The sequence below is a fragment of the Folsomia candida genome, unplaced genomic scaffold (genome assembly GCF_002217175.1).
Source record: "Folsomia candida strain VU population unplaced genomic scaffold, ASM221717v1 Fcan01_Sc011, whole genome shotgun sequence".
Classification (NCBI taxonomy): Eukaryota; Metazoa; Arthropoda; class Collembola; order Entomobryomorpha; family Isotomidae; genus Folsomia; species Folsomia candida.
Genome location: NW_019091203.1, coordinates 3,551,702 through 3,690,971, shown reverse-complemented (window position 1 = coordinate 3,690,971; position 139,270 = coordinate 3,551,702). Strand labels below are relative to the sequence as shown.

Sequence of the window (139,270 nt, the reverse complement as noted above, 5' to 3'; positions counted from 1 at the left end):
GCGGTATTTTCAATCTGGTCCCAACATAATTTGATGACGACTGATTCCTTATCATATTTAGCCTCTTTTTATGCACCAATTTACATAATAGCACTGAAACTTAGGGGTGATGTGATTACGGTTTATACTGGTTTTCTACATCCCACGGAAGTCATTAGGTTGACAGAATGGGGAATAATTCTGCGAAAAGGGGAGGTTCGACGCGCTCCACTGTTTCCGTCGATGGACGCCTTAACCAAAGAGAGGTGGAAATCGGACCATAACCAAAATTTGTATAAACTGTCTATACTTCAATCTTGGGTGCATTCCTTACTTCATTACGATTGTGAAGATCATCGTTATTTCGTATCCACGGGGATCAAATGTTTTGTCGTGCATGGACCACTTCAAGTCCTCCGGGGGAAGTTAAACTTTACCTTTGCGCCACTTGGGTATACATCAGTTTGTTTTAAATTAATTCTATTTATGTGTTGCAACTAATTTTTGAAATAACTGTTTCCTAGGATTAGAGATTGGTACACTAAAGGATTTTTGGAATTGTGGATGGGCTACCAACGCGAAAACTTAAGGTTTAAAGGAATACAAGTTGTTTATGTAAAATGCATGTGGTACTAAATATTTACTTCGTTGACTAATCAAAATGCTGCACCAGTACTCGTACAATATGTATTAATTACAATTTTTGATCTGGTGGTAAGATTAATTTCGGCGAAGTCCGATTTTTGTATCCTTCAGTGTCTAACTTGAGAACTTACCGTACCAAGTTTGACTTTCATCAAAACCATTGTCATGTCCCATTTAGTTCTAAATTATAAAGAACGACCCGTTTTGTTCAGGTCAAGATTTAGTCTGCAAAACTTCTTAACTTAAATCAAATGATAGTCATTTAACAAATAGGTTGGACATCGGGGCTAAACATCACATCGAGAAAACGTTGGACTACTTCATGCTATATTGTCAGAAAAATCCGCCCCTCTTGACCTTAAAAATTTCACTATTTTTCACCATAATTGACGCTTTGATTTGGGTGGGATCTATACTGCTCTCCATATTTCTCGGGATTACAAAGTTAGGGGGATATTCCGATATTGCGGCGGCATTTGTGAGGGTGTCAGTACTTGACGGGTAGTAATCAATAAATAGCTTATCATCAAGTTATGTAGATTAATTGCCTAACGTCTTCCAGGAAAAGACTCACATGGTTTGGGCTCCTCTGCATTGTCGTAATGATTGCGGTCAGCTCGTCTTACGATGCTATAATTACCACCGATATAACGACACCACTGGAAAAATATATTGTTCAAAATATTCGCGAACTATTGACAGAATTTGGTTTCAAATTGTACATATCGCCAACCAGAAGAAACACAACCACGTGGCACTTATCAGCACGAAAATTGGACGATTTCGTATGGAAAAAAGGTACGAAATTCGAAAATTTGAAAGTTTCACAAGTATACCTGTGAAACCGACTTGTCTGATATGAGATTATTGACGAAAATTATTAAGTTTATCCGTTTGATTTGTGGGGTTCTTGTCACAGTGGTGGAGGCGCATATGACTTTCGAAAATCGATTTTGGTTTAAATATGTAGATACGTCAATCAGATACTAAATGTCCCCAATATTTTTTAGAAATATTGCCGAGCCACGCAATTTACAACAAATTTTCTGGAGCTGCCGTGTTTGCCGATTCTATCGCTTTCGACCCAACGTCCGACGACGTACAACATGTTTTGTATCATCTGAAAAGCCAATATACCAACGTGACGTGCAATATTGTGAAGGAAATGTTTTACCAGCGGAATATTATCTGGGAGTTTAAATACTATGGAGCAGAAGCATTATACAGAAATTTGCAGTCGTTAAGTTCTAACGGATTTTTCAAGCTGTATGGGACACTTTGGAAATTTGTGACTGAGGCGAACATCCGAAAACACCCGGCCTCGGAGCAGGAGAGTATTGGAGCATTGGAAAACCTTTTTGTGGCCTTTCAGCTCTACTTGGTGTTCATTCCTTTCACAATTTTGAGCTTTTTGGGCGAACTTGCATTTTGCAAGTTTTATTTGAAGATTCTCGGAATTTTGCAGCGGTGTAAGCAGAAACTTCCAATGCCTTGGACTTGCATCATGTCAAATTTAGAAAACGGTTGAAAACATCAAATTCGCCAGATGGAAGACAACAATGAAGATGCGTATTAAATTTAAAACTATTACACAATATATGGGCTTGACAACCTAAAAAATTTATACACAATTTCATGCAGTTCCTCGGCTTACCTTTGTATGTTGTATGACATTTCATCTGTATCTGCGTCTGTAAAATGCATGCATTAAAATACGCATGTGATTTAATTAATAAAATGTATTTTAGCATGCTCTAAAAACTAAAATGTTCGCTATTCATTCAAATTGGGACTATCAAATGTAGAATTCAATGCATTGGTATAGGTATTCAGTTTAATGAATTCCAGCAGATTTTATTTTTAATAAACTCTGCCACATTAATAATAACTACATATTCATGACATATACATACAGAGATACTTCCATATTTCCATACATACCTACATAACGAATTCAGAACGAAACTATTTACATGGAAATAGTGACGTTTCTCGAGCTGTGAGATGAAGTTGATATTAAATCCGCACTCGAATTTTGATAAGAACAATTATAAATATTTGAGATAATAATCTAGCCAAATTTAGACATACATACAGATACAGTTAAAATTACTTTATAAAATCTACAACGTAAACACGACAAAACAAGTATTTACTCAAACTATGTATATAGCTAAATGCATAAATAGTGACTGTGAATCACTAAGCTTTATCAGCAATTAGCAGATTTTAGAAAACTCCCTTATAGACTTATAACCTCTACAAATTTTTAATTTTATCAACGCTACCAAGTGACATGCGATTCTTCCACTAAATCTTAGGCCGAAATATATCTCAAATTCATACTTGATCAACTCCCTAATGAATGCAACTATTACTACACCTAAAACACTTGCACACAACCAAAATATACCCTGTACTGCAAAGAGTGAGACTGATTTTGCCTCATCAAACATAATTTCTTCATTTACCTTGAAAAATCGCTTAACAACTAATTTTCGACATAACTCCTTAGACGCCGTACCTTTTTCGATCCTTGCAACAAGATTGGCTATATCGTTTAATTCCCGCCAAAATTTGTTCAACCCTGACTGAGCTAACTGACCAAAACTTTGGGATATGACTGAAGTCGTATAGCCACGGGTAACGATGACTGGCATATGTATGAAGAATATTGGAGACTCGGTATGTCTGACAATGTATGCGTCTCTCTCCACCACCATCCCCACTAATATTTCCTTTAACTCTTCGATTTCATTTATAACTGCAAATGTATCTTTAAGTCGCTGAAATCCGTTAAGGTCAATTCGAACATCCAAGCCTTTTGAAATATTGAGACCAATGGCGAAGTGAGATATGTTATACATGTAACTGGTCTATGCTTTAAGGTAGGTCAAAGTGCTAAATAGCTTTGGAAAATCAACAGACGTGTTAATTACGTGGTCAAGCATATCATACTTTAGAAAAGAGACTGGTTCCCCTGGCCCAATATAAATCATGCTGGTCGTAATAATTGGAATTTTTGAGTAAACAACATATTCCATAGTTACCGGTAGGCTTGGTGGGATACGAGCGACAAGTGAGGAGAATAATGACCCTTGATAAAACACAGTTCCCAGAATAAAGAAGGAAAATACGCAAATGACAACAAATGCTGGGAAATTTGATACGAGGGGAAGGATGGCACTAGCCCCGTGGTACTGCCCAGAAAGGGAGGATAGAATCCACTGCCAGGATTGTATGAAGTATTCAATTCCTTTCAGTATCTTCTCGCTTCCGCTTTTTAGCGCATTTTGTGTCAGAAGGATGGCTATGAGTGTGAAAGACAGTCCTGACGCCGCCCACGTGTATCGGTCAAGTGGCAAGAAGAGAGCTTGCAAGCCGTCGAGAGTCGGTTTTTTAAAAGACACTGTTGCCATTTTAAATTGATGTCTGTATCCACCATGCGGCAACCAGGAGCGTTCAGCAGACGCAGGATACAGAATCCTCTTCTCAATTGTTAACTTTTCGAGAGGATCTGAGTAGTAAATTATGAAGGTATAATCGTACGGAGTATGAGAAAACCTATCTCGGATACCTCCTGTTACCAGGATGTCGCTAAAGTTAAGTTTGCCTCCTAGTGATAGCCGGACACATGTCTCATACATCGCAAATTTGTAGTCACCTCGTCGAAAGGCGCTGCATGTTTGTTTGCCCGGATCAAACTTTCTACCCCCGCCTGAACCTATTCGCATTCCCTGAAAGTTATTATTGTACTGTTTCCACCAGGATTCAAGGGGAGTTGAGGGTTCCCTTACTGCTGGTTTAAGTTCAAACAAAAACGGCGATATGGTGCACGGAAGGCAGGCGACAAAAATTTTGAGAGATTCCACACCAGCCGAGCTACTATGGATTACAAATAATTTAGACGTTGATGGTACATATGGATGAATTGGCAACGTCTTATGGTTTATCAGGCTTAAAATAAGAAACAAATAGGTTGGATTTTCTCCACAATAATTTAATCTACTCCGGGTTCGGATGAAATTATTCATCTCAGATCTTGTCTCCAACTTGTGCAGAAAAATAAATGAAATCTGACTAACCGAGTGGCCAAAATATTTGGAAAAAATGTACTCATTTTTTTTTCGCAAGATTTATAATATTTGTTGCCCTTGATGCTATGCTTTGTTTCAAGGTGGCGCAATATTTTGGGAAAGTTTTGGTTTTGCACGAGAAATTTGAGTACTTTGGATTCCCAAGAGTTTGTATATTCCTTTCTGAAGTCGCCTAATACTTGATAGATCGACCTTGAAGGGGCTAAACTGTCAATGTGCTGCAAATTGGAGATAGAGGCCACAAATATGACGCAAATTATCAGAAGAAATGTGCAGCTATGAAAGTGGGATGTCATATTCTGGAAATAGCAGTTTAGGACAGTTATGGATTAATTTTGTTCGTCTCCTGCCATTTTGGCTTGTTGACAAATTTGTTGCAACTTTTCAATACTTGTACCCTGCGATACGCTAACGAATATATAAATAACGACTAATCTTGAAACTCGGCTGAATGTAGGCCCTTGAGCTATGATAAGTCGCCAAAGTATTAAGACAGCTTAAGATGGTATGGAAGGTATAAACGTTTTTCAATATACTTTACAATTCGCTCTTGTTGATTTGGTGATCGCTGAGGGATTAAGTTTTTATAAATTGTTTGCGGAATAATTATCTTGAATTTTATCCGGTAAGCATGCCTTAGCGTTTTATGAATCCAACTTTTCCACGTGCACATAACCACACACGCCATATTAAGTAAATATTTTTCATAACCATTGAATTATATTGGAATATACATAGGCAGCTGATATTGTATGTAAAATCGACAACGTAGATATGAAAGACCATACTGAAAGACCAGCTTGTAAATATGTTTATACAAAGTATATGAAGGACCGTCCATAAATTACGTAACGCAAGAGGTATGGGGCGGGTGGGTCCCATGATATCGTGCCTACGTTACGCAGGTTAAAGGGAAGGAGGGGGTCCTAGAAAATCGTGATTTTTGCGTTACGTAATTTATGGACGGCCCCTAAGTTAAATATTCATATTGCTTTGGTGATCGCCAATGGACAAAATCTATATAAATTATTTATGCAATACCTCTGGCTTTATTCAATCTAACACGCAACGATGTTACCTTAAGAATCCAACCATTAAATAAAATTGTAATGTAGGCAACATATGTCAGTAATTAACTAATTGCGATTGGAAGGCTTTGTGCAAGATGTACGAAATCGATGTCCTTAGGTATTTATCGTATAAAGACCAGTATGTAAATATTTTGCACAGGCCGAATAAAAAAGGACCCGATCAGCAAGCAATATCAAAATGTAAAATTTTACATCATAATTCAAAAATTAGGCTTTGTATATTTTTAAATATTTAGAAATTGCGTGACAACCTCAAATTTTAATAGTTGGCGTAAATAATTTTGAAAATTTCATTAACGTAATTCAGAGTAAAAAAAATTACATTCCATTTTTGAAGCCGGTCAAAATTCTAAAAGCGGCAGGATTTTAAAAAATCCAGATTTAAATAAGATTTGTTTTTGGTTATTTTTATGGGTAACACATTTTTTGAAATGTTATCATCAAACTAAGATAACTTTGCATGGAAATCCACTGCTTTGTGATGTCCCTCAACTCCTTTTATTTATCGTAAAGGTTATTACACTATTTTATGCGAAGATAAATGAGCAGAAATAAATAATTTTCATATTACTTAAATGGAACAGCGACCCTGTTAAAAAGCACATAATGTGACATGTGACTCACATTTATACTCTGTACAGGTCTGGATTTAGTAATGCCTTGTTACCCTGTCGATAGTAGTATGGTTCGGAGTGGTATGTTTTTCATTACCACAACATTACTTCCTGCAATTACCTCGTCGGTGGCATAATACATAAATACACAAATGTAGATACTTCGGACAGCAATACTTAATACCAGTTTTATAAGAGTGAACGAATAACAATGTAAAGAAATATATTTCACATGCATTACATTATTCATGAAATTCACGTAACATGTATTTTAAGTCAGTGACCCTCCTCCACTAAAGAAATTCTTGATTGTCATCATGACAGATAAACTTCTAGCTAACTACATTATAAAGTCGCACATCCTGCTTAATTCATGCGAACTTATTTCATGCATATGTATTTAAAGATATTGTACACATTTGTGTTTCCTGTCCTCTCCAAAACACGATATCAAACTCAAAAATTTATAAAAACCAAGAACATTAAGGCTGCTATGTACATATGTAATATTTACTTTAAATAAATAGATTCTGGCCTACTCAATAAGTAACTACATATCAGCTTTTGCAAAGTTACTGAATCCGAATTATTTAAATGTTTCAACTCCGAGAAATCCGTAACATGACTTTGGTCCTATTTTTCCTTTTTCATCTCGCAATCTCCTCATCTGATATTGAATCATCAAATAATCCTCAGCAAGAAGTAGAGGAAGGAATCAACTCGATAAAATTTCGCTCGTCAAAATTTCTGCAAGCGGAGAAAATTAAGATATCCAATGACACCTCACGCCTTCTTCACTTGATTGAGCAACTCGATCGATCAACTCGTCGATCAGTATAAACACGTAGCAAACACAACGTTTATTCGAGGTATTTGAAATATTTGAGTAAGAAGGATGTTTTTAATCAATCTAGATTTTTTTATAATATCCAGGTTCTGAATTCACCTCAATTACCAACCTGTCAACATCCCTCATCCCAACATCCGGTTTCATAGATTCCGTCTTTCTCGCCTACATTAAACACCACAACCTGGTCATTCGTCCCGACGATATTTGGACTGCAATCCTAATCCAATATTCTTACTATGTAAACGCCCACGCGGAAGAGCTAAGATCTAAATTTGTCACGTTTAAAGGGACAAAGGCTCTAAACGTGTCATACCACCGTTCCGTTGACACCATCCCGATTGACGATTTTATTTCCAAAATCGTAACCAAAATTAGGAATCATACCCACCCCAACGTCACAAACTGGCTTTTTCCTAACTTCTCAACGACCACCCCACAAGATTCTGCCGTCGCTGGAGCAGCCATCATGGCAACAATGAAATCTTACTTTAAATACAATATGTTCGCCATTGCTTGCGGCATACCCGCCATCACGGTTAAAGGGAGTGGTAAAGATTGGCGCCAAATAAGGGACAAAATTTCTCTACTTCCCGCCTTCAGTCGGGAGAATGACACCCATATCGGGGCATGGTCGCACGATCTGGTCAAAGTTATTGATCAATTTATTACCGTAACGGAAACAAAAATTGTGGATTCTCCGTTCTGGGAGGGAATTGTGAAACATGGAAGTCGGCCTGAATGTGGTGGGACAACTTATATCAACGGATGGATTACGCTATTCAGCGTTTTTGATAGCGACGGTAGATGGCAGGTAGAGTCTTGGCGCGCCGAAAACTTCCAAAATAGTCGTGATTCTTGTCTTGCTAACGACACGCTAAAAAATAATTATGCAAACCTTTGGCCAACTTTGGAACTGTCTCAGTTAACCCCTGGAGTTGTGCGGGTGCCCATTGAGGTCCATGATGAATACGGTGGTGATGTCAAGAAGTATAACGCCGCCCTATTTGCGGGACATGTTGGGCATGCCGTGGCAAGCGATGGAGTCACATTGCAGCCGTTGGTAGGCTGGGGATTCGAGGTGGTTGGACGGGTGCCAAAATATTTGAAAGAATTCAGTGGAGCAGAGCGGATTCGGAAGGGATATTTGGAGGTTCATGTGGAACAAGATGCAATAGCTGATGAAGCATTTAACAAAGGGAGAAAGTATCTGGAATACAAATCTAGTAACGCTGCAGGAATGTCGGATCATATATTAACTCTTCTTTTATCAACTTCAATTTACTTTTCACGTTACTTGATTGAAATTGGTCAGTAAAATATGCATGGAATTAAAACTGTGGATTACTTTTATACCGAAAAAATTAGTTCGTATTAGTTAAGCTGGATAATGTCCTAATTTGAAAACCAAATTATTTGGATGATATCATTGTGTAATTCAATAATGCAAACTTTTTAATGTCTGAGTTAATAAAGTTATTGCTAATTGTAGAAAACCGCTGTATTTGCTTTAGAGGATTTGTTTAAGGCTAGCAATATCCGTCAAGAATGGCAATATTGCTCTCATTATGTTAATCGTAGTGGGTGATTGTGACCTTAAACTTATGTACATGTCTAAAAACAGTTACAAATTATAAATTACGAGAACAATTACAAATCGTTACATCATTTCTTTACTATGTCAACAAGAAACATACACCTACCCTTTTCTATGCTAAACGCATGTCTTAATTTCACTGCAATATCAACAATACTTATATGCACCTTGTAAAATGCAGTTTCTCCAAAAAAGCCCAAAATTGCGAACGGGATGAAAATCAGGTAGAGTTGAAAAGCCACAAAAAGGTTTTCCAACGCTCCTATGCTCTTCTGCTCAACGACGGGATGTTTTCGGATGTTTGCTTCATCCACGAATCTCCATAGAGCTGTGTACAGCTCGAAAAGTCCGTTGGCACTTAACCATTGCAAATTAATGTGTAGTGCTTCTGCCCCAAAGTATTTAAGTTCCCAGATAATGTTTTGCTTGTAAAATATTTCCTTTACTATGTTGCACGTGACGTTGGTATACTGACGTTTCAGGAAATACAAAACATGCTGTATTTCGTCGAATGTAGGATCGAAAGCGATGGCGTCGGCGAACACGGCTGCCCCAGAAAATTCCTTGTAGAAAGTGTGCTTCGGCAAAATTTCGATAAGAAAATGTTGGTGTTATTTAATATTTGTTTATTACCTAAACGAGCATTCGAGTAATACGATTATGTGAAGGTATGCCGGTTGTGAGTATTGCAATAAGTAATTCTGGCTAAATGTGTTCTTAAAAACTTCGAAATATTTAAGTGACATGCTCAATCAAATCGCTAAAATATGTATAAAGCACATTTTTTTAATTCGCTTTAGATATGTTGTTTCAGATCTAGCTGCATTTGACTTCGACAGATTTTCGTTTTTAAAAATTATTCGAATTATATACCTTCTTTCCATATGAAATCGTCCAATTTTCGTACAGATAAATTCCACCTCGTTATATTTCTTCTGTTCGACGAGACGTAGAATTTGAATCCAAATTCTTTCAATAGTTCGCGAATAGTTTGAATAACGTATTTTTCAAGCGGTGTCGTTATATCGGTGGTAATTATAGCGTCGTATGACGCGCTGACAGCAATCATCGCGACAATGCAAAGGAGCCCAAACCATGTAAGTTTTTTTCTGAAAATATAATATCTCACTTACAAAATCAATAGCTTAGAATTGACTAGAATTTTTTTATTGATTTCTACCCTTCAAGTACTGAAACCCTCAAAAATGCTATCGGAATATCGGAATACCCCCCTAGCTTGGTGACCCCCAGATACACAGAGAGAAGTATTGACGCAGTCCAAATCCAGGGGTCGATGATCGTGAAAAACTGTGAAATCTTTAAAGCCAAGAGGGGTGGATTTTTCTGACAGTAGAGTGCATAGTAGTCCAACGTCTTTTCGATGTGGTGTTTAACCCCGATATCTAGCCTTAAATTATTATAGGATTTCGACATGTTTAGAATTTTCTGAGAAAAATTATTACCACAAATTATGACAATTTCTTTCAAATGGAAAATTTCATCCTCTAAATGACGTAGTCGGGCAACCGATGGGAAGGTTAAGAATATATAAATATACAAGAAAATTCTATTTAGCACATTCTAAGAAACCCGGTAACTAAGTTATTACCAGGCGGAGTATCTATGTGACTCTACCGAATGGTAATTTATTATTATTGGGTGGTAGAAAATTAGTTACCAACTGGTAATATTTTTAAATTTGGCGACCGGGGTTACTGATATTACGGGTTTGATAACAAAATGTCTACCAGTCAATAATGAATTAATTACCATGCGGTAGACTCACATAGATATTCCACCTGGTAATAACTTAGTTACCGTAGAGTGTATATACCAAAATTTTCGGCGAAATTCAAACTTCGGTACGGTTACGGTATCAATTTTATTACTCAACCATGAAGAATTCGAATTTAACTTAAATTCTAGTTGCCACTTGCTGCACTTGAACGGGTTCCGCAATGTAGAACGATTTTGTATCACATGTTTTTTAAATTAATTTTTTTCTGTAACCTTAAATTTTCGTATCGATGTCCAACCCAGAGTTCTAAAAAATTTCTCTCGAACCAATCATCGACGCTGGGAAATATGAAGCAAGAAAGTAACGCCAACCTATCAACAGAATTTATTTGCAACAAAATTTTATATACCTAATTGCCACAAACGTAAAGTTTAACTTTCCCCGGAGGACTTGGAGTGGTCCATGCACGACGAAACATTTGGTCCCCGTGGATACGAAATAGCGATGATCTTCACAATCGGAATGTAGTAAGGAATACACCCAGGATTTAAGCATTGGCAATGCATACAAATTTTGGTTATTGTCCGACACTCGTCTCTCTTTGCGTAAGGCGTCCCTTGAAGGAAACATTGGGGTACCTTGAACCAGTGGCGGATAAAGCCAACTCGGGGCCCCTAGGTGGGGATTTTTTGTGATATGTAACGGTATTTAATATTCTTAACTATGTTTGATTTTGTAATATTTTGTTTCTGTTATTTTGTGTAGAATCTTTAGCACGCATAGTTTGTCAATTAAATTAAATTATGCGCTCTGACTTGATACGGGAAATGGCTTCCCTTAGAACTTCGATTGGCGACATTTTTTAATGTCTGGTAGTGCTATCGAACTAGGGTTGCCGCGGGTAACGGGTCGGGTACCCGTTACCCGCACGATTTTTGCGGGTACCCGTTATGTGCGGGTAGCGAGAACTACCCGCACGGGTAAAGGGTAGTTTAGTTTTTATTTAATTTTCGACATAAATCAGTTAACAAAGAAACTTAGCAGCAAGTTAAATAGTCCATTTATATACCAACAAAAGCGTCAATTTATTATTTTTCCATTTCAAAGTCATTTGCCAGCAACGAGCGTGTCTTTGCGGAAGCAACAGAAGCCAATGTCGACCTCAAATGCTTTTCACGTCCAGAAAATGCGGAGCAGTTACTCTTTCTCAAGGACACTGTCCTTGAGAAAAGGACGAGAAAGCGGGCCGGGTAACGGGGGCATTTTTGCTACCCGCGGCAACCCTATATCGAACTACCTATTTTAACTTCATAAAGAAAGTATTCAGTTTTCACTACGTTGCACCGCTCCCATAAATAAATTTAAGCCAGACAATATCGCTGTAGAAATGACTGAAGTTATTAGCGAAATTAAATTATTTACCTTTACTTTTAATCCTAACCACTTACATATTAACTAGCTATGAAATTTCTCTAGATTCTTGAGGAATTGGGCGTTAATTGGGAATCACCTCGAACTAGATTAAGACACCGATTAATATAATTTGTAATGAGGGCAACATAATTTTTTTGTGACAATTTTTGCCTGCGATTCCGCACACCTAGGGGTTCCAGTCCCGGGATTTTTCGGGATTTTATTCCCGGGAATTCCCGGGAAACGGGATCCCGAAATCCCGGGATTTGAAGAACTGAAATCCCGGGATTTCGGGATTTTTCAATTTGTCAATCAGAAGTGAAATTGCTTATAATTTACAATTTTAATAGTAGTTTTATATAATTTTCGGTTATATGATTGGTAAGAAAAAGTTTCGATGAGCATAACCAGTCAAAATTGATCCTGAACTCGAAAATTTAAATTTGAAACAATATTGATAGCCATATTTTTCGCACATTGATCTAAATTTTGTATTTAATTCGTAAGCAAAATTTTTAATACAAGATGGAACTTAAAATTTTCTAACTTCGATGTCAGATTTTAACTTGAGGCAACAAGAACACTTTATTTTCGGTATAATTATGGAATCTGAAATCAGTTATGCCAAAAAATACTAACACATTAGAAGTGATTTCGAATTTTAGTCGATGAATTTAAGGCTGAATGAAAGGCTTTTTGAAGGTAGTTCGTATATTTGAGCTTGAAATTTTTAAATTGCCAAATCCCATGTCCAATTGTAGTTTGTGAATAATGGTTCACAATTTAGGCCAAATAATACTGACGAACGTAAGTTTGTGCATTTCTGGTTAACATGCTAGCGAATCCTTGATTAATTATTTATGTTTTCTGGAATGAAATTATCAAACTTTTTCTCTCAAAAAAAGACGAAAATTGAGTATCACAATACATCGAAATTGTACATTTACTATGGCAGGCAAAACACTATAATCGCTAATTTGTATTGCTATCCTATATGCATTTTGTATAGGCCAGAAAGTAGCATACTTTATAATACTTATGCATGCACAAATCTCTAAAACACATCATTAGGTATGTAAATAAGTATTATAAATGAGTAAGAATTATAGGACTCGACAAAGACATCCAACGAGTATTTCAAAAGTGAAATTAAACTATTTTATTATGTTCACCTTATAAAAAGAAAAAAAATTGCAAAATATTTTAGGCGCCAAAATTTTCCCTGGGGAGTTATGAGACTTTTGGGATTTTAACGTGATGGCATAGGGAACAACTTATTTCAGGAACGGGTTGATGGAATTGCACAAAATTTTTCTCCTACACTCTTTGGATCAATACCTTGGTGCGTTCTTCGAATTGAGTCGAAATTCCAACTTTAAAGCCAAAAATTTTAATTTCGAAAAATTGGTTTTAGTTGTGACGCAAAAAGTATGGCGAAATGTTCGTCGATTGGATTTACCCCAATTTTTGATATGTTGCAGATCTTTGGTAGTAGATTAATAGTTCAATTACCCTAAACGTCGAAATCGACATGCGTGACCTTTTTCCGGGAGTCGAAAGGTCGCGATGTCAAAGGTCGCCGACCTTAATAAATGGGATATCGTTGGAAAGGTCTTGACGAGAGGATTCCGAAAATTTATACTTTGTGGGGTCTGGGACCACCCCCTGCAAAGCTAGAGCCAGGAGAATATTTTTGAGTTTTTCCCATTCGGGCTTCCGTGTTAGCTCCCTATCCACTGCTATGTTAAATTCTGGACAACTGCATATTTTCGTTCTTTGCCCTCTAGACTTGCATAGGGTCATCCCAGACCCCACAAAGTATATAGAATCCTCTCGTCAAGACCTTTCCAACGATATCCCATTTATTGAGGTCGGCGACCTTTGACATCGCGACCTTTCGACTCCCGGAAAAAGGTCACGCATGTCGATTTCGACGTTTAGGGTAATTGAACTATTAATCTACTACCAAAGATCTGCAACATATCAAAAATTGGGGTAAATCCAATCGACGAACATTTCGCCATACTTTTTGCGTCACAACTAAAACCAATTTTTCGAAATTAAAATTTTTGGCTTTAAAGTTGGAATTTCGACTCAATTCGAAGAACGCACCAAGGTATTGATCCAAAGAGTGTAGGAGAAAAATTTTGTGCAATTCCATCAACCCGTTCCTGAAATAAGTCGTTCCCTATGCCATCACTTTAAAATCCCAAAAGTCTCATAACTCCCCAGGGAAAATTTTGGCGCCTAAAATATTTTGCAATTTTTTTTCTTTTTATAAGGTGAACATAATAAAATAGTTTAATTTCACTTTTGAAATACTCGTTGGATATGTCTTTGTCGAGTCCTATAATTCTTACTCAAATATGCTCAGGCCAGGTACTTTTTATAGCCATGTACCTTTTTTTCCACCAAAATTGACTAATTTCAAGTTATATGGTAAGATTTGAATTTCGGGAAAAAATCCCGGGATTTGTCACGGCTAAAACCGGGATTCCCGATTCCCGGGATTTAAAAAATCGTCCGGGATTGGAATCCCTACGCACACCTTACAATGCACATGTCAGACATGTTTCGCACAGGGATCTTCTTGAAACCAGCACTAAAATATCAAGAAACTAAACAACAATTGGTGTGGAATTTGAGCACTTCTGCAGAATTCGCGAAATGGCGAAGGTTTTAAGTTTGCAAAAACGCGCATTTTCACCATGCGAAACTATACAGAGTTCACCTCTCCGCTTTACGATTTTCTCGTGCGCTTCTCTTCACCAGGTCATCAGTTTTCACATTTCGTCCAAAATTGAGTTTATTAATTTCTCAACCAAGTTCTCATCCAATTTACCATCTGTGGCTTTTAAATAATTTGCTAGCACTTTTTAATATTTAAAAATTCAAATAAGGTCTAATCTGTGGAATTTAAAAAAATTGGTTCAGCATATTGCATTCGATTTTTTTAAATTTCTTTCACAATGCGTATATTTGTAAACCTGTTTGAACATACAAAAACCGAATATACGAAGTCTCATGTGTGCTAAGGGCCAACATCATCACACAAATTCCTAAGATTTTTGTCATCAAAATCTTTAAACAACGCAATGCGAAAAATATGGAAAAATCGAATCCACTACTCAGCACAAATATTTTATTCCCTTCTGAATAAGAAGTTAAGTGAATTCATTTGAAATATTAAAAAGTGTAAACAAATTATTTAAGAATCACAGATGAAAAATCGGATGAGAACTTGGTTGGGAAATTAATAAACTCAATTTTGAACCAAAGGCGATAACCGGAGGCGAGAAGCGTAGGAGAATAGCAGAGAGGCGAACCCCGTTCGCTGGATGAAAATTCGCGTTTTTGCCAACTTCAAACGTTCGCCATTTTGCGAATTCTTCAGATGTGCTCAAGTGTCACACTAAATGTTGTTTGTGTTTAGTTCCTTGATATTTTAGTGCGGGTTTCATGAAGATCCGTGCGAAACATGTCTGACATGTGCATTGTTAGTAGTTTGATAATAAATTTGGGGGCCCCTTAACAGATATGGAGACTTTTTTCTAGCCAAATTTTCTGGAAATATAATTTTTGGCATATATTTCAAGAATCAGTTTTTGTCTAGAAAAAGTCTCACCTCTGTCGAGGGGCCCCCACATTTATTATCAAGCTAAGTATGCGACGCCAAGTGTGCAAAAATTGTGCGCAATCGCATGCAAAAATTGTTCGAACCCACAAAAACACCTTCCAAGATTAAATAATCTACACTGGAAATAACTCGGTTACGATTATACCCAGAATCGAAGATATATATTTAACTCTACCACTGACTGGTTATCAATTTACATACAACCGACCGGTGAGAAATTTATTCCAAATCGGCAATAAATAATCGTAACCGAATTACCTTCAGCATATATACATAAATACTTAAGCACCTACTTGTTGTTTCCCCAAACTACTTGTTATGCGAGTAAGTACTTAATAACAATTAATCTAACAATAATTTATCCGCAGTATCAGTGAATTTATTTTTCGAAACTCGTTGACCAAACTTTAAGTATAGCACACCACGCCGAACCCGGGGGCCCCCGCTACGCGGGGGCCCCTATGTCACACCTACCCCACATACCCTATTTATCCGCCACTGCCTTGAACCTCCCCATTCAGCGACCGAATTATTCCCCATTTCCTCAACGGGGTAAATCTTGTGGGATGTAGTACTCCGGTATGTACCCTGATCAGATCACCCCCAAATTTCAGCACTATTATATAAATTGGTGCATAAAAGGTGCATAAGTAGGGTAATAAATCACTCCTATGTTGGTTGGAGTTTGTAAATACCGCGTACATCACGACATTCCCGTGATACCCCCAATTCGACAGGTCATACAAGAACTCGGTAGGATTTCCAGATTCGTAAAATGCGACGATTTCGATGCAATTTGTCTTCCAGAAATGGAACGAATTAACTGGGACAGTGGAGGATAAATGTTTCACTACCAGACCGCTACGATGGGCGAAGGATAAGTGGTTATCGTACTGCATGGTTATGTAAGAGTGATTATTTTCTACATTTATCCTTAGACTAGACATCAGTAAACAGGTCGGATTATGTTCAAAATTTGTTATGGTTGAGGAAAAATGGATAGAAATCAGGAAACTAGAGGCAAAAATGTATTTCTTCATTTTGTCGCACAACTGATGAAACCATCTTTTAGGGTGTTTATGCAGGGCGAATTTAATGAGAAAAAATTGTCTTGCTAAGATGTTTTGGAATTTCTGGAACAAATTTAAAAAACTACGGCATTAAAAATGTGAATCTTTAAATGCATGTGTACAGAATTATCGCGTCCCTTATACTAACTAATCTTTAGATGGCATGTTTGAGGATAGAAACTTTCCACAACATTTGGCACATTACTTCTGACCACAAAAATTAGTTTAGTCTAATACATCCTGACATGGATGTTAAACCTGTTCCCTATATATATACATATATATTTAGTCTTGTTGAATTGGAAAAAATATTGACTTGCAAATATGTATATAAATTTGCGGAAATTTTGTTTTCTAAAAGTAATATGGTTGCATGTTCGTATGAATAAAAGTCAAAGTAATTGATTTCATAAATAATGCAAATGAGCTTTTTCCCGAAACGATTACGAAGACAGAATATTGTAAAACATTATATTGTACATTCAAGTCAAACTTAGCCTGCACAAATATGCAAATAAGTATGTGTCTTTATGTAAATGATTTTAGGATTTTATAAATTTTTATATTTCACTGACAAACTCTTTGGTTACAAATCTACCTGTCATTAGAGCCCCGAATGTGTTTAGGCTCGTAATGATTGGATACCAGGTTTCAGGTAATCTTTGGGCAGAAAAATATGAAAATTTTTGCAAATTAACCAAATATTCAGAAAGGTTATGACAGAATGGGGTACACAAACATTTTCTAAACTTCTTACCATCCGCTTTTGGTGATCGCTTAACATTAAATATTTGGAAAATCAATGTCTTTGACTTTTTACAACATGCAAAGAACTATATTATTTTAAGAATAAACTTTCCACTTACCTATTTGTGTAAATGTCACGTAAGTAAGTATCTGTTTTTCCAAAGCATAAAATGGACTTGGAGTATAATATGTAATGTAGGCAAGTTCTACCTACATACATACATACAGATATACATAAATGTCAGGATGTAATCAACTAATTGTTTTTGGGAGACGTTGCGTGCAAACTGTCTGAAATTTCTATCCTTACGTAAGTAGGTACATATGTCATACAAAGACCAGCTTATATACAAGCTGATCTAAACATATGTATATGTATATGTTTAATGTTTTCAGACTGAATACAAAAAAGGGCGCAGTTATTGCGGTGCATCGAAGTCAACCGGACAGAATTTCTACGCGCCAAAATCACGTGCCCATTTGATCAACATTGGAGGCGGGCCGATATTCAAATCAAATCCATCCGGTTGACTTGGATGCACCGCAATAGTAAGGAAAATATGAAAATACTTAATAAAGTATACTTTTAGCTTATAACTTCCTTGTTTTTTTGCATCATTGTTGTCTTAAGCATGTGAAAATGCAAGTATGTACATACTATCCTCGCATTTAGGCGTGTCACCTCATTTGCATAAATCTCAATAGCCCATTTTCGGCGATACGGGCTTTCCATGTTGAGTAAACTCTATGACTCTCACGATTGCGTTAAAATATGCAAATGAGGTGACAGAGCAGAGTACGAGGACAGTATGTACGTAGTTTTGATGCGCATACATATTTTGGGGTTTAAGACTTTCTGTGAGGGGCAAAGAGCTATTAAAGAAAAAATTTCTTACATTACATTTTTAATTAAAAAAGACCACATAAATCCCCCTATGTAGCGTATTACAAATCTCATTTTCCCCAAAAAACGTGATGATGAGGCGGGTGATAGGATTTATAAAATCCTGAAATGGCAAATTATAGTAAAACTAATTCAATATTTGAATCCAGCATGAAATTTTAAGCATAAGCATACCCCTTTCGGGGGTTGGAACAATTTCACGTCCGGGTTTCGGGTAACTTCACGTTCGGATAACTTGCCTGGCTTGAGATTCCCTCTTTTCTCACATTTTAAACTCAGCTGCTCATCATTCACTCTTTGTTGACTTCCAGATATTTTTACATTTTTTAAATACAATTACTTTAATCAACTATGTTCAATTGACCAAATGTGTATTTAAATAACACATTTATTTAAATACCAGAATTTATTCTTTGTAATTTAAACCTTAAATAAATAGTGAACACAATATTTAATTAGTTTGGTGTATATTTAAATTTTTAATAATTCGTACTTTAAAATCGCAGGCAGAACATGTATTTAAGAATTAATTATTCAAATATTAATTAATCAGCTGAACTGACACATATCACACTTTGCAGACTACACACTAATAAATTACTGGACAGGACGAGTTAATTGTCACAAACTCAAGACCGGTTTCACGGCGAAAAGCCGAACCTTGCGTTTCGGAACACTATTAAACCAAAGGGGACAATGGAACAAAATCCTTGGGAAGAAGGGGTCACATCGTCACGTCCCGGCATCTTAACAAAGTACGTAAATAATTAAATTATTCCATAATACGGGTGCTGTTCCGATTTAAATTGAACGAGTCATTTTGAGCCTTTAATATTTTTGTGCAATTTGCAATTTAAAGTTAAAATTGCAAAAAGACGGACTAATAAATTATTGGTGTAAAATTTCATTTCACTAGTTTCAGCGACCGAGATAAATTGATAGCTAAATAGCTTCGCTTAAACTATTTTTGCACAACGGCGTCACTTCGCAACGCATTTTCGCGAAATCAGTCTCATCATGAGACTCTCATGAAAGGAAAATACGTCAATAATTTACGGTCAATTATTGTGGCGACTTTAAGACAAGTTTGCAAAAAACAACTTAAATGCAGGCCATTTTGCTCGGCATATTTAGAAATAAAAATGATCTGATTGGTTGTCGCGTCACAAACTCTTCACAAAAATCGCAAAGTTGCGAAAAAATGTGAAGAGAATTTAAGAATATTTTTGACGTGAATATGTTTTTTTACATTGGTCCACTCCACTTTTATCTATTTTCAGCCGGACTGATTCCTGTCTCCTGTGCTGCTCGGGTACACCTGGCCCTGAGGACGAAGATTCGGTCACCCTTGTCGACCGTAACGTTCGAGTGATCTTCATCCTCCGTAAACTGCTCAATCTGCCCCCCACCCTGTGTTCCGACCTCGTACAGAACTATGGTCACCCGGCCGACTGGGTGTCACTGTGTTCCACGTGCGACGACCTCGTGACCCGGGGAACCCGCTTGTTCGACCAGATTAACAAGTTAGCGAGAGAATTTGACTCAGTGAGAGAAAAAGTCCGGAGGGTGGTCAATGTCAAGCAAGAAATTCGGGAGGATGACGAAGACCAGAGCACCGACTCGGCGACAAGCAGGATAAGAAGTTATCTCGCTTCTGATACTGGATTTGTGGGGGGAAGGCATGGTAAATTATTTTTAATTTAATAAAGGGTGTTGAGAAATGTGTGTATATTTTTTTTACCTACACTCTTAAAAATAATGTTACCATTTTGAAAAGTATGTAAATGCAGTTTGAATTCTGCAACTAGGCTTGAAAGGGTAGCATCATTTTTTAAGAGTGCATACATATATTTTAAGCTAGAACAATTTTGTATCTTTTTTTAAGACTTTGGCGGAGAAATATATCCCGACGTGTTAACGAAGGATGAACCGGATGACGCATATGAAATGAATCTTGACGCAGAAATTCCTCCTCCAAATTTTGTCACGCTGAAATTCCACTTGGACGACAACGACGCCTTCGAGGAAGAAGTCGTGGATCCTCTCGCGTTTCAGGGGGACGAAATATTAGAGACTTTTTCTTCCAATGACCAACACCGCAAGAGACGGAGAAAGAAAATATGTGTGAGTGGACAAAATAACAACTTGATACATAAAAACCATTGTCTAACTTTTTTTATTTTTCCAGACGAAACAGGACCCGATAATGTCACCAATACAAGATTCTGACAGCGACGAAGACCAAGAAGATTACCACAACGACCCGGATGTTAGTTATTTTACACAAAAATAAATATGTACAAATTATTGATTTTTTTTTAGTTTCAAGTTTCTCTTTTTCTATTTAGTATTCAGATGAGGAATCTCTTCAAAATGCACCACCCTCTCCTCCTCCAGATCTCACGCTTTCATGGGCCCAAATCATGGCCGCGTTTCCACCACCTCCTCCCACTCAGGAAGACGAAACATTCATCCCGGTCGAAATTAAGGAGAAAGAAATCGAAAGACTGACCGGACTCGCGGTCAAGCATGGCATCACGTCGTTCCCATGTCTCCATTGTGCCAAAGAAATCTCCTCCATCGTCTCCTGGAAGTCACATGTGGACTGGTGTTCCGGCAAGACGAAGGGGTATCGATCCGACCATACATACCTGTTCATCTTCATTCATTCGTTTTACTGATTATGATACTGAATGAAAATGAATTTCCTCTCATTTGAATGAAAATGATTGAAGGATTCCGTCATTTTAGATATATTCACTTTCATTCATTTGACTGATTATGAAGGATAGTAAATGAAAATGAATTTTCTGTCCTTCGAATGAAAATTAACTTCCTGTCCTTTTATGAAAACGACTGAAAAATTCTGTCGTTTTAGATGAATTCACTTTCATTCATTTGACTGATTATGAAGGATAGTGAATGCAAATGAATTTCCTCTCATTTGAATGAAAATGACTGAAGGATTCTGTCGTTTCAGATGAATGACTGAATAAAAAGATTTTCACTCATTGTTCACCCTATGCTTACTACATGGGGCCAAATAAGAACTGAAGTCCGATGAAGTGATATGAAATTAATTTGACCTTGAATAACTGAATGAGTTTGAATGAAAATCTTCCCTCAGAAATCGGGATGAATGACTTTTGAATGACAATTTTTTTGTTTGAACAGGTATCGATGCGAGACCTGCGAAAAAGTCGTCAAGACGAAGGAAGGCCTGGAAAATCACATCCTTTCGAGCCACACACCCCGAGAAGATCTCACGTGCCGCGGATGCACCAAGTTTTACCCGCACTGGGAAGATTTCGACGACCACGTCAAAGAACGGCCCGCATGTGGGGAATATGCCATTTTTTGCCCGCACAAGCCCTGCAAACTTGCCTTCAGTTCGGAGAAAGTGTGCGAAATTCACTCCTTTTGTCGGCACAGTGAGATAACCCCGTTCATTTGTGACGTGCCGGGGTGTGGAAAACGGTACAAGAATTCGCAACAGCTTCGGCGTCATGTCGAAATGCTGCATTCCGAGGGTAAACAAAGGTAATGAATGAAATGGGGTATTAAATATTTAATTTGTGCGAAGAATCAACTCTTAATAATTGTTACCTTTTGAAAAGTAAATCACCAGTCTGAATTCTAAATTAAGTAAATTGTACGAGTAACGTTGACTTGGTAAAGGGTAAATTTTACTCTGGAATCTAACATCCAGATTTTGTAGTTTACTTACAACGGGGACGCGAACCATGTTCAAATAATTTCTGGACTACCTCGATTTGTGGGATCAATCTTGCAGAAATAACATTTAGCTCGCAAAATTCAGGGCGCCATAAGTTCGCAAAAAGTCTCGCTTCGGCGGAATTTAAATATGACTGACGGCAACAGCTCATACTGTTGTTGCGAAAACCAAGCGTTTTCGCGAGGTTGGGGCCGCCCGAAATTCTTTGAATTTTGCGTATTAATCTGTACAATTTCGTGCAATTATAAAGAGTTTGTTTTGCAAACTGAGGTGGTAAAAAAATAATCTGATTTGCACCTCAATTATTAATTTAAAACTCAGAGGGCACTTACTTTCCAAAAGTGTGCCATCAATTTTTAAGGGTGTCCTTTAATCAAATTTACTTAATTTAGCTTCATCTGTGAACGATGCGGAAAGGATTTCACTTTGAAAAGCAGTTTACTGGGTCACATCAAAATCGTCCACTTGACTCGGGACCAGGGTGCGCCTCGATTTCCGTGCGACATTTGCGGCCGTGAAATGGTGTCCGAATACAAGTTGAAGCGACACAAGGAGATCCACATCGACCCCGAGGACGCCCCGCATCTCTGCACCCTTTGCGGGAAGAGGTACCGACTCCCGGAGTATTTGCATATTCACATGAGGTCACATGATCCCGACAGGCGGGAGAAGTACTCGCACTATATGCCGAAAAAGAAGAAAGCGGATGGAGGCGAGGTTAAGACGGGGGTGGCCGGGGCGAAAATCGGGAGACCGAAAAAGACCCGGGAAATTGTGAGGGAGGAGGAGGATGAATAATGGAGTTTGATCGGTTTTCTTGTGCATGTTGGTTTAATTGAATTTGTACAGGATAGAAATTATAAATGCACTCTTAAAAATGATTTGAACCATTTTGAAAAGTAAATGTACTCTTAATATTTCATGAAATAAGGTCTGAAAATTTATGTATATTTAGAAACCGAGAAGTGTTGATCTAAATTAATGTAAAAATTTTCTTGTAAATTAATCAGTGTTATTCCCAAATTATGTACATACGCATACTTAAAAATAATGTTACCCTTTTTGAAAAGTTGATGCACTCTGGATTCTATATTAAGTATCTAAGATAAATCCAAAGTAACGTTAACTTGATAAAGAGTAAAGTATACGCTGGATTTAGTTTAGTTTATGTAATATATAATTCAGAGTGCATTCACTTTTCGAAAAGGTTACATTATTTTTAAGAATGCAGGAATAAATGTAACCTAATAACTTATTTATACAAATGCCAATCTACAGTATTTAAAAATGCGGGGTGTGACAAGTTACTTGCAAAAATTGTTATTAAGTGTGTATTTCTGAGCAAGTCGGTCAGTTTTTTTACGAATTTTTAATTTTCCTACATGCAATTAAATAAATACATACATAATTAATTAATTAGCAAAAATCCATTATCTAATGCTTTATTAATTTAACCCGATGAAGTGAACTGAATTTGAAGGAAAAGGAGCAAATGTGAATGAAGATTTTCATTCAGATTTTCTACACCGAAATCAACGCGGTAATCGTATAATCTACAATTGCATACCAAAACGTCCCCTTTGTAGATCTGCTTAAATGGAAAAAATTAAATTTGAACACCCCCGCATATATTTTCGCGGCTTTGCACGCCCTTAATCTTCTCCTTAAATATTTCCTGTCCCACGTCCGCTTCAACGCAAACCTCCAAGTTTGCATGAGTTTTGCGGAATCTTCGAAAATTCTAATCGCCACCGGTACCAAGATTTGAATCGCCACCGGAATAATTCCTGCGGCCATGGGACAAACAAGGTAGTACGGTAGGGGGAGAACGGATCGCATTTTGACCGTTAGAAAATTAAACGTCACGCTAAGCACGAGACCAAGCAGCATGAGAACGGCGGCAGCCGAGGCGGAGACGTCCGAAACAATTTGAAGGATTATCGTCAAACAGTTATATTTTGTCAGGGCTTCCACGCTTTTGACTCTGCTCAGCGATATGCGACCTGTTCAGAAAATATTTCTTCCTTCAAAAAATTCGTTCAATTTAAAATTTGAGAAACATTATTCATTGGTTATTCATTTAGTAAACAATTTTTGTATTTATGAATTATTCATTTTTTCTTCATGTTATCTCATTCGCCTTATTATGTTTCTAAATATACCCCGCGGATTAAGGATAGCGTGAAAAAAATTAATTATGAGTACAATTATTCATTCATTCTTCATGCATATGAAATTAATAAATATTTAGCCAAGATTCATTCATTCCAAAATTTTGAAAAAAATTATTCGCTCCTTTTCATGAATTTATTGAACAGTAAATGAATAATTTATTCACTCTGAACCGAATAAATGAATCTGAACAGGTACCTGCTGTTTCGCCCAGATGAGACAAGATCTCAAAAACGATATGGGATCCAACCGTGAAAAGGCAAATTGCTAGCGGGAAGAGACGGATTAATTCTACGGCGGGAATTATGTATGTCGCCCGCATAAAGTAGACGAGATACTTAACATTTCCGTGACATGGGTGTACAAAATTGCAAATTATTGTGAGCGTATCCTTCCCAAAGTATTGCGAAAATAAGACGTTGAAGAACGGCAAGATGGCGAAGATGAGGACACAGATGTTCATCGAAATTCCGAGGGTATCTTTATATCTGGGAGGGAGCGTGTTAGCTTTCGTACCACCTGCTTAAAAACAGTTAACAAAATGAGATAGTTTACAAAATAAGATCAATTAACAAAATCGTTATAACAGGTTTTGGATCCCATAATTTCAGGTTTTCAAGTTCAACACGATGTCATTTGCTTGCCGGTAAAATTTTACATCCCGAATTCCTACTCATTCTTAACACACTTGCTAGTTTGGGAAATCGAACCGAACCGAACCGAACCAATAATTTTTTAAAAATTAGCCGAACCGAACCGAACCATCAATTTTTAAGAACTTTCCCGAACCGAACCGAACCGAACCATCAATTTTTAAGAAAGTTCCCGAACCGAACCGAACCGAACCAGCGATTTTTTAAAAATTTTCCGAACCGAACCGAACCGAACCAGTATATTAAGAAAAAATTCCCGAACCGAACCACGAACCGAACCTGGTTCGGTTCGGTTCGTGGTTCGGTTCGGCATTTCCGAACCAATATAGTCCAATTTTGTTCCCAGCAGATGGGACAGCATCACAAAAACCATCTACTATTGTTCTTTATGATGAAAAACACTCGACGTCATTATTGCAATGTTATTAGCAATGAGAGATGACGTCCAGGGCTGTATAATAAATAATAAACAGGAGTAGTTGGGCATTCTCATTTAACCGAACCGAACCGAACCGAACCAGCAGTTTTTAAAAAATTTCCCGAACCGAACCGAACCGAACCAGCAATTAAAAAAAATTTCCGAGCCGAACCGAACCGAACCAGCAATTTTTAAAAAATTTTCCGAACCGAACCAAACCGAACCAATTTTTTTTCTTAAACTCACCGAACCGAACCACGAACCGAACCAGGTTCGGTTCGGTTCGGGACTTCCGAACCACCAGTGGTTCGGCGAACCACAAACTAGCAAGTGTGATTCTTAATACTCAAATTAAAAATGTTAAAATGTTAAAATGTATGTTAAAACATACAGCATGCAGATGTAGAAATTGTGAAGTTGAGAGGAATAAAGGTTACCGTAGTGGATGGAGATGCAACCGAGCATGAAATTTGTAGGCTTATTTTATGCATAATTTAAATAGTTTGTTGAGAATTTACCTATGCATAAATTATTTAGTTTGAGGAGCACTAAGCGTTTACATAAGACCTTGGTTTATGCAAATTCAAACGCCGCATGGCAAATTATGTATTGATCTTTTATTAGTTTAATCATTATATGAATATATTTCTGTGGCATTACGTATTTATATATTGCGTGGACCTCAGTATCAACATATTTTGTAAGCGATAGGTCATCGGGTAATGGTTAGTTGTCCAAGGCAAGTTGCTTATCATGACGGGGAAAGAATTTTTTCGTAAATCTTCTATATTCTAAGCTTTTTAAGCTTGCGGTGCATTTGATTTCAAGATGTCTGTGCTATAAATGCATATGTACACACCTCATTTCATAATACGATATTCATATTTACCCTAAATGTACTATCCATTCGCACGCAGTTGAACCTTTACAGAAGTTGAGAACTCCGAGAAACTACGCCACTGTCAGTCTCAAATTCCCTCAAATCATGTTGACGATGAACTTTGAGACTGTAAGTGGCGTATTTAGTTTCTCCGAATGCTCAATTTCTCTAAGGGTTCAATCCTACGTGGATTAAGAGTACATGAGATATTTTATATTCTCCAGTGTAGTCGCATAAAGAGGTGGATTTCTGAATTATTTACGAATTATTTTGTACATAATAGTAACTATGCAGAGAGAATAGGTTAAGACCATTTTGGTAAATATACAATGTACATTCATCTTCTTATTTTATAAGCTGGAAATGTTTGTCTGCAACGGAAGTGAAAGTAATTTTCCGAAACGGAAGTGAAAGTGTAGAAAGTTAAGTTTCGAATGGCCTGAAACAGACATTTCCAGCTAATTACATATATAAATACCATAAAAAATTAATTATGTGGAATTATGAACAATACAACTCAAATTTCATGATAATCAAATAAACTCTCGCCCGGCGGGAGACGGGCTTAAACGCTAGTATGTATATACTTTGTATCTATCGAACTCGAGTAGTATGCATGAAATATTTTTATTATAAAATAGCGAAGATCAGGATTTTTCAAGGCTTAGGTACATATATATGTACTTAAATATATACCTTATAAATATGTATTTATATATTTGGAGATTTGTCATATCTTAATAGATATTTGTCGACTTGAAAGCTAAATTTCAAAGTTGACAGTTAATCGATATGTCATCATTAGGCTCAACTTGGTTTCATTATACCAAAACGTTTTATAACTTATAAAACTTTTTCAACATATTTATAAATTAAGTATGTTCAAAATAGCTGAGGTTTTCGATCTTACATATTTAAGTTCCAGGAGTTTTTACATAATACTTGTAGTTAGAAATTCTGGAATTATATGGCACCTTTGTGGGATCATTGGTGGCACATGTACATAATAATATACATATGTATGTATGGCAATTGTTATGAGGTGCAGTAAGCATTGACCAAGCGGCCCATTTCGCATTGCAATCTATGCACATATGTATGTAGCTGCAATATACACAACTATGCATATTGTGTATAGGTGTACAGTATATGCACGTATGTACATAAGCCGTTCGATTTTAATTACGTTGTCAGGATATAAGATCTTAATAATTCAATTCATCTTGCATTCTTACATAGACTCTACAAGCAGTAGATTAATCCACGTGGACGTGGATACAAGGCATGAAATTGAAAATCAACCTTATTTTAATTGATATATGTATGCGAATAGTATATACATACGTACATATATGTAGATATAAGGGTTTGTCAAAATTAATACAGAAAATCGAATTCCAGGTAAATAAGAACGTCATTGCTAAATAAATAGATGTACAGTGGTGACCACGCAAAGTTAAACTTTATTCAGCGATTAATCAGACCTGTAGCAAGTAAATCACGATAAGGAAATGTTTTGCTTAATTAAGCTCGGGAATACTAACGGAGATTGGACATACATATACCGTATGTTGTACACATATAAATATACTATGTTTATGTGCTATCGGCCTGTGCATGAGCTGACGTTAGATTGAGCAATTAATCTAGTATAGAATAATTAATTAATGTTGTATCCGAATGAATTAAGTTCATCAATTGATCAACCCACGCAACTATCAAAGTGTTAACGCAAAGCAATAACGTTCATTACCTTGTCAACATTATAAGCTTGCACAATGTATAGAACGGAATTCCTTCCCCTTTTGAATTTTTATCTGAACATTTGTCATCGGTTGAAATGTGTCCCGTTCGAGTTTAACAAAAAATCAAAGCGTTTTAAGAAAATTAATACCACCGGAGTGATTCGATTATTCAAATTTCAATGTGTACTAACTGCGATATATTGCACGGCAATGTTTCTGAACATTTGCATCGGACCGCTCACAACGTCCAAAAAATTGCAGGGATTAGCGCTGTTAATTTCGCCCCTTGGCTGCTTAATCACTAGATGGAACTATTCCATTGATGTCGCCCCCATTCAAATCATAAATACGTTTCTGGACTTCGAAGCAAGAATTATAGACAGTAAGTGACGCATTCGGCTTGATTATACATATATATAACTTTATATAGATGCTTCAATATGTATCGGTTCAAAGATTTCCAACTTGATTGGATTTGATCAAATTTTTAAAATGGATTGACCTAATTTGAACAAATAAACTCCTTAACGGCATTAAATTTTCATAAAGCTTGATAGACTCCGAACATAAATAATCCGTGGCTACGAAGTGTTTTACGATAACAAATTTCATAAAATGAAACTAATTTGATTGTCTAAACATTTGTACACAGATCTACCAAAAATTCCCCAGTCCATGGTAACCAAGACCATGAAGACGATCATATACTTGATGGAACTTGGAATATTCGCATACCCAATTCTTCTTTCTTTTACTGCGATTTCTCCCGTGCACGCCTCCATTCATATTGTCAATGTTTGCAACTTGCGGACACGCGACAGCTACGCCCCTGCGCTACGGAATTAAGCTTGGGGTACACCTTTTCGAAACTTGGATGTTCTTTCATATAACATACTCCGGAACTACTTGGATTCTATATATTTTCTTTGTAGGAATAACATTCTTCCTGAACTACTTCAAACTACTGAACAGGTTATTGAATGATCCAGTAATCCATAAAGCGTCATAATCGAACATTTCATGTCATAAAACGTCAAGGATTTGTGCAAACTTTTCATATAACTACCCATATTTTGCATATTTAGGGAAATATCCAAAATTGGGAATGGAATTGACATCACCGCTTGCATCCGGATGTACCACTACGTCCAAGTCTTGGATAAATCGTTCAACGCTTTCGTTACTGAAAGAATTGTTCCCATGCTGATATCTTTCCTTCCAGCAATTCAAATATCTGCGTTGTACGTATGTATCACAATGCATGGAGAAATAACTCTTCCAGGATTTGCAGTATATCCCGTCATGGTAGTTTCGGCAGTGATAAACAACATTCTCCTCATTTCACTTGCCTCTATGGTGAATATTATTTCACAGAGAGTGCTCAACACATTGGCGCAAAACAATTTGGGCTGTCAAAGAGGAAGAAGAGTTCTATTGCGAAAAGAGTTAAGAGCATGTGGCTTGCTAAAAATCAAATTCGGAGAAAGCATTGACATAACAATGTCAACAAGATATCTTTTAATTACTTAGGGTTGTGCAATAAATTTATTATTAGATCTATTGATTACCTATATATAGATTACAATATTAATTTTACTGTACATACATTTAAGTTTCTTAAAAAAATAAAAGAGTGCCAAGCTATCGCATTTTTAAAACTTCTGTACATTTAAGTCGCACACACCTTCAGTAAAAGAAAGAAAGCAGCTACATATATATGCATTGTGCTATTGTCCAGAATTTGGACATTGTTGTTATTATCACTCCAAAGTTAGCAGCAAATTAATCGTATAGTCCACAATATTCCACACAATCTCTGCCTGCAGCGCCTTCGTAATCGTTGCAAAGGGCCCAACTTTAATTCCCACCCTGCAAAGTGATCGGACCATTCTGATCTCGTACTTCGAGAAGCACCTGCCCCTCAGAAGCTTCAGAAAATCCTCTGAATTCTCCCAAACCATGGCCGCTTGTGGTAAGACGGTAACCAAAGCGCAAAACCCCAACACACTCGTCATCGGACACAACCAGTATATCGCGTTTGAAATCTCTCCTGATAGCTTGATGGTTAAATATGTCGCAAAAATTATAATACCCATGCCAAAAGATATCATTGGCGGGAGTGCAAAATAGCAAAAGTGTTGGTTACAGTAAGCAAGCCAAATTTGGAATTCTTTATACAATTTGACAACTCTGGTTTGAGAATTGCTCCATTTTTCGAGAATTTTCTTTCCGCGGGCCAAAATTTGAAGGGATGCCTTTAAACCTATCAACGTTACTATGCCAACGCCGCAGAGTGATTTGATCAATTCGCTTCCCGCCCATGTAAGAATTGTAAGTCTTAGCGGAATTATAATGAAGCTAGACTCCTTAAAGCTCGAGTATTCAGAGCGGATCTGAGTTCCGCCAGACTACGAACGGGACAACAATTAACGGAAATGAAGGGGCTATTTGCGTAAAGGTGTTCAGTGGTATCTCCAATAATTTGTTGATGGGTGGATCGTGCCGAATTCGACCTAAGGCTGAGAAATTAAAGGAAATTATGGCTAAAAAATGGAGTGAACTATGTAAATACTTAAATTCATACACTCTTAAAAATAGTGTTACCCTTTTGAAAAGTAGATGGATCCACTCCGAACTCTAAATTAAGTAATCCATACTAAATCCAGAGTAAGGTAATTTTGCTCTGAATTTAGGATAGTTTACTTAATTTAGAGTTCCGAGTGGATCCATCTACTTTTCAATAGGGTAACACTATTTTTAAGAGTGTAGCGAATTACATTATTTATGTACCTTTGATTCTGTCCTGAAATTTAGCTATGCCATTGACAATTTGGCAAATTGGTTCAACATAAAAAGAAATAATTATAGAGGTCGGGATGATAGCGGGAAATAGAAAAATAATATAAAACATGACAAAAAATCTTTCCATGCTCAGGGCATCAGAGGTTGTCCCGCTTTGTGTAAGACGTAGTTTTTGAGTTATGAGGACAAATGTGAAAAAAGTGTAGGCCATTAGCAGAACTGATGACACCTTAATAATTACAAGCTTTAAGATGGAACTCTTTGCCAGATACATTTTTCTTTCTTGTAACAATATTCCACAGGGGAGGATGTAACGAAATACGGTGAAGTATTTTTGCAGAATTTTCCATAATCCGGGAGACAGCAAATCGCTGTTAGAATTGGGATAGGAATTACGAAGAAAGACGGGTTTACTACGTGAAGAAGGATGAAATTCATGGGGTCCGAGCATTGTAACGGTGGTCAGGTAAATGTGAGTACAATTATGCGAACATGATGTATAATGTGAAGTTCGACTACGTGCACGTAAGTATTTGAATAAGTAAACACGTAGAGTAAGTCAAGTTCAGGGACATACCAGGGCAGGAAAAATTGCATTATAATACTCCTTGAGGCTAGTACTCAGGGCGGATTTTTCACGGCAAAAAGTTTAGCCCAATCGAGATAAGGAAACTCAAGTCATACTATTTTGCAATTGACTTGAAGAAACAATGTACATACATACTTGGTTCACTCTTAATAACCCTGTGTAACGTAATGGTGATAGAATTTATACCCGCTTGTCAACCCACGGGCAATATTTAGGGATGTTCACTTTGTAGTGAAGTTCAAGTTACTGAATGAGTAATTTAAGCTACGGCACCGCATTTTACCCAACACCTCACGGCAGGATTTTCTTCGTATGCTCGCAATGCTAATTCATTTTCATAAAAGTGATAATGTGGGGTGAACGGTACCTCCTACAGGTTTGCTTGTGATATAACTTTTGAAAGCTGAATAGCTTGCCTACAATATTATGTGGTCACATTTTGTAATTTTGCCTTTGTTCAATTACTATTTTAGTTCAAATTACAGTAAAATTTTTATGTGAGTTTGCATTTTAGATAATTTAATAGAGGCAAAATTACAAAATGTGACCACTTAACATTGTAGGCAAACTATTCATCTTTCAAAAGTTGTAGTACAAGCAAAGCTGTAGGTGGTACCGTTCACCCCCCATTATCGCTTTTATAGCTAAATTATTGATTAAATCCAACATATACGGTTCTAAATCCTGCGCGAGTGCACCCATTCATAATTTTGACCGGCTTTCGTCTTCCACCAGTTTTTTCGCCACAAACACCAATATTATTTCGCACGATTTTTTGCCACTCGACCACCTTTTCTACTTCGAAGGACGACTTTTAGCCATTCATGACTATCACCACTATATTATCGTCCTACATTGGAGGACGATTTTCGCCACCCCAAGACATGACACAAGGGTCCGTTCATATATTACGTAAACATTTTATGGAGGGAGGCACGCTGCGGTGGCATTATGGGGCACTTTCCAACAATTCCCCAGACCTCGTTCTGCATATATTTTTGCATATTCTTCCGTCCTGAGGGCTGGAAGGAGATCAACCGGGGAACCATTTCGCCCCCAGGGGGCGTGGCACAACGAAGTTTCACTTACGGTCCTTCCAGCCCTCAGGACGGAAGAATATGCAAAAATATATGCAGAACGAGGTCTGGGGAATTGTTGGAAAGTGCCCGCAGCGTGGTACCGTAATTTGGTAAATCGACGCCATGAACTAAAATGAAGTTTATGACTCAACGAGAAATTTTTAAAATCACTGAAAATATATCTCGCATTGACGAGTAATGCTGCATTTTTAGGCCATGTTAGAATTTGAGAGGTTTTAAAAATGTCCATTCAAGGGTATGCATACTCACATACATACGTATATATGTAGAAAAATTAATGAATTTGTAAAGGAACCTCTTTCTCAATTATGAAGAGAAGTTTATGTCACCATTGGGGGGTCAAGCAAATGTTGATGATTATTGACAAAGGGAGGTCACGTGGGTGTCGAAGAATTGTTTCTTTTCTCGACATAATATATGAATGGGCCCCAAGAGACCAGATGATTGAGTGGTGGTGGTGGGTATGCTCGTGGTGGCCCCTCTCGGGCCACCGCCGGACAATTTTCTCTGGTGGTAAACTTTCTTACCACTAGAGAATAACTAAAATGCGGTGCCCTAGCTTAATGCTAACCGAACAACTTGTCCTTTTTCCTGGAAAAAAACGTCTTGCGTACTAGGCTTAAGCTATGACTTGGAATCGGTGGATTGTTAACTAACCCTCATCGATTTGTATGTTACACAATTCTAAGCTTAATTTATGAGAAGGCTTACATATGTAATAGAATACGTTAGATTAGCTATTTTAAGACAAAATTCGTGCATATGATAAATAAGACATACTTACATATATCTATTTGGGTATTATTCTAATATTTCATAATGTCAATTTATTATTCACATTGTAGTTATTAGATATCTGTATTCCATAATATTTTTTTCTATTTATCCATACAAATTACTGCATTATGTATGTATATTTGTATGATTCTTTCGTCTTACTTGCCTATGTATGTACAAATACACTCTAAATTATTTGGAAACAAATCGTCACCCGATGTGGAGCTACAAAGAGTGTCCTATTTTAGGGTGATGATTACGGAGACGTTTTGTTACCAACGGGAAACCAGTCAAAAACTCGTTTGCTTAACACACGAGACTTCGCTGTTTACACATATTTATTTGCTCAGTTGAAAAGAAATTATGATGGAATCGGTAAGGGAGGATTTCCATTTTTCTCGTGAAATGTTTCTGGGCTGTATTTATACATAAGGTTACATAACTACATAAATATGTATGTATGTAGTTTGCTCAATTCATTCACACGCTCAGCTTATTTTTGGTGTTGCTTATCGCCAGATATGTGTTCCACGATCTAAATGTAGAACTTAAATTGGCTGCGTGTAATAAAATATGCAAAAACTGGACAGATAGACTACAGTGTTCAGTTCGGAAAAGGAATCCGATATGAGCACGGTATTCTAACCCAGGCTTTTATTAGGTTGGGTTTTTGGGTTTGCAAGGGTTGTAAATGACTAAAATCCACTAGGTTTAACCATGTTAACTAGGTTTTATTTGGGTTTTACTGGGTTCTAACGGGGTTCTAGCTTAAAACTACGTTCTACAAGAAACCTATCTCTCATACATATGCTAAGTGAGGTTATTTCAATGTGCACAGCGGATTTATCGCCTTAATATTGTTATCATCGTGAATGCAGAGTGAATCAATAATGAACAACTCTCAATATAACCCAAGAACCCGTTAAAACCCTGTTAAAAGTTTTAATTCTTGATTAAAGCCATGGGCTTCTCCCAATCCTGGGTGTGAATCCCACTCTGCAACCGAAACCAATTTAGTACCTTGTCTTGTACGTACAACAAGCATATTAAAATTTTAAACATATTAAAACGCGGTCAGTGGAAGGTCTAAAGTTGAATTAGGCCTCCCGAAATCAAAACAAACGACGCTGTATTGCCCACATATGTATGAATTAAATTCATACATCTACAATCCCGGCATGACAGTTAAACGGTTCCAGAATGTTCCAAAATAGCGTATTACACAATTTTCTAGAAGGAATACATATTAATTCTACCGTTATGTAACGCTAGATGACGTTCGCCCATGTAAAATTTTAACCGGGCAGTATTACTGATAAATAATTCAGTAGTTATGTACACGTATCAGCACCTCTAGCCAAGGCCCACGCACTGATTCAGTTCTGAAACAAATAAGCAAATAAAGTATTTACTCTGATGATTGCATGGGACAGTTTAATCACTATCTCGGTCGCATATCTTTAGTTATTAATATTTAGTACCATCAAAAACCTAACCTAACTTAACCAAAAACTCCTTTTAATGCGCGATACCCTTCCTTGCTCGTTACATTCATCAATGAAAGCGGATCAACACATTTCATTCACCAATTTCACGTATGCATAGCTGTGCAATTTTTTTGTCATTTAAAATCAGTCATCCCGAGTTCTGACTTCTGACTGAAGATTTCATTCACATTTCAAACTCATTTCATTTCACTTCATCGGACTTCATTTCTTACCTCATCCCAGGTATTACCTAAGCACAGGGTTAAAAATGAAACGAGTAATTGAAGTAACGCACAGTGATTCATGGGGAATGACATTTCATTCATTTTCATTCAAATGACAGCAAATTCATTTTCTTTAACTATCATAATGAGTCAAGTGAATGAATCAAAGTGAACAGGCATGATTTCACGATGCGGCCTAATATTCTAAAAATGGGTGGAAAAAACCCACAGAAATTTCATACCTTCATAAAATCTTGGATGGGAAGAAAACTAAAAAAATCTAATCAACAAGTAAACATTTTCGAACCCGATTTGTGGACAGCGTTGGACTCATTTTTCAAACTGTATAGCAAAATCTGGATCTTACCGTTCAAATTTTCCCTGGAGGAAAAAAAGCTATCCCGCGTTGCAATAGGTGGATGGAAGCGTGCCCTGCTGAAATCCTGTCCATTTCTTATGGTAATTCATACCGTTTTCTGCGTGGTTATCCTACTCCACAACTTGGTCAAAGGTTTCGATGAGGATAACAAAATATCTCACATTTACGAGATGTTCTGCCTATTCTACTTCATCACGATTTTCCCATCCTTCACGCTGATAAGTTTCATCACAGCGTGGAGACCGGACACCTTGTGCAATATAGTAAATCCGATTTACCCATTGAGTAAAAGAATTGGAGGTAAAAACTTAACGCGCATCTAGAATTTTACGATCCATCAATTGTCAAAATCACCACATTTTCAATCATTTCTCAGCCTTGGGAATTTATTTTAAAATTCTGCACGACAAATTTTTGGAATATGTCGGTGCCAAGTTTTTTTTGCAATATACCCTCCAGGTTTTGACAGTTTCTGAAGGAAGAGATGCTAAGCAGTTTCCTGAAAAATTGCCCCTCAGAAACTGGCTTATCTTAACTTCAAAAAGATATTGCATATCTGTTAATCAACTTGCCAATGACAAAATAGGGGTACAGGATTTTAAAATAAATTCACAGAAAAGTGATTACAAATGTATTGATTTTTATGATTTTAGCGATAAGTCGGGGATTCCCAGGGAAATATTCAGTATTTATAGTTATGTATGAAAACATTTACATAAATACATATGTATTTACATATATGTTATTCTAGCCCTTGGCGAAACTACCAGCACCCCAGAGCGGAACAAACTCCTAGAATTCCTCGTCACCAGTTTCGTCAAGTATATTAGAGAGGTTTGGGTCGAAGCGTTTTTCCATTTTAGCTTCCAATTTGGCTTGGTGACGTCACTGATGACGTCACTATTTTTTTCTTGAAGCCAGAATCGCTAGCTAAACTGAAAGTTCTGGCTTCGGGAGCGGCTCCCGAAGCTGGTGTTTTGGCTTCGCCAAAACTCTCTCTCAGCCAATCAGAGAGCGAGTTTTTTGTCTCACCTTGTACCGCGCACTTTTTGAACGGAATCTCACACATGTGAGAATTTATCATCAGTTTATCCTTGTTACAAAAGTTTCATTTTCTTCAATTAACTAATTAGAAATAGCATCCCATAGTGTAAATAAGCATGGAGGAAGTGTCTATAGCCCAGGGCGAAAAATTAACTAATTTTATCACCGAGGAAGAAACTTGGACACATTTTAAATGTCAACAACGTTTAAATTTTGCGGGCTGGCCAAGCTGATATAAATTTAGCTTGTAGCCAAACCTGTTTCGTCCAAGACAATGTGTTTTGGCTTGGCTTCGTAAAATGTTGAAGCCAAACCGAAACGGATTTGATTTCAGCTTCGACCCAAATCTCTCTATTATCTTAATCCTGCCCGTTATGATTCCAGGATTTATATTTCTTAACCTCGACCCAATGCGAATTCCCATCCAGCTACTCAGATCCAACCGGGTATCCAACGTGTTAGGTATATGTATGCCTACGTAGATATGTATATGTAATTAGTTATGAATCTGTACATCACTCCTGCTTTAACTCTTATTTATGTATAATCATATATACATAACATTGGTGGACCGTCGAGTACTTTCTTTCGCTCCTCCCACTCACAATGGATTTTAAAATTTTCAAAATTCTTCGCAAGACATATCACCTACCAAATTTGCTACGACTGCGACGACTAAGCAGCTTGACCACCGCCCCTTAGAGCTTGTCATTTTGCTTCCGATAGGGAAACTTCCCAAATCTCTCTTCTCAAACCTTGCGTAAACTGTGTGATTTTCCTGTGAAACTTTTTTTGTGAATTTTCGTCATCTGGTCTGTAAATTGGATTATCCTCCCGGATGCTATCAGGTCTGTAAATTGGTTCTAAACCACCCTGCAAATCTTCCCCCATTCTTAAAATTTCCAAATCTCCAGACCAAAATTTACATTTCATAATTCGAGCAAATATGCTAAATTCAAAATTCCGTTATTTGTTTTAAACACGTCAAAAAAATATATGCAAAATTGTCCTTCAAAATTGTTAAAAAATCGTAAAAATATTGTTTAAAAAAAAATTCCGTTTAATTTCTGAAAAATTTTGATCAAAATTCGTTCAAAATTCATCAAAATTTCTGCAAAATATTTGCAAAAATGTCATTTTTATTCATTTCGTCTGGAAAATTGTCCCAATTCTTTATAAAATTTTGTTGCAAAAATGTAATCTGATTCACCTTGTCTCAAAATTCTGCTGAACTTTTATGCTCGATCTGCGTTGTCACCACTTTCCCAGGCTCAGAATGCAATATAACGCTGAGATTAATGTTTGTAATGAGCAACGTCTACATATTATTTGCGTGTTCAAGTATGGAAATCCACATTGTACATAGTTCCCCTTTTTTAACGAGTCACGGTTATGGGTCACCCACACAAAACCCTGCGTCTTCGAGTTGTCCGGTTATGGGTCACCCCGACAAAACCCTCACAAGTCTGCGTATTTATGTATCTCCGATGTCCCGATGGACCACATACCACGACCACAAAAATGTATTTTTCTTTGTTTATCGTTTTGTCCCAATCTGCAAGTTTTATATGAGTCAACCACCACCACCACGCCTGAGATGACACAATTCTACCACCGATTGCGAGCCATACCATCTTCTCAAATTCCAGCCCTGCAAATTTACTGCGTCATTCGATATGTGTATTAAATTGTTCAATGTTATTCATGCAAAAATCTTTGTTCATGTTTATTTTTCGGAGTCATTTCGTATTTCATTTTCCATTTTTCCATGAATCTTAAATATGTATGTATGTATGTCCAACAAAAATTCAAATTTCTCACTAAAATTGCCAAAAAAATTGCTGAAATTTTTAGTTTGCAAACCTACACACTCTTTCAGACTATTTTTCAGGAGAAAAATTTTTTCGTTAGAGGGTAGTGTTAGGTATATGTATGCCTACGTAGATATGTATATGTAATTAGTTATGAATCTGTACATCACTCCTGCTTTAACTCTCTTCCAATAAATACTCTCCTCTGTCTCCTCTCACTGTGTACCACTTATTTATGTATAATCATATATACATAACAAACGTTCTCACAATTTTCCTTAGAACCGCAACATTAGCCTGTTTATGGGTTGAACTACTGAAATCCGTTGTCTGCATGTTAACCCTGATGTTAATCGTGTTTAGCGAATGCACGTCAGGAATGCGACAACTAATCAGAGTTGCAGGCGCGAAAGGAATCTGCAAAATAAGATTGTACAGACAGTTACAAATTTGGAACGATTACGGGAACGAGGTCTTCTTCTATTTTGCGTACCCCTCACTAATATTTTTTGGGATGGGGTTGTTGGTTATGGCGAATTATGGGACGATTCGTCTCCATGACGTACTTCCTCTCTCAGTTTATTTCATCCTGCCCTTGACAAGTTTGGTTGGGGGGGGCTTTTATCTTAATCGTGTTACCCGCGGCGGGCAATGTGTATGAAACGGCGAAAGATTTTATTTCGTTTATTGGAGGAAGGTGCGTTTCGAGGTATGAGAGGAAACTGTTTCGTTCCCTGAGGAGAACTGGTATTCAGTGTGGCGCTTTCCACACTCTGGATAAAGAAAGTGTTATTACTTTGAATAAAATCATGGTAGATTTTACGATTCATGTGTTACTTAGTTTTTAAGGATTTGGTGAAAAAAAAAGTTGATAATAGAGAGGTTGCGCAATAGTGCGTTTTTATGATTTTGATTATAAATGTGATTGTAAATATGTTAGACGTGAGCCAGTTAGGTGCAAAATCACAAGCACAACAAACATACCTATGTATGTTCAACGTCTTGACATGGAAAGAACAAGAACAATAATAAAATTTGACAAAAGAACCTCTTTAACAAAATTTGTGAACGATTTATAGAATGTTTATCGGTAAACACACATCTATGTATGTATATTGAAGTAAATAAACAAATAAAAATCAAATTGAAACATTAAATTACTTGTTTTACGTCGACACTCCGCCTATATGTGCATGTGGCGTAAACCCAATTTGTTTTATGAATTTAAGTATAACCGATTAAAAGCTAAAAACCCTAATAAAACCCTGGGTCGAAATCCCCTGACTGAACAGATTCATGCGACCCATACTTTAATTATGCCACCACAAAAGTCCTCTCCGTCTTTGTTACATATATTTACGCATACGCCAAATTGCATAACACGGGACGGAACACATATCTATGTAAACTAGTGTCACAGTCAGAGCCAAAATCACTCTTTAGCATGGATGTGTATGTATTACACATATATTGCTTTTGCATGAAAGCTATGTATATGCATATAAGATTCTACTTTCATGTGATGCTTTAAGCATCACAGTAAATCCCACTTCACTTTTAGCGAGTCTAAATAAGTTTGTATAAAACCAATTTCTTCGTTGTTTTCTACATATTTTGAAATCTGTGAACAACTTTAGGTCTATAAATACGACTTAAAATGATGTCCTGGTGCTTTATAGAAGTAAAGGTAAGTGTAAAGAATTGCGTGTATGATAATTTATCCTTGATAAACATATAATTATATATGTTTCTCTTATAAATCTGCATATTAATCTCTAAATATCAAATAAATAATAACATTTTCAACTTAAAATTTAGGTTCCATAGAATCAAAAATCGCATGCAAATCAGATGGCATATTTAAGAGCTATATACATACACGTGTTTCCAGGGTATATAATTTCATACATATTTACTAAAATGATTGGTAATAATTTTTTTTTAATCTCATTAATTTCAGAATAATATGCATAACGTGGTGTGACATTTCATAACTTCTAAGGAGACACCATGTCTTCTAGAAGTGAGGAACATACGCCTGAATTTAAAAGCAAAAAAGAAAATATTAGAGCTATAAAATTTTTGGGGGGAGGCTCATTCGGCAACGTGTTTGAGATTGAAGAAGAAACATCAGAATTTTCACAACCTCTGTCTTTCGCCGTCAAACAAATTTCGGTGGAAAAGTACAAATTTTATTTTCAAAATGAAGTCACCCCTTTTTCCAAATTACTACGGGAAGTTCATCTCCTTAAAAAGCTCGGAGCAACCGGATCTAGTCAGGTAAGCGGATATATTTGGTAGTGCTAATTTCTATTTTTTGAATTTGTCTTTTGGCACAATGTTGATTTTATGATTTTACCTGATAGCAACCATTAAAAATTTTTACGATTCCTTATAAAGGAGGAATATTTGTTTCAACCAGTTTTCCAGTTTTTTATTTTTTATTGAGAGACACGAAACCTTAAAATCGGTCGATATAGAGCACACTTGCTAGTTTCTGGATCAGCGCACCACTGGTTCGCAAAAATGCGCCCCGAACCACACCGCGAACCACACCCGGTGTGGTGCTCTTAATTTTGGATTTTTGTTGGTGTGGTTCGTGGTGTGGTGCGCTAAGTTTCAGGCTTGGCCGGTGTGGTTCGCGGTGTGGTGCGCTGACCCAAACTAGCAAGTCTGATATAGAGAAAATTCCAAAATTAGAGAAAATAAATTAGGGAGCAATATTATTGCACATTTAATAATTCTGTCCACAGAGGAAAAATACAATCCTATGGAAATTTTTGTTCTAAAGTCAGATAGTCTTCAACACGTGGAAAATTCAATCTTTCTAAAAATTATAATTAATTTGTCCTTCCAGGATTCGAGTCAAGGTCAAAATCCAACAGAATTTGTAGTCAAACTATATGACGACTGGGTTGAAGGGAAACACGCTGGAAATGAGGAAGAACTCGACAAGTCATTTAAAACTGCCAATCCCGATTTCTCATCTGGGCAGACACCTCCACCAACAAAAAATTGGTTATTTATCAAAATGGAGCTGTGTCACTTAACTTTAGACGACTGGCTGAAAAGGGACAAAATTCAAGGCTATGCATCCACTTTTAACTTCCCCTCACCATCCCAACACCTTAAAATAATTCACCAATTACTCCAGGCTTTGTCCCTCATACATAACCATCCCCCTAAAGGAGTCGTCCATCGGGATATTAAGCCCGCAAATATCTTCCTCAACTGTTCTACTGCTGGGGATATCACCATGAAATTGGGGGATTTCGGGTTGGGTAGGGTGCTTCGGGAGGACAAAAGTCGTGTCAGCACAGTAGCCCTTGGAACTGCTAGATATAAAAGTCCCGAAATGTTGAAGGAAGATGGATACTATGACACTAAAACTGATGTCTTCTCCATGGGCTTGGTTTTCCTAGAAATTATCGTCAACTATGAAGGGGGTATTTATGGAGAGACGACTCCAAAAGAAGTCCAGAGAATCTTAAACAACTTGTTTTATCGGTTGCAAGTTGGAAAATTGTCAAATCTTGTGGATGAGTTCTCATCAGAGGTTCTTAATCTGGAAATTGAAATCGTCAATAGGATGACGGCCTTTGATAAAGATGAAAGATTTACAGCGGGAATAGCGCTGGGATATCTTGAAAATCTGGGTAATAAGTTAGAATTGTATAGTGCTTACAATGACATAACTCCATCATAGATTTATAATCTCCCTCCTATTAAGTGTCCTTAGATTTCTAAATTAGTATCAACTTCATAAGGTCATGCAAAACACAACTTGTGTATCGTACATGTAAACCCAATTTTTTGCACTATTTAAAAACTTGGTGAATTGATTTTTGAGGAAGGCTATTTTGGCAAAATGTCAAATGAATTAGCAATTTTAAAATTTCATTTCATCACATCGTCATATTATGTGTGTAACCTTCACATATTTGAGAAAGTTTTTCTATATTTCAGACAAATTCTCCGCCCTGCTTGCCAAGGAAAGGAAGGAAGCTCGTCTGATTTTTTATAACGTTCCGCCTCCAACCACCTTTGTCCTGCGTGGGCGCACTGAACAGGTTCAAGACCTCGAGAACTTCCTGCAACACGAACCCTCAACTTCCATAATGTGGTTAAGTGGTCCTATGAGCATTGGCGTAACGGAATTCGCGTCATATTGTGCCCGTAAATCGAAAGGAGAAATGCACATCGTTTGGTTAGATTATCAATCAATTTCAACTAGTTTAAAAACTTTAGTTTCATTCTTAGGAATTGAATTCAATAATTTAGATTTTGACAACAGCCATGATCAGATAGATTTAACTTTGTTAAAATTAGTTATAACAGATCTACGCAGAAGAGATAGTACTGTACCAATACTTTTCATATTCCATGATATTTTTTACACTATTGAGGCATCAGAATTAGTCGAAAAATTACTCAATTCTGACAATAATAGACTTTTAAAATTTATTTTGGTTACAAAATTCAATCCACCTGACTCTCTTGAGTCAGTATCTTCTAAAATTATAAAGTTAGAAGCACTGGACTTGTATTCCTCTACCTTATTGGTAAAAGATTGGCTTTCCACGCTCAATTTGGACTTGGATAAACATTCAACTAATATTGAAGAGGTTGCCAAATTAACCTTCAACATTCCTGGGTTTATTAGAAGGCTCTGTGACTACATAAACTCTTTATTACTAACTTCAGATCCGATAAGTTTGAATGAGGCAATTACCTTTCTAAAATATGATATGAGAACTCTCCTAAAGTTTAAGGGTGGAAGACGAAAATCATTCCAGTCGCAATGGCAAGATATTAAGGAACGTTACGTAGACTTGGAGGATTGGGAATACAAAATTTTGCAAGTCCTATCTTTCGCCTTCCCCAGAGGCAAAGGGGACACATCCATTTTATCTGAAATCTGCAACAAAACCCTTGGTCTCCAGTTAGAGGAGGAAATGGATTTCGATAAATTCCAATACAATGTATCCGAGTTTAACATTTGCTCAGTAATAGTCGACAGGGGTTCCTACAGTGGCCAATCTCTTGAAATATATCCACTGCTAAACGAAATCATTAAAATGGAATTTATTTCCGCAGAAAAAGAGGAATTTGGTAATGTCCTCGTGCAACTATTGGATCTCGCAAAAAAATCAGGTGGCATAGACGAATTTGGGGGGATGCCAGAAATACTGTTTCGCACCTTATGGGAGTGGCTAGCAAAAGAGGATGACCTTAGAGTAAAATATGTCCAAGAATTTATTGAATTCACCATAAATCTTGGAGGAAGTTGGGAGCTTCCCCCTCTGAACGAGGACTCAAATAGGTTCGCTTGTAGGGCCTGGGCACAAGATAAGTTTAGGCAGTTGCAACAAGATCTAATTAGTGGCGGGCATGGTGAAGAGAACCTAGCAATAATTACGATTAAGTGTTATGAGATTGTTTACAATGTTTATAATGACATTTCAAGGTCGATCAAACCATTCATAACTCTGCGTAATTTCCTTATAGAAAAGAAAGAGAAGATAGAAAAGTCCAATAATAATCTGTCCAAATTCTTGCTTGAACATTGTTGCCCTCTAGTTTCGAAATTCGTTTTTGAGCAAGGTTCCACCATCTCGCAATCTGACAAGGATTTAATTAAATATTGGATACTGTTAGAAATAAATGAAATTGACGACTGCATTAGGGACGTAGACTTTGTGATATTCTCTTTTCTCCCAATTTTGCGAGCGGACGAGTACAAAACCATTTTAGAAATTGGTGAAATGGTAATTTCACACTGGTTTAAATATCAAGACATTCACCAACCAAACCAAATAATTGTTGTGGTTATATTCCTGTGCATAATGATAAGTATGAGTTTGAGAGGAATCCCGGAAATGGACGAACTCCTAAATAAACTAGAGGCAATTGTGAAATTTAACTTTCCTTCAGTTTCCCAAGGTTTATTCTTGTGGAAATTGTGGTTGTTCGATAAGTGGCCAAAGTGGTTTGCAAGCTCTTTGTTCATCTCAGGAAATAAGTTGGACCTTATCTTAAACCTACTTCTGTTAATATTTATCAAGTCTCATAACACCCAGCAAGAATTTTTTGAAGAGTTGAGAGGAACGTATGTTAAGTTTCTGGAAAATTCAAAAGGTCGCGTACAAGATATCAATGGTCTTAGAAAACGCTATATAAAGATTCTACAAGAGATGGTAGAACAAACAAATGAATTATTTGAGGCCGGAATAATCCCAAGATTTTACAGAAATTATGTAAAATCAGAAGTAAATCAGTGTTGTGCGTTGGCAAACTTAAAACTTGAAGGATCTATTGACTCCTCAGCTTATAGTAGTTTAGATATTTACACTAAAAATGTGGACGATTGGACCCCCTTTTTCATAGGTTTAGCGATGTACGGAAATCACCCCGAGTTGGATGAAATGTTGGATAAAATCGTGAAGAAAAATGGAGAGAATGGTGTCATAATAATTAATGAGAACGGCTACTTCATATGGGACCCTAATCTTACTAATTTACCCAATAGTAATCAGCTTACAACACTTGGTCACGTTAAACTATGTCTAGAACAAACTGGGGAATTAATTATGCCACAAATTATGGAAAACTTTTCTCCCATTTACCCCCATCTGGGCGGTGGGGTCCTAGTTCACCTCTTCCTCTCCCCGATAACTGTGCCTTATCGGGGTCAACTACTGCACAATTTTCTTACCCATGCAAAAGATAAAGCTACTTTAAAATCAGTTGTGCACCTATTAGCAGAAATGTTGCAATTAGGCAGTCATATTTACGAGATTGAGACACTTTTTGACCTTTCCATTGGCATCGTGGCACATGTACTTACTTGTGGTACTGAAGACGAAGAAAATTTCGGACTTGCCACTCACCTCTTGAAAACATTAATAAGGGAATTTTCAACCCATTATGAAGGTCGTGGTAGGCTGGTTAGTCTCGGAGAAAATTTTTTATCGGCGTACCCCATTGGAAAAATTTCTCTTAGAGGAGTTGAAATCGGAATCAGGGAAGCTTGCGTGGGTTTAATGAATCAGCATTGGGAAAAAGATTGTGCAATTAAATGTCTTAATTTACTACGAGCTCTAATGAAAATTCGAATGAAGGCAAAATTTTCGACGCCCTTCGCAACCAAGGAAAATATGGTTGAGCAGTTTGACAAGATTTTGGGTTATTTTAACAAAATTGGGATTGGAGATGTTGGTGAAAGTAGTAAATTCTCGGTTAATTTGGCCACAATAATTTTCATGTTGTGTTTAGAAAAAGATTTACCGGGCAAGGAGGACGACGCGGTCAAGGTTTTAGGGGAGATATTTAAATATTATGTGGAAATCGAGGGATTCCATGAGATTTTATATTTCCGAGAAAGTATAGAGTTTAGTGGGTGGAGATCTACGAAATTTGATTCGGTCCGGGAAAAGGCTTGTCAACTTGTGCAGCTTGAAGGAGGAGAAACACTTTCTTTTTCTAAGGTGGAGGAATTATTGAAAAGAAAATTGTTCACGGTTAAAAATGACGGAAATTTGGAACTGAAGAGGGTTGGGGATGAGGATGGGATTGTTTTATGAGTAAAATTTTTAATCTGTAACATAATTGGAATTATGGACAATTATTGCAGTTCTAAATAGTAAATCTATTATTTAAGACAAATATTTCAGTTATTTAAATTTACATACATTTACGTGGGAAAAAATCTTGATTTTATTCACGACTGAAATTTAACTCATTGAATATTTTTCATCGGACCGCTTTCTTTTCGTTGGGGAAGTACGACTTGTAAAAGAAATGCGAAAAGAGAAACAAATATGAAATAAACATAAATAAGGTGACCAAACTGCTTTCGTTGGAGACTGCGCAGGGATCACCGGTCCCTTTGAAGAGAGGAAAATATCAACAAATTACTCACTTAAAACTAAAAACCACCTGAATTTTTATGAAATTTTGTTACTTACATTTTACACCAACGGCGTAAACATTAATGCCAATGGCAACCACGAACTGACAGATTTGCAAAAGTGTTAACCCCATCGACATGAACTTGAGAGGTTTGTAACCCAAAGTCTAAATACGAAGATCAATTTGTTACTCTTACATAAATTAAAAGTACAAAAAATTGATTTAATATCCATACCGAAATTGCGAAATATGTGTACATGATTCTGTAACGAAATAAAAAAAGATAGCAGGCATTGTGTAACTTGTATGATCGTCAAACTTCAACACTCTTAAAAATAATGTTACCATTTTGAAACGTAAATGCTATCTAAATTCTACGATATTACGAAAAGTGCTGGGTAACGTTAACTTAATAACGCGCTAAGATCTAACTTGACAGAGTACACTCTTAGAAATGGGGTTACGATTATAACCAAAAAGTAAACGTATGTGACTCTACCGCCGTGGTTATAAATTTGCCATTGAGTGGTTACAATTGTCACCCGCTAATTATAACGTTTCACCGACTTGGTATTAAATTATCACCCAAGGTAATATTTAAATTTATAACCAATTGGTGACAAACTCATAACCACGGCGGGAGAGTCACATACGTCTACGTTGTGGTTATAATCGTATGTAACCCCATTTCTAAGAGCGTACAGAATTAAGACTGTATTCCTACGTTTCAAAAGGGTCATATTATTTTTAAGAGTGTACCATACTCATTTCACGCATTATGTACGTGCAAAGTATAAATTATTTCCTCACGTGTGTATTAAGGCGTTAATCGTTCCGTAATATCGTAGAACTGGTTCTCCTTGAAGTATTGAAAATGCCACGAAAAGAAATGTCGCTCCTTGGTGGTACCTCGGAATAAAATACTCTATTTTATACTCATTAATATGGATGGATAATTACTTAATTACATGAATTTAGGATTTTACCAGTGTAAAAATATGAGCCGTCTCTTCCTCAAAACGATAAATATTGTGTCCCCAAACTCCACCACTTTCGACCAGAGACCGAGCTTTATCCAAAAAATGGAACTTGGGTTTAACGAATCCCTGAAATAAACATATGTACGAAGGTATAACACATCCGTATTCCGTGGTTTCACACCTTTGGTACATACTGTTGGATCTGCTGAGAGAGTTGGAATCCATCGCCGATTTGCATTTGCCGAATGAGCCGAATTTTTTTATTTTGGCGTGAAACCTATTCAATTTCCCAAATTTCAGACGCACAATTGAATGCTTTTTACGCCAAAATAAAAAAAATTCGTATTAAATAATTAGATAACCTTATGCGATTCGGCACATTCGGCTAACGTAAATCGGCGATAGATTCCAACTCTCTGAGCAGATCCAGCAGTACATAAATGCGCTGTAATGATTTATTCAAAGTGTAAATACATATTGACCGGTTCCAAATATTAGTAGGAAATGTACAATGTTCGTTTAATTTTCCACAATCCAGCATGTATGTACCTGGCACAAACGGAGCGATGAAATCCTTCATCCCCACCGAGGACTTGAACCAATTCTGGGACAGTACGAATAAAAGCGATCGCTGAGAACGCCGCCATCCCAAAGTTCCACGTGGTTAAGGGCCCAAGAAGCTGGAATGGCTCGCGGTCACGCATAATCCATCGAATCAAGTGAATCGTGACAACATAGGAAATCACGATTTGAAAATAAAAAGGAAACGCGTTCCATATTTTCCCCTTTTCAATCGTGGGGTCCAGCCCTGCCTCAAATTCGAACGGTTCTATCGTCGGATTTTCTAAGTAGTCCCAGTTATTAAAGGACTTCTCTATGTCGGGTAAAACTCTGTCTGTACAAATAAACTGGTATAGTTAAAGCAATTATTGAATTCTTGGTATTAAAGTTTCTACCGCTTGATATTAAAATTAAAAATGCAAAAATTGTAATACTGGGCATTTACTTTATCGGAGTACTTGTCAATACCGGTAGAGTCATATGAATAGGTATACTTATTCGTATGAACATACTTATTTCCATACCTACCAAACTACCATATATTCAATAACATAACACTTTAATTTCCAAAAAATTCTTTAATTTCTACATAAATAAATATGTAAATAGTAAACAAATACTCACCAAGTATTTTACGAATCAAGTCCGATGTCATATTTATTTATTAATGCTTCAAATTATTAATAGTACGAACATTTTATTATGTTAACAGTTTCGCGGATAAGCCTGGATTTTCTTTCTAGCTCACAGTATATTAAAAATCGCACAATTCTATAATTTAATTTACTTATCTTGTGAAATGGTTGCTCGCAATTAATTCTTGATAAGTTTCACTTTTGCAATGCCCACTCTATAATTACTGGAAAGTAACTAAGTTAATTACTAGTAACACACATACATATATTCGAACAGTGGTTATCAGGAAATCAAACGGCTAATTAATTTTAAATAGGTCTAAAATCTACTATCCAATCTGTGAAATATCCTTGAGCTTTTCCTTTACCGTGCGAAAACAAGAAATTAAACAGGACAAGTTGTCATTAAAAATTCTGGGTGATGTCACACAATTGAGAAATCCTTTGCTGATCGTGTGTCCTCATTAGTGACGGGATTGTTTATTTTTGTTTCGTTCTGGCTGTTATGCATTATCAAAAAACCAAAAACAAGAAAATTTTAAACAAAACTTATTTGTTTAAACAAAACAAATAAGAGGAGAACAAAAAATGTTTATTGATTTATTTTTATCAGATGTATACACATGTAAATTTCGCGAGTTACTGTAAAAAGATGTAATTCTGATAAATGCAATTTAGCAACTAAATTACATTTGGTAAATTTTGTATTAACTAATAGGGTAAAATAGGCAAATTTGATATTAACTAATTTATGAACTTTGATTATAACTGGATTGAATTTATTTCCATCACAATTATCAGAAGCTATACATTTTGCAGGAATTTATGACATAGACACTGAATTGTTTTAAGTATAGAAGGAATTAATGCATCAATTTTGTGGAGCAATATCCCCCAATCGACACGGAGGTGGTGTTGTCCCAATAATTTCAGTCAACGGGGTAACCTGAAAAAATTAGACAAGATTATATTATTTTGTTCTTAAAATTAAGACTCCAATGTAATAAATGCAGTGCATGAAAAGAATATGATAGACTCGGTAATAATTTATCACCAAATATGGCATTGATAACTTTGTGCGAAAAGATATTAAGACTTAATCACAATTGCAAGGTTCAAATCAAATGGAAAATTCAGACCTTATCGGTCACAAATTATTATGAATTTAACAAAACGGGGTAATAATTTGTTACTGAATTTGTTTCTCACCGTAAACAAGAATCGCAGATAGTCCATGACCGACTTCAACACGGAATGTGCACCCGCCTCTTCCAACGCTTTTGGAATCAGCTGAGTCAAAGCGTCGAAAACGTCTTTGCCTAGATTTTCCGCGCCCTCATCAATTACCAAGTCTTCCAGGGAAATTTGAGAATTCGAATAGTTCGGAATTAACGTTATGTTTCGGAACTCGAATCGTTCCATGTTAATGTAACCATCCTCAATGGCAAAACCGACGAGGTTTAGGTCGATTTCCAAGGCAAAATCGGGTAGAGACCAGGCACCAGAGCCGAATACGGGGTAAAGGGAGATCACAGTGCCGGACAAATTGTAGATTCCTGCAGAACATTATAATCATTTGATAAGTTTCCTTTTAAAGTAGGACGCGAGGACTCATCGACAAAATCAGCATGTTTTTAATACTTTCTCGTCTCTGAATTTATTTAAAAATTATGACAATTGACGGATTTGTTGGACAGATCGTTACCAATTTTTTGAAAATATGCACTCTAGATTTGATACTTTTTTTAGGTGTGTAGGAGATCTTGAGTATAAGAAGCCTTAACATAATTGGAACTTATCGGACCTAGCTGCCCTTAATTAAAAAACGAATTCGCATTCTCTGATTCAATTACTGACTACAAATTTGTGGTATAGAATTTGGAAATATGTTTCCAGAGAAATTACTAAAAATGTGTTAACTTTGATCATCTTGATGATGAGGTATCGAATTCAACGCTAATATTTAAGTATCAAGCTAATTTTTCTAACCTCGTAATTCCAGCTGTCTCAACAATATTGCAAACCTGAACTGTAGGGCTGCAAGGTCCGAGGATATTTCGTAAACTTGTAACTCATTCGACATTCCGGCGCCTACAGAATTTCTAGATCATTTGCTTATTACAAAATCTCATGATTTAAAAAAATCTTAAAACTGTTAATGGGTTTTTTTACCTTAGCTGTCCCGAAATTTGAAGGAAAGACGTGTTTATATTGACATTAGTGGGAGCAATAATTGGAGGAGAAGGATCAAGGCGATTACTTATTAAAAACTCGTCATAATTGAAGAACGCCTAGCGAAGAAAGTTGTTCAGACCGTCGCTTAGAGAACCTAGAAATTTGTAAATTTTAATAGTTTTTTTTCAAAAATTTACCTTTATAAATATACAATCGTAGAAATGGTGTTACCATCATGAAAAATAAATGCACTCTGGATACTAGATTAAGTAAACTGTTAAAAGTCCAGAAAACTTTGCTCTTTATCAAATTAACGTTACATACTCTGGATTTAGTAAAATTTCCTTAATTTAGAAATAACGCATTTACTTTTCAAATGGGTGACATAATTTTCTAAGAGTGTCTATCGCTACCGGATTGGCAGGGGTTAGCAGTGGTCGTGGTGGTGGTAGTCGTCGTCGAAGAAGTCGTAGTTATTGTAGTTGGTGTAGTTGTGGTTGGTGTAGTTGTAGTTGGTGTCGTTGTAGTTGGTGCAGTTGTAGTTGGTGTAGTTGTTGTTGGTGTAGTTGTAGTTGGTGTAGTTGTAGTTGGTGTAGTTGTAGTTGGTGTAGTTGTAGTTGGTGTAGTTGTAGTTGGTGTAGTTGTAGTTGGTGTAGTTGTAGTTGGTGTAGTTGTAGTTGGTGTAGTTGTAGTTGGTGTAGTTGTAGTTGGTGTAGTTGTAGTTGGTGTAGTTGTGGTTGGTGTAGTTGCTTCCGTTGTCGTTGTAGTTTCGCAATTGCTTTGCCGATTTCTGTCCATCAGAAAATCAACACTTGCAGATCCCCTATTATTGTTATCATGGTATGCAATTGAATCGGAATTTCCGAACGCCCATATCACGCGGTTTTCCCCTGCCTATATCGTTCCCTCAAAATTTTAATTTGCCCGAAAGCTAATTTGATTGATTTCTATGACATTAAAATTCCCACCACAATTGGAATATCCTCCTCATAGTCGCATGTTTCTAAAAGTCGTGAAAATTTGACAATTGTTCGACCTGCAGATTCCCTTGCCTCCAGAAGTATCCAGTCCTGGCGGTCATCAATTTTAGGCGTTTCTCTCCCCGTCGCGAAACGATCCTAGCAATAAAAACTAAATGTAAGCATTGATAAAACTTGTTGCGAATAAAATTGCAGAAATTTGTTCTAAAACTATCAAATTTTGGCATCAAATTTAATTATGTGAAAAGGGGCAACAGGCGCTATCAGGGAAACCCAAAATTTGAGTCTCTATCAATTTAAGGTTATTTATCTCTAAATCGGAGATAATCACTTCACACCTACGCATTGTTAGTAGACCTTCTTACCGATGAATAATTCCCCCCGGATGCATTCACTCCAGCTATAAAAATATCCGACCCGTTCATATTACCATCGGGGGAAATGCCCAGCCCGACATATCCCAAAGTATACACATTCATGTCAAACTCGATTGTGACGTCGTTAACAATCGTCCACTTTAGATTTACGTTCGGACCTAACTGGACCTCACCGTGGACGGAATTCTTATCGTTTTCCAAATTCACCCCATTTCCGAAGGAATAATACGACACAAAAATAACCAAACAGGCTAAGAAATATGTGTTATGTGACTCCATCCTGTTTTATTAAACACTATTAAATTAACTTTCAATTAAGGAAGACACGCTTTTCACTCTGCTACCAATTGGTGATTAATAATTGAAATAGTCATACATATTTATGTATGCACCCAATCTGGTTATCTTGTAACCATGGCATACACAACTTTTGGGGTTTGATCCATATGCAAGTTGGACAATGCTTGCTGACCTCATTTCCACATCGACTTGGATAAATCACGGCAAAATCAATTAATTGCCTGTTAAACAACATGCATAATTTGTTTTCAAGTGTGGGACATCTTTTCCCTTCTGCACTATGACGTTTGTTGGCCAGAACGTGAAACGAATTAAAAGATAGCACATTTCCCCATTATGCAGAAACTAGTCTCTTAAGCCCGCAGTGCGGGCTCTAAGCAAAACGATTTTATTATTTTATTACGAAAAACGTTCACTCACGACCCCATGGGCGTGACCACGAAAAACGTTGTCACGACTGTAATTGAGTGTGACCACGAAAAACGTTTAGTCACGACTCTAAAGGGGGTGGCCACGAAAAACGTTCAGTCACAACTCTAAAGGGGGTGGCCACGAAAAACGTTCTTCACGACTCTAAAGGGGGTGGCCACGAAAAACGTTCAGTCACGACTCTAAAGGGGGTGGCCACGAAAAACGTTCAGTCACGACTCTAAAGGGGGTGGCCACGAAAAACGTTCAGTTGCGACTCTAAAGAGGGTGGCCACGAAAAACGTTCAGTCACGACTCTAAAGGGGGTGGCCACGAAAAACGTTCAGTCACGACTCTAAAGGGGGTGGCCACGAAAAACGTTCAGTCACGACTCTATCGGTGTGACCACGAAATTCGTTTAGTTACGACTCTAAAGGGGGTGACCACGAAAAACGTCCGGTCACGACTCTATGGGTTGACCACGAAAAACATTAGGTCACGACTCTAAAGGGGGTGGCCACGAAAAACGTTCAGTCTCGACTCTAAAGGGGGATGACCTCGAAAAACGTTAGGTCACGACTCTAAAGGGGGTGACCACGAAAAACGTTAGGTCGCGACTCTAAAAGGGGTGACCACGAAAAACGTTAGGTCCCGACTCTAAAGGGGGTGACCACGAAAAACGTTCAGTTACGATTCTAAAGGTGGTGTCCACGAAAAATGTTAGGTCACGACTCTAAAGGGGGTGACGTCGAAAAACGTTAGGTCACGACTCTAAAGGGGGTTACCACGAAAAACGTTAGGTCACAACTCTGAAGTATGGCATTGTTCTAACGTTTTAAGTACGTTTAGGCACTTAAACCAAAAGCCCGCCCTCTAGCCCTGAAAAACAGCCAACATCCGATAGGTGGCGCTGGTAGGTAATTAAAATTAGTAAGGCACAGGTCAAGTGTCAACTTTACCGTGGGGCACAGAGGTCACAGGTCAAGTATAGTGGATGTGCCCAGGTCACAGGTGAAATGTCAAATCTAGTGGGTGTGCCCAGGTCACAGGTGAAATGTCAAATCTAGTGGGTGTGCCCAGGTCACAGGTGAAATGTCAAATCTAGTGGGTGTGCCCACGTCACAGGTCAAGTGTAGCGGCTGTGCCGAGGTCACAGGTCAAGTGTAGCGGGTGTGCCCGGGTCACAGGTCAAGTGTAGCGGGTGTGCCGACGTCACAGGTCAAGTGTAGTGGGTGTGCCCAGGTCACAGGTCAAGTGTCAACTCTGTAAAGTGTCAACTTTATGGGTTGTACGCAGGTCGCAGGTCAAATGTCAAGTCCAGGGGTGTGTGCCAAGGTCACAGGTCAAATGTCAAATCTAGTGGGTGTGCCAAGGTCACAGGTCAAATGTCAAATCTAGTGGGTGTGCCAAGGTCACAGGTCAAATGTGAAGTCTGGTGGGTGTGCCCAGGTCACAGGTCAAATGTCAAGTTTAGGGGGTGTGCCCGTTCATTTGATCAAGTCTCGGCAGATCTAAAGGGTGTGTTTCGCTGTTATCGTGTTCGTCAACGTTTTGGACACGTTTTGACACTTTAGCGAAAAACGCCCTCTAGAAACGAAAAATGTAACATAGTGCCCCACCTGCCGCTAGGTGACATTAGCTTGGACAATGTGAGACACGTGTGTAATCAAGCGCCAAGTTCAACTGGTAACACACACCACTGCACAATTCTTGGTTCTGATATTTAGTTTATATAAACATTGATTCGCTCAATTAAGTGATGTTGCATCACAAAGTGTGACTCACTCGCAGTTACATAATTTTACACTTGCAAGAGACTGGGGACGCGATCTTGTTTGGTAGAAATTTAATCTCCGTACCAAAGTTGATCTGTTGCATAGTGAACGTGGCAAGGACCGTGTAAACGTTTCTTAAAATGACGACATACTTTTTGCAAGGTCCTCTCATTATCCGACTCAGATATTGGAATTACATGGCTTGATGAGAGCATAATAAGTAATTATCGTTTGATTTGGAGTATTGAATAGAACTTATGTAAGGTGAGATCGAATCATGTTTATTTCTTATCAAACTAATTAACATATTTGTGCTTCTGTATGTATAAAAGAAAAAACATTCATTTTGTGTTTACACATGTTTATGATGCACATTGGTTAAATAATTCATCATACTAATGTATTTATTTTTGCATTGAAACATGCAGGATTTTTTTTATTGTGAGATTTTACGAAACTCAACATTAAATTTCTTCTCAAGATTTTACTAGAATTTCATGCGATGCAAACTCTGTTAGATGCGCATATTTACAAATTAAGTTTGTGCAGATCATCTTCTGCATGTGAAAAATTGTATAATTGTTTTTTAGTTGTAAATACGTCACCACTTCGAATGAGTAACTGCACATGCAAACTATTTCTGCATAGTGGGTAAACGTGTTATCTTTTAATTTGTTTCATGTTCTGCTCAGAGTGCAGAACGGAAAGGTTTTTCATGCTTGATAACGAGTCAATATGTATATTGATTGACAGGCAATTAATTGATTTTGGCAAGATGCGAGCCGTGATTGATCCTGGGGATGAGGTCAGAATGCATTGTCCAACTTGATCACGTATCAAATTCCAAAACTTTTCCGTCATTTCGTTCTAAGATAACAAGGTTGGGTGCATCTGTACATAACCCCATTTCAAGCCGATTATTCGTCACCAATCGGTAGCAGGGTGAAGTATCTTAATTGCAAATAAATTAGGGTTTAATTAAGACCAATGGAGTCAAAGAAGATATATTTCGTAATCAGTTTAGTTAGTCTTGTGTCACTTTTTTCAACCGGAAATGGGGCGAATTTCGGAAATGAGACGAATTCTGTCCAAGGTGAGGTTCAACTCGATGGACCGAACGTCATGCTAAGATGGACGGTTACTGACGACACCATCGAGTTTGAGTTGGACATATACACCCTGGGATATATAGGACTTGGAATTTCCCCCGACGGTGGCAAGCTTGGGTCAGATATCGTTATTACCGGGATTCACCCGAATGGGACGACATATTTCTCGGTACGAACTTCAACTTAGATTTCAGATGGCGGATATGTATTTAACATTAATTTTTAAAAATCCCACATATTAACGAAATATTTATTTACCAAAAACCGAGATGAAAACGAAAAGGGATTGATGTAATTTTGGTGACCCTCCACAATAATTATAGAATGGGTACAAATATTTTGAAATTTTTGAGAAGTACGCTACAATTAGCACGATAGCGTGAGGGAGCAGAACAACGTTCCCTACGTTATCCGAAGTCGTTATCATCTCACCATGTTAAATTAACCTCTGGCATTCATGTGCTACAAGTTTAATACCTCGAAATGTCCCCCACAGCTTCCGAGACAGGTCTGAAAGCTTGGGAACACATAATATTTGATTGGGTCGTTATTAAATGAAAATGTTTAAAAGTAATATACCCCCTGCTTCAATTGATTTGAATGCAAAATTTTACTTGTGAGTTTTGTAAACAATTTAACTTTAAAAGGATCGGTTCGCGACGGACCTTAGACTTGAGCCGAAAATTGATGATCATCAAGACTGGACGCTAAAGGAAGGTAGGGAATCCCTAGGAAGGACAATTGTTACGTTTTTTCGGCTTCTGGACACGTGTGACGAAGAAGAGGACATTGATATAGTTGTGAGTTGTTAATGCTAAATGTGAGATAATTTGCAGCAGTGGTTTTTGGCAGAATTTATTTTGGTGGGAATATTTTAGGCGGGCGAAAATCATGTGATCTGGGCGTACGGAAGTTCGGATGGACTTATATATCACGACGGTAGAAAGGGATCTACAAATATCGATTTTTTGGTAAGCAGGAATCGACAAAGGAATTGCGAGGGGACGACAATAACGGAAGCAAGTACAACCACACCAACTACAACCACACCAACTACAACCACACCAACTACAACCACACCAACTGCAACCACACCAACTACAACCACACCAACTGCAACCACACCAACTACAACCACACCAACTACAACCACACCAACTACAACCACACCAACTACAACTACCCCAACTACAACCACACCAACTACAACCACACCAACTACAACCACACCAACAACAACCACACCAACTACAACCACACCAACTACAACCACACCAACTACAACTACCCCAACTACAACCACACCAACTACAACCACACCAACTACAACCACACCAACTACAACCACACCAACTACAACCACACCAACTACAACTACCCCAACTACAACCACACCAACTACCACTACACCAACTACCACCACAGCAACAACAACTACACCAACTACACCAACAACAACCACACCAACAACAACTACACCAACAACAACTACACCAACTACAACCACACCAACTACAACAACTACAACTACGCCAACTACAACGACACCAATAACAACTACACCAACAACAACCACACCAACTACCACTACATCAACTGCCACTACACCAACTACAACAACAACTAACGACTCAACTACTCCAGACGATTCAACAACTCCAAGCGATTTAACTACCCCAGACGACTCAACTACTCCAAGCGATTTAACTACCCCAGACGACTCAACTACTTCAAACGACTCAACTACTCCGGATGACTCAACTACCCCAGACGACTTAACTACTCCAAGCGAATCAAGTCCTCCAAGCGATTCTACTACTCCAGTAGATTCTACTACTACGAGCGAAGCAACTACTCAAACCGGCTCAACTACTCCAACGACAACTTCCAGACGACCTCCGAGAACAACGACCACCACTCCCGCCCCGTCCCCGATCCCAACTTCTCAACGTACAACCACGCCAAGCTCAAGCTTTCGCGCAACTAATCTTCAAATTCTAACGGCCTTTTTTGTATGTTCAACATTTTACCTCAGCTAATTATCTAAATATTAATTTTACCTATTTAACATAAGCCTGAATATTCTCAAAATTGTACCCCGTTTCCAACCTACGATAAGTCTTATACACAAATAATTGCCAGGAAAACCACATCGATTGGCAATAAATATATAATTTAGCAATACCTTTGTATCGGCATGAATACCGCTTCGTATTACTTATTTTAGCACTGGTTTTATTAGAGTGTGTATAAATTAGATTGTTTCAAAAAACAACTTACATTAGCATGGTTACATTAAGATGGATCATAAATGGTTACTGTACCATGTAGTGAGGTTATTGCAAATATCCATGGTGACATATTTTGGTCTCAAAACCATCAAGAGGTGGTCCCGGACCCCAAAACGTATAAATTTTTCGATGTTATTTTTGAATTTTTTTAAATTTCCAAAAACGCTCGATTCGGTCGTAGAGAAAAAAATTTGGAATCTTTTGGTGAAAGTAGCATCTCGATATGTTCTCCTGTGTCCCCGTTCACAGTTTTTGCGACTTTGAACCCCTCCCCCTCGGGTAAGGGGCGGAGTTAAACCAAATTATTGGTAGTCTTACAATCACAAAAACCAACTCTACAAAATGTGCAAATCTTAACAAAATCAAATTTTTTCTGTCGTTCGAAATTTCGGTTTATGTACATTATTGTTACTCATTGACTTTTCAAACACGGTGACAAAATCTTAATCGTGGTTGGACTTATGATGGGACTAATTCCTCAATTTAAACAAACTTTGGAAGAGTAGATAAATATGTAAACTGGTTTATTTTTATGGTCCAGAACAATACAAACGTTATCAAGAGAATAACCTGAAGGCTGACGTATTGGGGACATGATTAGCTCGCAATTAACCAAGGTTCGGCAGCGTAGTTGTGCAGGACAGTGTCTTTATTTCTAGACTGCCAGACGTTCTGCGAGCAGCACACATTTTTATTACACCTAGTTGAATTTTTAATTAAAAAACAATTAAAAAGTATCCCTTCGCTAAAAGACGCTCGGTTTTCCAGTGGAATCTGTTCTTGCGGCAGCAGTTGCGCGTCTTGACGAAATTCTGGCGTCCTAAACACACTGAATTTTTTGCATATAAACGTTGTTTCTAGGGAGTTGGTCTTTTAAACAAATATGGTAAAAAAATAATCTTGTTTCAACATTGTTTGCACCCCCATTGGTATTTTTTACACTTTTGTTGTGTTTTTAACGTCTAACCTTTCTTGCTTATGATTCTTCCCTGCATATAAATAAATACCTGCCACGCTGTGAAGAATGCAAATTAAAAATTGAACACACTTATCTCAACACTGCGTTCTGATAATCCTGGAAGTATGGTGTGCACGTTTAATGATAGTGCGTTTCGAGAGCAAAGTCCCACGCCGACACCTGGTCGCTTCAGCATATTCTATTTTTGATCGATGGAAGATTAACAAATAATTCGTATCGTTTGGACGTATGTATAAAAAATTCGGTATAAAATCGCCAGCCTTCCCACAACCTTGCTCAGTTATTTTATACGTTCCAGCCTTTTAGCCAGTCCTAATTTTCAATCTTTCCATTAATTTTGAATAAGAAAAGTGAAAAATGAACACGATTTTCGTCCGGCTTGCCATCTTCGCCACGGTGGCGAATGGTCATGTGGAAATTGAAAGAAAAACTGGGTCAACTCGAAGCTCGGCGTTGGGTGTGGTCGACCCAGTCCGAAGGTGTGGGGGGCTAGCGACTCAAATTCAGCTTAGGATTAGCGACTGTGAAGGAATTTGCCAACTTGTACCGGGAAAAATTTACAATTGTGAAAACGATTTTATGCCAAGTAAGCCAAGACACTTACATATTTACATATATGTTAACTTTACCGGGATTTCCCATTGTTTGCACATTTTAACTTAGATTAGATGATTAACATTTGTAACTTTTATGATCCTTGCGTTTTGTAAAATACTTTTACATCCTTTTGCAAAATAAAAATTGATTTGAGCAAGTTTACTAAAATTTGTTAGATTACACGAATTAATTTACGAATTTTACGCATTTTACGAATTTTTACAACAATTTACGAATTTTATTATGTTATATCTATACCAACGTCTGCGTGAAATGCCTGAATATTTTGATACAAAAAATTATGAAAAATGGTGACTGGAGTTTCTTTACGATTTTCATGCAGATTTTCATTTTAGGTTATATATTTTACCGAAAGCTATTTACCAAAATTTACAAGATACTCGGTGACAAACCGGTGCTATAATGTACAAAAATTTTATCGAATTTTTTTGCAGGTATGGCAGCACCCTCGCTCATGTTAAAAATCGAGATTTGCATGAGTGCTGGATTTTGCATGGTGATTATCGACACGGAGTTGCCAAATTCCTCGGTGCAGCCTGGATTCGTATACACAGCGAAATATTCCATTGTTCCGAACGATATCTTATCAGGACAAAGAGTGGAATTCCGTGCCTATATTATGCACTCGGATGACTTACACATCGACGTTTGTGTTGCTGCGGATGTGGACATCCTTTAAGAAGAATATTTTTAAAATATATTGATTTCTTAAAATTGGGAAGATGTAATAAAAAAAATTAGACGGAAAATAGCTTATTTTTAAGAGGGCATATACATATATACCTAAGTACTTGTAAAATGTATAGCTACTTGTCGAATTTTTGAATGCAAGTGGCCCAAAATCGATAATTTACATGCAGAGTAAAATGAAACAAAATTGCGCCCGTATATATAAATTTGTTATTCATGAAATATGCACAGATATGTAGGATATAAGTTCCGCATTATGAGGCATGAAACGTGACTGGTACAATTCATACGTAACAATTTAACATTTGAAATACATATGAAATGTCACAAACTGTTCTGAAAAAATGGATGATTTTTATTATTTAGAAAGCTTTGTATATTTTTTTGCATCTATGTACATACATATCAGTAATCGTGCCGCAGATGTATGTATGTAAAGAAGGGCCATACTCGAAGATTCTTATTGACTTTTAAGCAATTAAGCCTGTTTTTAATTAAATAAATTATTCTAAACCCAGAGTAAACTTTGCTCTTTATTGAGTTAACGATACTCTGGATTTAGAGTACAGTTTACTCAATAACGAATTCAGAGTGCATTTACACGTCAAAATGGTAACATTACTTTTTTTCCGAGGGTAACATTCACTTTAACTGTGGTTTTCAGAGATTCACAAACTTTTTCAGTCACAAACTGGTGTTTATGAATGGAGCAGTGATTAATCTGTAGAGTTTTTTAAGGCATATAATAATTTATTGTAATCTTTCAAATTGTGGAGGTTAAAATATAATCTGGTTTGAACATGGTTCGATTCCAAATTGCTTAATCTGGGTAGCATTTAGAGGCGTGTGGATATTTTCTTCTAACGTCCCGCATATTGTAGCAGAGTTGGTGCAGAAACTGCTAATAATCTTATCAGATTTTGAAGCTGCGGTGGAAGGTTCGCGAAAAACGTTGCGAGCTGCAGGGGGTTAAATGGTTGACTTGCTCGTGTCTGTAACCCGGCTTGTGCGAAACCATTGTACGGAGAGCTGTAAAAGAGTGGGAGAAAAAATTATTAAGTACTTAATATTTGAGAGCGATTTGCACGCTATCTATAGCGTGCATTTAGAGATGTACATATATTTATATCCAGAGTAATTTACATATACTTTACAGAATAAAGCAATTAGTTTCATTTAGGCAATAACCGTCTGTACTAACCATCCGCCATATATGATGAATGGCATGTTGCTCATCTGTCGGGATTTTCTCAGATCCGTTCTACTCTGAAGGATGAACTCGGGTTGAACTCTTGTTTTCTGGATATATAAATCCGATTAAGTTTTTATCATTATTAAAAAAATGAGGGTTCAGTTAGTACCAAATTATTTAAGGCGTCCTCATTTGCTTCAAGATCTGAAGGAATTTAAATTACAAGTAAGTATTTTTATAAAATTATTGTGCATGCATGGGCTCGGAGAATGCATCAGAAGGCACACGCATGTCTACGGAACAATTTTTTATATATTCATCGTTCACGGAAACATCGCATGACATTTTTTATATTGATCAGGAGCAATATTTAATAATTAATTGAAAATATTTCTTCTGCTAAATTGCGTGCGATAAGCTGTTCCACCCTTGAATTGATTACTAAATAATTTTGTGAATCAATTAAATCACCCTGTTTCCCATAAGGAGGGGTAGAAATTCTTATCTGATCGGTTGATCCGGAGGGAAGTGGAGATCCCAAACTGCTCGAGAGCAAGTAGACGAGAAGCACGAGCTAGAATTGGGATAAAATTACGCATTATGTAAAATGGATTAATTATAGATTATATACATTCTGTACAGGGTGGTTTAAATGTCACGCTACAATGGAAATTCGTAAATTTCCATTAGTTACCGAAATTTTGTCTCTGAAATTCAATATTTTCAGAATTTTGTCATCCGTGTTCCATCAGCTTGGATATTAAGATTAATAAAAATCTCTATCCAAAATCTTATATGGACTGGTCGGTGAAGTTAAGTGTCAAGCTATTTTAACGTACAAAAAATGAATGCACGAATCAAATCTAACGAAACTTTTGTGGAATATCAACGATGACTAGACCGAGGTTTTTTAATCCTTCAGTTGTTTAAATGCCCCTTCCGTACCGATGGAGAGATGACTTTGTCGAGGACCTCTCATGAGGGCTTTGCCACTCGTTTCATCAATTTCTATGATGATTTTCTCCATAACGTATCGAAATTTTTCGAACTTTTTTGGTGTCCATTTTTTCTGAGTACATTGTTTCTTAATTAGTGCCCAAAATCTTTGCATGGGCCTACACTGAGGTACGTTTGGAGCGTTGTCCTTTTTCTTGATGAAATCAACTTTTTCCCCTCGAATATACCCTGTCACTATTTTGGCATTCTACCACGTATCCATGTCAGGCCAGAAGGAAAAATATTTTTTTTCTGATAGGGGGGATCAATCTTTGGATGACACACTCTTTCAAATAAAGCCCAAAGTTCATATTCGTGGTGTCAACCGATGGATTGCAGATGCTCCCATTTTTGTCGATCGCCAGCCATTTTCTGTATTTCATTGGGAATTTTGCTTGGCTCTGAATTTAGATTTCGAACGAACGTCATTTTTACTTCTACATGAGTAGAACTTTACACGATTGAAGCTCAGAGGTCGTCGGAACCGTAGTTTTCATCATCCACGACGACAAACTTCGGGGAGTCGATTTAAACATTTTCTCAACAAGTTTTGGACAAATTGCTTTAGCTCCGGTTTTTTTATCTTCATTGTATTTTAGCCCGGTTAAAATGTTGTAATTTTTGAAGCCCATCTTATTGGCTATGATATTGCGCAGGTAGGTTTTTGAAATTTGTAGTTGTCTTGGTGCAACCCTTACCGATCTGTTCGGGTTTTCTGTTTTTTCATGTTTCTGGTCAGTGTTTTGGTCTTCTGGCGGACAGGTCGGCAAGGCCAAATTTTATATTTTGCATTTTCACGATCCTTATATCTGTATAGTATATGATGAATTTTGTCCGGTGCATCCCTGGAAAAGAGGGGTGGTCACGAGCCTTTTCCCGATCCAAGAAAATGACTTTTTTGCACGAGTGGCAAACTAATTTTTCCACCTCCTCTATATTTTGTGCTGTCATTTTCTAACGAAAAGAGATAATCAAATTCCGTTTTCGGTTTTAGAAAGCTAATCCAATTTGCCAATTTTTATGATTTTTATGTACGCAAAATTAACTGTTAACTGGTTAAACCAATAGGGGGAACTCTGACACTTAACTTCACCGACCAGTCCATAACTAATGGAGATTTAGTGGATTTTAACACGGAAAAACGTCCGTTGTAGAGAAATATTGAAACCACCCTGTAAATAAGTACACTATCTCACTAAATTTTTGATACACTATTAACCAGAAATCAACAATTAACCCAAAATCATCTCTATTTTATTACCTATTCGTGTTTTTATTTTTATAGAATTGAGAAAACTCACCGTGAGCATTATGTGTGATATTTAGAATCTCTTTTTAAGCCCACACTGATTTTTTGAAAAGTATGACTCGGAAATTTTGCCACTCAAGCAATAATGTTATAATTTTTCAAACTGTACTTGTATGTCACTTGTTAATGAATAATTTATAAATTTATAAATCAAAAAAATCACAGATTACAGAATTGTCTTAACAGTTCATCTAAACGAATCACTTTTACGAAAACTAGGAAACTATTATATCTAATTTGGAATTTACCTTCCGAACCATTTGCTTGCTTAACGATACAATTTTAAAATTATGTTCCAAAAGTTTTGTCAAAATCTTAAATCTTCTTAATCGAATGCTGCTGATTGATTGGGAAAAATACGCATTGTCTTGACCTGAAATTCAAGAAGCAAAGCTACCAATTTCGGGTCATTCATACTCATAAAAATATTTATTGTTGAGATGGGCTAAATAAATACTTAACGTTTTGAGTAACTGAATTTTTGCATCATTTATGTGCTGACCTGAGATCAAACAAGGATATTAATTTCGTTGGTTTACGAGCTATATATTTACATACATGCCACAGATGAATAAAATATGGAGCGCAGTAGTACTATTAAAGACGGGTTTTTTATGTGAGATAAGTTTTTAGTTTTTAATGTCTTGTTATAAGCAAATCTGTGAGGAAAATTGACTTTTAATGGATTATTAAGCTATGATTTTTAAATGTAAGCGATACCTAGATTTAAAGAAAAAACATGCAAATTGAAATTTCTGCTGTTTATTTCTGTAAAATCTAATTCTGAAAAAAATATGCTCGTTTACTTATTTTTAACTAAAGCTGCAGTGATTCAGTTTGATAAGCTCTTAAAAAAATAGTCTGTAAACTGGTTGCGATTGAGATTCTCTCGAAAAACTGAACATATGAACATATGAACAAGATTACATATTTGACTTAAATTAGATGCTGGTCGTAATTTCTGCGCAACTTATTGTTATGTAAAACCGGTTCACGATTTGTAGTATTTTCTTATTTACATACATACATAAAAGGTATCTTAAATCTTATGTACATTCTTAGAAAGATAAGTACCGGTCATAAGATTCCTGGAATTGATTAGGGAATCATACAATGGTGCCATCGAGTACAGACTAGTTTTTTTACAGATCATCAGCGTCCCACACTTAAAAATGATATGGGGTCAAATTGCATAATCCCTTTTCCGTAACCGTACATAATTGTTCAAACTTTAATGATCCCGAACATTATCATTTACATAATTGTTAAATAGGTTAAAATTTGAAGGTGTAGTATGTACATACTGATGTACTTGTTTACAAGGCAATGTGCAAAATTCTTTTGTGCAAAATGACCTTGTAAATATGCAAAGTGACTGTTTAGGTTAAAAATATACGTTCCGGGATAATTTTTTATGCAGAATGCATTATGCAAAGTGATACATATGTAACCGAGGCGTGGAATCTAGAAAATCGCGAGCTTTGTGTTACATAATTTTGTTGAGTATCTACATAAACTAAACTAAATCTGGAGCAACATTAACTTGAAAAAGAGTAAAGCCTGATCTGGATTTAGTACAAAAGGTGAATCGACATGCTTTATACGACTTTGCACTTGAATATCTCTGGTGCAACTTCGAATTTTGAGCTGATTTTCGTAGGCAAGCAAGATAATATCCTCAAAAATATGTCTGCAAAGTTGTATTTGGATAGCTTCAAAAATGTCCCCTCCAGGGTCCTCAGAGTTGGAGGGTGCTGTAAAATAACTTTCCAAACTGCTGTTCTAATAAAATGGCGTCGAACAAAAGATTTTTTTCTTAGGCCCTAGTAAAGAAATTGTCTTTGTGACTATTATCAAACGACTTAGCATGCTTTTCACTATATAAAACCACTTTTGGCTCATGCTTATCTTTTAAGTCCGTTTTGTAGTCCAAATTTAAATTAGCCCAAATGGAATGCGCTCGCGCACGCGACTCATCCACTTTTAAGGCCCCCACATTTTAAGACTTTCATGCTAAAAATCCCAAACGTTGTTTTTGTCCAAGATACAAATTGTATGTTGGCAAGTACTTTTGACAAAATTTTGATAAGTGGTTACACTCCTATAAATCAGTTGTTACCAAATCTCATCAGTTTTGTAAAAAGGTTCTCCTCATAATCGAAGCTGAACTTGAAAATTTTTTTAACCAATCAAACCGCAGTGATTTTATTATTTTGCCAGTTGTACCTTGTAGAAAAAATAGTTCTGCGATAGGGGACACAAACAAGTTATAAAAATTTATTTTCAACAAAATTTTACCATTAATTTTCCAAATAAGTTCACTAGTTTTTTAAAATTCCGCGGCAGCTGATTAGCTCGGGTCCTTCTCCAAAACTGTTTACCCAAAATCTCGACTATTTTATTAGCTCACCCTGCGTAGCATGGGAGCTATTGAATTCCTCTTGTCCGTCTGTCTGTCCGTCTGTCCGTCCGTCCGTGTGTTCACGAGTTTTTTGCATCAATTGATGCTAATTAATAATCCCCATGTCCATAATTGAATAACTTAGTCCCACCATTGGTATTGAAAAATCCGAACGTAAATGGTGCGATTCAATTGGGAAAGTTGATGGAGAAAGTACTCCAATATTGTAATAAGTAGCACCGTTAGTATCAAACAACCGGTTATCAAAAATGACGCTAAGTAATTGGGAGAATCGATGCAACATGCACCAATAGTTCTGAAAAACTGGATGAAAGGTGGTGTTAAAAATTTAACACCACGAGTTCAAGGCTCCGGAGGAAAACCAAAATTATGTCAAAATTAGATATTTATTTTGGCTCCTTATTCTGCACCCTTGGTGCAAAAATATATCATTTTATATACCTACTCTTTCTGGTTATCCTGTACCATTGGTGCAAAATTATATGACAATACGATATGTATTTGTTCGATTATTCTGCATCAATGGTGCAAAAATTGTATAACTTTAATACTTGTATATTTTGCGCGATTATTCGGCACCTTTGGTATAAAGTTATAGAAAATCATTATATATGCACATCTTACTCGTTTATTCTGCACCATTGGTGCAGAATTGTAAAAGTATGTTTGTCGAGTTACTCCGCACCTTTGGTGCTAAGTTATAACCAAGGCATTATTAGCTCACCCTGCGTAGCACGGGAGCTATTGAATTCCTCTTGTCCGTCCGTCTGTCTGTCTGTCCGTCTGTCTGTTAACGAGTTGTTTGCATGAATTGATGCTACTTAAAAACCCCCTTGACAATGATTGAATATGTTAGGCGCACCATTGGCATTGAACAAACAGAATCGAATTTGTTAGTAAATAAATAGCACAGTTGATATCTAACAATCGGTAACACAAAATGATGCGAAATAATTGGGGGATGGGATGCAAAACGTACCAATAGTGCAGAATATCCGGGAGAAATGATCATACAATTTTGACAAAGTTTTCAAAATTATGTATCCCGGAGGGTCGCTAATGCTGCACTAATGGTGCAATTGCCTGCCGTTTTTGTTGCACCATAAACGGCATATATATAATGAATATATACATATAAGAGTTGTGATCTATTTTGTCGGCTTATTCCGCACCTTCAGTGCAAAGTTCTGTCTAAATCATTATAACAGGGTGAGCTATTTCTAACGTTACTACAGTTTATTTAATACTACTTAGGACACTTCCAGCTTACCCTCAATCTTCATTTGACCCAGTGGGTCCGCTTTCAAGGTCAGCAGGTCAATTTTCTCAAGAAAGCCAGGATTGCTCGCTTTTTGGGGGCAAAATATCAGCGATGTTGGAGGGCCCACATTATTTGATTCATTGCGGATTCTTTCATTATTAGATACAATATTTATCTGGGGTTATAATAATAACAATTTGTCACCTCTGACCTCTTTGGTTATCATGCCACATGAATAATTAAGTTTGGAAAGTTATTTTACAGCACCCTCCAACTCTGAGGGCCCTGAAGGGGACATTTTTGAAGCTATCCAAATACAACTTTGCAGACATGTTTTTGAGGATATTATCTTGCTTGCCTACGAAAATCAGCTCAAAATTCGAAGTTGCACCAGAGATATTCAAGTGCAAAGTCGTATAAAGCATGTCGATTCGCCTTTTGTATGAACAGTTTACTTCATAAAGAATTTAAAGTGTATTTATACTTTTCATAAGGATTTAACATTATTTTTTAGAGTGCATGATTACTGAGAAAAACGGGTCCAAGAATTTACAACTCTTACCGAGTAAACGACACTCTTTTCATGCAGATATCAATCCATATAAATAGCTGAAAGTTTTCAGTGCAAAACATACCCAGTTTCATTTCGTAAATATTTACTTATCAGCCTTGACTTACATATTTTGCTAACGGGTAGAAAAAATGAATAAACTCATTTTTTCCGCGTTTCTCATTTTGGGCGTGGTCGCATTATGCGCTTCGATTGAATTCGAACGTCCTAGTTTCGAGATCCATCGTAAAAGTGACGCCATCTCGGATTCACTTGCCTACGGGGAAATACAAAATTCTAAAGATCTGGAACCCGTCCTTATTGGCGAGCAAATTCATCACAGAGAAAAACGGGCCCGTATGTAAACCCATAATTTGGAAATTTATACCAATATTTTCCACAAAACTAACATAGACATTCAACTATTTATAGGAAATCGTGGCAGAGAATGGAACAGAGGGCGAGGTAACAGTCGAGGTAAAATATTTATACACTCTTAAAAATCGTGTTGCACTTTTTGAAAATTATGTAAATGCAGTCTGAGTTATATATGTATTTTTGTAAACGGTACTACATCCAGAGTAACGCCAACTTGATAAAAAGTAAAGTTTACTCTGGATTTGTACAGTTTAATTAATATAACATTCAGAGTGCATTTATTAAGTTTTGGAGAAGGTAACATTATTGTTAAGAGGGCATACATATCTCAATAATATTCTTTGATCTGTTTATGTATGTATGTATCTATGTATATATTAATACCTTGTTGCATTTTAAGGTTGTGTCGGGAAAAAGTGTTATTACGCTTGGCAAAGGGGGTAAATATTAATCAAGGCGGAGCTTTGCCAATAAATTGTCTACAAACCGTTAAGGTAATTTTTTTTATGAAAATATTCAAAATTATCTATATTATAAGAGGCAATGTCTGTTGGCAACGGAAGTGAAGGTAAATCTGTCTGTGACGGAAGTTTGTCCGTGACGGAAGTGCAAGTAGTGAAAGCCAAGTTTCGAATGGCGCGAAAATTCAAAAACCTTAATTTAAAATATAAATGTTGTTTATCAAGGTGTGGCGGCCTGGTGGGGTTATCGAGGCTTTGCTGGCTGATGGTGATAATCGGCTCGTGGGGTTATCGAGGCTTTGCTGGCTGATGGTGGTTATCGGGGTTATTGCGCCCTGATGGTGGTTATCGGGATGTGGCGGCCTAATAGTGGTTATCGGGGTTTGGCTGCCTGATGGTGGTTATCGGGTCTCTGTTGCCTGATGGTGGTTATCGGGTCTTTGTTGCCTGATGGTGGTTATCGGGGCTTTGTTGCCTAATGGTGGTTATCCGGTCTTTGTTGCCTGATGGTGGTTATCGGGTCTTTGTTGCCTGATGGTGGTTATCCGGTCTTTGTTGCCTGATGGTGGTTATCCGGTTTTTGTTGCCTGATGGTGGTTATCGGGGCTTTGTTGCCTGATGGTGGCTATCAGGGTGTGGCGCCCCGATGGGGGTTATCAGAGTGTGGCGCTCTGATGGTGGTTATCCGGGTTTGGCGCCCTGATAATGGTTATCGGGGTGTGGGGCCCAGGTGGTGGTTATCGAGGTGCAACGGCCTAATGGGGGTGATCGGGCGTTGCCATTGTCATTACCATTGTTAGTTAATTTTGGCGGTTATCTTATTGAATGCCGTTGCCGTTGGCATTGCCTTGGCAGGCTTGGTTGGTAGACGCGTACCACCCAGTTAGACTGCCACTCTTACTGCCAATGGCAATGGCAGTTCCATTGGCAGACCGGCCTGGCAGAATTTACTGATCCAAGCAGGGTGCCACACACACTGCCACTGGCAATAGCAGTACCTATGACAGATTGGGCTGGAAGAGACGACTGAGCCAAGTGGGGTGCCAGACAAACTGCCAGGCAATGGCAGACTTGGCTGGAAAAGATTACACAGCCAAGTGGGTGACATTTAATTTTCCACTTTAACTTTCGTTATAAATTGCTTTCACTTCCGTTGGCGTCAAATTGTTTTATTAAATAAATATCCACAAAATATTTAACTGGTGAAATTTTGATAATATAAATTATCATCTCTCGCCCGGCGGGAGACGGGCTTATACTCTAGTTTCTGAATAAGACAATGTTTTTTGAAACCTTATTTAACGATTATTTTATTTGCATAGGTACATAAATTGGTGGCCATAACGTTTCCAACATATACCTCAAACCGAGTACATAATTTTAATACAATTTTTTGTAACTTCATTCACCATAAATAGGTTCATTTAATGCATCTCCATTAACCTCTGTAGTATAGAATTCTCGGTTAAATAGACTCATAATAGGATCGATTTATTTATTATTTGACCACTAATAAAGTAATAAATCCTTCCAAAAAAATTCATGTCACAAAATATAGAAGTGCACATTTTAATTTGTAAATTCATTAAGTTTTGCATAATAACATTGACTTTGGCGGAAATTTGGATATGCTAATAAATAAGTAAGTATATAAAAAATGTATAAATTTCCTTAGCTATACACACTCTTAAAAATACGGCAACCCTTTAGAAAAATAAAAAATGCACTCAGAATTCTAAATTATGTAAACCAATCCAGACTGAACTTTTCTCTTTGTTCAGTTACCATAAATCTCGAGTTACTTCATTTAAACTCCAGAGTTCATTTACTTTTCACAAAGGGTGACATTATTTTTAAGAGTGCATAATTCCTACATATATACATACTTATTGCTATAATATAAATTTTAGGATCCACAAAAATATTTATATGTAGCTAATCCCACCCACCCATATTTTCCAGCTTTAATTTCATCCTTGAAGAAATTCATGGCTCAATCTCTCACAGTCGGAGACCACGATTTCGCGATCTCACGAAATTCAGTAGCTCGTCGGAATCTTCGCACACGAAAGGTTTCAAATGTTGGCAGGCAACCTAAAATAATATGACCGAAATGAGTGATTATCTGTTTATTAAATTGTACATAATCAAAATGTTTACTCACGTCGTGCCATTTAACTCCGTCACCTTTTCAGAAAGGTATAAATTTATTAGCAAAATTTTCCCCAAATTCACAATGTTAATGAATTTTAAATAAAATATGTCATCGATTTCATCATGAATGTTTAAATAAATATGTCACAAAAAAATTGTTACCCACCATAGAAATTATTTAAAATGGAGAGACAAGCTTCATCGTTGCCCTGAAAAGGTAAGAATTTCATAAGAATTAAAAAAGTGTAAAAAATCTTTGTTTTCCTTAATATATAACGCAATTATTCGTAAACCATGCAATGGTTTTTGCTCGAAAAGATAGAAAAATTATTGTAGATTGTGTAACTTATACATAGCAGTCTGGCCAAATTGTAGGCCTTGCTAGCTTTGTAAAATCTGCAAACTTTACAAATATTCCTAAGGAAGATGTGTTCAACAATTTTTGTAAGTTTGTTAGATCAAAGGCGTTTTTTGTTTTGTCGGAGCTTGTAAAATTATTTCACACAAATTACGGATTTTACAAGGTTACCAAGGACTAAATACGTCGATTGCGGTAAAGTTTAGAATTTTAGACATTTGTCATAAACTGAAAATTGCTAAGTTATATGCAAATATTGTACCTGTCCAATCTCCCTATTGTCCGGTTGGGCCCTTCCCGCCCCGCCGGAATGTGACCAATCTCCATTCGCGCGATTATTCGTGGGTCCGATTTTGACCCCGGATCCTGACCAGAACCATCCGTTGATCAAATTCGGTTGTTGGTCGCGTCTGTTGCACCCTTCAAAGTTGCATTTCCTCCCGGACGTCCAAATGTACCGGATCCGGGCATTTGCTAATCTCTGTTTGATGAAGTTGTTCTCATCCGGCGTCTCCATGGAGACAAGGTCCATGCAGTGACGTCTGCAAATGTTGCGCGCATCGAGCCAGTCGACTTCCAAGTTACGCGTGCGGGGATGTTCCCAGGAGAAAAAGTAGTTGTGATTGCCACGTCGGGCGTGACGAACCCCTGCAAAACATAAGTTTTTGTAACTTTGTAAAATAATCATTTTGTAAAACGTATGCAAAAATCTGTATGTATGTTTGAGAAACGTGTTAAATAAGTATTGTAATTTAGTGATTTTTTTACAATTTTGCACATTACATTAGCATTAAAATTATTTCGTAGATTTTTAAATTTGCAGAATATTGGTCGTTTTTTGCATGCATTCATATTGTTAAAACTTGACTGCAATTTGAGGTTAAAAACTAAGGATATTTTTTAGAATTTTTTAAGAAATTTTGAAATTTACGAAAAGTTTTCGACATTTAAATTAATCTAAAACTTTATGCGTGTTTATCAATTGCATATGTACATATATTTCTGAAATTTACAACTTGGATTACAAGGTTTACAAATTTTTCACACATTCATGAAGCTAATGCAAATATCCATGTATACATTTAAATACATAGACGCTGATTTTTTCATACTTTGTAACTTAATTTTTATAAAATTGAATTATATGTGATTTGTTAAATTTTGTTTTCTATTTATTATTATGTTGGAATTTTCCAAACAATTAAACAATTACGAAACTTGACGTGAATTAGACTGAAGGTTAAAAAAAACTTACGATTCACACAAGATCTCGGATCCGGTTGGGCGAGTTGTCTTTGTCCCTCGGTGACCAAGATTACGCAACCCAGCAACAATAAAATCCCCGTTTTTATCATTTTCTTCTCCGGTTAAAAGCGAACTCAATATTAACTTTTTTTTGTTTCCACAATAATAATACAATTTACAAAAAAAACTTTATAAAATTACGAAATATTTTTTTTTTACAAATAATTACTCAATATTTCTTGCCAGAAGAAGCAGCAATGCAGTGTGACGACGACGGCCAATTCTATTATGACACAATTTTATTGTACGAATAACTTTTGTGGATTCTTCTTTTGTCAGAAATTGCACAATCCAGCCAACTCTCCAAGGGGGACAGGGTGCCAAAAAAGATGTTTTATATGCAACATGTCTTGCCTCGTTGTTTAATCTAATCTCTGTGTCCTCTAATTAATCCTCAATTTACTTTTTTTGTATTTTCCAACAGGGGTACTCATGACAAAGTCGTTTTTCACCTCATATCTCACTTTTTTATAGCAAATATTTATTTGTTCCTAGTAATCTCGGAATATTCCAATTTTGTTAGATTTGTTAGAAAATTTATGGAAAAACCCTTAGGGGCATTCACGACAATAGCATTTTGCTTATCACATCTCATTTTAAAATAATAATTATTTTACGAAGGAATCCTGCAATATAAAATCTTTTGTGTTGGAAGATTTATGCACGAAAAAATCCTTAGGGGTATTCGCGAAAATGTAATTTTTCACATCATACAGATTTGATACAGATCTGCATTTGGCTTTAAATTAGCAAAATCTTATTTTTAGATAGATCCCTGCAAGTAAGAAATGCTTGAAAATTCATGGAATATTTTTTCCCCAACCCATTTCCACATTTAGGAAAATTGGAACCTTTTTGAATTTGCAACGCTTTGTTAAGCACATTTTCCTAAATCCGTGTCAGAGTAAACAATAAAACGTTAATAACACATATTTTCGAATTTTGTCAACCAGATTTCCATAATTTTTAAAAACCAAAATACATAAATTTCTATCTATTAAAAAGTACGAATTCATAAAAAACACGATAAATCGCACCCTGTCTTATTGAGAAAGGCTTCAAAAAATCCCTGCGAGTGAAGGGGACCAGAATAACTAAATATTAGGATGCATTGAAAGTGAAGATTTTTTATGTCCACAATTCATCCATCACTTTATTCCTTCGCTAATGGTGGTCTTCTTGGTGGTGGTGGTGGTGACATGATAGTGAACGTAATCAAGTTTAATGGCTGAATCGTGAATCTCTTAAAGAAACACCTTCACTATTGACCCACTTTTCCCCCTTTGTGCATATCTACATACCCCACCATGGCGAACTTAATCCTTAAGTGATGATGTTTTTTTACGCCAATATTACACAGTGGCCGCGCAAGGCGTGAATTATTAACATTGTAGGATACACTGCTAAAAATGTGGTAAAGTCATATACATACATACACTCTGTGATAGTATAGATTTGGTAGTAACTTCTACCCGGGTTGGTAACAGTTTGATTCGGAGGGGTAAATTTTTATTACCACAACAATATACTTCTCCACTACAAGGTAATATCCGTTATTTGTTACCGCGCACTCTACAAAATTCGGTTATGATTTTAACCAGAAAGTAAACATGCAACTGCCATGGTTATAAATTTGTTATCGAATGGTGATAAATTTATCACCACTGGTATTATTTTTTTTACTAGTGGTGATGAATTTATGTATGAACAGTTGGTCACAAATTTATAACCATGGTGGTAGAGTCATGCATACGTTTAATTTCTGGTGTTGTTATAATCGTAACCGTACTTTTTAGAGTGTGAAGTATGCACGCGGTAATAATGCAATACCACTTTGCCAAGAGTGTAAAGGAGTGAGGGATTTATATATTTAACATGGGCAGATGATTGAAATACCCGTGGGGACATTGTCCCCTCTAATCCCCTACGCTTTCGCAGCCACTGGTCTTACGTAATAAATAAACACAGCGGTATGCAACAAATACAACAAAGTTTTAAGGTTTATGCACCCGTGTTGATATTTAAGTTTTTATCGTAATTACTGATGGGCAGAAATTATATACACACAAAGGATGTAATAATCGTTGTTTGCCTGCCAATCTTTATTTCGCATGGGTGCATTTTACATTGCTGAAAAAGTTTAAATCACAATTAAACCTACCCTTGAATTTTGCTTACAAATTTTTGAGTTTTTAGGGGAGTTAATTAATGTAATATTATTTATTACTTACTAAATTCATTGGAACTCATTGGTATTGTAAACTTCTGTCGTTCTTCAAACATTGGCTTTGAAAACTTTACCAATTTTGTGCAAAACTTACGGCTTTGGTAACCAGGGCGCTTAGAAAGTGAAATTATGAAAAAACATGCTTTCAATGTTTAACACCGTGGCATACCTGTGCAGCTTCACTCAATTTAGGTAAATTGAGGCTTCATTCACGATGAGGGAGTGAAGGAGAGTGAAGCTGAGTGAGGGAGTTGAAAAATTTGATTGAGTTAGCGAAGGTGAGTGAGGGAGGCTGAGCCGAGAAGTGAGTGGAATGAAGGATGAAGGAGTGAAGGAGATGAAGGCTTCATCTCTCTCACTCATTCATCTCCGGGAAAAAAGGGTGAAGGAATATAACGTCGTTGAAGCTGCCAAAAAGGCCTTCTCCATTTTATGTCAATTGACATAAAATGGAGAAGGCCCTTTTGGCAGCTTCAACGACGATAATTAGTTTAGATAATAAAATCACCGCGGCCATATGAAAATAGTAAGTCTCATATCACCCCAGGAAATTCTCGCGTTGCCCCAGGCTCGTCTTACATTGCCCCAGCCCAGTCTCACATTGCCCCAACCTAGTCTCACATTGCCCCACTAGATGGCGCCAAAATATTTAAATCATGACGACGCGAGGCACTTAATTGAATGAAAGATAGAGTGAGGAAAGTAGCTGAGTAAGGGGAATGAGGAAGTGAAGGGATTGAGTGGGAGTGAAGGGAATGAAGGAGTGAGAGTGGAGTTGTCAGTGAGTGAAGCCTCACTCAGCCTTCCTTCGCGCGAGTGAGGGGAGTGAAGGGCAACTTGACTTGAGGTGAAAATGAGTGAAGTGGAGTGAAGGCATTTTCACTTGCACAGGTATGCACCGTGGCAAATTAATAAGAAGCTAACAAATACCAAAAACTGCTACAAAAAACTAGATTTCGCCATGGAATTTTTATAAAAAAAATTCGTGATTAAAATTGATCTGTAAATATGGTGCACATGTCAGACATGTTTCACACGGATCTTTTTGAAGCTAGCACTAAAATATCAAGGAACTACCCAGGAGACAAAAACACAACGACTCTTTGCGACTTCGCAACGAAATTCAACAGCGAGTCGTTGCGAATCGCTAGCGAATCGACGTCGAAAAAAGAGCTACATGACCGCTGACTCTTTGCGAAAGAGCAGCGAATTCGCGACTTACGCGACGACTCCGCGCTACTTCGTAGCGAATTCGAGGCGAGGTTTCGTCATGAATTCGATGCGATTTCGCTGTTAACCCGTTATGAATTTGTCGTTACACATTTTGTATGGCCAATTTAAAATATATTTATTAATGGTAACACCAGGACAACAAACTTAAGTATTATAGTGAAATAGTTATTTTTAAGGAGTCTCATTGTTCTGTCCAACTGTATTTTCGGGGTTCAAAGGTGTGAAGCTGGGCGAAGCTTTCCTATAAATAAATAAAAACACATTTAGTGTAATTTATCATCATTTTTCACCATGCTCTCTGCTTAATGAGAATCGCTTACATTTTCTTCATATATCTATCAGCTGCCCTCTTCAAAAATTTTTGGTAAGGCTTCATCAATAGATTTTCTTGTAAAAGGCATGGCACAAGCTTAGTTGATAGACTTTCTAAAATACACAATTGTCGCGATTAAGTTTTCTTACATACATGAACATAAATACTGAAACAAGGATTTACCAAATATAGCTTGATTAAGTTGAGGATAAATTAAAAATGATTTTTTCCCACTTCGTCCCTGGTAACTTGGTCGTGAAAGTAATTCATCCGAACATAAGTATCGTGCCATTAATTCCAAGCACTCTTCTAAGTTATCTCCTCCAGATCCCAAAAGCACATTATTCTGTATGGAAATAAAAAATTACAACTTTGAACTTTTGGAGATCAAAGAAATAACAAATAAATAGTTCAAGTAAATACCAATTCTCGCCTGGGAGCAAGACCTTTCAACATTTGTTCCAAACTATCCAGGGAGGCCAGGGTCCGAAGAGGAAAAAATTGCCCAGGGAATGAAAATAATAGATCTTCTATTTCAGGGAGGTCGTTGCCGCGAGTGTTCAGCAAATTAAGGATGTTATTCAGCTGACGTCCGTGTTGATTTTGGGCATCTTAATTTGGTGAAGTTGAGCCAAAATTTCTCTCATAATTTCTACAATAGTGCATAGAATATATATTACAAAAGTCTTGATTATCAATCATAAAGTTTAAATTCTTAGCCGTGCAGTATTTAATACTATTATTACTACCAGGGATACTGTTTGTAGTACTCGGTGTGATGCCTTGGGTCTGTCCTTCTGGCGACACCAAGATTAAATTGCCATCATATCCAGGTAGAATAAAGTAGGTCGTCCCTTCGTTATCATTGTCTTGTCCCAACGCCGAAATAATTTCTGGAGGATTGGTAGTTGGGGGAACTAATAAAATAGCTGGCAGCGTGGACGAGGATATTTTAGTTCGAGTGCCGCTGTGGATCTCAGAATCACTGAACTTGTTTCCAGTTATCGCCCTTGGAAGTTTCTCCGCTGCTGTTGTCTCGTAGGACTCTGCAACGTATTCGTGTATTAATCGAGGAGAGTAATTACCAAACTAGCGTGTAAAATTAAGTTTAAGCTATACTTACCAAAATATTTCAGTACCGCTGCTTCATATACTGCCCAATGATTTAATGGTGCACCGCTTCTCTTTTTTATTTTCTTCACCCCTTTCTCTCCTGTTGGTGGAAACTGGCAATGTGTCGCCTGGTCGTTCAGCCAGCTCGTTGGAACAATTTCCACGGTGTCGTCGGAAGGAAAGTGGACAATGGCATGGGTTGAATTTGACTGGTCGATTTTCAATCCGAGTGAATTAGTGGGAAAACTACAAATCTCCGAGTTTTACTGAGGGGAACACACACATTTATGGGTCACTTCGGAAATTGGGACGCAAAGTTCAATGGCGTCTACTTTCTTTAAGTTCACTCTGAAAACTAAAACATAATTGGAGTCATAAGGATGATCAAAATATTTTCTGGGAGAGGACACAATTTCCAGTAAGATATATTGCATCTGATTCATTCACAATTTTGCTAACGACCAAGATTTTTTCACATTTAAGGAGCACAATATTATTGGTTAACTTTACACTGATTTTGAATTTTTTGTAAGTTAATTTCTTTAGCATGGTAATTTAAACTTGTGGAAATGTTACTCGCGGAATTTGAAGTTTCTAAAATAAAATTTTGCTCGGATAGTCTTTTATGATGGAGAGGAAACTTTGAACTTTTGATTAAACTTTTAATTTTCTCGAGGTAATTCTCAAAACTAAATGCGCTTAACTGGTCTTACGGTCCGTGATTTTTTACGTCTGCCGCCAGAATTAATCCGTATACATTGTAAGACACGTTCTCTCGCCCGTATAATTCTGATGCTGGAGGCGAAGCGAAGTCGTTGTGATTTCGCTAAGAAATCGCAGCTCGATTGGTTGACTTAATTGTTGCTCGAAAGTCGCTGAGAATTCGCTCCGAATTCGAGGAGCTTTTTCTCTCATCGAAAATACAGCGAATTTTTCTTCACGAATTCGTAGCGAAAGTTCGTAGGTCTTTCGCTGTTACTTATTTCGCTGCGATTTCGGGCAGAATTCTACGTGAAGTAGTACTCGAAATCGTGGCGAATCTTCGCTGCAGCGAATTCGCTGTGTTCGCAGAGATTTCGACCATCGAATTGTTTACTGGGTAAACACAAACAACAATTGGTGTAGCACTTCAGCATTTCTGCACAATTCGCGAAATGGGGAAGGTTTTAAGTTGACAAAAACTCGTATTTTCACAATCCGAAACTATACGGTTCCGCTTTCCGATTTTCTCCTCATCGATTTTCACCTTCCCTTCAAAATTTAATTTGTTAATTTCCCAACCAAGTTCTCACTCGGTTTTTCATCTTTTGCGTTTAAATAATTTGTTCACACTTTCTAATATTTGAAATTAATTTAATTAACTTCTACAAGTAGAAACTATCAGTGGAAAGTATTTTCAAAATTGGATCAGAACAGCGGATTCTATTTTTTCAATTTCTTTCTTTCACGAATCCACTATTCTCAACCAATTAAAAAATAATAATTTCCACTTAAGAAGTTAATTAAATCCATTTAAAATAATAAAAATTGTTAAAACATCCTTTAAAAGTCTCAGATGGAAATCGGATCAGAACTTGGTTATGAAATTAATAAACTCTTGGACGTAGGGCGAAAACCGATGACCTGGCGAAGAGAAGCGCAGGAGAAAATCGGAAAGCGGAGAGGTGAACACCATATACTTTCGCATGGTGAAAATATCTACCAGTTTTTGCCAACTTAAAACCTTCTCCATTTCGCGAATTGTGCAGAAGTGCACAAGTGCCACACCAATTGTTTTTTGTGTTTAGTTCCTTGATATTTTAGTGCTGGTTTCAAAAAGATCTGTGCGAAACATGTCTGACATGTGCATTGTTAGATGCACAAAAATTAAAACAAATGTACGCCTTTTTATCTGTAATTATTGACTACAAAATGGGAGGGAATTATCAACTCCTAGTAATTTATGATAAGTACGACTAAATCATCAGTCATCTTCACTAGACTTTCATTAACAAGTTTGTCAATTTTATTATGATGCTTGTTGATTATTATTATCATTCTATGTAATCTTTGAAATGAAATAAAGTATGAAATAAAAAATAAATATTAGTCCATGTAAAATACAAGTATACAAGTGTCGTCACTAAATATATTTACTGCTCTGAATTTAGTTTTATATATGTACATACACATGTTTACATGTTTGTCTTTACTTTTCCCGACCCAATATCCCATCATCTTTTGAGAAGCTTGGCCATCAAGTCTGGTCAATATTGTCCATATCCTTTCTGTATGGAACTTTTGGTTTTTCAGACACTCTCAAGATTGTCTTGGTATTTTTAGTTTCATTTTCAACGTCACCGTTTTTTGGGATTAGTTTTTGGTGTTATCTGTTTTCCTTAAATTATGTATTCCAAAACTTGATATTTGTTTGTCGTCATCATGGGGTTTTGAAGCTTTTAACTTATCAATATCTACTGGAGCATGTGAACTGTCCTCCTTGGCTTTTTGTTTTTCCAGAAATTGTTGCAGTTTAGCATCCAGAAGCAAAGGGCTTTTCTCCTTGAGAGAACTTGGGATTATTTTTTGTTCAATGTCTTGACTCATAGATTTTGCAGCAATTTTTCTTTGCAGCTCTGCGAAGAGTGAGGATTTCTTTACGATCGTACCGTTTGACTCTTCACCTTCATAGCCTTCATCAGCTTCTGTGTTGGGGATCACTGCTGGAAGTGGAGGTGGTGGAGGTGGCATTGACCTGGATATATCTGCGTAATAGTAAGTCATTTATAATTTTGATAATCTTAAGCTCTTTTACAAAATAAATACACGCTGATTCAATATTAGATAACATATAAATTATACCAAGTCAAGGGTAAACTTATTTATAAAATTGATATTACTCTGGATGTAGAGTTTAAATACTTCATTATGAATTAAGGGCGCACTGGCTTTTTAAAATGGTAACATTGTTTTTAAGAGTGTAGAGTACTTTGGAAATAAAGATAATTAATAACCTGAAGTTTGAATTTTGTGTTCCAGTTCCGCGTTTCCAGGGGGACATTTTAGTCTTATATAACCCTCCAGTTCTTGCTTGAAGATTGGGGAGACATGTTTTGCTCCAAGAGCGACCAACCTGCTTAAAATTTTGGCTGGGCTCTGTGGGCTGTACACCTCTAAAGAATTAGATTTAAATATTTACCCAATGTATGTCATATGTCATAAATACATTTTGTGTCAAGAATCTTGACACAAATATATGAAAATAAATATAACCATAAATCAATAAATACAATTCTGTAGATGTGCAGCCTACCTTTCGAAGAAATAAAATTTGAAAATTATGTGGAAGTCGAATGCTTAAAATATTCAATTTGATTTAACTTGGCACTAATCATAGATGTACTTCAAAGTTTTTGATTCGCTTATAGCTATTCTCAAATTGACAATATGGCTAGTGACTTAAATGTTGGTTTTTCTAGTTTGGGCAGTACAAAAACCATGCAATGATTGAATGTCAGAGAATTGTGTCCCCTACCCCCATGGTGTCCCGTATATGCCTCGTGTCATAACTAACAAGGGTGCCTTGACCCACGTCCCTCTCCGAAACGAATACACCCTTATTACATGGTTTATTTGTCGGTCATATTAAGGTTCAACAAATTGTATCGTGTATGAAAAATTAGCTCGAGCTGTATGTAAATACGTATTTTCCACGTAGTGTTAACTTAATTAATTAACTTAATTATTAATTAACTTAATTAATTTGCCACAATTTCAAACAAAATAGGCAGAGATTCGATTTCTGGCCCCTCTATTATGGCCAATTGTAATTTACATACTCTACAACCTCAATGAAGTCTGTTATTTTAGAATCCGCCCAAGCCTGTATGGGTCAGACGGTTTTTTATGACCCAATCTAGATGGATTGGTTCTGATCCGTTTTCTCACAACTCGGGTGAGATTGGATCGGTTGTGTAAGGATTCGACGAGGTTGAATCTGATTGAATCGGTTATTAACATCGCTAACAAAGTCAGAATGAATTTAATTTGATTCAACAAGATTTAGATCCGACCACACCGTGACTTCAACCCCTGTACCAGTTTTAGGCCAAAAATATTTACCAGCTATACCCTTTTCCATCATAATTTTCCACTCCGAGATTAAATTTCTTGCAAATATTGTATCCGGATGGGACTTCGACGATTAAAAATATAATTTAATGCCTAATTTAATAATAACTGTCGAGGAATGAGTGATATTATATATGATTGAATGTGTTGTTTATGTATGTATGAAAATGTGTCTCACTTTGTTCCCTTATTTTAAGTGTACCGCTTTGCCATTCTTCTGGAAGGCGAGAGAAGCATTTATCCGTTATTTTTTATGTGTACGTGACAAGAGAGAGAGAAGATTAGTATTACTCGTAGACTTGTGTGAGAGTGATGTAGTGTGAAAGGCAGTAAAAAAGTAGTATTTTAATTTGTCGTTTAAATTTCTGAAAATTACTAAATAAATAGTTTTTTTCCTGTGTGAAATTTATGACTAGATTCTACTTTTCCTTTACACCTTGTGCAATCACTCAAAATCATAAAATTAATAACTAAAATACGGTACGCGACGTGACCACGACATAATTGAGGATAACTTGATTAGGTCCGCGACCGTAGCAATAACCATTGCTTAAAATTATCTGTATGTTGATAACATTTATCTGTGTACATGGGCTTATTAAAACATATTAAAGACGCTCACCTTGAAAATTTGGATTTACGTCATTTATTAGTTCTGAGGTACGCAAGTGAGTTTTAAAGTTCTGGGTCATCCACATTCTGTCCGATTCATTTAGTTTACCATCATGGACCAATCTTCTGAATATGTTCAAGAGGGCTGCATTGCCATCACAGTATTCAATTATTTCGTGAGGAAAGGTGCTAGCTTGTGGAACAAATTTCAAGGCTTGATCAGCATCGAATGGTTCAATTTGTATCGCCAAATCAAAATCTGCACATTCTTCTTTATCTTCTGTTATTACAATTAATTTGTAATAATATTCTTTCTGGAACTTCTGACAATAAGCGAAGTATTTTCCACAAGCTTTATGCGCCAAACTGAACCCGTCCAAAACTACGAAATCTGGTTGACTATTAATAAGTGTAATCACTAAATCATACGTTCGTCTTCCTTCACATGAAATTCCCAATTTTGTACAAATTTCAAGCAAGGAGCTTGAAAAATTGTTAAAATCTATCCATAAGGTTATCTTCCTAGGACTATCTGGCATGACATCCAAGTAAATGTTAAGCAGCCGTTTTACAAAATACGTCTTTCCGACACCAATTTCACCATAAACTAGAAGACTCTGATTATCATAAAAGATTTCTGATGCTGCTAACATTTCTGCAGGGCGAGGAATGTGGTCAGGTTCTGCGTTATAACGGAAGTGATATACATAATCCATGAGTAAAATAAACAGCTAATTAATAGACAGGTACGAAATAGGAACGTGTAACTCAAACTTGAAATCCGTGTGGTATCACAGCCCGGAGGATAGTTCGCGATACCAAAGAAATATACTTTATCTATCCCTTCTACTAACATCGCAAAGCGTTGATCCCTCCCGTGATCTTCACGGGCCTATTCATATCTCGTGTTTTAAAAAGTGGTGAAAAATCACATGGGTATTCCACGCTATAAATACATAATTTCCACGCTATAAATAATCATAATCTGCCGAATTAAAAGACATAAATTGCCAAGAAAACCGTTCGTAGTAAAGAAATACAGAAAAAGTGATTTCTTCCATAAATAATGCCTAAATTTTCTAGGATAATTGGGAAACGATTTGACATATATATGTCTATTAAAAAATTCTGTCGTTTAAAAATACATACAAACATAGTGTTGCTGGCAGCTACATACATGTAAAAATTTGAGTAACTGGGATAAGGTTTTATCGCGTTTTTCGCTTTATTTATGTCGTAGTATGTAACTTTGTTAATCGGACCCAAATTCTATGTAATAAATATCTGATTATTCTCACGTACGAAACAACCACATAATTAGGGTTAATTTTAATAAAAACATGATAAATCAGATCCGAGCTATAGTTACAAGTTCCCTTTCGTAACCTGTGTAATAAAAATTACCTTCATAATCCAGAAATTCAGGACGCGAGATGGAGGTCTTTCTCAAAACATTCTCTACATATGTATAATTTAAAGATAGTAAAAAATTGACACTTTGTAAATATGTTTATTGTTTAGCCTATAGTTTTTCTTACCCTTAGCCGTCGACATTCCACTACTTTCCAGTATGGTTAACAAGTCCCTTAATGTTGGATTTCCATCATTCATCGTTATCCAGTAATGACAATCTTTATAATTCGCAGTTTTGCATCTTTTTGCTGTTTGAAAATCAAACAATACGTTGGATCAATATTGAACAGTTTTGATAGCTGTGAACCGTTCTCGTCAAAGCGAAAATCCTGTTAAAAACGATCATATATAAGTTTGTGGTGTAATTTAAATTTGATCCCGTTTGCCTTTCACCTCTGACAGCTCATCAGCTACAATTGGCACCACTTTCTTGAAACAGTTCCTTAACTTAAAGTTTTCCATTTAATCGGATGAAACCAAAATTAATTTCGTTTAGTGAAACACGTATTTTATAGGAATGAATTTGCTAGCTGATTAATTTCCAGTGATATGCATGCACATACATATTTTACTCTTGTACGTGGCAGGTATTCAAATGCGTCGTAGTTATAATCACTCACTCAATCCACTTGAACAAGAGGATGAACAAACAAGATATGGATGACGAGGGGAGACAACGATGTCTGTGGCAGGGGAAATAAAAAATACTCAATTATGTAAACGCAAGTTTTGTTCAATTCCGTGAGTTATCCAAATGTGAAGGTGCGTGTACAGGTGGGATAAATGTACCGGATAAACGCTCCGGCTAAAATTCCACGACACTTTTATCTTTTCGGTATGCTGGTGGCAAGCGAAAAGTTCAGATAATTTATCTCGACTTTTCGCTCAGCGAAAAAACAGTTCTTTTTCGCTCTCATCTGCAGTGAAATGATGACAATTGTTGAGATAAATGTTCAGCTAAAAGTTGAGCTAAAATCATTGATTTTGTTCCATTTTACCCCAAGTCAGCGGTTTATTCAGGAAAATTTGTTCATTTTACGTGTACTTCGTTGTTTGGGATTCCATAAAATTTTTGATGGACAAAAAACCGAATCCACAGTGAGGCTATATTTTAAATTTCATTTATTATACGTATAAAAATTGATTGTCCTCGGCTGCACCGAATATCGAAGATAGAATTGGAAAACATAAAATGAATGGAGATTAGACAATAATATTAGACGAAAATAAATAGAAATTATACGAATAAACTTTTGCAAAGAATTGAGGTGCATTTAACAATGCCGCTGATTTGGTTCATCTTTCCCCAATTTTGGATATTTTATCCGAAATCCACGAATATACCGCCCAGCGAAAGGACAAGATAAAAATGTAGTGAAATGTTGAGATAAAATTCCGTTTGGTACTTTTCACGAACTTTGGTTTTTGTACCTTTTCGCTGGATTTTTTCGCCAGCGAAAAGGTACCACCAGCATACTAGGCTTGAGCAAATAATCTTTTATCTACATTTACTTATTTATGTGCCAGGCTATTCTGTTTAACCACATCAGCAAAATTAATTCACTCCTGCACTCTCAAATTTATTACGAAGTTGTCCAGAAAAAGTTACAATTCCCGAGTATTCCATCATCTACATACAAACTGTAGATCATTATTTCCATGGGTTGTCGACTCACTCACGAAGAAAGACTGAAAATTATTAAAATACTAATTAACAATTCGTACATGTTAGGAGAATGGTATCAGTTTGCCGTACACCTCGGACCCGTCCACATCCCGGCTTCGGATATACGCCTTTGGGTTGAAAATCAAACACATAAGCCAAGATTTCAACTATTTTCTGAAATTATAAATTCCTGGAAAAGTGCTAATGGAGACCAGGCTACCTTAGAGAATTTAGTAAAATGTCTAACAGACATTGGAACGGGTAACACATCTTGTTTAGGTAAGGACATTCTTTGCTTCAGCAACATAAGTTATGCACACTCTAAATAGTGTTGAGTAAAATTTGCGATGACACAACTGAATGTGCAAAATTTACTCAACAAAGGTAAAATTTACTCAAGGTTGTGCGAAATTTCTACCACGTTGGATAAATTTTAACTTTCAATTGGTAAATTTTGCACAACCAGTTGTGTTATCGCAAATTTTACTCAACCATGAGTAAATTATAATGAAATTTATATAGCGTGTATTATTAACGAAGGTTATGAATTTATTATCTTGACGTAGAAAGCATACTGCAAATTGGAAACAAGGAGGACACCAAGTGCAAAGTAGGGGATGATGACGACCTAATTTTGACGGACACATTTACCCAATTACACTCTTTTTTCCACCCAGAAATGCAGTATCTGTTTGTAACGAAGTACTACGAAAAATTTGATTTTCATAGACATGAGTGCAACATTACACTTTCAAATAGATCTTTTTGTAATTTTTTCCTTCATAAAAACTGGGCGTGTCCTACATGTGTTCCAGTTTTCATAAGCAGATTAGATTCTCTTGGAATTAACAAACATGATAATTGTGAAAAATTATTGCGCAAATTAGCGAAAATTTTGAATCCTTTACGAAATCATTTTAATGAAATGTACTATACAGTTAAATGTTTTAATTTGAAATATGAAGTATGTATGAATAATTTTAATGAATATGGAATAGGATAAAAACATTGCACTATTAATTCTGTCTGTGTATTGGCTACAATTTGGATTTCTATTTTGGTTTTTTATCCTCAGATAAGTGTGCTAATGATTATGTTATTTTTATAAATTGTTTATTTTATTATAATGTCACTTGTGGAAGAGCACATTTTGGACCTCTTTACTTGGAATTGTATTTTGTTTTATGATTATGATCACCTGCTGATTTATCTTTACTTGTTTTTTATATTAGAATAGTTAAATATATGGTATATTGACCAGTGTGTCACCAATGGTAGACCATTGTTGTTGTACTTGTACGATGTATGCAATGAATTGGGAAAGACACAGTAATAAAGATATACATACATTAAGGGCGAATAATATTAGACTGACGATGAGGGCGACAACAATTTACATAGTTTGGCAATATTAAATATTTATACAAAACGTTCATTATTAGAATATTGGAAATTTCCCTATTTATATTTTAATTTACCTTACAAAAATAAAGTTTGAACCCCATACAATGAACAGTTTTGAATAATTACAGCAATGACAATTTTTTCACATTACTAATGCATATGCGTATGTATGTGTATATGTTCATCTGAAATTGTCAACCTCTGTATAGAGCAATTAAATTATTTGTCAATTACATATGTACATATCTCAAAGCGAGTCAGAGTTACCAACATACGTACATTTGCAATATATGATATTCAGGTGGCTACGTGCATAAAGTTCAAAAGCATAGTGTAAGATTGATCATTTTGTTGGGCAATTATTGCATCACTTATTACGTACATACATATGTATGTACAACAATGGAAGTCTCCCACTGTATGCTCTGAGATTTTGACCCTTCTCGTCTCAATCGATCACAAATTTAATTAGTATGGAATTTAAAAAGGACACGTCTCCCAATGGGCAGGTTTGGCTGAGGTACATATGTATATGCATCCAAAACGGAGAAAACGAGGTTCATGCAAAAGTAACAAATTTTACACTTTTCAAATTTATCGCGCGTTTACTTCTTTTCGAAGCTAATACACAATTTGTGTCTCTGCCGAACCAGACCTGTCTTTTCCAAGTTTCATACTAATTAAATTTGTAAGAGATTGACACGAATTGTGTCAAAATCAGAGAACAAACACTGAGAGATTTCCATTGTTCGTATGCACGCTCTGTGTGTATGTATGTATGATAAATTATGCCTTGTGACTACGTAAATTTGAGAGAAATGATTTTACTGGGATTAAAGGATATTGCATATTTATCAGTTAATCCGATGATCACGTAATCCATCAGATGGATTACGAGATATCGTTTTTTAAGTGTGACAGCTCCATACTATGTTTTCGTCCTAATCAAAGATTAGCGCTGTAAGGAGATCAATTATCTGGCTGGACGTGCGTACTTATTGTTAAGCATATTTGCTTATCCGTGTCAGTTACCACCATTCAACGCTCAGTCAAGGTTGCATAGAAATTTCATACACACACAAATTTCTAAAAATGATTTCATACTTGTCTTGGCTGGTAATAAGTTTTCTCTGCCTTGTCAGCTTCTCGGCAGCTCAAGAAGATCATGGCGTTTCTACGGATGTGAATACACTCAAATTCAATTATTTCGGGTGAGTCATACATACACTCTAAATTATTTGAAGACAAATCGTCACCGTCAGAGGTGCTAAAATTGTGCACTATTTTTGGTAATGATTAAGATGGCTTTAATTAATTTCGATCAGGAAAATACCTAGGTGAAAACCTCACGTGCCAAACAGAGGTGACGTCACTATCCAACGCTAGCGTATAGAAAAGATTTAATATTCGGATAATAAAAATGTCCGTTTTTTAATACTTAAATATTTTTAGTCACGTTCGTTTGTTATGATTTTTTGTTTTATTTTCGGTCAGCGATATAGCGGCTCCTTAATCATGACCAAATTGGGTGACGATTTGTCCGAAAGTTATTAAGAGTGCATAGATTAAGAGATAAGTTTGATGTAGGGGACGTTCATGAATTATATGACGGAAGGGACCTAAGGTCCCAATAATATCGAGTATATGTCACACAAGCTAAGGATAGATATTTGCCATGTCTAGAAAATCGTGATTTTTCATGATTTAAATTTTTCTCTACATGATTAGTGAACGTCCCCCTATCCCATTAAGCCAGGCCCGTCAAGATTAATCATCATTATGAATCAACTTTTTAGGAGTGACAACTCTCCAGTTGAGATAACGTATGGAAATTTGGATTCCTTAAATGCCTCTAAATTCCTCCATTCTCGTCCAACAACTCTGATTATTGACGGATTTTTATCCACCTACCCGTCAAATATGTCCTTGGCGATGACAAAATGTAATAAATTTTTCACTGAATTTGAAAATTCAGTTCGAAATTTTTCATTTTTGATCTGTATTTAGCTCTCGAAAATTGTCATCGGTTCGAAACAGAAAACGCAATCGTGCTAGATTGGGGATCGATGTCCGGGGGTCGTTCCCCTCTCCTCGGGGGCAACTTGACACAAGCAATGGCAACCCTTTATCCACTCGCGGTTGCAAATATTTCTCCTGTGGGTCAAAGGGTGGCGCAGTTTTTAGACTTTCTGCGCGTGAATGGTCACATCAATTGGAACATGGTTCATATTGTTGGCCACAGTTTGGGAAGCCATATCGGCAAGTAATTTTTGTCCATGCTTCAAGTCAAGTTAGACATATATACCTGTTCATAACTTCAGTTTCCATTCATTCAAAATTCACTCATCTGGATTTCTGACTAAAGATCTTCATTTATGTTGAGTCATTTTCGTTCAAACTCATTTCAATTAACTTCATCTGATTTCATTTCTTACTTCGCCCCATGTATTGAGCGTTGGGTGAAAAATGAAGCGAGTGAGAAAGCTTTTCATTCACAATCATTCATCCTAAAATCCTTCAGCTATTTTCATTCAAATGACAGGAAATTCATTTTCATTCACTATCATAATCAGCCAAATGAATGAAAATGAACAGGTAGAAATTAAAAATGAGAGGGGTGACAAATCCTTTAATTCACAGTCATTCATCTGAAATTAAAGTATCCTTCACTAATTTTTATGGAAACGACAGAAATTGCATATCGATTCACTATCATACTCAGTCATATAAATGAATGAAGGTGAACAGGTATGTGCATATTAAGTGTAAATCGTACATTTACATAAAGTGACGAAAATTTTTTAAACTTGTGTAGCCGGCATGGCTGGCAAATATGCCACGTCACAGTATTCCTCCATAATTGGAAGAATTACGGGATTGGACCCCGCCAACACGGCGGGACTACCGCTACCTCTCGTAATCCAAAAGCTTGATGCTGACTTGGTCGACTTGTATTATACGAACAGTGGGGGAATGGGCGACACTCGGACGGACGCGGGAGATTTGATCGTTTACGTTAATGGTGGAAACAACCAACCTGTTTGCCCAGAGGAAGAATTAGTTCCAGGTGAGCCAACTAGGGGCGGTCCATAAATTATGTAACGCTCATTCTTCGATTTAAAGTACAGAAAAAAAATTATGTCAGAACACCCTTAAAAATAATGTTAGAATTTGAAAAAGTTAGCGAACTCTAAATTCTGTATCAAGTAAACAGTATTACATCCAGAGTAAATCTTACCCTACATCAAGCTAATCCTAAGGTTACTCGCGATTTAGTACTGGACCGTCCATATATTACGTCATCTAAAAGGTTGGTGGTTTTCTGTTGCTTATCTTACTCGTGTCAAGCTTAACATGTACAAGTAGTTGGCGGGTATTAAAACCGGCGTTTTTTATATCGCAATAGATGGACGTTCCCTATAATTTACTTAATTCAGAATTTAGAGTGCATTTAGTTTTCAAAATAGTAACATTATTTATTTAAGAGTAAATTGAGTTTCAATTTTAAATATTGTACTTGAGACTTGTAGGATATTGCAGTCATTCATACTCCTGGAGGTTTTACTCTGACACAATCTCCGTAAAACAGTCGGGTTGCCCGTGCTCCACCACGACCCCGGGAAACGCACCGAGCTGTTTTTGCAAGACTAGTTGTGACGATGCCTGCAGCGTGGGACCGGCCAGTTTAGGCTATATTCTTACCCCGGGGTATTGATTTATTTGAATAATTTAGAAATCCAGTATTGAAATAATACCACGCGGTATTCATGCTTACATGACTATACAAAAATGGTATTATAATTACGTAACACGGCATAGTAATAGCCCGGTATTGAAGTTTTACCCTGTTGGTGGTAAATTTTTAAGGAGTAAGATAATTTTAGTACCAGGCGGTAACAACTCTAATACCAAGAATCAATTCCTGTGTGACTATGCTAGATTTCTAGCCGTGTACATACAAACATTTTTTTGTATTTATTATTTTGATGATTTTCTTTCAGGGTAAAAGGTCTTTACCACGTCACTGTTAAAGAAGTTAGTGGTAAAGGTGAAGTCTTAAAGCCGGGACTGTACCAAGCCCAAATTTTCGTTATTGTTATGGGAATGCTGTTACACAAGATGTAAGGGATACCCATGAAAATGTGCAATAAAATATTAATTACGTTCGTATTTTACATGAATTAAAGTAGAATGAAATCCTATCCATGCCAACCAAGGTGAGAAATTGTACCTGAGATCTACAAATTTTATTTCTATGTAAATATTCGAATTATTCTGCATAACAATTTTCAAAATGAAAAAAAATCAATAAATCTTAACCGTATCTTACAGTGAATGTCATTCAGGATCAGTTGTATTATACACTCATAGAAAACTGGTATTAAATCATTACCGACTGGAGTACATATACATATTAACGGGAATAACGGATCAGTAATGTTATAGCAATGAAAAATTTACAATAAAATTTAAATAAATCACTACCAATCCGGTAACAAGTTATATGTAGCACTATGTTACTCTACCAGATTTTTAGCAGTGTAAACATATATGTATTACCACACAATGGCACGTCCTGCCCAGCGTGTAGCATTGTATTGTTATTTTGCCATTTTAACTGTAAGTCCTTATGCAAAGGGGGATAAATATTGAAATTACATTATCACATTTTCTCCTATTACGTCATTCCATATCAAAGAGATATCTTGTCCTTATGATATCTCTGTTAGTGCAGCAACGCGAGTTCTAAAAAATAAGTTCTCAAGTTTCCAAAAAAATTTGCAAAGTGAACCTGAAAAAATTTAGGTGCCTATCTCCTTGTCTGCTTTTGGTGAGCTAAAAATTTATAAATTTTAGCTAATTCAGTAATTTTAAAATGATAAAATTAATTTAAATTTGCTAACTTCACAACATTTAAGGAAAATCTAATTTATTAATGTTGTCCTTAAAACGCCAGAATTTTCCATGTTTCGTGACGCCATTTGTCGAATTTTCATCTTCCTAATCCACTTTTGGCTCTGGATTGAATACATCGTTATTAAAATCCTTCCGTCCTCCTTAATCCGTCCCCAAGTGGAGTCCGCGTGTCGTCTCGATGCGGAAAACAAGGGCATCGTCACCGTCGCAGATGCCAGATTTTACACTCAAGTCGCCTCCAAATCACTACTCGGATTGTGTGAAAGCTACAAAAAGGGCTGGATCCGAGTGATAAAACTGGAAAAAATGTTTGAAAACATTCTTCGAAACGAGGTCACGGACAATTTGGTCGTAAAATATAAAGAATTCTTGGATTATTTGGAATTCGACTTGTTTCGGGTTAAGATGGTGGAACCAATTTACGATTCGGGTACAGTTTATAAAAAAATTTGTACTTTCTTTATTCTCAATTTACGAAAAATTTGTTCAATTCTCAAAATATGGGCACTACGTAGAAATTTTAATTTGTTTAAAATTCACTACATTATAGCAAAAATTGTGATAATACAAATTTTCTCATGTTTCCCCCTAGACGCCGAAGTAACAGCGCTAATTTGCGGGAGTGACATTCTCGTCTCTTGCGCCTTATGGCTCTCCCCATCCGACACTTTGGACACCGCGCAGGCCAACAAGATGGCTTCCCTCGCCCTCCAATTGCGCCTCACACGTGGCATGCGCATCCTCGAGATTGGCGGCGGTTTCGGCTCCATGGCAAAATTCCTCGCCGACAAGCACGGCGTCCATGTCGTCACCACAACCACGTTGCGAGAAGAAGTCGAATTTGCTAAGCGAAATTGTGCCGGTAGTTCGGTCGACGTGAGACTCTCCGATGGTAAAAATTTGCTCGAAAAGGTCGAAAAATTCGACCGAATTTTAGCCATCGAAGTTCTCGAACATGTCTGGAGAACCGATTATGCCGATTTTTTCTCAAACATTTCCCAATATTTGAAACCCGAGGGGCTTTTTGTGCTGCAATGTAACGGGTTAAACGATTCGAAAATGGGAAATGTGAACGGATTTAATCCCGGGGTTCGTTTTCCGTATTTGAACGAGCTAATTACCGCGACACAGGGACATTTTGTGCTCGAAGAGTTAAAAAATATTGGGCCTCATTATGAAAAAACGTGGCAAGCGTGGGCCTCAAATTTTGCCAAGGGGAGAAAAAGATTCGCAGAAATGCGGGGAGAAGCGTATTGTCGAGAGTGGGAATTTGCGACAGCCTTAATGGCAACATTGTCGAAATTGGGAATGATACAGGTTTGGAATTTTACTTTTTCGAAAAAATCTGCCACAAATTTGTAACTTGATTTATGACAATAATAAACAGATTGGAAAAATATATAATAAAATTACGAAACTAATAATTGAATTGTATTATTTCGCATCATATTCAGTTTCAAATTTTAGACATATTTTCAGGAATACTAATTCAGCGCTGCATATTTAATATTGTTCCGATTTGTTCCCCAATACTGTAAGTAATGCGGTAAAACATGATAAAGAAAACAAGATACCAAAAACTTAACACAAACAATACAATTACATAGGTAGAGACACGTTAAAAAAATATTCCGTTTAAAACAATTACATACAATTTTGCGATTCATAAGAAAACCTGTAAAAATGTAACACAGGGACGTGACTTCATCAGTCCGGTACGTGGCACCTCAGAAAATCGGTACAGGCCATCCAATGGCACTGCATTACGTAGCAAAGCACATCCATAAATTTATTTGTATGAAAACCGTGTCACGTGCTTATTTTACTTTATTGTCTCATTGTCACCATTACTATATTTTCACTATGGCACAACCCGACCAGGCCGTAGCACATTAATAAGTATTATTACCATGATTATTCTTCATAAAAGTCTCCATAAAATTGGTATTAAAATACGTCCGATTCTTAATATTGAGTGGTTCATTTATAAGAATTTAGACAGATAAAAGCATGCAAATTTTGTCATCCAATTTTTGTTCAACATTATAGCACATTTGCCATTTTGGAATATTTATGACATCCTATTTATGTACAATTGACTAGTTGATACATAATTATGGATTATTTTTTCCCCAAAATTTCAAAACAGGAAGTCTTAATTAGTTATTTATCTAATGAGACGACATTTATGATTGGATCTCTTACACTACTCGTCTTGACGGTGATACTTTACAAGAAATGTTTCCACGGGAGTTACGAGTTGACAATGGTTTGAAATTTAAATACATTAATGTTTTTTTAAATTTGGTTATGTGCGTATTGAGTTAAAATATTTTTAAAATTTTAATAGGATTGCACTCAACTTGGGTTTGAAAACGTTGGACGGGATGGATTTAAAGGGCTCAAAAAAAGAGTTATGATCAATGAATTAAGAAAACGGAGGGAAGCGGTAGGTGGTTATCCAAACCCTTATCCGAACGGGTGGTTCAGAATTTTGGATTCGGCCCAACTTTTGCCCCAAGAATCTAAAGAAGTTAATGTATTAGGTAAGTTATTCTGATTTTGTTTAACGTTCCAAGGGCAAAAGGATCCCACTAATTTTGTGACACTCTAGGATAGCCTGGTTAATTCTAATGTTAAAAGTGCAAATTAATTTGGGAAATTAATATGTATTAAGATTTAAGTGTGCAAATTTCACACTTGATTAAAAAAAATTACACGACTGTTTAACCAATTTTTATAGTCCACAAAATAATCTGAAAGGTTATCTGGCAGATTAGTTTATGTTACTATTTATACATAAATTAAATAACCTCTAAGAAAACTTTCCGAGGAATTGAAATTATTGATTGAACTGGCAAAAAAAATTCGCGAGTCATATTTTGATTATCCGTGTGGAAAAATTTATTAACTTTGTGCAAACTTCAGGTCTAAATTTGGTCGCTTGGAGGGGCCCGAGTGGCGACGTGTTTGTCGCAGATGCGTACTGTCCCCACCTGGGGGCGCATTTAGGCGTGTCGAGTCGAGTTCTTGGTGATTGCATCGAGTGTCCCTTCCATTCTTGGTGTTTTGATGGGCAACAGGATGGAAAGCTGGTTAAGGTTCCATATTCTGCTAAGAATGGTATCCAGTCATAAAAACTAATTAATCGTTTACACTAACATGTGCACTCTTAAAAATACTGTTACCCTTTTAAAAATTGAATTCACTCTGAATTAAGGTAATTATGCTGAATCCAGAGTAAAGTTGACTTGATAAAGAGTTATTGTTTACTCTGGCTTTAGTTCATTTAACTTCAGAGAGAACTTACTTTTCAAAAATGTAACAATATTTTTCAGAGTGCACAGGTGTGTATACTACTTATATTTGACATAAAGTTGGTTCTTTCCTGTCACAGAGCTGCCCAACGTGAACCTAAAAATGTGGGAGACCCGGGAAATTGATGACACAATTTATCTCTGGTATCACGCAGATGGACAATGCCCATCATGGTATCCGGAGAGTGGATTGTCAAATACGGAAAAGAACTATAAATGTCGATCCATCGTTTCCGTTCAGATAGGTTGTCTTATCCAGGTGACTATTTAAATTAATTTGTGATTAATCATATTATTCAAATTTATGTTAGGATACTTGGGAATTGCCGAATAATCCAAAATCTACATAACAATTATTCCAAAATATTTACATTTCGAAATTTTTTTTACTGTAACGAGGGTACTAATTTTTCAATATTAAAGTTGTTACCGCTTGGTGCTAAACTGTTCGTAAAGATTTGGCTCTGATAAGTTCAAACTTTAATATCGTATTATAGATATTACAAGTTATTGTTGCAATTATTAAAATTTATTCACTTTTCCAGGATTTACCCGAAAATGACGCCGATCTCGCCCACTTTAATGAACTGCACTCTGATTTTTACCTGCTCACCGGGGATATGAAAAATTTTCGCATTCTTCGCCCCTTCATTCGCCATATTCACGAAAGCACGTGAGAAGCTGGAATGGGTGAGCGGAGTCATACCGCTCAAACAACGGCATCTCAAGGAATACAACTTTTTGGAAAATATACCTTTATGAAATTACCCTTCGATAGTATATACGTAAGTGTTTAAGAAAAACTAAGGGTGCGCTATTCTTAAAAAATTAATTAATATCATAAAGTCAAGTTGTCGCAAAATTATTCGCAATATCCATTTTGCCAACGGAGATTGGGCAAAATTCCTTTAGAGAAATATGTGCATAGTTAATCGTGATAAGGAGCAATAAGTCCGCAAAATTCGCGATTTCTGTTTTGTCAACGGAAATTGAGTAAATTCAGTTTGGCTCATTGCATATTTAGTTGATCAGGATCATTAAGTATCGCGAATTTTACTACTAATCATGCGAACACCTCACCACGAATATCGCCAGTATTAATAAGTTTCTCATCTTTCTTTGCAGTACGGGCCAGGAATTCAGCACACCAGGGCAAACACACCCACTGCTGATATCAAGCTATTGATCTCTTTCACCCCTCGGGATTTCATGTTGGTTGATTTTACCGCTAAAATTTACATGTCTCCATGGGTTACCAATATGACGGTTAAGTCTTTCGCGGATGTTTTTGTAAATCAGGTAAACACATAAGTAACAAGGTGAAAATATGTAATTGACAGAGATGGTTTGAATTCTTAAATTAAACGACGACAAATTTTTTCTGAGAGGCTAAAACCTGACCATGAAGATAGATACGTTGCCAATCCTCAGACACTTATAGTTTGTTTTAAAACACGTATAATAATGTGTTTACTACTTTGTACGATTTAGCTTACGCGGGATATTCGAGTCCTCAACAGGAAGCAGTACATGTCGAAACCCGTTCTGCTTTCGGAGGATAAAACAATCACAAAATTTCGGAGGTGGTACAACCAGTTCTACTCAGCGAGTAAGGATAAAAAAATTAAGAAAAATGAGGAAGAGTTGGAGTTTTGATTTTGCAGAAATCTTCACGATGCAATTAGGAATCTTATTCTCCAACATTCGTAATTTAATACTTGTTCAATTATGTGAATTTTTCGTACGTAAAAACTTCATCTGTATTGATAAAACTTTCGAACTGAAAGTTCCAAAAAGGATAAAATGATGATCAGAATTCAAAACGCCACTTAATTCCTTATTGATTAAAGTATAAAATTCCTCACACAAGTCAACATGAAAATATTTGAATATTTATTTTATTATGTCGTGTTTTCACCAAACTAAAAGGAAAATGGAAGATTTTTTTATGTGAATAAAGTTTAATTTGGAAAATTTTGTCAGTGGACTATTTAACTAAAACACTGATTGAAATTTGATGAATTTAATTAAATTACATAACTCGCTTGAACTTTATCGCTTTGTGCATATCCTTCAAATTACTTGGTAATAAGAATCGTACCAGTTTAGTGATCATATTTAAATATGTACATATTTATTGATTAAAGCAATTATGTAATGAATTAATTATTTAATCATGCTATCTGACAAAGACTCGGTTATTACGCAGTTATTTCAGCAGGCAGGTGAAAACACCAAATGGCTTGTCCCGTATCGTCCCTCATTTGCCACTTAACAATTAATGGAGTCTGAAACAAAACAAGAAGCGTTCATCAATTCAAAAATAACTATATGGTCGGCGCATTAAACTGGGTCAAATTCTTCCTGGCAGGTTAAATGGCACGCGTGTCTCAATGTTTGTTTGAGCGATGGTTAGTCTCTCACAAAAATTGAGAAAAATTTACCCCGCTGTATTACACAAACTAGATATGTCATGATTAATTATAAGTAATTAATCATAAGGACAAATAATTAATTATAATTAATTGGTCGCAACGAGTGACTTATATCATTACCGAGGGGTAAATCGGTTCCACCTTTATGGCAACGCCATACGTCCAGTAATCACCTTTAATTCAACAGAACGGCTATTTTTTTTGTACAAATATACCAATTTTTAATCGGTAACAATTAATAATTATTAATTAATACCCGCCGCCATGGGACACCAGCCGACCAAGATGTCGTCACAACCATTCACCGGTACGCCATTCCATGGAAGCTCTAACCCATCAATTATCCCGGTCACTTTAACCGTTAAATTGTTCGTATTTCGCGCTACAAAGTAAACCTGATTTTTAGCGGAATTGTAATCTTTTTAAATTTTCAAGTATTTACACGTACGAACGTCAAAATCCACCTCAACCTCGTAAGTATGTCCCTTTCGAAGAACGCAAGGAGGGGCCATGCAGGATGGAACGATTAAATTTACCGGAATCGAGGCCCCCGACTCATCTCCTATTTTGTAGAATGAAAATATTTATAATTCCGAGTGCATTTGTGTAATTTCACTTATAATGGAGATCAACCAGCGTATATCTACAATCAGATTTTGACCATAACCGGTGTCAGTCGATCGAAAATTTAATTAATATAATGCGACATCATGTTGACACATTTTACACGTTTAAAAGTTGCTGGGAGATCTTGTTCGAAAATTTTGTATTAATTAGATTTGTTACCGGCTAACGCCAGTTTGGTCAAAATCGGAGAGTATACGCTGGGAGGCCTCCAATCTCAGTTTTTGCTTTTACCAGAGTCACATCTTCCAGGTGCGACCGCCCCACCGAGTGCGACGGGTATTAGAACGGCAAAAATTATGGTAATTTTCATTCTTAAGGGATATCTAAATATGTTTACGTCTCTATGCTTCATGAGACTATGATTGCCATAATTCGGCTTAGGTTGCCAATTTAAAGGAATATTTTACAAAATTCCCAGTTTATCAATAATGATTTTATTATTAAGTGATCAATAGTGCACCTGTTGGCTTTGTGTACAATTAATCGAATGACTACAGTGTTCAGTATACAAAAAATTTAGAATGGAAAATTTTAATTAATTTTTTCGTGTAACGAATTAATTTTTAAGATCTTACGGTATTAGATTTTAACATCGCCATTTATTTACATAACCGGGTATGGAAATGCATACACACATTTTCCCAAATTTTATCAAATTACATAAATAGATCGAATTTTTTCCACCCGAAAATTTGATCTGGTAATCTAAGAATTTCCAATAAAGCAATACAATCACAGGCCAAAATACTGACGTTTATCCATTGAATTAACGAATAAATTTATTCAGAAGATTTACTATTTGAATAAAGCAATACAGCAACTTTCCAATTAAGCAATTAATCATCATAAACTTGTTTTATTGATTGGAACAACCCTGTCCAGAAATGGTCAAAGTATCAAAAGATTACAGATTAAACTTAACACCTGCACCTGTTTTGGCAACAGGTGCAGGTGTCCAAAGTTTGGATTCGTCAGTCACACCTGCAAATTACCTGTGCATCTGTACATTACTAGTTGGTCATTTACTAATTCTGTAATACAATTCTGTAATACAATCATTGACATCCTCGTGTCTCAGCGAGGTAAAAATGTTAACATTTAAGATTCCCAAAAAATATTGGAGATATGTATACATATTTCGCAATAATATTTATACTGATAAAATATTAAATGAGTGCTACATATACTTTATGCAGAGTAATTTTTACTGCATTGGGCAATTATTTCGGTTTTTCTCAATCACTTTGTTAGTCTAACTTATTATTTCCACAAATCTGTTCAAATAATTACTAGAATATTATAATATTATTGCGGGTTCATCGAAATCGGAATAAGGCCGCTACTGTCATACAAAATACTGCATAACACACTGATTTTGTACATCTAAATATGGTGTTTAAATAAAATACAAATTTTATTTTGCAAGTTTGTAATTACCTGATTTCCAGCGCTACGACGAGGATAATACTTGATTTATTTCAAAATAACGCTACGTTTCGTCTAAAAACATTACATAGTGGGGTCATAAGTTCTCGTGAATGCATTTCCGGTAATAAATCCCAAAGTATTAGAGCTATCTGTTCGAAATTTTTATGGATTAACAAGGTATTAATATTGTTTAGAAATCATAACTTCTTTGTCAAGATTTCGTCCAGGAGCAATTAGACAAGACATAACTCGTGACGGCCACAGGTTGATCATGGTACGCGCCAATTTTCGTGCAAAAAGTATTTCAGACTTTTCACCGTTGGCAAAAAATTTAATAGAAAAAAAGGCCAGATATTTGTTGTACAGAAGTCTGACATCCGTTTAAGTATGCGGAAGTCAATACGAAGTCATCACCGTGGTGTGAATGGGAGCAAGTTGGCTGGAGAAATGAAATCTCTGTTTTTTACCGCAAAGGGTACAAGTTGAAGCCAAGAATTATTTTCAGAGTGTCCTAAAGCCAAACGTTAATAACCTGAACCCTGGACCCTCCGAAAATCGACATTGGACCTTTCAACAAGACCCTGTTCCTGCGCAAGGTGCAAAATTGTCCAAAACTGGCTTCAGACGAATTTTCATGACTTTTTTTCATCCGTAGAACGGTGCTCAGTATCTGCAGACCTTAATCCCCTAAATTATGACTGGTGGTGAAAATTATAGGTACAAATATGCTCTAAATTTCACCCAAGTGTGGAAGGGCTGAGGTCGCACTTACTGAAGATCTGGCGCGTTTCCCTGGAAATCCGTGCGTGCCGCGATCGAGCAGTTTTCGCCACGACTTATGTCTTGTGTACAAGCCCGTGGAGGAAATTGTGAAAACGAAGTTATGATTTCTAAACAAGATTAATACCTTGTTCATCCACAAAAATTTCTATCAGATAGCTCTAATACTTTGGGCTTTATCACCGGAAATGCATTCACGGGAACTTATGGTCGGACTATGTATTGGGTTCAGTATAAGTATGTGTGCAATTTTTTTGTTTATCAACATTTTCATCCTCGCCTTCAGTTCTCACGTGAAGAGGACAACATGTTTAAAATTGTTAAAATCGCTAAACATGTGTCTTATTAATTACGAGGAAGGGGAGAAGGAAACTAATAGCATTTTAAAAAGCCAATTTCAACCAAGTATGTATGAGAAAAAATTATGTAAAATATGTACATGTGTATAAATGATTAATGATTAGGCGCCGTAAATATATACATACAAATATGTACTTACATATTTAATGTTCATAAATAACCGGTAGATAGACATGTATGGAGTAAACGGTTGGTGGTTTCAAAGTCACGCGAAATTCCTGTGCAATTCTTCACATCTATGGTAATAGTTATAATCAACTTACATATTTATTAAACTCATTCAATCAAATGTCCAGAAATACAGTAAATATTTCATTTATTACAAAAAAATTAAATTAAGTCTGTACATGTTCATCATTTAGTAAATAACAAAATGTCCCAATATGGTTAACTAATTAATAAGTGCAAGATCAATAATTTTGAAGATTGAGGAAGTATATAGTTAGCATGATACTAGGATATATTTCCAGGGTGCTAATCATTGCGATAGAAAGTGTAAGTCACCTCGATTAACAATTTCCTAAAACACACAAATTCTTGACTGGATCAAAATATGATGCAGATGGGCAAGTATATTGATATAACCGTAATGCTCCAGCGATTAGTATGCATCGATTATATTTTGTGCAGTCCGTAGGTTCAGGAAAGGTACCCTCAGTGTCGCCGCACTGGAAGGGGGCTACCGTGGTTGGCATCGCTGGGGTGGTTGATGTCGTTGCTAATGTCGTAGTTGTCGGAAGCACTGTCGTTGGAGAAGGTGTAGATGGACAAGTACCTATGACACATAAATTCTTGGTCTGATCGAAATAAGATCCAGAGGGGCAGGTGTATTGATATACGCGCATGACCCCAGCGATTAGTATACAACGGTTGTATTTTACGCAGTTTGTGGGTTCGGGAAAGGTACCCTGGGTGACGCCGCACTGGAAAGGAGCTACTGTCGTTGGTGCAGCTGTGGTTGTAGGGGAAATTGATGTCGTGGGTACAGTAGTAGTCGACAGCACCGGCGTTGAAGGAGTTGTAGCTGGACAATTTCCTTCCACACATAAGTTCTTCACCGGATCGAAATGAGATCCAGAAGGGCAGGTGTATTGATATGTGCGCATAACTCCAGCGATTAGTATACATCGGTTATACTTGGTACAGTCGGTAGGTTCGGGGAAAGTACCCTCGCTGACGCCGCACTGGAAGGGGGCTGCTGTGGTTGGCTCCGCTAGCGTGATTGATGTTGTGGGTTTGGTCGCAGTTTCAGTAGTTGTTGTAAGTGCTGTCGTTGCAGGGAGTGTGGATGGACAATTTCCTATGACACATAATTTCTTGACTGGATCAAAGTACGCCCCAGAAGGACAAGTGTATTGATATACGCGCATGATACCAGCGATTAGTATGCAACGATTATACTTTGTGCAGTCCGTCGGTTCTGGAAAAGTACCTTCGATGACACCGCATTGGAAAGGGGCTATCGTGGTTGGTGTGGTGTCGGGTATTGTCGCAACTTCAGTGGTTGTCGTAAGCACTGTCGTTGGAGGGAACGTGACTGGACAATCTCCTAGCACACATAATTTCTTGATGGAGTCATAATGCGACCCAGAAGGGCAAGTATATGTATACACGCGCATGACACCGGCGATTATTATGCAACGATTATATCTTGTGCAGCTTGTAGGATCCGGAAAAGTACCTTCAAATTCGCATTGGAAAGGAGGTATGGTAGTAGATACAGGTTGGGTGGTTGAGGTTAGCGTTGTGTCAGGGATGGTCGCAATTTCAGTAGTTGTAGGACGAAATGTGGTTGATGGAAGTGTAGCGGGGCATGTTCCAATGACACACCCGGGAATCGTACCGTCGAAATAGCTGCCTACTGGGCATGAATATATGTAAATATACCAGCCTCCGGTAAACTCAACGCACCTGAAATAACGGGTACAATCATCTGGGTATGGGAATACTCCGGGCTCAGTACAGCTAGGCACTTCTGGTTCAGCGGTAGTGCCTGAGGGAGGTAAAGTCGTTGCAGGTGTGCTAGTTACTTCGGCAGTTGTGGTTTCGTCAGTGGTCACTATGATGGTGGTTATTACCGTGGTGGGGGAAATGGTTGTCGGGGTGGTTGTTTGACAAGTTCCAAGAGCACACAATCTAGATACTTGGTTGTAGTAACTATTTGCTGGGCAGGTCATTTCGTATTTGACCATTTGGCCCATAATGAGTATGCATCTATAATACATATTACAATTGGCATGTGGGAAAGTGCCTTCTGTCACACAGGTGAATGGGGACGGTGTAGTGACTGACGTCGTCACTGTCGCCGGACTCAAGGTGGTTGCAACAGATTCCTTAGTCGATATCTCAGTGTACGAGGTGGTTGGTGAATCCGTTGGTGAAGTCTCAGCCGTCTCAGTTGACGTTACAACGGTCGGTGTAGTTGGTGAATCACTTGTGGAAGTTTCCGAAGTCTCAGTTGGCGTTGTAGCCGTGGGTGTAGTTGGTGAATCACTTGCGGAAGTTTCCGAGGTCTCAGTTGGCGTTGTAGCGGTCGGTGTAGTTGGTGAATCACTTGGGGAAGTTTCCGAGATCTCCTTTGGCGTTGTAGCCGTCGGTGTAGTGGCTGAATCACTTGGGGAAGTTTCCGAGGTCTCAGTTGGCGTTGTAGCCGTCGGTGTAGTTGGTGAATCACTTGGGGAAGTTTCCGAGGTCTCAGTTGGCGTTGTAGCCGTCGGTGTAGTTGGTGAATCACTTGAGGAAGTTTCCGAGGTTTCAGTTGGCGTTGTAGCCGTCGGTGTAGTTGGTGAATCACCTGGGGAGGTTTCCGAAGTCTCAGTTGGCGTTGTAGCCGTCGGTGTAGTTGGTGAATCACTTGGGGAAGTTTCCGAAGTCTCAGTTGGCGTTGTAGCCGTCGGTGTAGTTGGTGAATCACTTGGGGAAGTTTCCGAGATCTCAGTTGGCGTTGTAGCCGTCGGTGTAGTTGGTGAATCACTTGCGGAAGTTTCTGAGGTCTCAGTTGGCGTTGTAGCCGTCGGTGTAGTTGGTGAATCACTTGGGGAAGTTTCCGAGGTCTCAGTTGGCGTTGTAGCCGTCGGTGTAGTTGGTGAATCACTTGGGGAAGTTTCCGAGGTCTCAGTTGGCGTTGAAGCCGTCGGTGTAGTTGGTGAATCACTTGGGGAAGTTTCCGAGGTCTCAGTTGGCGTTGTAGCCGTCGCTGTAGTTGGTGAATCACTTGGGGAAGTTTCCGAGATCTCCTTTGGCGTTGTAGCCGTCGGTGTAGTTGGTGAATCACTTGATGAAGTTTGCGAGGTCTCAGTTGGCGTTGTAGCCGTCGGTGTAGTGGCTGAATCACTTGGGGAAGTTTCCGAGGTCTCAGTTGGCGTTGTAGCCGTCGGTGTAGTTGGTGAATCACTTGGGGAAGTTTCCGAGGTCTCAGTTGGCGCTGTAGCCGTCGGTGTAGTTGGAGAATCACTTGGGGAAGTTTGCGAGGTCTCAGTTGGCGTTGTAGCCGTCGGTGTAGTTGGTGAATCACTTGGGGAAGTTTCCGAGGTCTCAGTTGGCGTTGTAGCCGTCGGTGTAGTTGGAGAAACACTTGGGGAAGTTTCTGAGGTCTCAGTTGGCGTTGTAGCCGTCGGTGTAGTTGGTGAATCACTTGGGGAAGTTTCCGAGGTATCAGTTGGCGTTGTAGCCGTCGGTGTAGTTGGTGAATCACTTGAGGAAGTTTCCGAGGTTTCAGTTGGCGTTGTAGCCGTCGGTGTAGTTGGAGAATCACTTGGGGAAGTTTCCGAGGTCTCAGTTGGCGTTGTAGCCGTCGGTGTAGTTGGTGAATCACTTGAGGAAGTTTCCGAGGTTTCAGTTGGCGTTGTAGCCGTCGGTGTAGTTGGTGAATCACCTGGGGAGGTTTCCGAAGTCTCAGTTGGCGTTGTAGCCGTCGGTGTAGTTGGTGAATCACTTGGGGAAGTTTCCGAAGTCTCAGTTGGCGTTGTAGCCGTCGGTGTAGTTGGTGAATCACTTGAGGAAGTTTCCGAGGTTTCAGTTGGCGTTGTAGCCGTCGGTGTAGTTGGAGAATCACTTGGGGAAGTTTCCGAGGTCTCAGTTGGCGTTGTAGCCGTCGGTGTAGTTGGTGAATCACTTGAGGAAGTTTCCGAGGTTTCAGTTGGCGTTGTAGCCGTCGGTGTAGTTGGTGAATCACCTGGGGAGGTTTCCGAAGTCTCAGTTGGCGTTGTAGCCGTCGGTGTAGTTGGTGAATCACTTGGGGAAGTTTCCGAAGTCTCAGTTGGCGTCGTAGCCGTCGGTGTAGTTGGTGAATCACTTGGGGAAGTTTCCGAGGTCTCAGTTGGCGTTGTAGCCGTCGGTGTAGTTGGTGAATCACTTGGGGAAGTTTCTGAGGTCTCAGTTGGCGTTGTAGCCGTCGGTGTAGTTGGAGAATCACTTGGGGAAGTTTCCGAGGTCTCAGTTGGCGTTGTAGCCGTCGGTGTAGTTGGTGAATCACTTGGGGAAGTTTCCGAGGTCTCAGTTGGCGTTGTAGCCGTCGGTGTAGTTGGTGAATCACTTGGGGAAGTTTCCGAGGTCTCAGTTGGCGTTGTAGCCGTCGGTGTAGTTGGGAAACACTTGGGGAAGTTTCTGAGGTCTCAGTTGGCGTTGTAGCCGTCGGTGTAGTTGGTGAATCACTTGGGGAAGTTTCCGAGGTATCAGTTGGCGTTGTAGCCGTCGGTGTAGTTGGTGAATCACTTGAGGAAGTTTCCGAGGTTTCAGTTGGCGTTGTAGCCGTCGGTGTAGTTGGAGAATCACTTGGGGAAGTTTCCGAGGTCTCAGTTGGCGTTGTAGCCGTCGGTGTAGTTGGTGAATCACTTGAGGAAGTTTCCGAGGTTTCAGTTGGCGTTGTAGCCGTCGGTGTAGTTGGTGAATCACCTGGGGAGGTTTCCGAAGTCTCAGTTGGCGTTGTAGCCGTCGGTGTAGTTGGTGAATCACTTGGGGAAGTTTCCGAAGTCTCAGTTGGCGTTGTAGCCGTCGGTGTAGTTGGTGAATCACTTGAGGAAGTTTCCGAGGTTTCAGTTGGCGTTGTAGCCGTCGGTGTAGTTGGAGAATCACTTGGGGAAGTTTCCGAGGTCTCAGTTGGCGTTGTAGCCGTCGGTGTAGTTGGTGAATCACTTGAGGAAGTTTCCGAGGTTTCAGTTGGCGTTGTAGCCGTCGGTGTAGTTGGTGAATCACCTGGGGAGGTTTCCGAAGTCTCAGTTGGCGTTGTAGCCGTCGGTGTAGTTGGTGAATCACTTGGGGAAGTTTCCGAAGTCTCAGTTGGCGTCGTAGCCGTCGGTGTAGTTGGTGAATCACTTGGGGAAGTTTCCGAGGTCTCAGTTGGCGTTGTAGCCGTCGGTGTAGTTGGTGAATCACTTGGGGAAGTTTCTGAGGTCTCAGTTGGCGTTGTAGCCGTCGGTGTAGTTGGAGAATCACTTGGGGAAGTATCCGAGGTCTCAGTTGGCGTTGTAGCCGTCGGTGTAGTTGGTGAATCACTTGGGGAAGTTTCCGAGGTCTCAGTTGGCGTTGTAGCCGTCGGTGTAGTTGGTGAATCACTTGGGGAAGTTTCCGAGGTCTCAGTTGGCGTTGTAGCCGTCGGTGTAGTTGGTGAATCACTTGGTGAAGTTTCCGAGGTCTCAGTTGGCGTTGTAGCCGTCGGTGTAGTTGGTGAATCATTTGGTGATGTTTCCGAGGTCTCAGTTGGCGTTGTAGCCGTCGGTGTAGTTGGTGAATCACTTGAGGAAGTTTCGGAGGTTTCAGTTGGCGTTGTAGCCGTCGGTGTAGTTGGTGAATCACTTGGGGAAGTTTCCGAGGTCTCAGTTGGCGTTGTAGCCGTTGCTGTAGTTGGTGAATCGCTTGGGGAAGTTTCCGAGATCTCCTTTGGCGTTGTAGCCGTCGGTGTAGTTGGTGAATCACTTGATGAAGTTTGCGAGGTCTCAGTTGGCGTTGTAGCCGTCGGTGTAGTGGCTGAATCACTTGGGGAAGTTTCCGAGGTCTCAGTTGGCGTTGTAGCCGTCGGTGTAGTTGGAGAATCACTTGGGGAAGTTTCCGAGGTCTCAGTTGGCGTTGTAGCCGTCGGTGTAGTTGGTGAATCACTTGAGGAAGTTTCCGAGATCTCAGTTGGCGTTGTAGCCGTGGGTGTAGTTGGTGAATCACTTGGGGAAGTTTCCGAGGTCTCAGTTGGCGTTGTAGCCGTCGGTGTAGTTGGTGAATCACTTGGGGAAGTTTCCGAGGTATCAGTTGGCGTTGTAGCCCTCGGTGTAGTTGGTGAATCAGTTGGGGAAGTTTCCGAGGTCTCAGTTGGCGTTGTAGCCGTCGGTGTAGTTGGTGAATCACTTGGGGAAGTTTCCGAGGTCTCAGTTGGCGTTGTAGCCGTCGGTGTAGTTGGTGAATGACTTGGGGAAGTTTCCGAGGTCTCAGTTGGCGTTGTAGCCGTGGGTGTAGTTGGTGAATCACTTGGGGAAGTTTCTGAGGTCTCAGTTGGCGTTGTAGCCGTCGGTGTAGTCGGTGAATCACTTGGGGAAGTTTCCGAGGTCTCAGTTGGCGTTGTAGCCGTCGGTGTAGTTGGTGAATCACTTGGGGAAGTTTCCGAGGTCTCAGTTGGCGTTGTAGCCGTCGGTGTAGTTGGAGAATCACTTGGGGAAGTTTCCGAGGTCTCAGTTGGCGTTGTAGCCGTCGGTGTAGTTGGTGAATCACTTGGGGAAGTTTCCGACGTCTCAGTTGGCGTTGTAGCCGTGGGTGTAGTTGGAGAAACACTTGGGGAAGTTTCTGAGGTCTCAGTTGGCGTTGTAGCCGTCGGTGTAGTTGGTGAATCACTTGGGGAAGTTTCCGAGGTATCAGTTGGCGTTGTAGCCGTCGGTGTAGTTGGTGAATCACTTGAGGAAGTTTCCGAGGTTTCAGTTGGCGTTGTAGCCGTCGGTGTAGTTGGAGAATCACTTGGGGAAGTTTCCGAGGTCTCAGTTGGCGTTGTAGCCGTCGGTGTAGTTGGTGAATCACTTGAGGAAGTTTCCGAGGTTTCAGTTGGCGTTGTAGCCGTCGGTGTAGTTGGTGAATCACCTGGGGAGGTTTCCGAAGTCTCAGTTGGCGTTGTAGCCGTCGGTGTAGTTGGTGAATCACTTGGGGAAGTTTCCGAAGTCTCAGTTGGCGTTGTAGCCGTCGGTGTAGTTGGTGAATCACTTGAGGAAGTTTCCGAGGTTTCAGTTGGCGTTGTAGCCGTCGGTGTAGTTGGAGAATCACTTGGGGAAGTTTCCGAGGTCTCAGTTGGCGTTGTAGCCGTCGGTGTAGTTGGTGAATCACTTGAGGAAGTTTCCGAGGTTTCAGTTGGCGTTGTAGCCGTCGGTGTAGTTGGTGAATCACCTGGGGAGGTTTCCGAAGTCTCAGTTGGCGTTGTAGCCGTCGGTGTAGTTGGTGAATCACTTGGGGAAGTTTCCGAAGTCTCAGTTGGCGTCGTAGCCGTCGGTGTAGTTGGTGAATCACTTGGGGAAGTTTCCGAGGTCTCAGTTGGCGTTGTAGCCGTCGGTGTAGTTGGTGAATCACTTGGGGAAGTTTCTGAGGTCTCAGTTGGCGTTGTAGCCGTCGGTGTAGTTGGAGAATCACTTGGGGAAGTATCCGAGGTCTCAGTTGGCGTTGTAGCCGTCGGTGTAGTTGGTGAATCACTTGGGGAAGTTTCCGAGGTCTCAGTTGGCGTTGTAGCCGTCGGTGTAGTTGGTGAATCACTTGGGGAAGTTTCCGAGGTCTCAGTTGGCGTTGTAGCCGTCGGTGTAGTTGGTGAATCACTTGGTGAAGTTTCCGAGGTCTCAGTTGGCGTTGTAGCCGTCGGTGTAGTTGGTGAATCATTTGGTGATGTTTCCGAGGTCTCAGTTGGCGTTGTAGCCGTCGGTGTAGTTGGTGAATCACTTGAGGAAGTTTCGGAGGTTTCAGTTGGCGTTGTAGCCGTCGGTGTAGTTGGTGAATCACTTGGGGAAGTTTCCGAGGTCTCAGTTGGCGTTGTAGCCGTTGCTGTAGTTGGTGAATCGCTTGGGGAAGTTTCCGAGATCTCCTTTGGCGTTGTAGCCGTCGGTGTAGTTGGTGAATCACTTGATGAAGTTTGCGAGGTCTCAGTTGGCGTTGTAGCCGTCGGTGTAGTGGCTGAATCACTTGGGGAAGTTTCCGAGGTCTCAGTTGGCGTTGTAGCCGTCGGTGTAGTTGGAGAATCACTTGGGGAAGTTTCCGAGGTCTCAGTTGGCGTTGTAGCCGTCGGTGTAGTTGGTGAATCACTTGAGGAAGTTTCCGAGATCTCAGTTGGCGTTGTAGCCGTGGGTGTAGTTGGTGAATCACTTGGGGAAGTTTCCGAGGTCTCAGTTGGCGTTGTAGCCGTCGGTGTAGTTGGTGAATCACTTGGGGAAGTTTCCGAGGTATCAGTTGGCGTTGTAGCCGTCGGTGTAGTTGGTGAATCAGTTGGGGAAGTTTCCGAGGTCTCAGTTGGCGTTGTAGCCGTCGGTGTAGTTGGTGAATCACTTGGGGAAGTTTCCGAGGTCTCAGTTGGCGTTGTAGCCGTCGGTGTAGTTGGTGAATGACTTGGGGAAGTTTCCGAGGTCTCAGTTGGCGTTGTAGCCGTGGGTGTAGTTGGTGAATCACTTGGGGAAGTTTCTGAGGTCTCAGTTGGCGTTGTAGCCGTCGGTGTAGTCGGTGAATCACTTGGGGAAGTTTCCGAGGTCTCAGTTGGCGTTGTAGCCGTCGGTGTAGTTGGTGAATCACTTGGGGAAGTTTCCGAGGTCTCAGTTGGCGTTGTAGCCGTCGGTGTAGTTGGAGAATCACTTGGGGAAGTTTCCGAGGTCTCAGTTGGCGTTGTAGCCGTCGGTGTAGTTGGTGAATCACTTGGGGAAGTTTCCGACGTCTCAGTTGGCGTTGTAGCCGTGGGTGTAGTTGGTGAATCACTTGGGGAAGTTTGCGAGGTCTCAGTTGGCGTTGTAGCCGTCGGTGTAGTTTGTGAATCGCTTGGGGAAGTTTCCGAGGTCTCAGTTGGCGTTGTAGCCGTCGGTGTAGTTGGTGAATCACCTGGGGAGGTTTCCGAGGTCTCAGTTGGCGTTGTAGCCGTCGGTGTAGTTGGAGAATCACTTGGGGAAGTTTCCGAGGTCTCAGTTGGCGTTGTAGCCGTCGGTGTAGTTGGTGAATGACTTGGGGAAGTTTCCGAGGTCTCAGTTGGCGTTGTAGCCGTGGGTGTAGTTGGTGAATCACTTGGGGAAGTTTCCGAGGTCTCAGTTGGCGTTGTAGCCGTCGGTGTAGTTGGAGAATCACTTGGGGAAGTTTGCGAGGTCTCAGTTGGCGTTGTAGCCGTCGGTGTAGTTGGTGAATCACTTGGGGAAGTTTCCGAGGTCTCAGTTGGCGTTGTAGCCGTCGGTGTAGTTGGAGAATCACTTGGGGAAGTTTCTGAGGTCTCAGTTGGCGTTGTAGCCATCGGTGTAGTTGGTGAATCACTTGGGGAAGTTTCCGAGGTCTCCTTTGGCGTTGTAGCCGTCGGTGTAGTTGGTGAATCACTTGGGGAAGTTTGCGAGGTCTCAGTTGGCGTTGTAGCCGTCGGTGTAGTTGGTGAATCACTTGGGGAAGTTTCCGAGGTCTCAGTTGGCGTTGTAGCCGTCTGTGTAGTTGGTGAATCACTTGGGGAAGTTTCCGAGGTCTCAGTTGGCGTTGTAGCCGTCGGTGTAGTTGGTGAATCACTTGGGGAAGTTTCCGAGGTCTCAGTTGGCGTTGTAGCCGTCGGTGTAGTTGGTGAATCACTTGGGGAAGTTTCCGAGGTCTCAGTTGGCGTTGTAGCCGTCGGTGTAGTTGGTGAATCACTTGGGGAAGTTTCCGAGGTCTCAGTTGGCGTTGTAGCCGTCGGTGTAGTTGGTGAATCACTTGGGGAAGTTTCCGAGGTCTCAGTTGGCGTTGTAGCCGTCGGTGTAGTTGGTGAATCACTTGGGGAAGTTTCCGAGGTCTCAGTTGGCGTTGTAGCCGTCGGTGTAGTTGGTGAATCACTTGGGGAAGTTTCCGAGGTCTCAGTTGGCGTTGTAGCCGTCGGTGTAGTTGGTGAATCGCTTGGGGAAGTTTCCGAGGTCTCAGTTGGCGTTGCAGCCGTGGGTGTAGTTGGTGAATCACTTGGGGAAGTTTCCGAGATCTCAGTTGGCGTTGTAGCCGTCGGTGTAGTTGGTGAATCACTTGCGGAAGTTTCTGAGGTCTCAGTTGGCGTTGTAGCCGTCGGTGTAGTTGGTGAATCACTTGGGGAAGTTTCCGAGGTCTCAGTTGGCGTTGTAGCCGTCGGTGTAGTTGGTGAATCACTTGGGGAAGTTTCCGAGGTCTCAGTTGGCGTTGAAGCCGTCGGTGTAGTTGGTGAATCACTTGGGGAAGTTTCCGAGGTCTCAGTTGGCGTTGTAGCCGTCGGTGTAGTTGGAGAATCACTTGGGGAAGTTTCCGAGGTCTCAGTTGGCGTTGTAGCCGTCGGTGTAGTTGGTGAATCACTTGGTGAAGTTTCCGAGGTCTCAGTTGGCGTTGTAGCCGTCGGTGTAGTTGGTGAATCATTTGGTGAAGTTTCCGAGGTCTCAGTTGGCGTTGTAGCCGTCGGTGTAGTTGGTGAATCACTTGAGGAAGTTTCGGAGGTTTCAGTTGGCGTTGTAGCCGTCGGTGTAGTTGGTGAATCACTTGGTGAAGTTTCCGAGGTCTCACTTGGCGTTGTAGCCGTCGGTGTAGTTGGTGAATCACTTGGGGAAGTTTCCGAGGTCTCAGTTGGCGTTGTAGCCGTCGGTGTAGTTGGTGAATCACTTGTGGAAGTTTCCGAAGTCTCAGTTGGCGTTGTAGCCGTGGGTGTAGTTGGTGAATCACTTGTGGAAGTTTCCGAAGTCTCAGTTGGCGTTGTAGCCGTCGGTGTAGTTGGTGAATCACTTGGTGAAATTTCCGAGGTCTCACTTGGCGTTGTAGCCGTCGGTGTAGTTGGTGAATCACTTGTGGAAGTTTCCGAAGTCTCAGTTGGCGTTGTAGCCGTGGGTGTAGTTGGTGAATCACTTGGGGAAGTTTCCGACGTATCAGTTGGCGTTGTAGCCGTCGGTGTAGTTGGCGAATCAGTTGGGGAAGTTTCCGAGGTCTCAGTTGGCGTTGTAGCCGTCGGTGTAGTTGGCGTTGCAGCAGGTGGTGACTCTGTAGTGGCTGCACCTGATACTAGTTCTTCTTCCTCTACTGTGGGTAAGCTAGTGCTTGTGGTCACTACAATAAAGAAATCTTATAATTTTCCGGTAAGTGCGCAATTGGAAGCTTAATAATTTTAGGCTCACCTTCAATTAGCATGCATTCTTGGAGTGTTTCATCGAAGTAACCTCCTGGTGCACATTCAAGATAGGCAACATACCAATATTCACATTTGCAATTTTCATCAGGAAACCAGAAGCATTGATAGAAGTAAGTGCTAGAAGAAGTTAATTAATTTATGTTTATGTACGTATGTACTTCCTTGTACTAATGCCTATGCATTTGTATATGATCAGTTTCCCCATTCATAGTTTCAGATGAGCGGCATCCCTAAAAGGTGTGCTTACCAAGAAATTTATAAGAGATGTGTCAATGGATTTGACAAGCACTTAGTTATTTTTATAACAATGTTTTATAACGCTTATTGGCTTCTGGTATTTGGTGTACATATTGGTAAAGCGGAATTCACTATCGCAGAATTTACGTTTTGGTAGATGAATTTTTATTTGCCGTTACGCAATTCATCGTCTCTATCACCGATTTTGACGCTTTTCTTGGAGGATGCTAATTTAATCTCTATGGAAGTACGATATGTTTGACTTCTCTCTAATTCCATGATACTTTATTATATCACTAATTGCACCAAAATATAAGTGAATGTCATTCCCCAAAGTTGTTTTTATGCTTCAATATTAGCCCCCACCCCTGGAAACTTTAAAAGTGCCTTCTCAATTTCGAGATTTATTTTGAACCCATTTTCCAACCGAATTTCACCGTGCTCGAAAATTCGTGCATTTATTGAGTTAAACAACATAGGTCGAAAGTATAAGTTTAAGGGCAGTCGCCTTTACGAAAATATGGAACGGGTAACCGGGATCACATAACAATACATAGCCTTTTGTGTAAGGTATAAAATGTAAAAAATTAATACTTATCGTTAGGATCCGCCGTAGCTGGTAACACTGGGGGGTCCCCATTCCCAATACAAGAGGCGTTGGTAGGAGCGACCAGAATACCTAATCTCACCTTGTTCAGAAATACTGAATCATTGTGGAGATCTATACTCCTGGTTAAAGTCTCGTCCACTAAAATTGTGGCTAGCACGAATATCTATAGGTACGTGTAGGAAGAATATATTTTTTAAATAAATCTACTTAAATTGATAACTTTAGATATGAAAAATATGTAATCAGGAATAAAGAATGCAAACTTACGAGAAATTTACCATTCCAAATTAATTGAAACCCCATTCTGCTTGTTGCTTCTCGTTGCACTTGCAGCAAGCTACTAAACACATGGATCGGAGCCTTGCATAATATAAATTAAAGATTTGTCTTTATCCATTTATGGGTAGAATCAATGCGACACTGTCGGCAGATTGGAGTATGCAATAGTTCCGACTTAATTAGAATATTATTGTGCTGGATCTAATTATTCCAGGAAAGAATTGTGTCAGATATGAGTGCTTACGGATGGGGTTGAATTGGCATTGGTCATCGGTATTTTTACGGGGAGAAGTAACTTATGTAATCATAGATAATAACATTACCTCACCAAGTATGCTACCTTAGTGACCCCACCACAAAAGTTTCACTATTTTGTGTAAATATCAAACGTTTTTTGATTTATCTTAATCAAAACTGAATTTGTTAGGGTTTTTGATTTTTCCGGAAAAATTCATAGCGATTCAAATGTGATTTGATGATATATTATGATTCAGAATATATTCATGAGTGAGGATGCCAAATTTCAAATTTTTTCCCAGCGTCAATAGACCAGCATTAATATGAGATACGAGGCACCAAATCAAAACTTTTTATAGAAAAGCTACGGACCGGCGTATGGTAGATTTAACATGCTCTCCAAGACGCAGAGCGCCGTTGGAGTGAGATGGGTGGTGAGGTTGACGTAGGTTACTTTAGTTGGTAAGTTACCCTAGGAGTATGAAAATGCAAATGAAAGACTAAAATATGCATTCAACAGATCAAAATAGAGCATTTGCTACGATTGAAAAACATGTATTTACTGAGGAACAAAATTTACTCGGGATTTAGTACAGTTTACTTAGTTCGGCTTTCCGAGTACCCTTACTTCCCAAAAGGATAACATGATCTTTAAAATTAAGAGGTGGATTGACAGATCGTATGGATGACATTGTGTAGTGATTTATTTTAACACAAGCTTTCGGAAAACAACTGTTTCCTTCTTCAGGTGGTTAGAAATAATTATAATAAATGATCTTTAAAGGTGTGTGTACATACAAACTTTATCGATATCGCTGCTTTTCAGTTTGATAGCAACTTAAAAATAACAGTTGATGGAATTTACGGTTCATATTGTAAATACAAATGGTTATATTTGATATATAAAAATTTTGCTGGCTTGACACCTCGACTGTGTACCTGGTGAGATCAGAAATAATTTACAATAGCGACAGTGAGCTCATTTCTTGATGATGTGCCCATAAAGTTTATTGGCATTGGACTTGACTCGAGGTCATAAACATTAATGATTAATCACTTAATTGGTTGCGTATTATCACAATGTACACGCATCAATTAAGTTAAATTTCTTGGATTTGTTATTTACGCCAGAGTGACTGGAAAATATTATTAATTTTGTTGCAAATTTATTGCTTTGCTTGCAATAATGGACGCCGCAAGGTAATAAAGTGATCACAATTTTTCATACTGCGCAGTAGAAAAACTGCCAAACTGCAACTTAATCAATACGTAATAAGTTCAGTCCATCATAATTAATGTCTTTACAATCATTGGCCGCGGAGGCTGGAGGATCCTCTGAAGACATTAACATTGTTGGGTAGTAAAGAGAGTTTATAAATACACATACTTAACATTAAGAGATGATGGGGGCATCAACAGATTCTCCGTGGAGATATTATTTTCCCTCTGTCCCAGCGCTTTCGCGGCCACTGACCATAATATATAAGCTGTATGACCTTTATCAAAGTAAGTTAGAATAAATTGCTCCGGATTAATTAAAATCATTGTAAAATCTTCATCTCCGAATTAAACGAATGTTAAAATATTCAGACACTGGTTCGTAGTACACACATGTTTATGTACCTACATATGTAGTTTTAATCCGACAGGAAGAGAATATTAGCATCTTATTCTGCATCGTTTTTCCGATACCATAAAACTTCTACTTGATCTTTCAATGATTTATCCTCCTTGCGATTTCGTACCGCGGAAAATTATGTTCGGATGTTCAGTTCACTCTTAAGTATTTGCGTAAGTTTCTTCACATCTTTAAATTGATTAAGGTAATTTTCACTTGTTTAGGACACTGTTGTGAATACATTCCATGCCGACATTGATCCAGGCCGCGCATTACTAGGAATAAGCCTCAATAATAATAAGTAGGATTATCGTTGTAAATATAATTCCTTCAATTGCTTACATAAAGCAAAAGAGAAAAACGCCGACAAGCCGAAAGAGACAAAGCTTGAAATTGGTTGTTGAACTAATCTCTTTATTAATTTTATGCATGAACAACACGAGTTCATAGTGTGCATGGTTACGTAAGCAAAATTATGAGGAATATTTTTTTTGTTACATAAATACTTTTTCCTACTATGAAGAGTTTAGATTAAATAGTTTACGAGTGACAATTGGAGGGTTACACAATTGAAGGGGTTACCCCTATCAGCGCATTTCCGATGGGGACTGGGAATACGTGAGTGTGGATGGTATGCCGGGTCATGAAGGGGTATAGCTTATGTCCCCATGCGGAATCGATGACTGGAACTGCTCGACCGCGTCGAAATAATTGATTTCCTTCTAAATAATATTTACCATCATTTGGTTTCATACTTATGTAATTCTCCAAATACTTATGTAATACTAGTTAATGCAGCTCATGGGATATTACATGCTTAGATATGCAAAGTCGTTCTTAAGCAATGCATGGCCTTGTGGGTTAGATTCGGGTAGGTTGGGTTAAGATTTAGACATGTAACAACATGGAATAATGCAATCAGTTGATTACACATGTTTGAGACCAGGGTAAGGAAACCTTTGCGTATTATTAGCTCACCCTGCGTAGCATGAGAGCTATTGAATTCCTCTTGTCCGTCTGTCTGTCTGTCTGTCCGTCTGGTAACGAGGTTTTTGCATCAATTGATGCTATTTAAAAATCCCCTTGACCATTATTGAATAAGTTCGGCGCACCATTGTTATTGAACAAACCGAATCGAATTTTTTAATAAATTAATAGCACCGTTGATATCTAACAATTGGTAACACAAAATGATGCGAAATAATTGGGAGAAGGGATGCAAAACGCACCAATAGTGCAAAATATCCGGGAGAAATGGTCATACAATTTTGACAAAGTTTTCAAAATTATGTATCCCGGATGGTCGCTAATGCTGCAGTAATGGTGCAACGGCTAGCCGTTTTTGTTGCACCATGGGTGCAAGAATATATACCATTTATGATCTATTTTGCCGGCTTATTCCGCACCTTCGGTGCAAAGTTCTGTCTAATCATCATGGCAGGGTGAGCTACTTCTAACGTTACTACGGTTTATTCATATTTGCTACCTAAAAACCCTACCAAAACCTCTAAAACCCCAATAACCGGGTAGTACACCCTGTTTGAGACCACACAGACGTAGGAATCCCAGCCCGTCCATAACGACAAATAAATACTTAATTGAAAATGTTTACGTGATGGTGACCACCTATGAGAAATGCATATATGTAAGCTTATTTTAATGCATAACCATATATGTATGTACATACAGTCAATAAAAGAAGTATTCGTAACCCCAGCACAGGGTTCAGGACGGAAGCTATAACTTTCGCATGGGTTGGTTCATGTTCATGAAAATTTGAACAAATACCACTAATCGCATCCACCTTCATATTCGGTTATCATTTTAAAGTTTAATCCGCCAGCAGCAGCACTGTTACTCATATTTCCCGAAAATGTGCATTTTCAATACCAAAAAAGTATTCGTACCCTTGAAATTTTTAATTTCACCTGGTTCCTATTTGGATAAAATTACTCAAATGCAGAATTTCATGATATCCGACAACTCAATGCCTACCCACGAAAAAAGTTTCGAAAAGCAAACTCTTCAGCCTGGCTGGGAAACTGGGATTTTTTACAAAATGTGACATGTCATCAAAAAATAAGCCTTGGATGTGCATAGATTAGGGTTGCCCCGGGTACCGGGTGGGTACCCGGTACCCGGCATACCCGGCCTGTTTTGGGATACCCGGTACCCGGCCGGGTAGACTGGACTACCCGGTCTACCCGGCCGGGTAATTTAAATGTTCAATTTTTTGCAAAACCTTACAAAAAAATTATAATCCGATGAATTTCATTTTTGTCCTTGGTGTAAAATAATATATTTTGAAAAAAGGCGTACAAACTAGGTCAATTCTTAGATGGAAATTATGATCCAGATATAAAAATTACTTTGGGAGCACTCACGTCAACCCTTGCATACATATCTCCCAATTAACCATGGCCACATAAGTGGCGATTTTTTGCGAAATTTGAGACATTTCTCAAAGCTTTCGCTAGAAAACCATTGGTTTTGCAAATTTGTCCAGCAATTAGGCATATCATAATTTAGCAAACTCATCCTCCCGATTATCAGCGAAAAAAAGTTAAAAAAATCCATGAAAACAAGATCAAAATAAGCGTCTTTAATAGATCTGCGAGAATTTCAAGGTGATATTTTGCGACTCCCCTCATGAAACAAATTTTTTAAGCTGCACAAGCTTGCTAAATGGGTGGCGATGATTAATAAGACATTGTCGTCAGTACGCTCAGTCTGTACTTTATGTTTGTTTTTAACTTGCAACTTTTTAAAACTGGTAAAAGTGATCCAAATTCTAAAGAAAAGTGGAATAACTCCTTTTATTTTGAATATATAAATATTACCCGGTACCCGGCCGGGTAGCCGGGTACCCTGCGAACATTTTAGGCCGGGTACCGGATAGCCGGGTACCGGGTAGCCGGGTACCGGGTAGTAGCACTACCCGCGGCAACCCTAGCATAGATCATAGAAAAACCTGAAGTATGATCAAATTCAATTTGTATAATCATCATGAGCCTTCTTTAAACATAAATTGCTCAAATTCGATGCAGAGACGTGTCATGCAATTGATTGGAGCGTGCGCGCCCAGTCAGCAACGTGGGGAAGGAGCGCAGTATGTCCATCAAAAAAACGAAAAAAAATATTTTTAACATTTTCTTCGTTCCTACGTGTGTGGAAACTCAATACCTATCCATGTTAACCATTAGCACTTTCCTGTTATTTACAAATATATGCAAGTTTCCTCTTATTTACAAAAATCTGGGTATCGTACAAATGTTGTACCATACCCACGTTTTTGAAAAATTCTAAACATGTGGATATGCAGATCATTTAGTTTTTCATAATCTTTGAAGACGGCCTACTGATTCCACGTAAACTACAGACTTACTCGGTAACGTCGTACTTATGATTCTCACTTGCCCTTGAACCTGTAACTCTGGGTTGAAGAGGTTAAACGTGACTTTCATTCTGCTCCGAAATTGTCTCATTGACTCACATATTTTGTCATATATGGCACGAATTTGACACATTCCATTCCATACTAGACTAACAATGCGGTGACGACATTCCACTACAAAACTTAAATTTCCAACTGCTATAAGGATGCCGAATAGGGCGAACAAAGTCCCAATCCGGGTATGTAGCTCAACCGCTGCCCAAACATTTTTAGGAAACCCTTGTCGTATTTTTGTAAGCGGTTGCCTCGTCCTATACTTTTTCTGAGATTCAAACTCTTTGATATGACCCACAATCCCAGTTTCCATTAATGACTGAAAATTTCCAGGGATTTTTGAAATTCCAACCCCCCTAAATTGGTAGCCTTCCATACCCAAGTCAATGATATCCTTCCCTACCTGAAAGTCATGCTCGGGGTAATGTCTCGAGAGGTATTGCCTTTCAAACTTTATTTCCTCGTGACCCGTTATAAACACAGTTTTCCCACATCCCGCTACTTCCCATTCTATCCGGCGCCTAATTTGTTCCCTGTCAGTGAAATTCGTCTCATGGGAAATGCCACGAGGAATTATGACAATTTTCGGGTTTAAGAGAGCGGTTATGTACAAAAGTTGAGGATCAATATACCTTCTATATTCTACTTCACGCAGGATGTGCTGATAATACATCATTCTGAAAAAGTGCAGGTATCCTTGTAACTCGAAAGTATCGGGAATTTTGACGCTAAGGGGTGATAGAAGCGTGAAGCACTCGTCATGAGTTTGGTGACGATCAGCATAAACTTGCCAGCCTTGATTCTTAACCCAATGTCTTCTTAAGTGTTTGTCGCCCAGTCCCCGCCCCTCCAACCAGTCTTCCATGTCTGCCCCTGTATCTGTTCGGTCGGCCTCATACGACTTGTAGATATCCGTATTTGTACACAGTAAGTCTTAAACGTTAACGGGCTCTTTCCTGGGTACAGCGCTAATAGATCAGAAATCATTAATCCGGTATAGAAATTCGTTAACAGCACGGACATCAAGATCCAGCCGCCCAGTATCATTCGAAAGTATTTATCCTTTTCTAATTGGGACGATACTTGTCCACCCTCTTCGAAAATGTTGGCAAGGATGAATAGCCATGCGGCAAATGGGCTTGACTTGTTCGTGATCTGGCTTTCGTAAATTTTCATTATAGCAATTAAGGAAATAATTGCGGTGACGAGATAAATCCACACCTGGAATGGCTTTATGTAAAACGCGAATGTAACGTACTCCTCCCTGTAGCAGGTTAGAAATTTGAAACCTTCGTAATTTATGGTTACCATTCTGATGTTCCATCCCAGCTTAAGTATTGGGTATAATAGGGAAGTGGGTTTTACATATTCTAAAAACGGGAGGTCGGTGGGATTTAAAGGAGGAGTGTAGAGAGTCTCATTTCTTGCGTGGAATATTTCCAGAGCTAGGTGAAGTTGAAAATTTAGAGCAAGTCTTTTGTCATACAGTTCCTCTACCAAATTGAGACGTTCAACAGAGCCATCAATAGAGTGCAGATCGGTCACCCAGCTGTTCTGTGGGGCATGTAAATCCAGCAAGATTCTGAGAATATCCTTACCTCTGCTACTTTTACAAGACCATTTCGAAATTGAGCTTTTCAACCCATCTCTCGACATGCACACCTCAATCGATTCATGTTCCCTTGTACTCGTCACGATGACAATATTCTCGTTTAGTATTTTCGTCCGAGACAAGAAAAATTGTGGTAAATAATTCTGTACAAATTGATCTACTCGTTTTTTCTCCATAAGTAACAAGGTGAAGACAACCCCACTGGATGAATGATACTGGTAGGAAGGATTAGTATATCGGTACAGGGGATATTCCAGCCAGTTGGAGATACGCTGATAATGGGGGATCAAAGGGCCAGATGAAACCGTAAAGTAGGCGGAGTGTACGATACTAACTTGATAAAAGAATCCTCGGGTCTTCATCATGTTCAGGCGTACAAGACGCATTGGGTTTTGTGAAATGTACTTTTTAATGTTGGTTATGAGGGTGGGTGCAGTGTAGGATGCGGGTGGTTGAAAAAACTTCCCGGCAAGGTCGCCTTCCCATTGGATAAAGTGCAAATCGCAGTTTTCCAAATTTTCCAATGCCCTTCCCAGCGTGTGAACGTTACTGCTTAATACATTTGTAATTATGGTACAGAAAAGGATAACGGTTTGGACTGACTTTAAATACATGATAGAAAATTGATTTTTGGCAACTAAATTTATTTGTAAAATTGAATTCAAGAACATGTACTTCACATGACTAGAACTGATCGACAGAGTCTGATTTCCCTCTAAATAATATTTACCATCATTTGGTTTCACACTTATGTAATTCACCAAATACTTATGTAATTCTACTTATATGTACTTTATGAGATATTACGTATTTAGATATATAGGGTCGTTCTTAGGCAATGTATGGCCTTGAGCGCTAGATTCGGGTAGTTTGGGTTAGGATTCAAATATTTAGGAACAAGATGGAATTATGCAAGAAGTTGATTCAACATATCTGTGACCAGGGTACGGAAGACCCTGTTGTTCTGCGATTGCAAACCCGTTTTCACGGGTAGTCGGTTTTGAGGGCAGTCGGCGTTTTTGGCGGCTGCATCTGGTACATAGCTATGAAAACAATTTGTTCTTAGAGTAATTTTCCAATTCATAGCTAATTAATTCAATTTTAATTACTAATCACTATATAAATAAGATTCATCAAGCATAACCTGTTATTAAATATTATGTATGTACATACTTTATTAAATTCGAAACCTCGACTACCCGTAAATATTGCTCATATTTGCTACCCGAAAACCTCTAAAACCCCAATACCCCTAAAACACGGGGTAGCACACCCTGTTTGAGACCACATAAAGTGATGGGAAACCCAGTCGGTCCATAAAGGCAAAAAATTATCGAACATCTGTGCGTGATTGTGACCACATATGAAAAACTGTATATATGTAAGTTTATTGCATAGCCAAACATACATGTATGTAAAAGCATAATATATTTATGTATGCATATGTATTATGCAAAATGTTTATGTATAAGATACTTATATGTACATAATTTGCCAAAAGGATTAACTGATTAATTAATCATGCATGTACATACACTGTTAAAAATCTTACATTGTCACGCAGGTATTTTTCTGGTTTAAATTGGTTACATCTTGGTACTAAAAATACACCGGTCCAATCCACCACTCAACACTATCTGGTACCAATGTGCATTATGAAAACTGTGATTCCACGTGTTAAATTTTTGATATCTTTCTCTTATAGCGCAAAATTTTGCCATGAATTAAAATTCATTGCTGAAAATTTCATAACAATATGCATAACGATTTACAGCAATAGAAAAATCAACGGAAAGTGAATTTACTTACATAGGTATATCATAAAAACTAAAATGTTTCGATTTATTCATATATTCGGATGTTTAATACTAGATAGACGAATTAAATAATTAAGCTTCTTATTTCATTACATATTTAGGTTTTAACAATTTATTTGTATGTATGTATTTTTCGTACAATAGGGATTAATTCTGAAACAGTCGTTGCAACATGATTCCCACTAACGAGTCAACTTTGACTTTTTGTTCCGTCTGGCGAGGTTGTGGATCATACCGACAATTGCAGAGGACATCGTAGCACCAAAATTTCGGGTAACCGAAGGAACCGCATCTTCCCAAGCAATCCTTGCATAAACCTATTTACATACCAATTAAATTTCAATTTGAATTCCAATTTCCGACTCCAATTTTTTTTATGCGAAGAAGAATAATTCCCATAAATTTAGGATCAACATAGTTCTTATACATAGCTTAGGGTGACTAAAAAATTAAAACGTAACGGATACACACAATTTTTAAAAGTGTAAAGATTACCTGGACGATTGCCCAAATTTTGAACTGCATTCTCAACTTCATCACCTTGTTTAACTGGGCTTGGTCCATCGTCACGATACGCGTCACAGTTTAGCTGCATACCCGTATATGGCATTTCTTGGTTTTTATCATATAAACACTTTAGATAATAGTGGCCTTTCTCAGAGGTTGCAGTGGAAACGAAGGCAGTTAAGAAACAAAGCGCGATAAATGGTGACATATTTATGTATGTACGTAAGTATTTCACCCTTTTACAGGTTAAATGAAAATAGAATTTGAAATTGTTTAGATTCTCACAGAGTCAGAGAATCGAATGGAGAGATGATGGGGCAAGTTATGAGCTTTTATTCTATTTATTTCGACCTAAACGGGGCCGAGGTGTGAATGTAAATATTGCTCGGAAAAGAAAACAAACGGATAGGGATATTTTGGTGATGATTGATCCAAACTCGTTGTAATCCAGGTAAACTTGTTGTGTTTACAAATGGTCTCGTACATACGTTACTTTTTGTAAGCTGGACAAAAAGAATAAGGAAATGACACTTTGCGCTGTCAACATGATACAAAGTATTGACACAACCCAGATATTTATATGTTGGATTTACATATGTATGTAACTGTTACTTATTCCTTGTGCATTGAACAGTTAAATATTTCAATTCATGTTTACAGTTCAAAGTGCCATTTTCCATAATATCCACCGTCCACAAACATAATGAATTTATCCAAACAGCGAGATCTGTTTGTTTAAGTGGGATTGTGAGAAAGATGTATTTGCACATTTCGCTTTCATTCAGGTCAAATAAATCCAATAAAAACCCTATAACCATAACTTAATCGATTATATCCATTAACTTTAAGATTCTCAGACTTTTAAAAATCCGGGTATCATTCACTACATGACAATGCATTAATTCGGGGACGTTATATGTAAGTATATTGTGGTCATTGTGCAGGAGGAAGATTCCAGTGGTTTAATAGAACTAGGGAAAAAAGAAACATCCGAATTTTCATGTTGCGTTATATTAAGAAATGTTAAAATTTTCGGCAAAAAAAAATGGCGAAATTGGCGTGGTTGACCCCAAAAGTTTTTGAAAATAGGGTTTCACCCTATGAAACAATTTTTTATTATTGCTTTTTACTATTCGTGTAACTAAATTATTTAACCCTTTGCTGCCATATTTATCCTTTACATATGTATAGATAAGCAATTACACTGTTAATAATTCGGCAGAATCATAAATACGTACATCATGCATACACACGCTCTGCACTTTGTGGTAACTTGCCATCCGATACTTTATTGTTTGTTTCTGATGATAGATTATTCCTTACTGCAATAGTGAACAGTAATGCTCGTTAATACCGTGCTACATAGTAGCGTCATATGTAGTTATATATACCCATGCACTCCTGCAAGAAATGGTACCAGTTACTGATTCAATAAAAGTATTTAAAGACGTGCAGTAACCCGGAAGCTGCAAAAATATATTTTTAAAACTGGGGTCCTATTGACCTCCATCCATGATACCAGTTCATTCAAATCAAACTACACAGGTTTTACATTGTACAAAAATTGTTGGTCACTTGACTGCATACTATTTTTTATGTATTTTTCAAAATAATACTTGGGCTACTATTTAATACCCAAATTATTTGCATACTAGTAAGCATTATGTAGTATAGGGGCCAAAGCCATGAAATTTTTAATAGCCGCAATTTTTTTGGAACTGGTTGATCAAGATTAAGGCAAACTTGGCTAAATACGAACCTGTAAACTTTACGACTTTGTTGTCACCGTCGCAATAATCAGCATAAATTTCGGCATAAAGTATTCCATCGAGTATGCAAATGACTTGAAACTTGCTATTTACACCTTCATATCTTCCTTTACGTACGCGCACATTTTTACGGAAGGCTCACTTCGTTTCCAAATCGGACAGAAGTAGGTGTTGGGATATTATGGTAACTTGATCTTTGCAAAATATTTGCATAAATTGACAGAAATTTTGCAGATTTTTGTAATACTTTGATTTTTTTTTTAAATCTAGATATTTATAAATCTTTTCAAATTTAAACAAATAATTGTTTTTCGAATACTTATATTTTGAAGGATTGGCACAAACTTTCCAGAAAATTTACTATTTTCGGAAAAGATTATAAATTAAGAAAGTGTTCAAAATTGTGCAAGTTTTTCTTAATTTTCTCAGCAACTGAAAACTTTACATATTTAAAATTTTCCTTTTTAACAGAACTTCATCTAGATTATGATTATGGCTGCAAAACCAGGGATACTCAGCAAGGTGATTTTGCACTACGTAGTTAAATAAAAAATTTTGCACTTGACGGGGAAGTTACATAATTATTTACTTGGGTTGATTTACATATGTATGTAAGTAAATATGTAAACTCACCACTAAACTCAATCTTCGACCATCTCCATAATTTCAGATCACGCTACAGATCTTGCTCGTCTTTATGATTTCGAACAGTTTGGGATCCCCACTTCCCGTCCAGATGGACAAAACGGACGGAATCATTGACCAAAGTTTCTTGAAAGGTTAAGTCCACCCATTGTTTTAGACTTATATGAGTTAATCTCCCCTAATCGCACCTCTGTAAAAAATCCAATAAAATTCTACTTAAAATGGGTACAAATTTTTTTCTTTAAAACGATATTATTAGTTTGATTTTTGTCCACCTGAAGGGTCGGAAATCCCAAACGTTCAATTTTGAAAATCCATTCCAAAGTAGTCCACCACTCGGAATGAAACCTTTTTTCAAACTACACCAGGATTTTGCAGCGACTTATATTTTTAAATAATCAAGCCAAAACTTAGGAATCACATGACACTTATTTCTCTGTTCTATGTATGAATAAAAATTTTGGGGGCATCGATTACACTATTTCATCCCTAAAAGACGACATATTTACTAAAAAAAATTGAACTTTGTCGCAAATATGTTTCTTCAAGGAGCCATTCAACGGACAGGTAGGGGACAAGGGATTCCTTATCTTAGGCTCGATTTTTTACATAATTCACTTATGTATAGCTTGTAAAAATTTCATTGTTACTATCTCAACCCTAGCCGTGCTGCTAAATTGTTCCCGAAAAATTTACCAGGTCAATAAATAATTCCATTAAGCTTCAGATTTCCCTCTTGACAAGGAAACAAGATCCCGAATGGTGGACTTCACCCGGGTACGAACGAACCAAATCTCTCCAATTTATCTCTCTTAACTCAGCTTTTCTCCACAGAAAGTCCAGCACGGCCAGATAGCGCCAGGGTCAATTCTTACCGTGAAAACAAGAACCGGTCGACACACCCGTCCAACATGACGCCGTTCATCTTGTATGGCGGGTGGTGAGTATGTTTGATTCATACAAAAATTAGGTCCTGACCCGCACACTTTTTTAAGTGAAAATTTTCTCAAACGAAATTTTAATAGCTTAAAACTAAATCCAGAGTAACGTTAACTTGATAAAGAGCAAAGTTGACTCGGGATTGAGTAAATGCAGTTAACTTAATTTAGAGTTCAGGGTGCACTTAAGTACTTTTCCAAAAGGGTGACAGTATTTTTAAGGGTGTTAAATTAAGCCTGCTAGGTAATACCCTCTCGTTGCCTTCGAGCCAAAAATATTCACACCTGTACCAGAATAGTGTAAGATTTTGAACAAAATGCTGGTCGGGAACTTAAATACCTATTAAAAACGAAAAATTAATGGACTATCTAAATCCTCCCTTAATAGCAGCTCCAACTACGGAAGTAATCCTTACGGCCAGAGAAGCAACATTATTACGCGATAAGACGGTTGTATCCCTTGTTAAGAAGCTTTTACACTGAAAATCCATTTGAATATTTAATAAATCTATTTATTTGCATTGCTAAATACTTATGCTTCATATAAATACGTCAGAGATATTGTATATTTGCACGCAGCTAAATAAATTATACTTAACTACATATGTATGGCGATTCTACATCTTTCATATTTTGCATATGTATGTAGGCACCTGTTAAAAAACGGTTTTCATTCAAAACTCATTCATCCCGACTTCTGACAAAAGGTTTTTATTTGTATGCAGTCATTTTCTTTCAAATTCATTTCACTTCATCTCACTTTACTTCATCGGACTTCATTTCACTTCATTTCACTTCACTTCATCGGACTTCATTTCACTTCATTTCACTTCACTTCATCGGACTTCATTTCACTTCACTTCATCCGACTTCATTTCTTACTTTGTCCAAAGCCCCATGCTTAGCATGTAAGGGTTAAAAAGGAAATGAGTGATAAACCTTCCATTATCGGTCATATAAATTTATCAGGAATGACGGAATCCTTCAGTAATTTTTATTGAATGAAAGGATATTCATACCCACTCACTACCATAATTAGATAAGTATATGGGCAGGGAAACATATATATTATACATATGTCGATAACCTTGGTGACTTTGGTGTACAAAGTTACTTCCATAATTAAACATTTACATAAAATTACAAAATTACTTGCACCAAAATTAAGTATTTATTTATTTAAATAGATAAAAATATTTAAATAGGTATTTAAATATTTAAATTTAAATTAAGTATTTATTTATTTAGTATTTATTTATTTAAATTATCAATCGCCATAATTACCAAAACCACACTTCATTAATCCTAAAAAACAAGTATGTATGTACTTCGCCATTTATGTTTTGGCCCCAATTTATGACCTGATGAAGGTATCTGTTTGTGCCGAAAGCTTGTCAATAAACTCAATTTCAAAAATATGTCCTCCAACGCCGATCAATCAAATTATATACAAAATTAAGTATTTGTTACCTTACCATGTTGCATTATCCACTTATCCAAGTATGCAACGAACTTGGACAATTGTTCGATAAAAAAGTGATACCAAATTGTTTAATTGATCATAGTCCAAAGAAAGGTTTTATTGAAGTTCCATATGTACATATATTCCACTCCACAATATGTTATATAATACATTATGTAATACATGATAAGCCTGTTCGCATCATGATCACAGTGTTATCACAATTCTGGCGAACAATGCCAATGCCACGTTAATTGACCCCAATGCACCCAGACTACCTTTTATCCTTCCATGCCCGTTACACCGATCTCCACTACAAGGTCCCGGTGGACTGGGTCTTCCCCATGTGGTGGTTCGAGGCGTGGTTGTAGTTGGAGTAGTCGTGGTTCTCTGGGTAGTCGTGGTCGTCGTGGTGGTTATGGTTGTTCTCGGTGTCGTGGTAGTGGTCGTGGTTGTGGTCGTGGGGGGTTGTTGGGTGGGATACTTCCATAAAAATTCAACCGATCCGCCAACCGGGTTACTTAATCGGTGCAGTCCCCCAACTAAATTTCTTCCTGGTACAGCGACCGACCCCAGACTATCGTCGGGACCTACATCATTGTCACGGACTTCGATATTGTACACCTGCCATGATGACAAGGAGTGAAAAAATTAATTATAAAGTATCCACACGTTCCCTCGTATGTATGCACATACAAAAGTAACCTATCAGATTGGGTTTACTTTTGCACAAAATTTAAATATGCCAAATAGTTGACAAACCTCGCTGGAAAACACGTTAAAAGATACGGGATCAAAAACTGGTAGTTGGACATTGTCCTGCGTAGGTGATCTGAATACTTCTCGACCTGCGCTGTCCTTTATTTGCAAGAAGGGGTCGTTAATATCGTTTCCGTCGTCCCTGTCGGGCAAGTTGCTGAGAGGAAGATAATTTTATATAAATATGTATATACTCAGGCTGGTGAATATTATACATACGAAGGATAGGTCGATCCAATCCGACAATATCCGATCCGATAAGATAATTTTATAGTAAATAGACCGATCGGAAAATACCGGATCGAACTTTCTTACCCATTTGCGAGATTATGGATCGGATCGGATAGCAAATGGTCGGATAATCCGGTCAGATCGGATCTACATTAATTTATATTTCTTACTACGCGTAGACGATGAAGACTTGAACCTCGGTCACGTTCATGTCCGGATTTTCGGTTGCATCACTGCCAAAAATGAGCAGGGTAAATATCGTGCAGATGAGAATAATTTTCATGATTCTTAGGAGCGTGTTTATCCGTGAATATAATTCTAATGTAGGATTGGAGCGACTGGATAAAAGTGTGAGGATAACATGGTCTAGTGGAACTAATATACAACATTCTTATCTAATCTAAATTATCTTTTACTTTTCTGCGTGATTGATGATCCTTCGCTATCTTAGGGTGGGGCTAAAGAATTCAAAGTTTGTAATCTGATGCAAAAATGATTACATTCGATTTAAGCGAAAACAGCTTATATAACGGAATTTAATTAGGGTTGGTGAAAAAATGAGGATAAAAAGAAAAATCAACTAAAAAATGTGGATAAGAAAAATAAATAAAATAAGCACATTTCACAAACTTTTAGTCATATGTAGCTAAAAATGTCGCTTGTAAAATTAATGGGATTCCGTCTGCCCAATTAACTGGCGAGTATTCCAGCTGTACTGAATAACTCATGCACAGTGTCAGAGTATATAAACACTACGTTGTGAAAACTTTTCAATCGGTTCAATATTCACATGACAAATCCTATTCAACTCACATTGATCCTCACCAAGCCGGTGCATTTCATTTACAATTAATTCGTTCCACCTAGATTTCTTTCCAATTTAGTTGGATGAAAAACCCACCTTTTCCTGATGTAATGACTTATGTATGAAAATCATGAACTGCTCGACACCGAATGTGGGAATAAGTCGATACGAATCATGTTTAAAATATAAATAACCAATTCCTCCATCAACCCTATCAAATTGACCAGAAACGTCACACTCTTAAAAATAATGGCACACTTTTTAGAAGCGAATGTGCTCTGAATTTAAGTATCTTAAATCAACTACATATAAATATGTACTACATTCAGTCAGAGTAAACTTCGCTTTTAATCAAGTTTACGTTCGTAAATTTGCAGAGTGGGTTGGACACTTTCTTCATATCTATACGAATTTTTCTGTTGAACCAATATCCAAACTTAACCGAATGATTCGGGTTCGGTTAGGATGAATACTTTGTCCGAAAATCGGATAACTCACTCAACTCTGATAATTTGCTAAGTTTAAATAGAGTTCGGGATGCGCTTATGCATTCTTCAATAAGTTACATTTCTTTCAAAGATGCATGGATCCATTAAACATTCTTTCGTTGAAAAACCTTCATACATACCCTTCCTTTCACACTGGTTGGTCGAGAAAACTTAATTCTTTTAAGGAATTTTTCCACAATTGAGCATGATTTCCAAGGCAACACTTCAACTACTGGGGAACTTTTTCAGAACATTGACACTTTTTGCAGTTACACCGTTCCACTGGGATAGGGCCGAGTTGCAATTGCATGTTCGAACAGCCAAATCAAGAAAAGATTTAGTGTCCAGATTTTTCTACTGGATTAATAACATAGTTCTCGCCCTAAAAAATATTTATCTCCTTTACTTCCTCTACTTTCATCTCATCCCGGAGGATAACGTGGCAGGGATCGTGTTACAAATGATTTTGATGATGACCTATTTTTGTGCGAGCTTTCATAACACCCTTTTCTGGATGTGGCCGACCACTGTGCCAAATTTGTTTAACGAGTGTTCAGTCTTCAATAATGAAACGCATAGTAAGTTGATTTAAACAATGTTGCTTTTTCGAAAGTAATTGGAGTCTGAATGCTAAATTAATTTGATTTAAGTGAAATAAACTACATAGTTTATTTCAATTAAATCATATGATATACCCAGAGTAACGGTAGTGTTCTCCTGTAGGCGGGTTTTGAATTATAATTTCTGTGTCTTAACTCTCCCTTTTTGGATGTTCGCAAATAAAATTTCAAAACCTGACTATCGCCTTGTTTTTTTTTGCTAAATTGGAATTTTTTGTGTCTGAAAATCGCTAACGCTAGTTTTTTATGTTTTATTTCTATTTTTACATGGAATATAAAGATCGGAATTCCCACCTACGAACTTTATTAATTTTACTCTACTGATTTTTGTTATAGAAATTTAGAAAGAATAAAATCTTAAATTTATAAAAACACATGTAGACGATTAAAACCGTTAGTTGAATATGTACATATCTACGGGAGGACTCCTTCCGAAGGAGGGAAAGTTGCGACTCAAGAATCCACATTCAAGCCTGCCATACAAATTGCATGGAGTTAACGTTTTAAAGTTAACGTTTTCTAAACCTTAGCTTGAAACAGAGTAAAGGTTAATCTGGATTTCGTTTTGTTTCCTTAATTTCGAATTGAGAATGAATTTACTTTTCACACCTTTATTAAAAACATACGAAAAGGTCTTCACTCTATTCTAAACGTTTACCGATTTTATTATGTATGTAGGAACTATGAATCCATCCTCGAAAACGGCTTATCCAGCTGAGAACGATGAGATTGGTCCCATTCTGAAAAATTGTTTCGGGATAATTTGCATCCTCTCGTTGAGCGTGGGGTTGCTGAGTGTGGGAAATCCCCGGCTGGCACCATTCTTTGGGGGGTCTCTCCCACTGAAGTGGACAGAATGGGGACCGTCTCGCGTGTTGATGTCATTACTGGAAATGTATCTGATGGGCTACGCCTGGGCGTGTAACTTGCAAGCCTTTTTCCTCATTATTAGTCAAGCCTTTCTTTTCACGTATTGGACGGGTGAACTAAAATATGTGGAGAAAGCAGGAGAAAACTTTAAGGTATGTGTGTAATTGTTGAATAAATAAGTGTTACGTAAGCCTGTTCAGATTCATTCATTTAATGGAAAATGGATAAATCATTGACTCTTTATTCGCTACATCCATGAGCAATTACTGAATATATATAGGTATTTTTTCAAAATTTTCGAATGAATGAATATCGAACAAATATTTATTCATTTCATATTGGTGAATTATTTTATTCATCCATCATTTTATCACCCTTGACTTACTACGTAGGGTCTATTGAGTAACTCAACTAGAGTTTCGACGAGATGAGTAAAAAAAATTAATAATGAGTACATTTTTTTAAAATATTTTGTATAAATGAATAATTAATGAATAATTAATGAATTATGTTTCCAACTTTAAACTTGACAATTGAATTTTGGATGATGAATTTTATTTTTCAACAGTTGCCCCAGTTTTCTATGACATACCGAAAACTGCTAATCTTATCGGACCTCTACAACATCTCGTACTCAACCCACGTCACTGGGCTGCTCACATTTGCATTTCCTAATCAGGTCTCCGTCAACTATGGGACCCTTTGCCTCTATTCCTCCCTCCCTTTCGGGTCATGGCTGGGGTGCCTTTACCTCTCGTTGAGTGGGGCCTTCAACCTGTCCCAACTCCAAGTCTTGCTGGCATCTCCGTTTGAAGTGTCACAAACAGTTTTCGAGTCGTGGGATAAAATACCTGGAGGAAACCGGAAAGAAATCAGCTCGATGAAACGATTCCGAAAGTACTACCGAAAGCGCTACCCGCTCAGGGTTAAACGGGGGAATTTTGGTATATTTCGGAAAGAGAGTTCGATTGAATGGTTGGACTCGTTAATTGATAAAACTGTTAGTCTGATACTAATTAAGTAAATGATTGGTTATGATCCATTATTATGGATAAGAGTGCCTTTACATATGCAAATGTTACTGCAAAATGCAAACCATACATGTGCCGCACATGGTGGAAATAGGATATGATAGTAATTCTCTTAAATATTGTGAAAACAAATAAAAAACGATTGGATTCAGATTCTTTTAATTAAAGAATAATTAATTATGGTCACGTTCTACTGGAAAGAAGTGGTATCTTTTTTTATATGTCGAGTACCGTCTATTTCATACAAGACTTGTTAATTTTAGGATATTTTATTTACTTATTTACAAAGCAGTAATGCTACAATGCCCATAAGTGAGGCATATACATAAATGTCTTGATTTATTTTATGGCATGGCAAATTTACATTTGCTTATTATTATTACTTATTACGTTACCTATGTCATGGTTAAAATAAGATTGCTTCACCAAAAATTCATTGGTACATGTTACCTACAAAATTTAATCAACACTTTCGACTTCTAATGTCTCCGCAGAACAAATCACAACCCAGAAATATATGAATGCCTCTCTTCCTCTCAAATATCTCCAAACCGAACATAGCTACACAACCTCCCAGAAAAACAACCAGTGTGCAAAATACCACAAAGATATTTGAATCTAGCTTAAGCGGACTGAACTTGATCATTTCTTCTGCCTTCGTTTCCACCGTAACTTTATTCTTTCGCATGCTAACCTCTCTATAAACCCCTTCCCAAAACCGGACCAATCCCATCACCTCCAAACCCATGAACTTTTTTAGTCCAAACGTAGCATCAGCTCCGACAAATTGCCACATTTGCCAAACTTTCGTCCAAACTTGGCGGACAATGTTGCAATGAATTTTATCCCCGTTTTCCCCCCGCTTTATCGTGTTGATCATTATTTTCGAAAACTTTTTCAAAATTCGCGCCGCTCCAAGACCAGGATTCGATCTCACACAGTCCAACGAGTCTTCGTGAGGACAATGTTCTTGAATAAAGCGGTCCCTTGAAATGGGAATTTTGCACCGTTTAAACTCTTCGCGGTCATTCTCCCGCTCAAAATAGGCTTGTATTCTCCCACTCAAATTTCCCTCGGGTTCCTTCGGTAGAAAAATTTTGTATCCAAACTCCATAAATAGTTCTCGATTGGTCGCAATCCGCTCGGGGAACAGGGCCGCCGTGACATCCGTGGTTACATAGCAAACATATAAACTGTTCAGGTACAGAAATCCCAGCAAAAATATGGAACCCGGCACAGATTTCTGTTTCCACCAGGTGTCGCTAGGTGGAATCCCGGCAAGAAGTAGGATAAAATCGCAAGCTCTCCAAAATTGGCGATATAATAATAAAATTATCGTCAAAAATACCCCGATAATTATCCAAACTACTGTTTGAAACGGTAAGAAAAATATGCCCACACCCAAATTTTGTGATAGTCTAGTCCTCGTCTCGCAGTAAATGTAGACCACGTCGTTATTAAAGGTTTCCGCGATTGAGTAGTGTTTTTCGGAAGAGTCGGTGGGAAACAGGGTGTAATCGAGGTTGAGTCGGAGAACGTGTTTTTTATTAATGGAGGGGGATTCTTCGGCGATAAGATCAAGTTCTTGAGGGGAAAGAGGTGTCATATTGACAACTTTTAGGAAAGCGCCGAAAATGACGAAATTAGTTCCAACTTGGGCGTGTGGACGGAGCGCGGATTTTTCCAGGGAGAGGAACCAATTAGTGTATTTTCGGCTGAAATCAATTAACACGGGTTTTCCGAAGGTGACAGTTTTCTTATTAAAATGCTGGAAGGTGTGGACCATATCAAGGAATTCCGACTTGCTGGAGCTTTTTCTAGTGTCGAGAATGTGCCAAAAGTTGTGGTCTTCGCAAAAATGACAACGTATCATGATTTTGCAGTTCCGAGAATTAAGTTTAATTGCTAAGTTGGGAACGAAAATTTGGACACTGTTGTATTCATGGATCTCAAAAGAAGAGGTGCGATTTGGTATGAAAATGAGTACGAAATCACGCTCTTGAGAGAAAGGTTGCAAGTTCTGCAGTATTATTCCAGTACTGGTCACGTTGTCAGAATAGATGGAAATTATCATGTAAAATGTGTAATACCGGGTGGTGTACGGGTTCAGTTTTTGTATGGATTGTTGTTGTGTGATAAGATTTAGTTCGGGACATGCAGATTCTGAAATTCTTGCAGGTTTGTTAAAGTCTTCGAAAGTTTGCAGTTTTGTGTAGATTTTGTGGTTGAATAGGCATGTTTCCGATCTTGAGGGGTTCGTCAAGTGGGAAAAAGTGACAAAGAAATAAAACGTTTGCAGCCTGGAAACCATTGCGAGCGCTTATCTTTTAAAGGGCAATACCGCAGGAGGTTGTTGATACCGAAATAAGTATGCAACACAGTATATACTTAGAATATGTAGAAACTGAATTTTTCTAGTGCACAGGAAATGCCTAATTATTCAAATATACATATGTACATATGTATATTTATGCATTTGTTCTGAAATTATCTTATGGTTTCATAATTATTACCTTGAATGAAATTGGATTCATGATTAGTAATACACATGTATGGATTAATGATGTTCGGTAACTTATTATTTACTGAAGTCTAATTTTCTTCACATAAGTAGTAATTATGTCTAGATAAAAATTGTTCACGTTTAACATATGCATAATGCACATAATATGTATATATTTTCATATGTATGAAAATAAGCTTATTGCTGATTTATTTTTCTGAGACATTTATAATTGTAACTAATATTAATAGACCGGATTTATCATGGAGGCAATTTTTCGATATGTAGTTCTTTCAGCTCTTGGGCAAACGTGAGACGTTGAAAAAAAACCGCGAGAATAAAAAACAGTATTTTTTTTATTTAATCAGCAGATAGAATTTCATATCTCGTCAATTTTTTCGTCTCCGTTGTTAATAAATATTTCCAAGTGTGAAGTGTGAACTTTTTAATTAAATCGGTGAATTATCATTGCACGTGGTAAATTTGATGTGAATTAATTGTCAATTTTGGAATATTCACTTGGCTCCTCGTCCCAAAAAAAGTTGGATCTAGATCTGCTCGTGATTTACGAATGAAAATTAATAAGGTCTGACTTGGAAGTTATTTTGAATAATTATTTGTAATAAATTATGGTCAATAGAATGATGTTAAACTAATAATTTGTCGTATTCGGTGGACAGGACAGCACCATGCAGGCCGAAATTGACCATGCGACGACACAATTGGAGAATCTTGACCTTGTCGCCGACGTCGATAACGTGGCGATGAAGGCTTTGCTCAATCCTTTGGTATTTAATTAATCACTTCATAAATTATGCAACGTTTTATATTAAGTAAAGATATTGCTAAATATATGTGTCATGACGCTAAAAACTGTAGTTTGTTTAAACGTGGAAATTTTGACCATATTTATTTGAAACATTTAGTTCGTTTTATAATTGTGATCTTATAAAAAAAATGGTTTAATTCGGGAGGACTAAGGTCGGTCTGGAAAATTGTGGCTATGACGCAGAGGAAGAAAATTTCTGGGTCATTGACCTTCACCATTTTCTCTTCCAGACGTAAAATCTGTCGCCATTTTCAAAGATTTTTGATGTGCCAAACAAACGTTAAATTTCGAACTTTTCTTCCAAAAAATTGGACATAATGCAATGCTAAATTTTGGGTTTTATTAAAACCACTCAATCTCCCCTCCCGTACGATGACCACAATTTACTTATAACGTCCCCGAATTAATGTATTTTCTCGTAATTAATCATACTCGCTAAAAGGTTAAATTATGCAAATATTATTTCAGATCCTGCAAAAAGTCTTCTGCTCCTTGGACACCAAAACTTTAAAGTCAGCCCGTCTCGTGTGCACCCTTTGGGCCGACGTTGGCGCCGCACCTCTTGGCAAGCAGGGCCGCCACGTCTTTAGGACACGGTCCGACCTCGAAAGTAATAAAGCGATGGCCTCACTCAATCCCGAACTGTTGAAGAATGTAAAAATACTATTCGAAGGGTACAAGACATGCAACTGCGTATACATCATTTGCTGGTGTACTCCAACTCTTCCCTTGGACTTTGTCTGGATTTTGCCCCAAATTTCTGACAAGCTGGAAACACTCGAGGTCTTCTATGTCACGGCGTTTGAACCCATACGGGAACTTTGGAGCAGTTATAATTTTCCACACCTGGCTCGCATCCGGATCCTCGCCGACAGAGAATATCTTGACGAAGCGGAACCAATGTTGAAGGAAATGGCAGAATTTCGACCCCTCCCAAATCTGAAGGTGTTCTCCTTGAGAATGTTCTCAGGCTGTAGAAACCCCTCGTCAAGGGCGCAGATGTCAACCATTTGCCAAAACCTGATCAACTCCTCCCCCAACTTGGAGGAATTCGAGCTTCACTCAACTTTCTACGTGGATTTGACGGCATGCGGAAAACTCAAGAAGTTCACGTTCAATTACGACCCGACAGGAAGTTTTGAATTTGAAATCTCCGAAACGACGAAAATGCTAGAAAGTGGTCGAACTTCTTTGGAAAGTTTGATCTTGAATTATACTATGGAGAATGATGACTCGATAGAGGTAAAAAAAACTCCTCGCAGTTATCGAATTTTTTGGTTTTATTCAAGTTTAATTTATTAATATTTTTTGTTTCCAGCTGAATTTCTACTTCCCGAATCTCACCCACCTCCAAACGAATGCTGCCGACGTGTATGTCCTTAAAGACTCTGTGAACACCACAAATCTCCCAAAATTGACGCATTTCTCCATGTCTACCATCGATTATCCTTTCCAATTCGAAATTTCTGGAATGCTTAGTCGCTACCATCTGCGTCACGTTGGGATAACCTCGCTCGACATATGTTGCAAGAATCATTTTCCCAGAATTGGCAACAACGAGGATGGAGAAGCTGCCCGAAGACTGGTCGATCTCTTCCCGTCCGTGAAGGAATTGAAATTTAACTTGAAGATTGTGGTCTTCAGAGATTACGACCAATATTTTTTCGATTTGATGGAAATCATGCGATCTTTTGGGGAATGGGAGTTGTCACGCGGGGAGGTCGATTTTCATCTGAAAGCTTGTCAAGGGCCCGAGATAAATGACCATCACGAGCGTGACTTTGTTTCGCTGTTTATCATTGCTGTATTGAGAGGAATGACGGGATGGACAGGTTATCATTTCACGTAATTGATTATTTATCGGTTAGTAAATGGTTTTTATGAAATTTGTAGGCTTGGCCAACACGTCACTGAAGTTTAGTACCGATTGGCGCAGGCCTGCTGAGTTTAGGCTGTTGGACGAGGTGCGAGATGCCATCCTATCCTGCAGGACGATTCGAAGCCTGGCTATTAGTGGGCTCTTGGTACATTTTTTTTTATTTTACTCACTGTTATGATTGAAAAAATATAACAAAAAACGTAAAAAAAATATTTTGTACAGATGGACGCGGAGACGAAGAATAATCTGGAGACATTTATTCGAGAACAAAATTTGCCAATTATTACGCGGTTCAATAATTGAAATTGAAGTACTGATACTTGAAGCGTAAAAATGTCATAATTTCTTCATTACTACTACGATTTGTTTATTTTCCTACGTTGAAATATGTATATGCTAAATATTGCTAAAATGTGAAATTTAATTAGCCCTGTGCCAAATAGCTTGAATGTTTCCTGAGTTTAAGAATTTCTTTCTGGGTCAAATTATTTAACTCAAAGTTGTTACAACAGCAATTCATTTAAGCCTTAAAATTGTACCTGAGTTACGAATTGTCTTCATTCTTTTTTGATTTGAGAAATATTCAAGGGTAAATGTAAGTATTTTCGACTTGAATAATTCAAGTTGAATTCTAAAATTTATTGTAATCTTTTGTGTGTCAAAAGTGTTATTAATTTAAAAAAACTTAAATAAATGAAGCGTGGTTTGTAAAGTGAGTACAAAAGGTTGAAGAAATTGCGATATCTACTAATACCTAGTCAGAATTTTTGAGTTATGCTTCTAATTGCAAGTTGCAGCTGCTGATAAAAACCAGGCGAAATGTTCAACAAAATCATTTCCCATATTTCGCAGGAGAAGGTGAGACAAAGTGAGAAAAGTGGTTGGCGGTGGGTATCCACCACCATCGTGCGTTAGGGTCTATGCGCGATCCATTTTCTCACTCTGTTTCTCATACGACAAAATATATCTTGGAATAGACTGTTTCTTTCGCGAGGATGCTTTTTGGACGTGGGAAAACAACTTTTGAACACTCATCCATGCCCACTCTCGTTCTGTTTTTCTCTCCTCTTGTTTACTCAAGTCGAATAATTATACTGGAGAATTAATTATAAATTATAACAAATGTTCCAAATAATTAATAAACTTCAACCTTCCTTCTTTAATTTATTATTTTGAACTGGTTCTTATTCTCTTCTGTAGTGATTGGGGAGTGAATTTTGTAAATTATTTTTGGTAAAATTGCATTATTACGGCCTAGCTCGGATTTGGCTGATAATTTTTGTGTAAATACCTATTATGGTCCCCTGAGCAAGGAAATACTTTTTTTTGCGGCGGTCTCGAAAATTAAAATTTCTAGAAAGCTTCGAAATTTTGTATAAAAATTATTTTTTGCCTCAGATTTTCCTGAAAATGATTTTATAGACTAATTAAACTATGCTGAACAAGAATATGAAGGATTTTTTGAAAAACATTCAATAGTAAAAAAGTTATAAATTATTGAAATTTTGTATACAAATTTTTCTTGGATGTTCCAGAGAATTTCAAGACTTTGTCTCAGTTTCCCACACGATAGGAATATTTTGTGGTAAAATCAGATTTTCGGGGTAAGATGAGATTTCTAGTTTCCAGCACTCCTAGCTAGCTCTCCTAGGTACCACTACTAGCTAGCTCTCCCAGATAGCTCTCCTAGGTAGCACTACTAGCTAGCTCTCCTAGGTAGCACTACTAGCTAGCTCTCCTAGGTAGCACTACTAGCTAGCTCTCCTTTTTCAAAAGCCATTTTCATGAAAATCTAAGAGAAAAATTATTTTTATACAAAATTTCAAAAATTTTTAGAAATTTTATTTTTTGAAACCGCCGCGAAAAAAGGTATTTTTATGCATATGGGACCTTAGAGTATTCACACAAAAAATTTCAGTCAAATCCGAGCTAGGCCGCTATACTGCAATTTTACCATAATTTCTATACCAAATTTCAAAAATTCACAACGTTTTTGTTTTTCGAGACCGCCGTGAAAAATTGAAAACTTATTTCCGCTATTTTGATTAAATTATAACCCATAAAATGAATGATTTTCGTTCAGATCATTTGTTGTATTGTAATATGATGCACACTTTTCTGTGTGGACGTGCTCTGGTGCTAAGTGTGGGACGGCCCGTGCACCGCACCAAGTTGAGGCAAGTTGAGCTATCTATCTAACAGAGCTACATTTCTTATCGTGTGCAGAGAGAAACAGACTCTCTCTGCACTCATTAGTGGCCAGAGTTTGTTATGGCTCTTGCGATATAAGATGGCCCCCACAGAAACTTTGACCCCAAAAATCTCATGGTCCGACGCATTTCCAGTCGGGCAACAAAAGCTGAAAAGTTAGCTCTTCAAATGGAGAAAATTCTGGCATCAGGTTGTCAGACTCGAAATGGGTAGGACCATGACTTTTTTAACGATTTATGTGTAAGT

The 139,270-nt window shown here is 37.7% G+C and overlaps 16 protein-coding genes and 5 long non-coding RNA genes across 28 annotated transcripts; 9 read left to right on the top strand and 12 right to left on the bottom strand.

Moving 5' to 3' along the window:
* Positions 1–9,630: 9,630 nt before the first annotated feature.
* Positions 9,631–10,366, bottom strand: LOC118437058. Its single transcript, XM_035855833.1, has 2 exons — positions 10,051–10,366; positions 9,631–9,979 (listed from the first exon to the last, which is right to left on the bottom strand). The coding sequence occupies exons 1-2, from the start codon at positions 10,302–10,304 to the stop codon at positions 9,736–9,738; spliced, it is 498 nt and encodes a 165-aa protein (XP_035711726.1). The 5' UTR covers positions 10,305–10,366; the 3' UTR covers positions 9,631–9,735.
* Positions 10,367–12,128: 1,762 nt separating this feature from the next.
* LOC118436896 lies at positions 12,129–14,563 on the top strand. The gene is made up of 2 exons (XR_004835765.1): positions 12,129–13,117; positions 14,396–14,563. It is a non-coding gene; the product is annotated as an uncharacterized LOC118436896 (long non-coding RNA).
* Positions 14,564–18,638: 4,075 nt separating this feature from the next.
* LOC110854978 (zinc finger protein 408) lies at positions 18,639–23,073 on the top strand. Its single transcript, XM_022103405.2, has 8 exons — positions 18,639–18,894; positions 18,961–19,134; positions 19,660–20,063; positions 20,265–20,503; positions 20,568–20,648; positions 20,728–21,008; positions 21,554–21,919; positions 22,508–23,073. The coding sequence occupies exons 2-8, from the start codon at positions 19,076–19,078 to the stop codon at positions 22,911–22,913; spliced, it is 1,836 nt and encodes a 611-aa protein (XP_021959097.1). The 5' UTR covers positions 18,639–18,894; positions 18,961–19,075; the 3' UTR covers positions 22,914–23,073.
* Positions 23,074–23,093: 20 nt separating this feature from the next.
* Positions 23,094–23,541, top strand: LOC118436978. Its single transcript, XR_004835822.1, has 2 exons — positions 23,094–23,142; positions 23,394–23,541. It is a non-coding gene; the product is annotated as an uncharacterized LOC118436978 (long non-coding RNA).
* A 22,407-nt stretch (positions 23,542–45,948) lies between these two features.
* LOC110854868 (putative fatty acid elongation protein 4) lies at positions 45,949–48,303 on the bottom strand. The gene is made up of 5 exons (XM_022103295.2): positions 48,273–48,303; positions 47,637–47,982; positions 46,343–46,370; positions 46,164–46,272; positions 45,949–46,082 (listed from the first exon to the last, which is right to left on the bottom strand). Exons 1-5 carry the CDS (start codon positions 48,301–48,303, stop codon positions 45,949–45,951), a joined length of 648 nt encoding a protein of 215 aa, XP_021958987.2.
* A 598-nt stretch (positions 48,304–48,901) lies between these two features.
* LOC118436946 lies at positions 48,902–51,007 on the bottom strand. Of its 3 annotated transcripts, none has more exons than XM_035855666.1 (5): positions 50,872–51,007; positions 50,456–50,612; positions 50,273–50,385; positions 49,493–49,839; positions 48,902–49,229 (listed from the first exon to the last, which is right to left on the bottom strand). In XM_035855666.1, the coding sequence occupies exons 3-5, from the start codon at positions 50,364–50,366 to the stop codon at positions 49,155–49,157; spliced, it is 516 nt and encodes a 171-aa protein (XP_035711559.1). In that variant the 5' UTR covers positions 50,367–50,385; positions 50,456–50,612; positions 50,872–51,007; the 3' UTR covers positions 48,902–49,154. The 3 variants fall into 3 exon arrangements, with proteins under 3 accessions (XP_035711559.1, XP_035711560.1, XP_035711558.1); XM_035855667.1 differs by having other exon boundaries at positions 50,273–50,374; XM_035855665.1 differs by having other exon boundaries at positions 50,273–50,612.
* Positions 51,008–58,879: 7,872 nt separating this feature from the next.
* On the top strand, positions 58,880–60,046 carry LOC110855049. Its single transcript, XM_022103483.2, has 2 exons — positions 58,880–59,263; positions 59,730–60,046. The coding sequence occupies exons 1-2, from the start codon at positions 59,035–59,037 to the stop codon at positions 59,972–59,974; spliced, it is 474 nt and encodes a 157-aa protein (XP_021959175.1). The 5' UTR covers positions 58,880–59,034; the 3' UTR covers positions 59,975–60,046.
* Positions 60,047–60,478: 432 nt separating this feature from the next.
* Positions 60,479–63,861, bottom strand: LOC110855091. 2 transcript variants are annotated; one of them, XM_022103515.2, is made up of 5 exons: positions 63,731–63,861; positions 61,649–61,751; positions 61,347–61,381; positions 61,187–61,284; positions 60,479–61,014 (listed from the first exon to the last, which is right to left on the bottom strand). In XM_022103515.2, exons 1-5 carry the CDS (start codon positions 63,740–63,742, stop codon positions 60,846–60,848), a joined length of 417 nt encoding a protein of 138 aa, XP_021959207.1. In that variant the 5' UTR covers positions 63,743–63,861; the 3' UTR covers positions 60,479–60,845. The 2 variants fall into 2 exon arrangements, with proteins under 2 accessions (XP_021959207.1, XP_021959208.1); XM_022103516.2 differs by lacking the exon at positions 63,731–63,861 and adding an exon at positions 63,475–63,721.
* Positions 63,862–67,799: 3,938 nt separating this feature from the next.
* Positions 67,800–70,107, top strand: LOC110854823. Its single transcript, XR_002548382.2, has 4 exons — positions 67,800–68,072; positions 68,148–68,192; positions 68,494–68,587; positions 69,877–70,107. It is a non-coding gene; the product is annotated as an uncharacterized LOC110854823 (long non-coding RNA).
* Positions 69,837–72,614, bottom strand: LOC110854821. The gene is made up of 5 exons (XM_022103254.2): positions 72,322–72,614; positions 71,329–71,714; positions 70,875–70,917; positions 70,719–70,741; positions 69,837–70,648 (listed from the first exon to the last, which is right to left on the bottom strand). The coding sequence occupies exons 1-5, from the start codon at positions 72,419–72,421 to the stop codon at positions 70,556–70,558; spliced, it is 645 nt and encodes a 214-aa protein (XP_021958946.1). The 5' UTR covers positions 72,422–72,614; the 3' UTR covers positions 69,837–70,555.
* A 3,155-nt stretch (positions 72,615–75,769) lies between these two features.
* On the bottom strand, positions 75,770–77,642 carry LOC118436996. The gene is made up of 5 exons (XM_035855726.1): positions 76,894–77,642; positions 76,568–76,796; positions 76,328–76,490; positions 76,152–76,257; positions 75,770–76,072 (listed from the first exon to the last, which is right to left on the bottom strand). The coding sequence occupies exons 2-5, from the start codon at positions 76,598–76,600 to the stop codon at positions 76,003–76,005; spliced, it is 372 nt and encodes a 123-aa protein (XP_035711619.1). The 5' UTR covers positions 76,601–76,796; positions 76,894–77,642; the 3' UTR covers positions 75,770–76,002.
* A 1,715-nt stretch (positions 77,643–79,357) lies between these two features.
* On the bottom strand, positions 79,358–84,040 carry LOC110854865. Its single transcript, XM_035855777.1, has 6 exons — positions 83,786–84,040; positions 83,518–83,721; positions 83,384–83,437; positions 81,990–82,661; positions 80,251–80,409; positions 79,358–80,001 (listed from the first exon to the last, which is right to left on the bottom strand). The coding sequence occupies exons 2-6, from the start codon at positions 83,588–83,590 to the stop codon at positions 79,610–79,612; spliced, it is 1,350 nt and encodes a 449-aa protein (XP_035711670.1). The 5' UTR covers positions 83,591–83,721; positions 83,786–84,040; the 3' UTR covers positions 79,358–79,609.
* An 850-nt stretch (positions 84,041–84,890) lies between these two features.
* Positions 84,891–86,562, top strand: LOC118436906. Its single transcript, XR_004835767.1, has 2 exons — positions 84,891–85,337; positions 85,625–86,562. It is a non-coding gene; the product is annotated as an uncharacterized LOC118436906 (long non-coding RNA).
* A 938-nt stretch (positions 86,563–87,500) lies between these two features.
* LOC110854990 (pancreatic triacylglycerol lipase) lies at positions 87,501–90,965 on the top strand. Of its 4 annotated transcripts, none has more exons than XM_022103423.2 (8): positions 87,501–87,673; positions 88,259–88,404; positions 88,470–88,721; positions 89,278–89,529; positions 89,993–90,170; positions 90,464–90,583; positions 90,653–90,679; positions 90,795–90,965. In XM_022103423.2, exons 1-8 carry the CDS (start codon positions 87,555–87,557, stop codon positions 90,898–90,900), a joined length of 1,200 nt encoding a protein of 399 aa, XP_021959115.1. In that variant the 5' UTR covers positions 87,501–87,554; the 3' UTR covers positions 90,901–90,965. The 4 variants fall into 4 exon arrangements, with proteins under 4 accessions (XP_021959115.1, XP_021959114.1, XP_035711755.1 ...); XM_022103422.2 differs by having other exon boundaries at positions 90,650–90,679; XM_035855862.1 differs by having other exon boundaries at positions 90,653–90,719; positions 90,795–90,900.
* Positions 90,966–96,823: 5,858 nt separating this feature from the next.
* LOC110855095 (NPC intracellular cholesterol transporter 2-like) lies at positions 96,824–99,312 on the bottom strand. Its single transcript, XM_035855698.1, has 5 exons — positions 97,990–99,312; positions 97,580–97,693; positions 97,388–97,513; positions 97,252–97,304; positions 96,824–96,984 (listed from the first exon to the last, which is right to left on the bottom strand). The coding sequence occupies exons 1-5, from the start codon at positions 98,108–98,110 to the stop codon at positions 96,898–96,900; spliced, it is 501 nt and encodes a 166-aa protein (XP_035711591.1). The 5' UTR covers positions 98,111–99,312; the 3' UTR covers positions 96,824–96,897.
* Positions 99,313–100,571: 1,259 nt separating this feature from the next.
* On the bottom strand, positions 100,572–102,865 carry LOC118432908 (mucin-2-like). Its single transcript, XM_022103348.2, has one exon. It carries the CDS (start codon positions 102,549–102,551, stop codon positions 100,836–100,838), a length of 1,716 nt encoding a protein of 571 aa, XP_021959040.1. The 5' UTR covers positions 102,552–102,865; the 3' UTR covers positions 100,572–100,835.
* Positions 102,866–103,536: 671 nt separating this feature from the next.
* LOC110854917 (salivary glue protein Sgs-3) lies at positions 103,537–112,819 on the bottom strand. The gene is made up of 5 exons (XM_035855578.1): positions 112,734–112,819; positions 112,451–112,629; positions 111,606–111,736; positions 111,100–111,537; positions 103,537–103,562 (listed from the first exon to the last, which is right to left on the bottom strand). The coding sequence occupies exons 1-5, from the start codon at positions 112,767–112,769 to the stop codon at positions 103,537–103,539; spliced, it is 810 nt and encodes a 269-aa protein (XP_035711471.1). The 5' UTR covers positions 112,770–112,819.
* An 8,651-nt stretch (positions 112,820–121,470) lies between these two features.
* LOC110855033 lies at positions 121,471–122,302 on the bottom strand. The gene is made up of 2 exons (XM_022103469.2): positions 121,973–122,302; positions 121,471–121,794 (listed from the first exon to the last, which is right to left on the bottom strand). The coding sequence occupies exons 1-2, from the start codon at positions 122,190–122,192 to the stop codon at positions 121,625–121,627; spliced, it is 390 nt and encodes a 129-aa protein (XP_021959161.1). The 5' UTR covers positions 122,193–122,302; the 3' UTR covers positions 121,471–121,624.
* Positions 122,303–123,861: 1,559 nt separating this feature from the next.
* Positions 123,862–125,941, top strand: LOC118436942. 2 transcript variants are annotated; one of them, XR_004835800.1, is made up of 6 exons: positions 123,862–123,937; positions 124,225–124,275; positions 124,424–124,965; positions 125,063–125,175; positions 125,233–125,338; positions 125,725–125,941. It is a non-coding gene; the product is annotated as an uncharacterized LOC118436942 (long non-coding RNA). The 2 variants fall into 2 exon arrangements; XR_004835799.1 differs by having other exon boundaries at positions 124,424–125,175.
* Positions 125,942–126,886: 945 nt separating this feature from the next.
* Positions 126,887–128,303, bottom strand: LOC110855053 (bromodomain and WD repeat-containing DDB_G0285837). The gene is made up of 3 exons (XM_022103486.2): positions 127,959–128,303; positions 127,561–127,714; positions 126,887–127,422 (listed from the first exon to the last, which is right to left on the bottom strand). Exons 1-3 carry the CDS (start codon positions 128,069–128,071, stop codon positions 127,006–127,008), a joined length of 684 nt encoding a protein of 227 aa, XP_021959178.1. The 5' UTR covers positions 128,072–128,303; the 3' UTR covers positions 126,887–127,005.
* A 6,174-nt stretch (positions 128,304–134,477) lies between these two features.
* Positions 134,478–137,976, top strand: LOC110855081. Its single transcript, XM_035855796.1, has 6 exons — positions 134,478–134,691; positions 134,786–134,893; positions 135,403–136,176; positions 136,253–136,766; positions 136,828–136,958; positions 137,036–137,976. The coding sequence occupies exons 1-6, from the start codon at positions 134,677–134,679 to the stop codon at positions 137,114–137,116; spliced, it is 1,623 nt and encodes a 540-aa protein (XP_035711689.1). The 5' UTR covers positions 134,478–134,676; the 3' UTR covers positions 137,117–137,976.
* The last annotated feature ends 1,294 nt before the right edge of the window (positions 137,977–139,270 follow it).

Excerpts from the sequence above, each read along its gene's own strand:
- LOC118436996 (XM_035855726.1), bottom strand. The coding sequence starts at position 76,600 with ATGTTGAAAGGTCTTGCTCCCAGGCGAGAATTG. Across the intron at positions 76,258-76,327 it reads ACTTAATCAAGCTATATTTG|AAAGTCTATCAACTAAGCTT; the intron begins GTAAATCCTTGT and ends TGTGTATTTTAG. Across the intron at positions 76,073-76,151 it reads GATAGATATATGAAGAAAAT|GAAAGCTTCGCCCAGCTTCA; the intron begins GTAAGCGATTCT and ends ATTTATTTATAG.
- LOC110854990 (XM_022103422.2), top strand. The coding sequence starts at position 87,555 with ATGATTTCATACTTGTCTTGGCTGGTAATAAGTTTTCTCTGCCTTGTC. Across the intron at positions 88,405-88,469 it reads GTCCTTGGCGATGACAAAAT|CTCTCGAAAATTGTCATCGG; the intron begins GTAATAAATTTT and ends ATCTGTATTTAG. Across the intron at positions 89,530-89,992 it reads AGAGGAAGAATTAGTTCCAG|GATATTGCAGTCATTCATAC; the intron begins GTGAGCCAACTA and ends TGAGACTTGTAG.
- LOC110855033 (XM_022103469.2), bottom strand. The coding sequence starts at position 122,192 with ATGTCACCATTTATCGCGCTTTGTTTCTTAACTGCCTTCGTTTCCACT. Across the intron at positions 121,795-121,972 it reads AAATTTGGGCAATCGTCCAG|GTTTATGCAAGGATTGCTTG; the intron begins GTAATCTTTACA and ends GTATGTAAATAG.
- LOC110855095 (XM_035855698.1), bottom strand. The coding sequence starts at position 98,110 with ATGAAGCATAGAGACGTAAACATATTTAGATATCCCTTAAGAATGAAA. Across the intron at positions 97,694-97,989 it reads ACCTGGAAGATGTGACTCTG|GAGATGAGTCGGGGGCCTCG; the intron begins GTAAAAGCAAAA and ends TCTACAAAATAG. Across the intron at positions 97,305-97,387 it reads CTGGTGTCCCATGGCGGCGG|GTGATTACTGGACGTATGGC; the intron begins GTATTAATTAAT and ends GTTGAATTAAAG.
- LOC110855081 (XM_035855796.1), top strand. Across the intron at positions 134,894-135,402 it reads AGGCTTTGCTCAATCCTTTG|ATCCTGCAAAAAGTCTTCTG; the intron begins GTATTTAATTAA and ends ATATTATTTCAG. Across the intron at positions 136,959-137,035 it reads TGGCTATTAGTGGGCTCTTG|ATGGACGCGGAGACGAAGAA; the intron begins GTACATTTTTTT and ends TATTTTGTACAG.
- LOC110854917 (XM_035855578.1), bottom strand. The coding sequence starts at position 112,769 with ATGGGGTTTCAATTAATTTGGAATGGTAAATTTCTC. Across the intron at positions 111,737-112,450 it reads ACGGCGGATCCTAACGATAA|CACTTACTTCTATCAATGCT; the intron begins GTATTAATTTTT and ends AACTTCTTCTAG. Across the intron at positions 111,538-111,605 it reads AGAATGCATGCTAATTGAAG|TGACCACAAGCACTAGCTTA; the intron begins GTGAGCCTAAAA and ends TCTTTATTGTAG.
- LOC118436946 (XM_035855665.1), bottom strand. The coding sequence starts at position 50,366 with ATGTCGAATGAGTTACAAGTTTACGAAATATCCTCGGACCTTGCAGCC. Across the intron at positions 49,840-50,272 it reads GAGACAGCTGGAATTACGAG|GAATCTACAATTTGTCCGGC; the intron begins GTTAGAAAAATT and ends AATGTTCTGCAG. Across the intron at positions 49,230-49,492 it reads ATCTGCGATTCTTGTTTACG|GTTACCCCGTTGACTGAAAT; the intron begins GTGAGAAACAAA and ends TAATTTTTTCAG.
- LOC110854865 (XM_035855777.1), bottom strand. The coding sequence starts at position 83,590 with ATGAATGATGGAAATCCAACATTAAGGGACTTGTTAACCATACTGGAA. Across the intron at positions 83,438-83,517 it reads TGGAATGTCGACGGCTAAGG|AGAATGTTTTGAGAAAGACC; the intron begins GTAAGAAAAACT and ends ATACATATGTAG. Across the intron at positions 80,002-80,250 it reads ACACAAAATTCAAACTTCAG|ATATATCCAGGTCAATGCCA; the intron begins GTTATTAATTAT and ends ACTATTACGCAG.
- LOC110855049 (XM_022103483.2), top strand. The coding sequence starts at position 59,035 with ATGAACACGATTTTCGTCCGGCTTGCCATCTTCGCCACGGTGGCGAAT. Across the intron at positions 59,264-59,729 it reads TGAAAACGATTTTATGCCAA|GTATGGCAGCACCCTCGCTC; the intron begins GTAAGCCAAGAC and ends ATTTTTTTGCAG.
- LOC118432908 (XM_022103348.2), bottom strand. The coding sequence starts at position 102,551 with ATGTATTATAGATGCATACTCATTATGGGCCAAATGGTCAAATACGAA.
- LOC110854821 (XM_022103254.2), bottom strand. The coding sequence starts at position 72,421 with ATGATAAAAACGGGGATTTTATTGTTGCTGGGTTGCGTAATCTTGGTC. Across the intron at positions 71,715-72,321 it reads TCCGAGATCTTGTGTGAATC|GGGTTCGTCACGCCCGACGT; the intron begins GTAAGTTTTTTT and ends TATGTTTTGCAG. Across the intron at positions 70,742-70,874 it reads CATTTTAAATAATTTCTATG|GTGACGGAGTTAAATGGCAC; the intron begins GTGGGTAACAAT and ends CTTTCTGAAAAG.
- LOC118437058 (XM_035855833.1), bottom strand. The coding sequence starts at position 10,304 with ATGTCGAAATCCTATAATAATTTAAGGCTAGATATCGGGGTTAAACAC. Across the intron at positions 9,980-10,050 it reads AGGGTTTCAGTACTTGAAGG|AAAAAAACTTACATGGTTTG; the intron begins GTAGAAATCAAT and ends TTATATTTTCAG.
- LOC110854978 (XM_022103405.2), top strand. The coding sequence starts at position 19,076 with ATGGAACAAAATCCTTGGGAAGAAGGGGTCACATCGTCACGTCCCGGC. Across the intron at positions 20,064-20,264 it reads ATTTGTGGGGGGAAGGCATG|ACTTTGGCGGAGAAATATAT; the intron begins GTAAATTATTTT and ends TCTTTTTTTAAG. Across the intron at positions 20,504-20,567 it reads GACGGAGAAAGAAAATATGT|ACGAAACAGGACCCGATAAT; the intron begins GTGAGTGGACAA and ends TTATTTTTCCAG.
- LOC110855053 (XM_022103486.2), bottom strand. The coding sequence starts at position 128,071 with ATGAAAATTATTCTCATCTGCACGATATTTACCCTGCTCATTTTTGGC. Across the intron at positions 127,715-127,958 it reads GTCTTCATCGTCTACGCGTA|CAACTTGCCCGACAGGGACG; the intron begins GTAAGAAATATA and ends TCTTCCTCTCAG. Across the intron at positions 127,423-127,560 it reads TTAACGTGTTTTCCAGCGAG|GTGTACAATATCGAAGTCCG; the intron begins GTTTGTCAACTA and ends TCATCATGGCAG.
- LOC110854868 (XM_022103295.2), bottom strand. The coding sequence starts at position 48,303 with ATGACATCGGACTTGATTCGTAAAATACTTG. Across the intron at positions 47,983-48,272 it reads CTTGATTCGTAAAATACTTG|ACAGAGTTTTACCCGACATA; the intron begins GTGAGTATTTGT and ends TTATTTGTACAG. Across the intron at positions 46,273-46,342 it reads ACACATATTTCGCAATTTCG|ACTTTGGGTTACAAACCTCT; the intron begins GTATGGATATTA and ends CTTCGTATTTAG.
- LOC110855091 (XM_022103515.2), bottom strand. Across the intron at positions 61,285-61,346 it reads AGGACGCCTTAAATAATTTG|AAAACAAGAGTTCAACCCGA; the intron begins GTACTAACTGAA and ends TTATATATCCAG. Across the intron at positions 61,015-61,186 it reads TTCATCATATATGGCGGATG|CTCTCCGTACAATGGTTTCG; the intron begins GTTAGTACAGAC and ends ACTCTTTTACAG.